The sequence below is a fragment of the Dermacentor silvarum genome, chromosome 1, assembly GCF_013339745.2.
Source record: "Dermacentor silvarum isolate Dsil-2018 chromosome 1, BIME_Dsil_1.4, whole genome shotgun sequence".
NCBI classification, from domain to species: Eukaryota; Metazoa; Arthropoda; class Arachnida; order Ixodida; family Ixodidae; genus Dermacentor; species Dermacentor silvarum.
Window position 1 is genome coordinate 112,746,407 of NC_051154.1, and position 144,179 is coordinate 112,890,585.

General features: G+C 46.9%; 1 protein-coding gene across 2 annotated transcripts; it reads right to left on the reverse strand.

The window, feature by feature from the left end:
* Positions 1-11,352: 11,352 nt before the first annotated feature.
* LOC119435315 (uncharacterized) lies at positions 11,353-92,228 on the reverse strand. Of its 2 annotated transcripts, XM_037702218.2 has the most exons (15): positions 91,526-92,228; positions 70,538-70,661; positions 68,727-68,870; positions 64,668-65,298; positions 60,347-60,475; positions 57,211-57,891; positions 55,688-56,803; positions 54,352-54,506; positions 38,515-38,626; positions 34,948-35,027; positions 29,572-29,748; positions 26,560-26,701; positions 18,613-18,680; positions 15,796-16,218; positions 11,353-12,196 (listed from the first exon to the last, which is right to left on the reverse strand). In XM_037702218.2, exons 2-15 carry the CDS (start codon positions 70,643-70,645, stop codon positions 11,522-11,524), a joined length of 4,641 nt encoding a protein of 1,546 aa, XP_037558146.1. In that variant the 5' UTR covers positions 70,646-70,661; positions 91,526-92,228; the 3' UTR covers positions 11,353-11,521. The 2 variants fall into 2 exon arrangements, with proteins under 2 accessions (XP_037558146.1, XP_037558157.1); XM_037702229.2 differs by lacking the exon at positions 60,347-60,475.
* Between the last annotated feature and the right edge of the window lie 51,951 nt (positions 92,229-144,179).

Genomic DNA, 144,179 nt, shown 5'->3' on the forward strand with positions numbered 1-144,179 from the left:
CCTACGTTCCCGGACCGTACACAACCTCCTCTGGTCGCTTTCCTTCACCTTCTCAGGACATGGCTCGAGCATACCGCTCGCCCCGGCGTCGCTCTCCTTCACCTTACCGCCGTTCCTCATCGCCCTTGCGCGCTGCTTCCCATGTTGTGGACACCCGCTCGGAAAACTAGAGGCTGCAGTTTTTGGACGAGAAGCTGCATCGTGTCGGACTATCCCAATTCCTCCTGCTCGCCCCGCCAATTTGCTCTCGGTATGTGTGGAAGGTGTTTCCGTCGACGCCCTTGTAGATACTGGAGCCGCTATTTCTGTTATACATCGTGAACTGTGCTTTCGTCTGCGAAAAGTGCAAACGCCGTATGTTGGTCCGGTCCTATGGGGTGCCAATGACGTACCCATCTTTCCTACCGGGCAGTGCACAGCTCGCGTTCTGATAGACGGTATTCGTCATCATGTGCAACTTGCGGTGCTTTCGACGTGCGCTCATCAGATTATATTAGGATGGGACTTCCTGTCCATTGCTTCTGCACTAATTTCGTGCGGCGACCCAAGGATTCACATCAGCGACACCGAGACTTATCCAGTTTTCGATTACCCGAGTCCCAACCTTATTGCAGCAGCGGATTTTCTTATCCCACCAGACGAAGAACGTATTCTTACCGTTGGGTCAACAGACATTGTCGATGGAGACGCAGTGGTTGTACCTTCTCAGCGTTGCATTTCTCGAGGACTCGCGATCGCTTCTTGCTTGGTCCGGTTCTCGAGTGGCTATGCCAGCCTCACAGCCTTTAATACGACTCCTGAGCCACTACTACTGCCGAAAGGGTCTACTGTCACCAAGCTCGCCGACGCTGCGCCGGTATGTGTCGTCAGTGCTTCGCCTGCCACATCTTCCGCGCATTGTACGCCCGCAGAAGGCCACACTAGTGCTATTAAGGCCACCTTGAGTGCAGATCTCAATCCGGCTCAGACCAATGCACTCCTCACCATTTTAATGAAGCATGAAGCTTGTTTTGACGTTTCTTCGCGAGGCCTGGGTCAGACCACTGTAACTATACTCATCGAATTGAAACAGACGGCTCTCGCATCATTCGCCGTCGCCCGTACAGTGTGCCACCTTCGGAGCGAAAAGTTATAGAAGAACAAGTGAACGACATGCTGACACGCAACATTAAAAGGCCTTCAGCAAGCCCTTGGTCTTCTCCTGTTGTGCTTGTTAAAAAATAGGATGGTTCTGTGCGCTTTTGCATCGATTATAGGGCGCTAAACAAAATTACCCGTAAGGATGTTTATCCAATGCCTCGTATTGACGATGCTTTGGATACCTTACAAGGTGCCGAGTATTTCTCGAGCCTCGACTTGCGCTCCGGATATTGGCAGATTCCCATGCATGAGCCAGATAAAGAAAAGACTGCGTTTGCTACACCTGATGGCCTTTTCGAATTTAATGTGATGCCTTTTGGACTGTGCAATGCACCAGCTACGTTTGAACGTATGATAGATACAGTACTCCGTGGCTTAAAATGGAAGACCTGCCTTTGTTATTTGGACGACATTGTCATCTTTTCGTCGAGTTTCTCCCAGCACCTACAACGTCTAGACCAAGTTCCCGTGTGTCTAGCAAAAGCTGGTCGCCAACTCAATACTAAAAAGTGTCGCTTTGCAAGCCGAAGCATTAAAGTATAGGGCCACGTCGTCAGTAAGCATGGCATCCAGCCTGATCCCGATAAAATCGCTGCAGTACTGCAATTTCCGCCACCAACCGCACTTAAAGAACTCCGTAGCTTTCTAGGACTGGCATCCTACTTCCGCCGCTTTGTCCGTGACTTCGCCACCATCGCCGCTCCTCTACACAAACGTCTGACTTCGAGCGCGTCCTTTGTGTGGTCGAACGACTGTGAAGCCGCCTTCCAGACCCTCAAACGAGTTCTCACGCCAGGGCCCGTGCTCCGTCATTTCGATGCAACGCCCCGACTATTCTACACACTGATGCCAGTGGGCATGGAATTGGCGCTGTCCTGCTGCAGCGGAATCAGAAGTCCGAAGAGCAAGTCGTGGCTTATGCAAGTCGTGCTCGTTTCTCCTGCTGAGCGCAACTACACGATTACAGAACAGGAATGCCTCGCCATCGTGTGATCAATACAAAAATTTTGTCCCTATCTCTACGGCCGCCATTTCACAGTTGTGACCGACCATCATGCTCTCTGTTGGTTGTCGTCCCTGAAAAACTTGTCTGGACGCCTCGGCCGTTGGGTACTGCGCTTACAGCAATATGACTTCACTGTCACGTATAGGTCCGGCAAACAACATCAAGATGCCGACGCTTTGTCGCGCTGCCCGCTGTCCCCAAACGCCCATGCTTCACCTTCGGTATGTACGTCACCATCTAGCCACACGTCTCAGCACACGCCCAGTAGCCCGGGACAGTCAGTTGCCTCAGTTGACTTTCTCCCGTCTACTGACCTCGTCTCACTCCAACGTACTGACCCATACTGCCGTACGCTGATCGACCGACTTACTGCCTTGGCACGACCCCCCAACAGTCGCTTAAGACGACAACTTTCGCGTTTTAAGCTTCAAGGTGGAGCGTTATTTCGATCAATCTACCATCCTTCCGGTAACCGATGGGTACCAGTCATACCTCGCTCACTTCGACTCCAAGTATTAGAAGCATTTCACGACGGCTGGCCACTTGGGCTTTCATAAGACCTACGACCGCATCAAAACGCGTTGTTTCTGGCCGGGCCTTTCCACCTCTGTCGCCAAATACGTTGGATCCTGCGCTTCATGCCAGCACAGAAAACGCTCGACATCCCTTCCAGCCGGTCCTCTGCAGCCTCTACCATGCCCGTCCACCCCCTTCGAAATTGTGGGCATAGACACCGCTACCATTCAGGACAAAAGGAAAATTCGCTATGATGCGACGCGTCGCGTTGCTTCGTTCCGCCCAGGCGACGAAGTTCTTTTGTGGACACCTGTTCGCGCACCGGGGCTCCACAGATATCTCGGCCCCTACACCGTTTTGCAACGAACTTCGGCCGTTAACTACCGCGTCACTCCTGTCAGCTCAGCTACTGACCGCCGCCGCCGCACTACGGAAATCGTTCACGTATCTCGCCTGAAACCCTACATGCGCCGTACCTACCCTTTCTAGCTTGCGGTCTTGCTGACCGCTTTCCTGAAGGGGGGGGGGAAGTTAGTGTGAGCGCTATTTGTGCATATCGTCGTCGTCATCTGTACATACGAATCATCATCTTTTGTCTCGTGCAGTGCTTCGTCTCTGACTCGGGCGACTGCGCGGAAATAAAGGCATCGCATCGGTCGACGTCTCACAATATATATCAGAGAAAGTATGAAAACATATATGTAAGAAATTAGCTAAGATGACAACACGCAGTAAGATGAATTCGCATTAACGAACATCAGAACCTCGCCACGTTCCTTAGCCAACTTGCCACCAAAGAACACCGAACAAATCGTCATCGACTTTTAAAGCATAGCATTTAACAAGGAAGAAATGTTTCCTATATCTGGCCCTTACAGTCTGCTTTAACAAAGAGAAGTGCACTGAACTTGGACTTTTAAAAGGCTTGGACGATATTACACGAATGTCGCTCACTTTCAGCGTATTTCGCTTCTTCGTCCAGCTACTGATCTCGAATATTTTAGGCTCGCGCATTCTATTAGTCCTTCACTTCTCAAGACAGCCTGCCAGTTCCCTGTCCATATGCAGTTCGACTTCTGACTCAGTCGCTGTGTCTTCAACTCTTAGCCGCGGCATATTTGGCATCGACCAACGCTGCGCGAAGGAACCGCAAATCGTTACGCCGTTCTACTGCCGTATAATTTGAATTGGCCATACGAACCGTGACGTCACGTAACAGATTGATGTCAATAAGCTGCTGGCGACCAAGAGTCAGATGAAACAAAAACCGTTGATAAAAGAGATGTGACGCAGCAGCTAAAAAGCAGACTGTATAAACAGCAGCTTGTTCAATTTATGTGTGATACTATGTTAAGAAGTCGGTTTCATTCCCTTCAACAAAATTTTGCTTTGAAATATTGCACCGACGCGCGCCCCTGACAGTAAGAGAGGGAAGTTCTATAGCGCGAGAGGTTAGTAGATCCATTGCATACGCTTCACGCTGTTGATTTTATTGCCCTCCGTGACGATCGTTGGAACTTGAAAGTGTACGGAGTCATCTGGAAATCGCATCGCTACGTGTGCGAGAGCAGCGACTTTTCCCCCCTCCAGTCGCAGCATGTGAAACAACCTTAAATCTTGCACTTTTCCATGATTGCCAGCAGGTGAACCTGTTTTTTTTTTCCCTGGCAACTTCCCCATTCTCTCAAGGTTTATCTTGATACCGGCTAACGTATGTAGTTACTACACTACATCATATCTTTACCTTATACGTCAAAGAGGATGCTGTAAATGTGACACAATATGGCAGTCGTTTCATGGTTTGGCTTTACCCGTCGGGCTTTTCCATGACCGTCTCATGGGGCCGTGTTGTGTAAGGATTTTTCGCCGATTGTATTAATTGCTTATCGTCCGCACCCCTGAATGGCTGATTCCGGCGATAACCGGGGCGCGGCTTCGTGGGAGCTAATCACAGAATAGCAAAGAGAATGGAAATGAAAATAACCAATTCAAAGTACGACCCCGGTTTTATATTTGCAGGAAAAGGTGTTTATAATTCGTTAGCTACTTATTTCCGCGAACACTGCCAAGGGTTTGCTCATGCCATTCCTTAATCTTCTCAACATAATTTCTCTTTTTATGATCGTCTGTCCGGTTTTTCCACACTTTCACATCAGACGTGATCATCGAAACCATCATCATCTACCAGTTCATCATCATCTACCAGTTCGTCCTTTCTGTCTCGCGTGGAAAAAGAACTGCACAAGGGCCCCATGATGGGCGCAAACTATTGAATTTGATGCTTTCAGTAACGATTTACAGCTTTCTCAACTACCACAAGCCCAAGAAGATATAGTTTAACTGCTGGGCAATGAATTTCAACTAATTAACTAAACTGAGTAGACAGATGGAATGAAAAAAATTGCTTGCGCAAGATGGCTATGAACGAGGCTGCAGATTGCACCAGCTGTAGCGTTTCATTCATGCTTGATGGAGCTCCCGTAGGAGCTAGATCGCATTGGAAATGGCTCTTTTTTACTTTATTCAGATAACTTGTTTTGAAATCGAAAACCGTATACATTCGATTTCAGTCTCGTGAGTATTACCTATAGAAATAATAGCATGCGTCCGTTTCCTGCATGATTTTATCGAATACATAAGCAAGCGCGTAGCGAAAAAAATTGCAGTTAACTCGAATACTGCGGTGCATTTTGAAATATTTTTCTTCATTTGGACAGCAGAGCTGCATAGAAGAGGCTTCCAAATCGGACCTGGACATTTTTCACCCGTTTTCTACTGCTCTCATTTTACGAGTATTTTTGCGTGTTTTCGGGAGGCGCCGCTCTCGAGACCTTCGGCGATGGAAGCGGAGTCAGCTAGGCGTCCGGACGAGACAGACGTCACAGCGTCAAGCACTCAGAGGAAGCGCAACCACCTCATTAGCGACACAGGCAGCGAGGACACCATGCTGTACTACTCTGCTTCAGAAGAAGATGTGTCAGATGACGGCGACTACTTGACAGTTGTAAGGCAAAAGGGAAAGAGAAGAATCGTTACTGCTTCCCCGTCTTCAACAAGGACGACGGCGACGCCAAAGAACACTGACACGATCCATACCATCCTCTTCTTGCCCGAGACGCCAACCGACGACTGGAATCGGCTAAACAGGCAAGCCATATCTGTCACACTTAAGGCTCTTGTTCCGAGTGAGATTACGGATGTGAGAATTAAGACCCGTAAGAATAGGACGTATACAGCAGCTGTTTAGACTTAGCTTTTGTTTCGCGATGTCTCACTCGCAGCTTCCATTGGTTCGAAGATATAGAAACCTACGGAATCGACCACATTCCTACCTATACCTGAAGATAAAGGGCCGAGCCAAATCGGCTTCTCCTAATCTTAAACAAACAACACATTAGTCCGTGTTGAAATCACTTATAGAAGACGCATGGCCGCGAAAGGTTTTCGGCCACGCTTGGAAATTCAGAGGCCATGCAGGATGCTATGCGTTCATTTCGGCCATTGGAGAAATACGCGGATTTTGAGGTGGAAATACAGAGCCTCCGTGCAATCCGCCGGTGAGCGGAGCGACGGTACAGACGGACTAAATCGGTTTACGACCTTAGAGAGGCCAGATGCATTCAAAAGAAAATTAAGCGTTGCATTGCTGCACTACAAAATCAACGCTGGAAATCTTTTTGTGAGTCTCTAGATCCGCGTAAACCGCTGTCGGTTGTCTGGAGAACAGTCCGTGGACTTCGAACAGCTCCTCACATCTGTGGCCCTCCATCAAGGACGCCGAGAAGGTGACGTAGCAGAAGATTACTGCGCAAGGATCGCGGTCCCGATGTTCCAGCCTGGCACACCTCTTCCTATTGTATTCCCCTGGCTCCCAAGATCCTCGTATGGACGCCTCTTTCTCCATCGAAGAACTGGAGGCCGCACTCGCTGGGTGCAGGCGATCTTCGTCACCAGGACCAGATGGCATCACATACTCTGCGCTTGCAAACCTTGGTCAAGAGGCCAGAGATGCACTTCTTGGCCTATACAATGCATCATGGCGTGATGGCTTGGTCCCTACCACGTGGAAATCCAGTCGCCTTGTTCCGCTCCTCAAGCCTGGCAAATCTCCATTGGAATTGTCATCTTACCGTCCAATAGCACCGGCTACCTGCGTCGTCGGCAAGGTAATGGAGAGAATGATCCTTACACGGGTTAGAATGGCACCTGGAATTTTAAAACGTCTATCCAGAGGATATGGCTGTTTTTCGACGCGGACGCTCGTCAATAGATAGCGTTATCGACCTTGTAACGTATGTACAGCACGAGAAACACCTGAAAAGAATCACTGCGGCCTTATTCCTTGATGTTAAAGGTGCCTACGATAATGTACACCCGTGAGCAAATGTATACGGACCAGGGATTGCGCGATAAAGCCGATTTTTTCAACTGCCTGCGAATGCAACTTGAAATTGGGGGCTGCAGACCAAACTTGGCATTGCGAACTTTCGAGTGTACTCGTCAGTTTCAGTTTATGGATGTTAACTACGAAGGAATTCAGTTTTTTCGGCGACCCTGTGGTCCGTATACTTTTTCTCACGGGTGTACATCATCATGCCATTCTGTACACCTTAGAAGCTGTAGGAATCGGTGGACACGTCTTTCGCTGGATACGCAGCTATTTGATTGGAAGATCTTTATTTTGACTGACGGACCAACACCGTCTAGCTATACCAGTCGTGGTGTACCACAAGGCGGAGTACTTAGTCCTACCCTGTTCAACCTGGTGCTCGTTGGTCTCACCGATTCGTTACCGCAAACCGTACAGTTCTCCGTATATGCAGACGCCATTTGCATATGGGCTTCAGGAGTAACACGTGTACAAATCCGCGCATGACTTCAGAGGCTTCAACGGCCGTGTCAACTTATTTAAGAAGGCAAGGCCTGGAGCTTTCATCTGAGAAGTGTGCACTCGTTGCTTTTACTCGCAAAATGATGGCCCCGTATGCTTTGCGGATTAATGACCAAAATGTACCATATAGACGAACCCACTGATTTCGTGGCGTCATCATTGATAGAGACTTGTCTTGGAGCCCTCACGTCTCGTACATGACAAAGCGTTTGGCTGCCATTGTGGACCTTCTCGCGTTTCTCGGTGGGAAGTCCTGGGGTGCAACAGTACCATCAATACTGCAACTATATAAAGCGCTATTTTTAGGCTTCCATGCGGTACAGCTTACCTGTACTAGGAAATACTTGCACTACAAATATCCGCAGACTACAGAGTGTGCAAGCCAAAGCTCTCAGAACTTCTCTTGGTCTCCCAAAAACTACGTCATCTATTGCGACAATGACCATTGCCAGAGAGTAGAGACTCCCCGTTGACAGTCTACATTGCCACAGCTGTCCTGAGGGCACACATCCGACATCTGACTCGGATTCCCTCACACCATCTTGCTTGCTGGCCAGCAAGGAGGCCACATTAAAATTTGCCAGCAGTATTGCAAGACATCAGTCCTACATGACATCACAATTCACGCCTGCTACACGATTATCAGCCCCATTGTGGTGTCTGCACCGGCCGCAAGTACATTTGACAATTCCGGGCATCAAAAAGAAAGCTGGAGCGCCGTTGCAAGCTTTGAAGCAAGCAACTTCGGAACACATTTAGAACGTCCATAGATTCCGGCAACATGTCTACACAGATGGTTCGGTAAAACTCAACAGCTCTGCTGCTGCAGTCATCTTCCCGGCAACATCTGAAGAAATTAATTTGTTACCACATCGACGGGTGTAGAACTTGCGGCACTCCGTGCTGCACTTGATTTCACTAATCATGGACCACCGGAACAATGGACGGTTTTTAGTGATTCCAAGGCAGCCCTTCAGTATATACAAAGCCCAATGCGCCACGGACCCAATGAACAACTGGCCTCAGAAATACGAGAGATATATCATCTCAGCCATGACAAAGGACACAACATATTTCAATGGCTTCCAGGACATTGCAACATCAGCGGGAATGACCATGCCGACGAAGCCGCCCGATCTGCGCATGAAAGTGGTCAATGTGTCTTGATTCCACTTTCACGAACAGACGCTGCGGCTGGGCTGCGATTGATGTCCCGTGAATGTGCTTTGCCCCTTGCGAACGCCTATACCGACAAGGACGTGTGGACAGCCCGTCGTGTACGTTTCGTGGCTCCTGTGAGACACTTGAACATATCGTTTTAGAGTGTCCCGCGTTCGTTGCGCAGCGCGCATTGCTAATTAAGGAATATAGACTTATTGGGCGGCAATGTGCGACCCTTGACGATTGCGTATTTCCAAGGAGGTGCGCTTCCCGACGTGACCAGACCCATCGAGCCCTGCTAACTTTTCTGAAGGACACTGACTTGGCCTCCCGTTTATAGACATTATTTGTATTTGTTTTGTTCTGTCTGTGTCTCCATCATTTCTTAATTTTCTCTTTCCTCATATTTTCATTTCCTCTATTCCCTCCTCCTGAAAGAGAAGGCAGGTGTTGTGCCCCTCTCGGTGGCAGTTGTCAGCTTGCACCCTCCCTATTTCCTTCTTGTCCTTGTGTTATATGTGTACAAACCAAATAATAATAATAATAATAATAATAATAATAATAATAATAATAATAATAATAATAATAATAATAATAATAATAATAATAATAATAATAATAATAATAATAATAATAATAATTTGCCCCTGTGGACTCGAACACTTTCACCATGTCTCGTTTGCGTTTGTTGACTCCGGATGTACGGATGCATCTCCCGCCCGGATTACCACGACGTGAACAGACCATGCTGTACGGTCTGTGGCTAGGTGTTGCATTTACGAATTAACTCATATGCCTTCCGTATTGGAATGGCCAACAGCACCACGGGTGACATGTGCAGCAGCGATGAGACGCTCGAACACATTATCTGTGTCTGTCCGCGCTTTTGTGCGGAGAGACAAATGCTGTGCAGAGCGCTGGACCGATTGGACAAACGTCCACTAACGGAATTAAAAGCTTTAGGGTCAATGCTCCGAAAGAACATCCGCGCCGAAGGCCTTACTCGCGCTACTAAGGTTCCTGCTATAGTGTACTAGCCTAATCTAGCACACTATAGTTGCTGCGGTCTACGGGCCTTCACGGTAGACGTTAAGAACGCCGGCCCCTACCGCTCTATAGTGTACGCGGTTTGTGCTTGTCTCTCTTTCTCCCCTCCCCCTCTCTTTTTATCGCCCTACTCCTTCCCCTCGTGCAGGGTAGCCAACCGGAACTACCTCTGGTTAATCCCTGCCTTTCTATGCATTTTTTCTGTCTTTTTTCACCGACGTCCCCTGGCGAATTGAAAAACCAATATTCATGTAGTATTGCGTTGTTTTCCCCTCCATACACTTTCGGAATGGAAAAGGGCGTCAATTAAAGGGTCACTAAAGGGAACAATTATTTCTTCTGTATCAGTAGCTTACCCTTCCACAATACCCAAAACACCACTCTTAAACCGAGAAGCCGCTTGGCAAGCCAGAAAGAAACGAAAAACACAGAGGCGAGTGGCGACGCCACCTTGAAGTACCCGCACCAGCTCACCGTGACGTCGTAGATTTTGACAGCGTCTCCTAGGCCTCAGTTAATTCTTTAGTGGTAAAGATTGACTACATTGGGTTCTAAATGAGCCCAATATTGAATATGGCAAGTTTCGCGATTTTTTATTGAGCCAACGTGGCCCAGACACAAAAAATTACTTTATAAGTCGTGACGTCACACTTAAGTGCTGACGTTGGGCTTCCCGCGCGAAATTAAAAAAAGATAACTCTGAGCTTCATTTTGTCTTCTAATAATTGACCTATTGCAGTGTAATTAATGACAGCAGAGTTTTCGAAGAATACTTTATCAGTCTCAGTTGATTTATTGTTTTGCTTTAGTGTCCCTTTAAGTCTCTTCATTGTCTCTAACAAATGCAGCACAGGCGAGCTGCAGCAGTGGCACTCTGTGATCGTGACGGAGTCAGTGAAAGATTCGTACGTATGTGACGCTTCTGCGAAGTTCCAAAAGACGTTAGTCAAGTTGTACGGTCAAGTTGTCTGCAGCAGCTATTATACTGCTTACCTCTGAAGCAACGATAGTCGCACATATTCGCTAAGGAATATTTTGCGCTATAGAAATTCACACCACGCCAGATCTTTATATTACATGCACCTTTACTCTCGGCGTAACGAGCGACTATGTGCAATGAGGAAAAAAAAATGTGTACAGGAACGAAGCAATGCAAAAAGAAGAGATTCACACGTTTTCTTCTTTTTTTATGGTGGGGGTAAGCGTGATTTTTCACAAAACATTGTGTAGCTTTAAATATATCCTGTGTTACGCGTATTCCTTTCGATCAGGTAAACAATGCGGCATCTAGCCCGAAATGCCGTTGTCCAGCAGCATTGCTCCAGGGACGGCGCTTGGAGCGTACGGCATTCGAGTCCGTAAATTTCGCAGAGGCACTCAAGGGACCCAAGAAATGCGGCATACGCGCCACCGGTACTAATGGTCCTGGGTTAGGTGCTAAATTTATGATTTCGTTACGAAAAGAGGCAGCCATTTCGTTCTACTGAATGAACGCGACCTTGCCGTAACTGGCGACGCAGACCTCTCTAACTCTGAGTTCGGTGTTGCCGGAGGAGATTCAGTTTCATCACTAATAGAGAGGGGCAAGGTCTGTCGGCAGAGTTGCCCAATGGCCGAATAGTCTTTTTTCTTTGGACGACGTAGTCTAAGTGAAAGAAAACTTTTCTCTGTAGGCTCTTGTCTGAACTTCCGATGCTGCGTCAGTCGGGTCTTCATGGGAAAATTCCAGTTTTTGGTTCTGTTCTAAAAGCGCATCTACGTTACCAACTGCTAAGTCGTGACAGGGGGAGGGTGGACTTTCGGCTGCAAAAGGAAAATGCAGTGACTCCTTGTTTCGATGAAGCAAGCGCTTTTGCGCTATCTGGCAGCGCCACAGGAACCATCATCGATGTAAGTGGAATGTAATAAGAACTTTGTCCATGCCTGCTTAACGTTAGCGATTCCTTGTGGTAAGCATCCCGTGACGGGCTCTGTAGACTTGAAGATGTGCTTTCTGAGGACTTGTGGCTTCTTTGGGCTTCAGAGTGACAAGGTTCCTGGGAAATCCACAAGTCTGATTGGTCATGCTCATGATCCGTCAATGAACGTTCTTTTCTAACACGCCTCGCTGCTTTCGACTTACACGTAGATTCGTAGTCCCTTTCTGTTACGTCAGACAGTGCACCTCGGTCTGTCTTTGCATGATCATGATCACTCAGACTGAATGAAATGCGGTGTGGACTGTTGCTAAGACGTCCTTCCGTTCCGCAAAGTTCAGCCGTTTCATTTCTTGCGTTGCAGCTTGTGGGCGAATCCGAACGTGCTTTTTGTAGTGGGAACGCAAGTCTTAGGTCCTGACTGAGGCGGGCTGGTACATCTGTGCTGTTAGGCTTGTCTCTTTGTGCAGCAATCTGGTCACGACGATCACGGCTCTTCCAAGCGAGCGTGTACGCGACCTGCAGATAGAAAAAAAAAGCGATTATTAGGACGCGGCACTAAAACGCATGCGCAATAGTTGAAAAAAATTCTGGGGTTTTACATACCAAAACCACGATCTGATTATGAGGTACGCCATATTGGGAGGCTGTGGGTTAACGTTAACCACTTGGGGATCTTTAACGTGCACCTAATGCATGGCACACGGGTGTTTTTGCATTTCGCCCTCATCGAAATTTGATCCCGTTACCTCGTGCTTCGAAGCGCAACACCATAGCCGCTAAGCAACCACGGCGGGTAATAGTTTCTGTAAAGCAGACAGTGATATTCACGGCTATAGATGCGTAAGTGCTGTTAGGGTTCTACGAACGGGTTTTTATTAGTTGTCCCTCCTGAACGAAGTACACTTGTAAATATCTTCTCACCCTTTCTGCGATGAATTGGCGCTACCATGTGCCGTTATTTGAATAGGAGCGTAATGGTTACACCGTTACACGGTTATCGAAATAGTAAACGAAAAATTGCCAACAGATAAAAAGTAATTGTAATTTGTGTTTAATTGTACGTTTGACTTCGGAAAAATAGTTTTCCAGAGTCAAACATACAATCCCATGCTCTTCCCCTCCCCCCCCCCCCCCAAAAAAAAAAAAGAAACAAACAACAACAACAACAAAAACATCAACAAAAACGTTTTTTGACAGGTGTACGGGCTGTGTACAAACTAAACGACTTAAATCTTTTCAGGTGGTTTAGTTTGTTGGAGTTGTTCATCGGATACAGTGCTCAATATTTTGCACTGCGCATAAGTGCTTAATATGGAATGTAATGAAGCATGTTTTAAAACTAATGACTTATTGACCGTAATGTCAATTTAAACGTTTTAGGGAGTGTTGGAGAGTCCCGACTATGTTGCTTCCAGCAAGTAACCGTATAGAGTGCCGGATTCAATGCACATTCACATTTTTGGACGGCATTTCTTAAGTCTATTGGTTTTGAACAAGGTGCTGAGCGGAAAAACTTTTGAGAAAAAGAAGAGAGGCAAGGCAGACAGGACAGACGCTCACTAGCGCTCGATCTTTCCGTGTGTCCCTTCTTGTGTGGTATCCTGTTTTCCAAGTTTGCGCATTTAGCAATCAGTCACTAGCAACCGATGATTCATTGAAACCTTCCTAATGCGCCACAGAGGCATGCTTGCAATTGGGAGCACACACATGCGCTTCGGACAAGCCAGGCAGTATACAAATACGAAAGGTAAAAGAACAGAAAAAATACAGCGTTCACGTCATGTCACCGATTATATTTTGGCAGTTAATGCGTAAGACCCATGGTGACATCTGACAGCTAGACATAAAGACACAATCATTAAAATATTTTCCCTTCATCTGTTAAGATAACGTAGTTTTTTTTTGTCTGTCAAGCGCACTGAATGTACGCTGACGCACGAGTGAAAAAAGTGTTAATCTGACCAGCTTGCAAACTTTGGTAATCAGCAGGAGCAAGGGTAGGCTGCTGTGTGAAGTTTTGGACTGGCTAGATTAACAACTTTTTTCACTCGTGCATCAGTGTGCCTTCAGTGCACTTGACAGATAAAGAACTACGTTATCTTAACAGGTGAAGGGAAAATATTTTCATGGTTGTGTCTTTCATTATATGAAACCGAGGTTCATTATATGAACCGAGGTGTCAGATGACACCTCGGTTCTTACGCATTAACTAAGAAAAGATAATTGCTGATATGATGTAGGCGCTGTTTTTTACCTTTCGTATTTTCCCATTGCCCGGCCTGTCTTAAGCGCATGTGCGTGCTCCCCAGAGCATGTGTGCCTCTGTTGCGCCTCAGGAAGATTTCAATAAATCCTCGGTTGCTAGTGAGCGTCTGTCCTGTCGGCTTTGCCTCTCTTACTTTTCGCACAAATGTTTTCGCTCAGCGCAATATGCAACACCAACAAACCCAAGAGTCTACCATCCCATTTCATTTGTTTACCTTCCCGGCTTAAAGAGAATAAGTGGTGAGATGCACAGTATACATGCTTGTACACCTTGTATAGTGAACAGGGTATAATTGAATTTATTGTGAGGGTATGATAAGTACAAATACAGAGACCAAAAAGCGTGCTGCCTTTCTCAGAAACGTCACTGCTGGATTGCAGAAAAGAAAGCTGTGTTTTCGTTAGTACTGTGATAATATTATGAATAGCCTATCACTTGCGGTGGATTGTCACTCGCTAGCGACGAGTGTGAGTGTTAACCAGTGTTACAGCACTGCGTGTGTATGGATGTATAGCTGGACATAATTCCGGCAGGACGCATCTCACGATGACTGTCGACGCTAATGCGATTAGCATTCAAACCATGTAGCGACACACCATATTTCTGAAGACACCTTTAATAGCAATCTGTAGTGGTTATTGAGATTTCCATTGCTTCAGTTTCTTGGACGCCACAAAAAAAAAAAAAAAAAGCTTTACTAAATGTGCCCTCCCAACCGCAGCCAGTTTTGCCCCGCTGGCACTGTAGAATTGGTGTTCAGCGTATCTGACTTCAATTGAAACTACGGTGCCATTGGATAAACTTTTCCGTGCGTAAAACTTTAATCTTCATTGTCAGCTGGAAGAGCGCGCGTTCACACTTTTATCAGTAATTTGTTGCCATGCGACGCGACTCACGTGCCAAGCGTCTCGAAGCGCTGGCTTGCACAATTGAAGCTAGTAAGGTTGTTATTTGGGATTTGTTGGCGTGCGTCCATGGCCTAATGGTAGAGCATAGGGATGCAGTGCTGTGGGAACCGGATTCGAAACTAACCGTTGGACATAAAACTTCCTTCTTTTCATTCGCGAGCGAGAGCGTCGCTTCAGGGGTTAGAGAGCAGACAGCAGCAGCACTCCAAAATGGAGGAAGTAGGCTAAGAATGCTAATCGCATCAAAATATTGGTGGCTAAGTGTCTAATTTTGGCGAGGCATGTCTGGCTTGTACAACACGCCTGAACACAACCAATTACATACGTAAACAGTAACTGCAGAGCAGCCGTAGTATAGCCTCCTTATTGCGTTTACGTGAATACGGCAAAAGGGTTCATGACGTGCATGCATCCCCGTCTGGCCGTGTGTCTGTGACCAGCAACCAAGAATTGGAAGGTCCATTAATACGCTCTATTTTCTCTCCCCAACGCTACGAGACCTCTGAACGCGCAAAAAGGTCACGTAAATCAGCAGTTAGATCGAGCTGTGTGAGCTCGACTTACAACTACAACTGCTCGCTTCGAGTGAATATGAATGATTCTTATGATGGCAGGCAACGCAGTTACTCGGCTATTACCGGTGGTAAATAAAGCTGTTCGACAGTAAGGGTACATGAGAAACATACGATGTGTCTGTTAGGTCCAGGCCGCGGTGCACCTGCGCTTTGGGAGGCTTCCGTTAAGTGTTACGAAGAGTGTTGCTGTTTGTTGAAACACTTGGGCTGAACAAATAGATTGTATCAATCACAGCTACGTTTACATCTTAGAGTCTTCGTGTAAACTATGCAGCTAGGCTATGAAGGAACGTTGTGGCTGAGATGTTAGTTTCTGTGTGCAGTACGACTACATTCGGCGTAGCTCCGAGAAGCGCCAAAGCGCACCTCGAGGCTAGAGGTCGACGAGGGATCGTTGAACACGTCATCCTCGTAGTCACCACAGCAGCTCACGCGACGACCGAGCTCGTGATCTCTCTCGAGGCGGCGCCAGTCCCGCGACTCGCCCAGTCGCCTGGCTCCGCCACTGCTCAGCGCCATCCGCGTGAAGGAGTCGTCCTCCAAGCACGAGCTGTCCGACGATGTGGACAGCGTGTCCCGCGCTCGTGCCCAGCAGCTGCGCGGCAGCCTCAGGCCCAGGGCCACGTGCTCGCTGTCGTTGATACTGGAACTCTCGCTGCCGTCGTGGCCTGAGGCCAGCGCCTCAGGAGCCGACCTGTGTGACGGGCTCTCTGACGACGAGGCCAGCGAGTGGCGAGCATTCTCTCGAAAACCATTCGGGCGACGGCTCAGGTCGGCTGTGTCTGGCATCTGAAAACACGTGGAGAGGCGCATTCACGTCTTGAACAGTGCTGCTTTTACGTCTGAACCCCTAGCTCAGTCTTCATAAACCACAGTGAGCAACGCAGGGGAGGTATTGCTAGAGTGCGATAGGCACGTGGATTCTACAATTGCAGCGTTTTAGTTTGCCTCCCGTTGCGCTCATGGTAACATGATAAAGTCACAATACAGTTCGCAAAAAATATAAATGCCGAGGCGGAAGAATCACTGACACCTTTTGCAAGCCTAAATCTGCTTGTAGCTATCATTCTAATGCCCCACGCCATAAATACGCATGAAATAGAGGCCCGTATTTGCAAAGCAGTTCGTACGCTAAGGCGGTTCAAAAACAGACCATGGTGAATCGTCAAAGCGAACATAATTGGGAACGAAACAGACCAATGACAAATAGTTCTAACCAACAGCTTTTAGATCTCAGACCCAGGTTATTCTAATGTTTAAAGAAGCATTAACGCATATTTTTGAAGTTGTAGAAACTCAACTTCACGTTTCTCGGACTTACAAGCATGACACTTAGCGAATACGGATACTGGGAAACATACGAAACTGTATAGTTAAGTTGGTGTTTAAAGTGCTGGACCTGTCAATGTCCACATTATCGTGACGTCCTGAACAAGACCGAATTTGGATGATGTCGCGTGTATCAGTAAAACTTTTTATGACACCGTTGATAAACAAAATGTTGTCCATCCTGGTGCAGCCAAAGGGTCAGAGAGGGATAACATTTTGTTTATCTACGGTGTCATAAATAACCACTTTCCACTTTGTTCATGTCATGGTGCTCACTTCTGCTTTTTCCGCGTTTGTGTGCGTTTATTTTAATGCGTTACCAGCAACCAAGAATTGGAAGGTTGACTATTAGGGTGTCAAAGTGGAAAAAAGTGCATGCACGTGAAACGTCAGAAGCCGGTCACGCCGTACTGGTAGATAGCGGATGGGGGAGCTATATATACAGAGTGTCTCAACTATCATACACCGAGATTTAAAGATATGCAAATGCCACGTAGCTGGACAGAACCAAGATAATGTTGTTTGCCATCGCTTACAGATACTCAGATTATTTTTTGCATTCCACTTCATTACATAATTAGTCCTAATTATTTAATAAACTTCTCAAATATTATAATTATATGAAAAGTGTCAATGAGAAAATTGTAGAGCAACATGAAAAAATCCCTATACAGCTTTCTGTTTATCAATAAGGGTTACATAAAAGTGTTTTCCCGACCGTGGAAGAAGTCCGTGAATGCATGCAAAGTGCCTCAAGCGGCCAATCGCGCGGAAGTTTTGCGTGTATTGGCGGGCTTCTTTCACGCTCGGAAAAACACTTTTATGTAACCCTTATTGAGCAACAGAAGGCTGTATAGGGAGTTTTTCATGTTGCTCTAACATTTCCCATTGAAACTTTTGATCTAATTATATTTGAGAAACTTATTATTAAGACTAATTATGTAATTAGGCAGAATGCGAAAATAATCTGAGTATCTCCAAGCGATGGCAAACAACACTAGCTTGGTTCTGTACAGCTACGTGGCATTTGTATATTTTTAATCTTGGTGCATGATAGTTGGGACACCCTGTATAGAACATATGGGGCAGGAACATGGATGTTAACAAAGAAGCTCGAGAACAAGTTAAGTAACTCGCAAAAGACGATGGAACGAAATATGTTAGGCCTAACGTTAAGAGACAGGAAGAGAGCGGTGTGGATCAGAGAACAAACGAGGATAGCCGATATTCTAGTTGACATTAAGAGAAAAAAATGGAGCTGGGCGGGCCATGTAATGCGTAGGATGGATAACCGGTAGACCAGTATAGTTACAGGATGGGTGCCAGGGGAAGAGAAGCGCAGTCGAGCACGGCAGAAGGTGGGGTGATGAAATTAGGAAATTTGCAGGCGCAAGTTGGAATACGCTAGCGCAATGTAGAGGTAATTGGAGATCGCAGGGAGAGGCCTTCGTCCTGCAGTGGACATAAAAAATAGGGTATTAATAGTATACGCGTGTACAGTGAGCTCCTGAACAACACGTTGCAATGTAGTGAGAGAGAGAGAGAGAGAGAGAGAGAGAGTTAAACAGGGTGGGAAAGGCAGGGAAGTTAACCCGGTGAACAAAGTTTGACTCACGGATCCCGGACCTCAAAGAGGTGGCATAACGCATTTCTCTCGCATTTACCTCTAAATCGCCGATGAATTTTCTTTTCTCTCGTCATTTGATCTGTTGTCATATATTAAATCAGTAGCGGGCCAAACCTATTGCTCGGTTAACCTTTCCACATTCCATTAAGGTGGAGTTCACTTCATTCAGTTCATTGCGGTCTCACCAAGGACAAATTTGGCAAGCAGCCCTCTGGCTTGCATCGTACCTGATTCACAGACGAGCCCCGTGGAGCAGCCTCTTCAGTGAGATCCTCGCCTAGTGCCGAGTTGCTTCCTGCAAAGTAAAGCTTGTCTTTTGAACAAGAACTGCATACATGTACTTGCATCCATTTATGCAGCGTACATGGCCAGCGAAAAAGGGCACGATTGAGAGCTCTGCAATCGAGACACGCTAGCGCGCTGTGACGTCACTTCTTTAAATACTTTTCGGGCTTTCTTCAGAGCTCGGAAGAGGAGGATTCGGAAAACTGAATGAAATTAACCTGCGGGGTTCTGCATGCTTAAAGTGCACAGTGGGTTAAGAGGGACGCCATAATGGAGGGTTCCGGATTATTTTTACCAGCTGCGGTTCTTTAACGTACAGGTCAAGCTAAATACACTAGTGTTTTTGCATTTTCACCGATCGAAATGCGGCCGTCGCGGCCGGAAATGCTGAGCCTGCTCAGCCCGCGGGCTCAGCAGCCCAATGCTATAACCACTGAGCCACCACGACGGGCACACCATAAAAGATGACCTCATGAAAACAACTACATTGGCTATATCCGAAAACGCTTAACTTCGAACACATCTTAAAATGTAAAAGTGATTTTTAAATTGCCACCAAATTTTTAACAAACTAGCTCACTCTACAGCTCACATCAGAAATATCTTGTGTATAGGTCACGACGACTAGGAACACTATGCCGTTGGTCCCGTTCGCATACGATTTTTTTAAAGTTAGGCGCTCCTTACGAGAAATGCACTGTGCACATGGTGTCTTGCTCAAGAAGAAAAACTATGGATCTCCTAGGTTCACACTCGACAGCATGGAAGAAGGCCAGAAAGATTTAGAGACAAGCGGCGCCCTCCGTTTCCAGTATTAGCTTTTTTTTTTACCATACTTCATTCACATATTATTTACAGAACCCTAATTAACTCATACACTTTAAACTTTGCCCTAACATCACCCCTGATGTAGCATTTTCTCTTTAAATATCAACTCGCTGGTGCGTGTGGTTTGCCTAGGACACCATGAAATAATGCGAATGGCGTTTGTACGAGTATAACGTTTTCGAATGCTTATTATAAGTAATTTCCGCCGAGGCCCGAAATTAACCCACGTACTTTAAACTTCGCCCGCACATCACGCATAACAGAAAAGAAAGCAAGAAGTGTTAGGGAAAAACAAAACGAAAGGAGCTCGGAATTAAGTGTAAATTGTGAAGGAGATTAAATGAAAAAAAAAAAAGTTCGCGTGCACAGAATGAATAGCTTGGGCACCGCGCCCAAGAATAAATGCGAAGAATAAATGCGCATCCAAAGGTTAGAGCTGTCTATACTGCCGAAAAAAACAACAACATGAGACGACAGCTGTCAACGCGCGTTGCGTTGTTTAACTTTCTTCACTAAGTAGGATTAAATACTCTGTTATCAGTGCCCTGTTGAGCAGACGTACAAGATGCAAGTAAACAACCTGCATGGGCACAATCTGGGAACACCACAAGTGTCCTGCACACATGCTCAAAAAGTTGGCATGCAAGAGCTTGAAACGTCATTTACGCGAACCAGTCTTATTGGCTTACCAAGCACGTTCGCACAGAGACACAAAAGGAAAACACCGCACACTTTAGAAGGCACTGTAAGGCCACTGTGAACTTAAAGACCAGGTAAGACTAAAATAGCTCGTCTCCGTTTAGTGTGAAACGACCAAGGTTCATGTATTTGATACATTTCGAGCCCTTAAAGATAAACAGGAAATACTAAGAAAGAATAGTGCAACAGGACAGGTAGGACACTGTTCTTTTACTCAAGACCAGCGTCCTCCCTGTCTTTTCTTTTATATTAATACATGATATTTAGGAGATGTTGGTGCCTTGTCTGTTGTCTTCTCGGAGACGCTGGTCTTCAGTTGAAAAAGAGCGTCCTTCCTTTTCTGATGTCATTTCTTCTCTTAGTATTTCCTCTTTCCCCTTAAGTGCTACCAAATGCATCAAATGTAAAAATTCCAACTAGCTCAGCTATCCGCCATAAGGTTCAAGTACTTTCTTTAGAGACAAAGAATGCCTATCTAAGGCCTGCTGAGACGGCCACAAATAATATATGTGTGCTGGTAGTTTTGCAGGCGGTTATTTATTTATTTATTTATTTATTTATTTATTTATTTATTTATTTATTTATTTATTTATTTATTTATTTATTTATTTATTTATTTATTTATTTGCACATACTGCAGCGCAATAAGCGCTATAGCAAAATACCATGCAGCGATAAGGATGATGCGCTAAGGCCATACATCTTGGATGGCGGATACAAAACTTCGGGATGGCCATGAGCGTATAGACCAAGGTAATGAATTCCAGTCTTCAATGGAGTGGGCAACGTTGATGAATTCTGCAGCATTAATGAGAGGGTAGCAGTCGTAATAAAGGTGAATAGGAGGTATATGATGAAGGTTGTACAAGCCTACGCCCCAACCTCCAGTCACGATGATGAAGAAATAAAACAGTTTTATGAAGATGTTCAATTAGCAATGATAAATGTGCAAACTCAGTATACTGTAGTCATGGGCGACTTCAATGCAAAAGTGGGAAAAAAGCAGGCTGGCGAGCAAGCAATTGGAAACTACGGCATCGCTTCTAGGAACACTAGAGGAGAGATGTTGGTATAGAATTCGCGGAAAGGAATAGACTCCGAATAATGAATACCTCCTTCAGGAAGCGCAGCAACAGGAAGTGAACCTGGAAAAGCCCTTATGGAAAAACAAGGAATGAAATAGATTTCATGCTCTTTGCCGACCCCAGCATAGTGCAGGATGTAGAAGTGTTAGGTAGGGCAAAGTGCAGTGACCATATGTTAGTGAGGTCTAGGACTTATCTCAATTCGAAGAGAGAAAGAATAAAGTTCGTCATGAAGAAACAGGCCAACCTAGACGCAGTAAGGGTAAAAGCAGAACAATTCAGGCTGGTGCTCACAAACAAATATGCAGCTTTAGAACAGGAAGATAAAGACAGCATAGAGGTAATGAATGAAACCGTAACTAGGTTGATCTCAGAAGCAGCAATTGAAGTGGGAGGTAAGGCACCAAGGCAACCAGTAGGTAAGATCACCCAAGTAACAAAGGACCTACTAATAAACAGCAAAACATGAAAATGTCAAACTCCAGGGGTCAGATAGAATTCGCTGAATTGTCGAAACTGATCCACAAGAAGAAAGTAAGGGATATCCGAAATTATAACATGGGAAAGATTGAGGAAGCAGTAAAATATGGACGCAGCATGAAATCAGTGAGAAGAAAACTAGGCATAGGACAAGGCAAAATGTATGCACTGAAAGATAAGCAGGGTAATATCATCAGCAATTTCGATGACATAGTAAAAGCAACGGAAGAATTCTATACTGACCTATACAGTACCCAGAGCAGCCAAGCTACTTTCATTCGAAGTAGTGATGAACAGGATACAGAAGCCCCTTCTATAACTAGCGATGAAGTTAGAAGGGCCTTGAAAGACATGACCAGGGGAAAAGCTGCCGGAGAAGATGAAATAACAGTCGATTTAATCAAATATGGGGGATACATCATGATTGAAAAGCTTGCGGTCCTTTATACGCAATACCTCACGACTTCAAGTGTACCAGAAAGCTGGAAGAACGCCAAAATTATACTCATCCGTAAGAAGGGAGACGTTAAAGAATTGAAGAATTATGGACCCATAAGCTTGCTTTCAGTATTGTATAAAATATTCACCAAGATCATATCGAATAGAATCAGGGCAACAGTTGACTTCAGCCAACCAAGAGAACAGGCTGGCTTCAGGAATGGGTCTTCTACGATGGATCATATCCATGCCATCAATCAGGTAATAGAGAAATCTGCAGAGTACAATCAAACCTCTGTATATGGCTTTCATAGATTATGAAAAAGCTTATGATTCAGTAGAGATACCAGCAGTCATAGAGGCACTGCGAAATCAAGGAGTACAAGAGGCATCGTGAATATATTGGCAAATATCTACAAGGATTGCACAGCAACCTTGGTCCTCCACAAGAAAAGTAGAAAGTTACCTATCATGAAAGGGGTCAGGCAAGAAGACACAATCTATCCAATACACAATACTCCAATACACTGCATGCTTAGAAGTATTCAAGCTCTTAGTCTGGGAAGGCTTAGGAGTGAGAATCAACGGCGAATATCTGAGCAACCTTCGGCTTGCAGACTGACATTGTCCTATTCAGCAACAATGGGGACGAATTACAGCAAATGATTGAGGACTTTAACCGAGAAAGTGTCAGAGTGGGGTTGAAGATTAATATGCAGAAGACAAAGATAATGTTCAATAGCCTGGCAAGAGAACAAGAATTCAGGAACGCCAGTCAGCCTCTAGAGTCTGTAAAGGAGTACGTTTATCTAGGTCAATTACTCACAGGGGACCTTGGTCATGAGAAAGAAATTTACAGAAGAATAAAATTGGGTATGAGTGCATATGGCAGGCATTGCCAAATCCTGACTGGGAGCTTACCACTGTCGTTGAAAAGTAAAGTATACAATCATTGCATTCTACCGGTGCTAACATATGGGGCAGAAACTTGGAGGTTAACAAAGAAGCTCGAGAACAAGTTAGGGACCGCACAAAGAAGATGGAACGAAAAATCTTAGTACTAACGTTAACAGATAGGAAGAGAATGGTTTGGATCATATTCTAGTTGACATTAAGCGGAAAAAGTGGAGCTGGGCAGGCCATGTAATGCGTAGGATGGATAACCGGGATGGATTAGGGGTACAGAATGGAGAAGGGAAGCGCATTCGAGGACGGCAGAAAACTAGGTGGAGTGATGAAGTTAGGAAATTCGCAGGCGCAAGTTGAAATCAGCTAGCGCAAGACAGGGGTAATTGGAGATCGCAGGGAGAGGCCTTCGTCCTGCAGTGGACATATATATATATATATATATATATACAGGCTGATGATGATGATGATGACGTGAGAACATCCATTTTGAAGCTTTTACACCGCCTGCGGCTGGTACACAACATATACGCGGCATGTTTCTGTAAAGCGGCGGTGCGAACGCGGATGCTTGTCAACTCCTTCTCCAGTGCTCACAGCACGATAGTGTGAGGCGCAGATTGAGAGATCACTTAACTATGGTAAATCGTTTACTATTTACCTCCCCCCCCCTTTTTTTTTTTTCACTCTTCAATAAAAAAATTCAATGGTTATATTACAGTTTCGGAAAGAGCGCGTGCTGCGTTTTGTTCAAATAAAATTATTCATTTCTCGCTTTAACTTATGGAACATACCTTCCAGGCCTCGAGGGGCATTGCGTAAAGGGTGATGTACAGTAACGCCGATAAAAAAAGTTTACATCGACGGCACAGCTTACAAGAAGACGGGAAGTTACAATTCATGTTAGAGGCCAGCTGTAGGAATATATAAGGATAATTAATGGCATTAAACATAAGCAAATTTAATAAAAAAACAGTTTCGAGAATTATTAAGACATAAATTTCTGAAAGAAGAAAGCGCGTAGCGTACAGTTTACGGGCAGCTAACAGACCTAACCGCTGGGCCATTTTTGTGATGCCATGGAAGCCCTCCAAACTATACAGTCAAACCTACATCACTCTACTCACAAACAGTTAGTATACGAAATAATAGAATCTTACCACCGCGCTGTTGAAAATGGTCTGCGAACTTAATTTCAGTGGCTGGCCGGGCTATTGCGGCATCATCGGCGACGAAACTGCCGACGAAGCAGTGCGCTCCGCCCACCACCAAGTTCAGCGCGTGCCTTTGTCCAGGCCTAATGCAGCGGCCGCAACCATCGCCTAATTTTTTCGCCGCAGTGCATTAGAACATGGGAATACAGCGGATTGTGCCAACTCGCTGACTGCTATCCCTTGACCCTTCATTGTGCCTGCGACTACCGCCTGTCTATCTCTATGCGACGCCACTTGGGGCTTGATATGGTAAAATATTTAGTTTTTAACAGCGGAGCTATTTAAGCCAGCCGTTCGTCCCTCCGTCGTCGACAAAAAATGTGGGCCGATCCTGGCGGTTGTGCAGAAAGGGTGCAAGCGCAATGGCACATACCCCAGTGAAGTAGCGAAGCTGAGCCTGGCTAAGTCTAGCTAAGCATGGTTGCGACTACTTAAGCTTAGTCAGTCATCGAGAGCCAATCGATAGCCAATCAATAGCTAATCGAGAATTGATCAATAATCGATAAATTGCGGAAAATGCTGGGAATGACTTGGTAGTACTTAGCAGCTAGCCCAAAAACTTTGCCAATACCTTGCGATAGCCAATCGATTGCCAATCAATAGCTAATCGATAATCGATTAATAATTAACAAATTCCGGAAAATGCTGGGGATAACTTGGCAGTGCTTAGCCTAGCCCAAAAGCCAGGACTAGCTAGTTGCCCATCAGCTCCGCTGTCTCTTTAGCATTGCGCCTCCAGTGCAAGCTACGCTAATTTGACGAGGTTAGTTTTTAAATATTAATAGATATATAGGTTTCTTTACGACGTCTCTTGGGTAATCTTTGACAGAAATTTCAACCAAAGGTCGATGTCTTGGTTCATAATGATAGATGATGAGGCGGTAATGGGCGTTCTGCATAAAATAAATAAATAAATAAATAAATAAATAAATAAATAAATAAATAAATAAATAAATAAATAAAAAACAATTCCGGATAGCTCTCAGAGCACATGCTTGACCACCAAAGTGAGAACAGAGATTCTGCTACTGATATACCTCGTTGAAAATGGCCCTGAGTGCACACTAAAGAACTAAAAGTGAACAAAATTAATCCGGAGACCTCCACTACAGCGTCCCTCATAACCTGCTGCGCAGTTTGGGATGTTAGACTGTCGCGGAAGCACACCCTGTAAACTTCGAACTCCGTATGTGTAAGTCCCATGGCGAGCACTAAATCTATACACTTAAGAACGTGCTCTTCGCATAGTGATTAAGGTTAAATGATAATACCTTTAGGCTTAGTTGAATGTAGGTTATAAAGTGAAAGGACTTAGTGAACACTCCTCGTAGCTGTTTAACTTCACGAAACGGCATCCTGGAAACTCGAACACGCTATATATGTGCATGTGACATTCCAGAGGACTTACAGCACGCTATTTGCGCCCGCATCCGCTACTTTTCTTACATAAAGTCTCTGAAGTTTGTTACACATTGGCGTGGCGACACTTGCTTCCAAATACAGGACGTTCTCGGCGGCGGTGGCGAAAGACCTCTGTACTGAGCGCAACGAAGTTTCTTCATTTTTTTTAAGGGCAACATGGTTTAATGAGACTTCGCAAGTAGCTTTTAATGTATTTATGATTGTCCCGTTATGTCGGTATCGGGTATGTCGTCTCGTATTTCACTGCATATCTGAAGTTAACCTGCTATGCCTATTCACGCTCGACAAGATAGACAGCCGTCCCCTTACGGAAGCCAGAATTCTTGGTCCCTGGTCCCAGCCGACGTCGGAACGAACTGCTTTAAAAGCGCTAGTACGCTTTTTAAAAGAAACAGGACTTCGTGAAAAACTATAGAATTGTGCGGACTGATGTGTTTTTTTTTGTTTTTTCTTTCTTCTTTTTAATCTCCTCTTGTTTTCTAATCTTTTCTGCCCTTACCTCATCCCCCTGTGCAAAGTAGCCAACCGGACACTTAACCTGGTTAACCTCTCTGCCATTCACCTCTTATTTTCCTTCCTTCCTTCCTATGCCTATTCACAAAGTGTGGTGTGCAGTTTTCGTTAAAGCCTAGATATGTCACAACTTAATCACGAAATCAGCACTGGCAACCCTGTTTCATTGCACTTGATTACTCAGTACATTAAGATAACTCTGTTTTAAATACCAAATTTGAAATTAGTTAGGCCCTAAGGACCCCGTCAGGAGTGCTGCGTTGGCTGTTACCACGTCGCGCGCTTTCTACTTTCGTGAACTTACCATGAGACGCGAACAGACGCAGCAGTTCGGAGCGTAGCTTGTGCACGGTCTCCATGAGCTGCACCGACGGCCCAGGACCTCGCTCCACAGCCGGCGACGTGGTGCTTATGCGGAGGCCGCTTTTGCTCACGCCCTCGTCAGACTGGCAGAGTGGGAGTAATAAAGTGTTAGGCGCGCGCCTGTTCCTCGCTATATATATGCGATTCCAGTGTGTATCTTTTTTAATAACAACACTTTTATGCAGCTCACATGAATGCGGTCGGCTGAGCGTCCGCAGAGCTGGTGGACTGCTGAGACACTTGCGACATTAATTTGCTGTTTTCATTGAAACTGACGCAGCGACGATGCGACGTCCTTTCGATGGTGTCGTGTTGTAGGCGCGTTTTCCTTTTGTACACGGTGCTCCAAACGCAATGGACTAAGACATGATCGAGCAGCGCGCGCAGTAACACACACACACACACACACACACACACACACACACACACACACACACACACACACACACACACACACACACACACACACACACACACACACACACACACACACACACACCACACACCACACACGCACACACGCACACACGCACGCACGCACGCACGCACGCACGCACGCACATACATACACATACACATACACATACGCGCGCGCGCTGTTTTCCATGTCTTTCCCACAATAATAGAAAAAAATTGCACCATCTTCCCGTAGGGGAACCCTGAGTAGTATGCGAAGCAGTCATGGGGTCGACTCAAGGTAGTTTTATCAGCTGTATAAACTTGGACATGCAGCAGCACCAGCAACGCGAAGAACTGTTGTCGACGCCGTCGGCGTTTTGCCCGCGTTCGCACCGAACGCGCGCGGCGTTAGTGACTGTTGCCGGTGCCTCTGGGGCGCCTACCGTCGCGCCTCTAACCTAAGCTCCTTCGCTTATCGCGCGCGGAGCCGCAGGTGTTGCCATTCGTTGCGCAATCCGGAGAGGAGCGTTGGAGAGGAGAAATGCCGAGAGGAAAGGAGATGAGACAAAGAGAGGAGAGGAGGGAGGAGAGATGAGACAAGGAGAGCAGAGGAGGGGAGGAGGATGCGCATGCGCAGTAGCGGTGTGGACGCCGCACGGCGGATGGATGGATGGAGGGAGGGAGGGAGGGTCATAGCCACGACCATAAGATGCTTCGCATTTAAAAGACGAAAAAGCTTAGGAAAGCGTACTTCGTTTTCGGTTTTGTTTTTCACTGCTTTGTTTAGAAGTTGAGCTACGCGCTCTGTGTGGATCGTAAGAAGTGAGCGCAGACAACTTCGGGGTAGGTCGCCTCGCGCTCGGCCTGCCGCCGCTTGCGTTCCAGCTCCGTCCTTCTCGCTCGGCGCTTGACCTCTCGATCGCCAGACGAACCCAGTACATCCATAGCGCGCACAGAGGCCATATCAACTGCCAGAAGAGGTTAGAGGATGTGAACGCAGCGCGCCGCCGGGTACCCCCCTCGCGCTCCTCTGCGACGCTTCGCCTCCTTCCTTCTCTGCTCCGCCGCGCGCTCCTCCGTACCTTCACCGGCACGCGCTCCTCCTCTCCACCTCCGGCACCATCCTCCTCCGGCGCTCGCTTCACTGTACCAGCTCGGCGGCCTCCGACTTAATCTCGCCGATTTCGCAGACGGGGTATGTACGCATGCGCATAAAAATATTCGACCCACCGATAGCATGGGTGTGGCTTGGTGCGAGTCAGTGGGCGCGTTAAGTTAAGGCGCTCGAGCGCGCTCTAGCCAGCAGAGCGCGCTCTTTTAAACTTAACGGCTAAAAAGCGACTTCCGGTGTGTGATTACGGAGCGCACTCTACGCGCTCCACCCTGGAGACGGTGCGTGAGAGCGCGCGCCTGCTACGACTTCCGGAAAAATGACGTATTTCCGACTCTTTCCACTTATGCAAGTCCGTGCTCCTTGCACTCGTTCCTGCCGCTGCTGCGCAGCCGGGCGTCTGCTCTAAGGCATGATCGGGAACTTCGCGTGTTGGCGCGGTTTGAGCTTATCACGAACCGAAAATGACGGCCCGATGATTACTTGCCAGACGCTCAGGTACGTAACCGAACTGTCGCAGTTTGGCGCCTTCTCGTCGCTACGTTCATGTGTATGACTTCTTCAGGTCCTCACGGTATCATGGAAGATGTTGGGGCACTGCTCTTTGAATTGTGTGTCAGTATATCTGGGCGCAAGGTTTATCACATAATCCTGGATGCCTCGGATCATAAGGCTTTCTGTCCTCTTGCGATCGGCAATGAGTCATCAGTCAGCATACCGCGGAGCAGAAATGCATCGCATACAGCACGCATCGAACAGCTTGCATCGCATACATAAGCCGCTGCTGCTGCGTCCGTCGCCGCGCGTCAAGTTCTTCTAGCTCTTCATCGTCTATCAAAAACTGCAGGAGGGTATTTATCGGCGGCGCCATCTTCAAAAAGCGCGCGCAATGCGATAGCGGTCGCGGAAGCAACATAACATTCGCCAGACGGCGCGTTCGTGCGCCCGAAAGCAGTCGGCGAAAATCGCCGTTAAGTTAAGCTCCGAAGGCGTCGCACTCGAGCGCACTCGAGCGTGCTCTTTGGAGTTCGGAGCGCGCTAACTTAACGCGCTCAGTGACGAGTGACAGACAGAAAATATTAAAAATGAATAGAATCAGTACAAAATATGGCCGCTCATGTTATAATCATGGGGTAAGCTAAAAAGGCATATTTGCGGCGCCCCAGTGGAAGCATGTCGACAGAGGCGTTTACTTCAACTCGGGCGAACCTAGGTCTAACTACTTCAAGTGACTTCTGACTTTGCCGACAGTTTATATGTAACTATGGGCACGCTTTTATTATGGGCACCGCGCTTTCAGGGAGCAACCCTTCTGTATACTGTAAGCAACAAAAAACGAAATAACAAAGCCATTCAAACGTTTGGGCAACCCATCAACCAGAAGAACAAATGACAGCATAGAACTCAAGACTTGAGAAGGCGCATGCATCTCCAGGGTCTTACGTGCAGGCTCCGAACAGCACCGAGTACTCCGTCACTGGCGGAGCGCAGGGTTCGTAGTGACCTGGAAGGCTTGATGGCGCCACGGCCGGCGGAGGCCAGCTCACACATGAGAAGTTCTCTGCGAAGCTGACAGACCTGGCTCGTGCGTTCCGCCACAGCGGCCTCCAGGAGCTGCGCCTGCATCACAACGGACGGACTTGAGTGACAGCGCGGAGTGCGACGCTGACAGGGGTCATCCCGCATGCGCTATCATAACGATTTTCTTAGAAAATAAAAATGATCATAACATGCACTAATCTGCTTAATCAGATGTCGCCCGGAGATTTTGGAAGTGTTAACGCTACCATTCGACGCTCTTCAGGGAACCAATGTGTATGTGAAGTATGCCCACGACGAAATGGGTCACCGGATCAGCAACAGCAGAAGGCAGCACGGCGGGCTTCCAAGAATACAGGATGCATGTTTGCTCAATAGGGTACTTTTAGAGTACCAATACCGATTGGGAATTCTTGCTCCCCACATAGGAGATGGGCCAGCTTGAAATGCTGCGCATCTTATTCCCACCTTTTTTAACGCCGTAATTTATCTCCACCATTGAACAGAAATCATTCAATCGGCGCCATGGTGCCATTATTTAACAAGACAATGCGTGTGGTCCTCACAGAGCAAAATTGTCCAAATGAGCGATATAAGACTTTAACTGGCAAGTTATTCCACATCCTACTTTTATTGCGATAGCAAAATATGGACATTCCAAGCGCATTTCTGGCGTCGGCGTCGCCGTCGCCGTGAGGATCCGTACAAATTCCAACGGCAATAAAATCGTCGCTGCGTGCCTTACGCTATGTGTGCGAGTGAAAGCGTACGAGGGTGAGCCGGCAATCGCGGCTCTATGTAGCGCACGCGACGGAAAAAAATGTCACAGTTTCGCCCTAAAGGCGAAGCAATGAATGCGATAGCAACACAGCAATGTCATACGAAGTAAGGTGAGCGGCTTTGGTAGCAATATGAATTGTAGTAAACATGAGCTGATTAAGTAAGCAGGTGTGCTGCGGCGTAAGTAGACCAACATGAAGAGAGACTCGATGACCACGAGAAGGCGCGTGTGAAACGGTGGTGTTGATGAGAAGCGCTTCCCGTGGGCAGCGCGTGCGAAGGGACACACCTGTAGCGCTGCACTGCCGACCCGGGCAGCATTGCATGTGTAGCGTGCGTTGGAAAATGTGGCCCGACTATTACTAACTGATTGAACAAGCGTGGTGTGAGCGCGCACAAACAAACATGAATAGATCACACTGAATGACTGCAGACAACGACTGTCAAAACGCTGGCAGCAAGCGCATACGCCGCACCAACGGGAGAAGGTACGTGCGGTCTATCGCTTCAACGGAAACTGAGCGGCGAATGCACGGCGCATAAAGGTCAGAGCCGTGTGGAGATAAGCGACGGTGCGAGCGAGCGACGAGCGCGGTTGTTGGCAGAGAGGAAGTGCGCCCCCCCCCCCCCCCCCTCCGCTCCCTCCGGCGCTGGCTTCCCGCTTCCTTGCTTGTGCGTGGGAGATTGAGTGCGTTCGCTCTCCGTGATAGCGCACGTCCCCGCACGCTTCCGCTCGGGCATACGGCGCGCGGCGAAGATTTTATCTATAGGGAACCTCACGGCGACGGTGACGGCGACGGCGACGACGACGGCGACGACGACGGCGACGGCAGAAATCCGGTTGAAGTGTCCATATAATTGCTATCGCAATAAAAGGAAGGCCGGAAGCGCGCGCGGCATGGGGGTGAGGCGACGCAGAGGGAGAGGGGGGTGCGTTCTGCTCCATCGGCTGCTGCTCATAGCGCGGCTGCACGGCCGCCGTATCTTGAAAGCGATCTGCGATGTAGGCGAAGTGTGCGCCCGCACGGGCCTCATCTTCAAAGCGATCTGCGATGGGGACAAAGTGCATGCACCGGTAGCTTCGTATGCGCTGTGCTTTCGACGTTTAGTTCACGTTGAAGCGAGACGAGAGACAGCGCGAAGGTCAATTTACGCGCGGCTGCTGGCGCGCTTCTCACTCCGGAGTTTTCACAGCGAGCTTCCGCACTAATCGAGCGAGATGTGCTCACGTTTACCTCTTCGCGCGTGCCACAGTGCTTGTCTATCTAGTTAGTAAGCGAATGTTTACAACTTTATACGGCCCATTAAATTACTATCCTTGCTTCATATAGCTCTCTACCACATTACGTGGGAGTGCACGCTACACAACATAGAACACCATGACACGAACACCACGAGGGAGCAATGGGAGGCACTGCTGTCCAGCTCGGCCCTCGACGACCAGCTCAAGCTGATCCAGAGAGCAGAGAAGATGGCAAGAGCCAGCGGAGCCCTGGACTAGGGGCCCCGACCATTAGCGATGCCCCATTGGGGCAAGACAAAACTATCTTTCGATTAAAGTTTATCTACTAATTTGCTGTCACAATCGACGCTTCGCCTTTCGGGCGAAACTGCGACTTTTTTTCACATCAGGCCGAAATGACAATGATTTGTGTTCTTGAGAGCTGTTTTGCCATTAGCAGGCCGTCTTCGCTAATGATATCGATGCAGTGATTAGCCGGCACCTCTTCTTACGAATAGCTGCAACGAATGAACTGCTTTGCGAATACAGGCCTAGATATCACTGGATCCGATGTGTTTTGGTATATGTCTGGTCTCTGCATTACCTTCAATGAACTTATTCTTGATGGCTCAGCCAAGCTTTCTTTGCCTCTTGCTCGGGGTTTTGCGTTCGTTGTTGTTTCCTTGCCGAATATATATATATATATATATATATATATATATATATATATATAGCCACAGGGTGTTTCAGCGAACACTTCAACAATTTTTTAAAGGTGGCCTATGGCAGATAGCACAATTCTAGTGCATAAGCTGGTCTACTCGAAGAGGCAGATATTACTTGCACACAAAACTGAAATGCATAATCGCCTAATTCACGAAAATGTACTAATTCAGTTTTTAACTAATTACCTTATATTGCAATTTACAAATTGTAGCCGTGGAGTTCGGAAGGTGGATCCACTTAGAACGAATTCTCCGGATGACACCAGTTTCGAGATATTCATTCCCGACCTTTGCGGAGAAATGCTCTGGCGCTTCATTTACTTTCTTGACAGAACGTCGTTTTATGCATTGAAGCACAAAAGCACGATAATGGCTCCGGGCTGCGTGGAGATCAAGCAAGTGGCACAATGCTTACGCATACTTAGACAACTCCCGGAAAAGCTTTTGCGTGAAAATTTTCTGTAGAATTAGTGTGCTTCTGTGTCTGTTATATTCGTATGCGTGTTTTATAGCAGGCTCCGATGTAACCGATGTAATTTTCTTGTTTATCTACAGTTATTAAACAGCTCATCACTCCATGAAAAGTGGCTGTTTGTGGCCACCTTTCACGAATTTGACCTTTTGCTCGAGAGTAAATTCGTTGCGAGCTCGTGAAAATGCTTTTAATGGGTCATATAGATCATTGACGGCATTTAAATGACGCGTCTTTAGTGCGCAAGGGCATGCATGGCTCAGCGCAGTGCTATGAAATAAAAAGTCGCAGTTTCGCTCGAAAGGCGAAGCATCGATTGCAATAGTAAATTAGTAGAGAGCTATACGAAGCAAGGATAGTAGTTTAATTGGCCGTATAAAGTTGTAAGCATTCGCTTACTAACTAAACAGACAAGCACGGTGTCACGCGCGCACAGGTAAACCTGAACACATCTCGCTCGATGAGTGCGGAAGCTCGCTGTGAAAACGGCGGAGTGAGAAGCGCGCCAGCAGCCGCGGGAAAAATGACCATCGCGCTGTCTCTCGTCTCGCTTCAACGTGAACTAAACGTCGAAAGCACAGCGCATACGAAGTTACCGGCACTCGGCGCATGCACTTTGTCCCCATCGCAGATCGCTTTCAAGATGAGGATCGCGCGGCTGTTCCGTATCAATATAATTGCTATCGCAATAAAAATAAAGCGGGTTACGTCGACAATTCTTTAAGGGACATCTTAGACCGCGAATAGCTGCCCTTGCAAAAGGATGCTGAAAATGACAGTTGTGCTTAAAGCTGCGCTGCGAATGACTGAACCATCAACTGCGAGTTGAAAGTTTTAAGCAGCGCGAGTTGTGCTGCGTGACCGCGTTGCCAGCTGTTGCATAAAAAAAAAAAAGGACGCCACCACACCCCAGATCCGCCGCGCATGGTAGAAATGCAAACAAATGGCCAAGGTCAAACTGCCAAAGAGCCATCGCAATCTGAGCGATGGTTCATTGGTTAGCGAATCTGGCTTCCACCTGCGTATAGCTGCAGTAGCATATGTTCGATCCCTATGTTATGGTGGGTCCCCTCTAATAGCGTTTATTTTGTTATAGAGAGAGACTGAATTATCAAAAAAGGCGACGTGTCGTTTCATTCCATAGCCACAGAATGTTGTCTTATTTACTGAATGTGTAGCGTCTTTACTGCAGGTGATGACTCGAGAGCTCATATGTGTGCACCGTTAATTCTAAAGTTTCTGGGATAACGTACTAAATTTGCTTATTTATACAGTACCCAAAAAAACGTGACAAAGGCTGTCATTTTGATTACTCTATAGTCTGCTGCATGAAGATATGGAGCAGACTAGTGCTTTTAAAAAGGCACGCCTCGAGTCCCATTTCGTCTGCACAAGGTCAAATAAACAACGGTCATCCTGACAACAAGCACCATATTGCTGTTGCATTAAAAAAAAGTATTTGGTAAGTGGCTTGTTTGCACGAGTTTACCGTTCACTGTCATGCTCTGTAACACAAATGCATTGACTATAATATTGGTAAATTGCCCAGAAGCGCAACCATGCACACAAAGTGAACTAGTACTTGTGAATTCAGCATCCTAGAACAGATGGCTTTAGTTTGTTCAGCATTATTGCTTATTGGGAGGCTTCCCTGCAGTCTTTGCCCAGCACAATTAATTAAAATTTTCTGTTATGTTTGTCACGGCGCCCCGCAACACTTTCGTCTCATTCGATGTGCTTTCTGAGCATACTGCTTTACTCCGGGCAATATATGATCAAAAAAAGCAAGAAACGGAAAAGAGAAAGCTCAATCTTTCTTAAGGCCATGGCTGCAACGAAGACGAGTTCAAAGCTCTCCAGTGTCCTGTGGAATCGGCTGCCATTAGAGCCAAGCAGCACGCGCTCGGCTCCGCGCCAGCGGAGAAGCTTCCGCCGTTGTCACAATAACGCTGCTCGTCGCCCACGTGACGGCTGTTTTCTCCCGCCAGTGGGGAGACGGTTACCGACGCGCAGCGGTGTGGGGGAGCGTCGACGCATTCCGCGCGCGTTCCCGGCATGCTCGGAAAGAAGAGCGTGCATACCGACTGTAGGAGCTGCTCGGAGAGCTGTTGAATGCGCGCCAAGCCGTCTGCATCGAGCCGCATCAAAGACGTCCTCCGGCCTGAAATAGAAGCACAACAGTTGGCCACCCCGTCCGCCTCGCAGTCGCGTGCACCGAGTCACCGAGCGGCTCTCGGCACAGTCCCCGAGGCAGACAAGACACTTTTTTCTCCCCTCCTCACTGGTCGTGCTGTCACCATCACTTGCCCGAGACGGTGATCAGATATCTTAGGAAGCGTTGCCCATTGGGCTCAATAAGTATTGACAAAAATGAAAATCGGAGGTGTTGGCACACCTGGCTTACACCGGTTACTCTTTGTTACTTTGGCGACACAATGCACTAATAATAATACCGGTTTGACATACACAGGAAAATGGATGAGTCGCATTGCATGTAGCCCCCTTTCTCTGATCCACAGTTCCGCGACAAGCGTTTTCGAGCCATGCGTTTCTCGTGGTTCAGTCGGGCATCTTGCGCATGGTGTGACGCTTCGAGACAGAGCAATTGGCACTTTTATTTATTTCAACGGCCATGCACTTAGATGCGTATTGAGAAGTGGGATTTCTGGAACACCGCTCTAATGTTGGATTGGTTGTGTGAAAACGTGGTGGCGAGCTGCTCGCGCTTTTGTTAGTTATTTTTTATTTTTTCATTTTTTTTAATTTTTACTGCGCACTATAATAACAGGAACATTTAGCGCAGCGCTATTCGGAATTTGTGCCGGCAAAGTGCCATCTGCGCACGCGTGGCTGCCCCGGTGCTTACATCCGTGGCGCTTCGAGGTTTGTGCGCATGAGCGGCACTAGTTGTGAAGGTATTAAGCGCGAGTAAGACGTGCTGCAGATTACTGCTGTGAACTATGGCGTTACGTAGGGGCACTCCGAATATTCTTTCTATGATGCATCAAACCACCATAACGTACCTGCCAAATAAGGCAGTTAAATTAGCAGTAGTTCTCCCACCTTACCTCACGTGAGTCGGAACGACATCATAGAACAAAACATTTTTACACGCGCTCTGGTACACACAAACGCAAGCGCGCGCACCATACTTTGTTTTTCTTCTGAGAGCAATATAGCGCTTTACATGCAATAATTATGAATTTCATACAATAGACATAAAGAAACACATATTACACAATGAGACATACAAGTTTCTTTTTCGTGTCTTTTTATCCCCCCCCCCCCCCCCTTTTTTTTTTTGCCACCAAGGACGACGCACTTTGTTCGCCAGTGAGTGAGCTAAAGAAGGCCATCGTTTCAGATCACTGCAGCCTGAGTGCTTAGTAATTGTTTTAATTGAACAAACCGTACTTCCACACCTTGGCAGCGATTTCTACACGCGCCTGACTTTGATACCAGCAAAGAGAAAGAAATAATAAAGTTCGTTATGTGTTGCAAACAGGTAAGGGGACAAATTTTCGTATTGCAAAGAGGCCGTCACTGTCCTAGCTGTGTGCAAAATGAACCCGCGTACTCTTGCGCGTTGCATGCGGAACTCTTCGCAAGATTGTCATCGAACTTCGCCTGAATTTGTTGTATTTCTTCTATTTTTCGCCATTTGTAGCCATTATATGGGAAAGTATGACCGGCAGGTTCAGAGCATGCATCACGTCTTTGCACACGATGGTACTATTCCGGCTTTTAGAAAACTGAGCAGAGCAGTTGAAAACTTCAAACTGGGTTGTGTCCGTCCATCCCACCCGTTACGCCGTCAGCAGATCAACTCCTCATCCTCAGCTTTAGCATCACTTATATTGAAAAGAAATACAAAACTTCGCCCACTATACCGCCACTAGGAATAAATTCACGCCCATTTGACAATGTGCAGCATGGAGTGGGGCGCACTAACCACTGAGCTATCGGTCACCTTTTGCGCTTGGCAATTTTTGCGGGGTGTTGTGCGCCACGCGGACTCCGAGAGTGGTGGCGTCTGTGCATCTATTTCGGAGGTCACTTCAGGCAATGTACATTTTTAGATTTAGAATAGCGTTCGGCGCCTCACGTACGAAGGAGGAGGAAAGCAGGAGAGAAGGCAGGTCCGTTAACCAGAAATGCGTCTGGTTCGCTAATCTGCGCGGGGGAAAGGAAAATAGAGAGACATATATATATATATATATATATATATATATATATTTAAGAGAGAGAGATAGAAGGGGGGAGTGAGGAAAGACGCGGGGAGTTCGCGCATGCGCGCGAAGCGCACCACTCAGTCAAAGGCGATACTCAAGCAGCCTGCGGGATGTTACTGTGAGTCCTTTCAATACCTACGAAGATTTAACCTATGGGAACGCAAATATAACAAAAACCTAAGCGGACAGCTAGGGGTGCCAGTTGGTGCCAGACCTGCTCGAGCCAAGATAATCCATTAGCGCAGGTCTCAGAAATGATGTGTGATAGGCGCTGGTAACTGCGATCCAGGTGAGTGCACAGGCACGGCCGTGGTACAGGTACTATCCAGCGGCCGTGGTACAGGAAGCGAAATAGCGAGAGCGCATCCATCGGGACAATTCGCATTGAAGCGGGAGCCACGGGTCCCGCCACGTTTGACGACGCTATTTCTTAGCGTACGTAAATATTACGCAAGTTAAACTCTTCAAATAGCCTAAGTTAACATAGCATATGTAAGCCATAAAAACCCATTAACGTATGGCACGTGCAGCGAAGAGACTACTATTTCTTTACGTGAGCAAGTCGTTTACGTTAGCTTGTTTGGAGGTCTTCTAGCCGCACCACTTAAGTCTTAACGTCACAGCGTTGCTGTACGCTTGCGCAGCATGCAGCGTTTGTAGTGCATAAACAAACTGCATAGACGTGCACTAGCGTTGCATCCCGCCATGTGCACCTAACTTCAATTTTGAGGATGGCAGCAGAAACTTTGCGAACGACTTTCGTATTTATTCCTTCACGAGGAAAAAATTACCCTTGCCCGAAGCGGTTGTCTCCACCAGAAAATACATTAGAGGGGAAATAGGCGAAAAGTAAACGCTGTGTGTTCTTTTATATTCTAATGTGATTAGTAGCCACTTTGCAGTATGTTCGTATTTAATCTCTTTCACGCCGCAACTTGGACTGGTGTGTATGCGCCACTGGGTTTGTGCCCGAATAGACAACTTTTGATCACTGGGTAAGCGCATCTAGGTATCAGCAACTATGTGCCTATTCTTGGTCAATCCCCCAGGATGGGCATGTGCCACACTCTAAAAAAATATCCTTTAAAATATATCCGGTGCTGGACGGAATTAAATAAACAATAAATAAACACTAGCTCTTCAATAAACCCTCTGAAATTGTATACATACAAAACTGTCTCTCTGTCTCGTCACTGGAATTGTCATAATCATCACAATAATCATTATAATAATCAGCATAACATATGAAACGTATCACCACCAGTTACACACCCATCACAAGAAATACTGATAATCGCATTAAAGTCGCCAATTATCTCCAAAAGTTGTATGTGCGCCGCCAATTCTTTGCTTTGCTGTGACAAGGCTTTGGGGCTGCGTACTGTCCGATCAGTTTGGTGACAGAGGGCTACTCACCCTCTGCGTCACTATTGTGCATATCAGTGTTCAGAGCCTGGAGTTCTTTGACCTTGTCGACGATGTCCCAGATTAAAGACGCCTGCTCCTGGCTGTGCGAGCGGATGGTTTCCTGCATGTGAGAACATTGCGACAAGATAATTCACATTATTTGATAAACTATTATTGATTATGGCAGTTTTATACGTTATTATTTGTACTTTATTTCTTGCGGTGGAAAATACGCGGAAACAAGTAAGGAATTGACCGGACAGGAAAGAACGTGGCGGTGCACGCCTAATCCTCTACCGTAGGCGGCCAGGAGGGAAGTACCTAAGCCTGCCCAGCTTCATGTGCTAGACGTTCTTTCCTGTTCTGTCGGTTCCTTACTTGTTTTCGCGTCTTTTCCACCGCAAGGAGTGTGAACCAACTAGCCTAGCAACAAGTAGCAATATATTAATACATTATGGCCATGCTGTAGATGGAAACTGCTATAGAAAAAAGGAAGCAGGTTACGAGATTGCAAGCAAAAAATAATTCAACGGGAAACAACTATCCATATCACAGGAAACTTACTGAGAGATGCCACGAATATAATTTGAAGTTGAAGGCGAATGCCATTCCCCGCCAAACAATGGAGGCTGGAGCGGGGGGGGGGGGGGAGGGGATGGGCTAAGTTTGCTCAGAGGGGAACAAAACTATCTACAATGTCAATGCGCAGAGCAGACATAAAGCAACCGTGCACAAAAGTGTAAAAAAAAATTGGACGAAGGTAACAATGTTAAGAAAACCATGGATGCTGACTTTAAAATCACCAAGAAACTTTGACTTCGGTCAATAGACCTAAATAAGAGCCGGAACACGGACCGAAATCTGAATTTCACCTTAGAAGTCTCAATGACCAGTTGTGAAAATAATGTGCAATCAAAGTAACATGAGCTCTCTTGATCTAACAGGAATATTCAATTATCCATGATGAGAAAAGTGCCTTCAAAATATTTATTGGCCGTGCGCAAGGAGACGTTGGCTCCTCTTAGAGATACTATCAACTAGCAGCAAAGATAAGACAGTTACACCACCGATCAGCAGAACAGGGAGACGATATACTTAATCAGTGGCTGCAGGTACACTGTCGTGTCAGTGGAAACGATCGCTCCGACGAATCCGCACATTCTACGGACAACAGTCGCAGATGTATTGCACTTAGACTCGAAAATACAGGTTCAGAGCCACATTCTGCTCCATGACACGCGATTGTACATTAGTCTTGCGAAACGCAGAGTTTAATGAACATTTGCCCACATTCACTGGCTCCAGACTTGAATATCTGCCTACCGCCTGGGCCATCAATGTGTGAAGAAACTCTGTTGTACCGGCCGTGGATTGGTATCACTTTTACTAAGTATTACTCGTTTATAATTTAACGGGGCAACAGCCCTACCTGTGACACTTGAGACTGGGTTGAAACAATCGCACATATGTGCTCCGATTATAGTACGGAGAGGCAAGTGCTCTGTACTGAGTTAGAAACATTAAGCAGCCGGCCACTGTCAGAGCAAAGGATAATACATGACCGCGGTCGGACGTGTGCGCCAAAGGCAGTGTTGGGACTCGGGTAGCGTTTAGGCCGGTGATCCTTCAGCCAAAGGGATGAGTACGTCCGGGAGTAAAGCCAGGGAAAAAAGGGTTTATTCTACATATTTACAGTGGCTCCAAATATGAAAGCCCACTCCATGGGGGAGCACTTTGAAAGTCTCAGCTCACTACGTGTCTGAGCACATATCAGAACACGCCAGGACACTCCACTGTACTCAAGGTGTCTCCTTACAAAACATTAGTCTTCCCTAGTTGACCCGACTAGGGAATCAGATGACCTTGATGCGGCCAATCAGAGGGGTCGTATTGTTCGCTGAACTCCGCGTCTAATGTTGCACCTTCGAAGCAAGGACGAGGCAATCCGGAAACTGGGGGTTCACACTCCTTCCACGAAAGTCGGTGACTTAGTTTCTTGCCCTCCGATGGTCATCTTGACAGGGTCGGGAGAATGGCCTTCACGCTAATCCCCGCTTCTAACGAAGGGTGGCGGTTGTGGTCGGTCGCTTCCAAGTGAGCTTTGTCATCGCGTCACTGCCGGTGTCGGGCCGCGTCGCCAGGTAGGCGCGCCCACTGATGAAGGGGGTGGCATCGAGGGAAGCACCCAAAGAATGCGCACTGCCGATTTGGGGCGCTTGTTTGCCCCTCTCGTTGGTGTCGGGCACTGTCATCGTCTGGGCGACGCTGATGAAAGGGCCTGCCTCGATTGGAAAGAATCAAAGAATGCGCCCGGCCGATTCGGGACGCAACAGCAACCAGAGCGCCGGTTCATTTCCTGCGCTCTACGGGCCTTCGAGATAGGCTGTGATAGTGGACGTGTGCCGCCTAAGAATTTTGTTCCCCGATTTCTGTTTCATTCATCTTTCTGTCTTCCTATCCCATTAAATGCATTTTCGCCTCGGGCAGGATAGCAAACCGGACTTCTTCTAGTTAACCTCCCTGCCTTTCCTTTGTTTCTTCCTCTCTCTCTCTCTCTTTCTCGGCTACTCCTCTGTTGCTACGTGTGAAAAATATTTTTAAAACAAAATGCTCGAGAAAGAAACAAGCATGAGCGACATTTCAAAATCCCTTGAGGAAGGGTTCATGTGATCTGCCTTTGCTGTGAGAACTTAGTAGATTAACGGCGCGGATACATCCACACTCCTCATTCTTCATTTGTCTTCCATTTTCAGCATCTCGGTATTCTCTTGACTATTTATTATTGATTTTTTAAAAGTTGGTTCTCATCCCCTGTGATACATCCCAGGTGTAGGACGAGGCAATCACTCACAATCATTCTGTTATCTTTCTAGGCAGGAGATATGCTGCAGTGCGTCTACAGCACTTAGTATTTGCCAATTATTTGCGTCGATATTATGTGAAATAAAATTGATACTTAAACGAAAAAAGCCTGCAGCTGGAGCCTGCAGCTACTGTAATACAGTGCGTGCTCAATCGCTGAAGATCAGTTGTAGTACACTAAAGCACTGACTTATTCAATCTAAATACAAGCGGCCACGAAAAATACTTTATAACAGCGCTATTTTACGGCAGACTGCTTTAAACCTTTGTCCTTTATTCCTCAATAAAAGTCGCTGTAACCTGCTGTTTTTCCCAAAGGTCAACTGCAACGAAGTTTCGCTTTGGTATATTAAGGCGAACACCTTTAATGGCTCATACTCGCGGCGTCCGACCGTCCGTCCGTCCGTGCCTTGAAATGGTGTCAGCTGTGGCCTCTCCCCCTCAAACTCTCTCAGCAATCACGTGATGTCATAGCGGCGCATAGCTACAATTGCGTCGCCACAGCTGTGGCCTCTCCCCGTTACACTCTCTCAGCATTCACGTGATGGAACAGCAGCGCGCGCGGCAACGCTGCTTCGTCAGACGTCTCGTTGCAGCAGTCGAGTCAATCGGATGGCTCCCAAGCGGCTCGGTGATGATTCCACGGCAAGTGGTTCGGAGAAGCGCCCCAAGAATGTGGATTCTCCCGTTACCAAACGCCAGAAGAAGAATGAGCGAATGCGCACGCGCCGGTAGTCAGTCGAATGGGCACAGGCTTTCGCAGAACACACTTTGGAATTTACAAAGTGTCCTTCAATTTTTTGGTTATAAATGAGTAGTATATGCTGTTAAAGCAATCTTGGCAAATCTGCAGGGCTGGTAATTGTCTGATTTTCTTGTTAACAGCCCTTAAATAGCTCCTTAGCAGACGAAGCTTTTAACTGGTGTTTGGCGGATATGACGAAATCCAACATTGCAGTAGTAAGTGGTTCATGTGGAAAGGGAAATGTATCTAAAATTTTCAGCCTAATCTAGGAGGCCATGCCGAGGAGCTGCGCTGGTTCCTAACGCTGTGGGTTCTGGGTCACTTACGGCGAGTGTAATACCAGCACTGGTTTGTTTTTTAGTTAGGGCACCAAAAAAGTCGCAGTTTGATTGCGATAGCAAATTAGTAGACAGCTATACGAAGTAAGGATAGTAGTTTTATCGGCCATATAAACTTGTAAACATAGACACACTAGCTAAATTAACAAGTATGGTGTCACGCGCGCACAAGCAAACATGAACACATCTCACTCGATGACCGCGGGAACTCGCTGTGAAAACGCTGGAGTGAGTCAGCGCAGCAGCAGCAGCGAGCGAATTGAGCTTTGTACATGCGCTCTCATCAACGCAATCTTAGCCCCGAAAACACAGGGATGGCGGGTTCCGCAACCGCCGCAGATGCCTTTCAAGATACAGCCGCGCGGGCGGCCGCTTGCGGGGCAGAACTCGCCCCCTACCCCGGAGCCTTCCATACCTGCGGAACCGAGCGGCCGCAGTAAAGCGTGGTCCCTCTACCTGGCCACTCTCCCCCCAGAGACTGCCGGCCCGGCGGGTGCGTTGTGCGTGACTGGAGAACTGCGCGCTGCCTTCCCGCTTCCTGCCCTTGTGTGCGCGAGCCGCGATTGCTGGCTTGCCGTCGCATGCTTTCATTCGCACATACAGTATACGGCCCGCGGCGATGATTTTATCGCCCGTGGACTTTGTACGGAACATCACGGCGACACCGACGGCAGAAATGCGCCTGGAGTGTCCCTGTATTTGCTCTCGCAACAAAATAGACTGCTGCTGCTGCTGCTGATGATGATGATGATGAGGACCTGGATGTATTAGCGCATTACGCCAGAATATCAAAATTAGCGAAATAAAAAAAAACGAAGAGTGCTTTCGGAGCTTTGTTTCAAGGCCGTGCCTATATTGCTGCGCAAGCCAAAACGTAAAAATGATGACGAGCGGAATAATAGCTGTCTTTATTTTCTTAATGGAAACATATATTGTATTGCCATATGTTTGTAAATAAATTTAGGTATGTGATAAATATGCTGGTGACTGCATTTTGCTCGTATAACAAATGCTCACAGGCTCAGTTTGGGGATGTGCTGGAAGTTTATTCACATTTTTTTTTCTTTAAACAGCGAAACTGCTTAAGCCAGCCGTAATATGTGGTTCGTATCAAGATATTATCATCATCAACAGTGAAGATTGACATAAAAGAAAGTTAACTTTCTTGCCGAGGCGGGATTCGAACCCGCGTACCCACGGTCCCAGGCGAGCGTCGTAACCACTAGACTACACAGCCACTTTTTTTTAACATGGTATTTATTACAATGAATGAAATGATGCATATACAGGAACTATTTACAATAATATGAGCACCAGGTGGACATAAGTAATCAAACGTCAACGAGAATTCCATATGAAGATAACGTCACACACAGCAACACCGTCCTTCACAGCAAAAACTTGTAAGGGGAAGTTAAACACCTAACCAAAAGTGGATACCAAGCCGGCTGAGACTCTTCGTGGTCGTAAATGTCCTTTAACTGCATGATCATCTGAACAAAATGCGATCTTGAGGAAATTGTTTTTTCTGCATTTCGGTCTTGCATACGAGATTTGCATAGGCTATGCTGGCCTATCAGTAAAAACATATCGAATGGAACATCATCATACGGAGCAACAAGATATCGGATACTGTGAGAATTTAGATGAAAATATTTTTGCTAATTTTTATGGATAACATCTCAAAATAAAATGGCATCTTTACAAACAATAAAACAGTGTTCAATGGTTTCAGGTACGTCACATAGGCGACAGTTAACTGACGAAACGAAAATATTCTTTTTATGCAGCCATGTTTTAACGGGCAATGTTTCAGTGTGTAATTTGTAAAAAAAAAGTTTTTGTAGAAGGGGGAACTGGCATTTTGCACACTCTTGCAAGCACATCATGTCCAGGTAATGGGATGTAAACGGATCTATAAAATGGCGGAGGGAACAACATCGATATTAAATCTTTGTAGAGATTTTTTCGTGACACAGTAAACAAATAATCTTTAGAAAAGCGAACAGTCAGAAAAGAAATAGAAAAATTATCCTCATGCATAAACCCCCATAAACAAGGTCTAGAAATTAAATTTGAGGACACCACCAATTCTGGCAGGACATGAACCAAGTTAACCTGCATGAAAGCTCGTAATACCGAATGAGAGCTGTCCCGAAAAAAGAAAAAGCGCGAGACTAACTGTCGCACATATAAATGCACCAACCCTACCCTCCAGCACTCACTGGTCGAAAAATGTTGTCGCGTCTCATAGGTTCAAAACTGGAAGACCATATGAACGTTGAAAAAATCCTATGAAAACGTTGAATGTAAAGCCTTGCGCAGTGAAGAACCTGAAAGACAGAAAACTTTGGTTGCCAAAAACATGTTGCAGGCTTCTGCTCTTCCAAATATTGATAGACGGTGCGGGACAAAGGTATTTGTGTAGCGCTGGAGGGCTGGAACGCGCTCTCTCCAGTAGTGTGCACTGAACTTGTAGGCATGCAGTGGAACTCCTAGATATTTAGGTGGCACACAGGACCACTCAATGCCAGCATAATATGATGGTGTAATGGCCCAATATCCAAACCATAGCCCTGAGCTCATAGTGCTATTCATCCGCGCACCAGAAACATAACCAAAGTCTTCTATGATAGAAAGAGTTTTATCGATGCTGGACTTGTCTTTGCAGAAGAATACAATATCATCAGCGTATGCTAACACTTTTACCTCATTACCAAAAACATTAAAACCACGAACACTGCCGCAGTTCAAGAGAGAGAGAGAAAATGTAAAGGAAAGACAGGGAGGTTAACCAGAGGTTATCTCCGGTTGGCTACCCTGTACCGGGAGAGGGGTAAAGGGATGCGAAAGGAGAGAGAGAGAAAAATAACTGAAAAAAAAGAATAAACAAAAAAGGAAGGAAAGAAAAGAAAATCACACACGCACACAAAGCAGAACTGTTTCTGTGGGCACTGTCATGAAGTCCGCGAAGGCGTTCTCGTGTTGCATAGTGTGAACGTTCTGTCCTACGTAACACAATGCAGAGTCACAATTTGACACTGAGTCCGGTGTCTTTCAAGTAACGCAGCAGTGCCTTCAGGGCGGCTCGCACCGTTGTTTGTGTAGGCCAGTTTCCAAGGATGTTCTTTTCTGTTATTGGGCGTTTGTCCAGTTGATCTTTCGTCGCTGAGAGAGCTGCTCTCTGCGGGTTGAAACGAGGGCACTCACAAAGAAGGTGTGCGATTGTTTCGTTGCACCCGCAGGATTCACAAAGTGGGCTATTGGCCATTCCGATATGAAAGGAGTACGCATTTGAAAATGCTACTCCAAGCCAAAGACGGATTAGAAGTGTGCAGTCCCGTCGTGGAAGGTTGAATGGAATACGAAGCTGTAAATTAGGGTCCAGGGCATGAAGGCGTGCACTTGTGAAATCGGAGGAATTCCATTGCATCAATGTTAGCTCACGCGCAAGCGCGGAAAGTTTTTTCGCTGCGCCGGCTCTCGAAAGAGGAATGGCAACGTAGTTGACACCGTCATGGGCCGCTGCGTCCGCTCGATCATTGCCATGTATGCCACAGTGACTAGGCAACCACTGATATATTATATTGTGCCCTTCATCAACTATGCGATGGTGTACTTGTCTTATCTCTGCGACGAGCTGCTCATGTGATCCATGGCGCTGTACTGAAAGTAAACTCTGGAGGGCTGCCTTGGAGTCACAGAAGATTGACCATGGATGGGGTGGTTCCTCCAGAATGAAATGAAGAGCCACACGGAGGGCTACCAGTTCAGCAGCTGTCGTTGATGAGACATGCGACGTCTTTAACTGCATCTTGACGGATCTTGCTGGAACCACCACTGCGGCAGCTGAACTTGTAGGTGTGACTGAGCCATCGACATAAACATGTACGCGACCACTGTGAACCTCATGTAAAAGTCCTAACGTGGCCTGTTTCAGGGCAGATGACGGCATGTGAGCTTTCTTCGTGATTCCTGGGATGGTGAGGCGTATGTCAGGTTTGTGCAGGCACCATAACGGTGAGGATGGTCTTGCTGCAGGCATGTAGTTCGATGGCAACGAGGTATAATTGGCTGCAATTATATGACTGAAAGTTGTGTGTGGCCTTTCTGTAAGTAAATATGCAAGATGGTGGGAAGGTAGTCGGGCAACGTGCCGAATATGCGCCCTGAGGGCGTCGGTGGCTAAGTACGTTGATATTGGGTGGTCTCGCGCTATGACAATCGTTGCCGCCGTAGACGCACACTTCGGAAGACCGAGACACGTCCTTAGGGCTTGAGCTTGTAGTCCCTGGAGTACACGCAGGTTTGTTTTGCAGGTGTTGCCTAGCACCGGGAGGCTGTATCTTGCAAAACCGAGGAATAAGGCACTATAATGCTGCAGCATTGACCGCACCGATGTGCCCCATGATTTTCCACCGAGGAATTTAAGGAGGTGTGTTATGGTCGTTAACCCCTTCTTTAGGTATGAAACGTGCGGGCTCCATGAAAGGTCGCGGTCGATAATTACCCCTAAAAAGCGGTGTTTCCGTGCGTTTGCAATTGTTTGCCCATTGACACTTACAGAGTAAGGCCTCATTGCCTTCCGAGTGAATGTAACAAGGCAGCATTTCTCTGAAGACAGCTCCAAGTTCTGTTTTCGTAAGTACAGTGATGTTAACGTAGCTGCCTTTTGTAGCCTTGCTCGTACCTGCAGTCGTGTTACAGCAGACGCCCAGATGCAGATATAGTCAGCATAGATTGATATTCCAACGGTGTTGGGCAAGCATCTGACTAGGCCAACGAGCACTAAGTTGAATAGTGTCGGGCTCAACACCCCACCTTGTGGTACTCCACGGAATGTTTGGTGGTGAGTCGTGGTGCCATCCTCGGTCATCACGAAGAAATGTCTGTCGGTCAGATAGCTGCATAGCCACTGAAAAGTGCGGCCACCAATTCCCGCTTCAATCAGAGCCTCTATAATGGCATAATGTGCTACGTTATCGTAGGCGCCTTTTATGTCAAGGAACAATGCCGCAGTGAGTCGTTTCAGACGTTTTTGATGTTCAACAAATGTGACCAAATCGATGACATTATCTATGGATGAGCGCCCACGCCGGAAGCCAGCCATAGCATCTGGGTACACATTGTATTTCTCCAGGTACCATTCCAGGCGCGTCAAAACCATTCTTTCCATTATTTTTCCGATGCAGCTGGCCAGAGCGATGGGGCGGTTCGATGACAAATCTAACGGTGATTTACCTGGTTTGAGAAGTGGTACCAAGCGGCTGCATTTCCATTCACGTGGAACCACACCATTGCGCCAAGGCTCGTTGTAATGGTTTAGCAGCACGAGTTGCGCCTTCTGGCCAAGATTGCCGAGCGCCGTATAGGTAACGCCGTCTGGCCCAGGTGACGAAGAGCGCCTGCAAGTCGCCAGGGCCGCATCAAGCTCCTCCATCGAAAACATGACATCCATACGGGAGTCCCGGGACGCAGGAGTGACGCGTGGTGTAAGTGCAAATTGGGGCTGCAAGCCAGCAAGTCTTGAACAAAATTATTGCACCAAGGTTGCAGAGAGATTGAGATTGCTGCAGTTCAAAATGCTCAAACAGAGTGCAGAGTTGTTCTAAGTAAAGGGCAAAGAGGAGCGGGGACATAGGGCATCCTTGTTTCACGGAAGAAAGGATGTGGATGGCATTTGAGAGGCTACCATTGACAACAAAGCGGGTTGTACAATGACTATAACAAAGTCGAACGCCATTAAGCACTGTGGATCCTACATTGGCGTGTTCTAGAAGAGAAAACAAAAACGAATGCAGGACCCGATCAAATGCTTTTGCGAGGTCAATCTGGAGCATTGCAAGCTGATCATAAGAAGTCGAACAGTACTCAAGAACTGTGCGAGCGACGTGTATGTTAGTTTGTATGGAACGGCCTTTGATACCACATGTTTGATGAGGACCAATAAGAATTGAAATCGCTACCTGCAACCGATTTGACAAAATTTTAGCAAAAATTTTGTAGTCAACGTTTGACAATGTTATCGGTCTATAACCATTAACAGAACGTAATTTTTCTCTGTCAGTACTTTTAGGTATTAACACTGTGTGGTTTTTTGTGAAAGACTGTGGTAAATCCTGTAGTTCAAAACTTGTTAAAATATCTTCAGAAGAACAGGCGTAAGAATAGACTTAAAGGTTTTTTAAAATTCACCCGAAATGCCATCGAGACCGGGAGTTTTTGACATGAGTAACTGATCATTGGCAACCTCTACCTCCTGTTTAGTAAAGGGACCGCTAATGACTAAATAGTCTTCATCAGTTAGAGGAGTTATTAAAGACACAAAGTATTGTAGAAGCTTGATATTCTGGTCTCCAGAAGCATCACTGAAGAGCACCGAATAGAAGTCTTCGAATTGAGACATAATATCACTCGTGTCAGTTACTAATGCGTCTTTTTTCGAATACATGTCGGTAATAACTTTCGCAGAAGCGTGGCGGCGTTCATCAATCAAAGCCTGACGGGTCGGCTTCTCAGAAAGCAAGGCGCGGTTATTACGTGACCGAACACGGGCGCCTCTATAGCGCACTGCGTCAAACTTTTGCAAGTCACATTTCACGTTTGCAATGTCATCAGCGTACATTCCAGGAGATTCACGCAGCAGTGACAAGAAACGGTGTGTAGGCAACATGGCGCTCTCGCAGCAACTATCTTTCGCAACACTTAATGTACGAGGGCTTCGGTCCCGACAGAACCAGTTGCAGCTACGCCGACCGTTATCTAGCAAACGACTCGACTTTGTCGCCCTGCAGGAGACAAAGATCGAAAGTGATGAAGACACTGCAAGGGCATTAGAGCCCTTTTTGACCGAGTACAATGTTTGTGTGTCTCATGCAGTTGGGTTATCGGCAGGTTGCCTTTTGTTTTTGAGGAAGACCCTTCCGTATACCGCCTTCACTTATAATGTAGACTCTGAAGGGCGGTGGATATGTTGTGATATTTTGTTGCGTAGCGTACCATGGCGCATCGTTAACGTTTATGCGTTCAATGATTCCGCAAAACGAACTGCCTTATTTGAAAATCTAGCTCCTTTATTGGATTGTGACCATGCTGTTGTTCTCTTAGGAGACTTCAACTGCGTGTGCGACGTGAATGACCGTTCATTACGTAACACCCATAGGGACAAAAGTAGTGAAGTGCTATTTAACATCACTGAAAATGCGGGCCTCATAGATACAGGAGCATCGGGGCAAATATCTTGTTCATATACATACACTCAAGGAAGTTCACATTCTAGACTCGATCGTATATATCTTTCGACATCGTTGATTTCTGGAAGTCTCCTATGCAAACCTCACCCTATTTCTTTCTCCGACCACTGTATGGTAATTACGTGACTAGGCGGAGACACTCGTGCTAGTTTTCGGCCTAAGTGGGCACTCTGGAAATTAAATTAATCTATAATTGGGTGACAAAATGTTTACTGATCAGGTATGCTTAGCACTGAAAAATTGCTTCTCTCTTGATTTGCCACTATTCGCTGCATGGGAGCTTTTTAGCAAGAAATCAGATCAGTTGCCATTGAACTTGGTTTTATTAAGTCGTTTTACAAAAAGTATGAAGAGAAGCAATTGTTGAAAAGTCTTTATAACCGTTATGAGCTTGTAGGCTACACAGCCATGCTAGCAGAACATGCATTTATGCGAACAATATGAATGCGTTCGAGCGTCGTCGTATTGGTCCACAGCTGGCACGTTTGCACGCGCTCGTGCCAATGCTCTGCGAGGTGAAGAAGAGGTTTTTCGCGCTATGCTCGGGCGAGATATAAAGAAAATGAGAGAGAGAGAGAGACATTCACGGAGCGGGTCTGCTGGAACGCGTTGTCGGCATTGCAACGCGGTGGAACGCGGTGTCAGCATTGGAACGTGGTGTTGGTGTTGCAAGCTGCGCTAAGCAACGCGCAGTGACGGCCGTAAGTCCGAGACGTGCGAAAGGACATTATCATCATCATGAGTAATAAGATGAAAAGTACGTGCGTACTTCCGGGAAATGCTAGGCTACGATAGCCCAGCTTCGCTGTTTCAAGCCTTGCGCGGCCGAGTGCAAGGTTAAGCGTATTTTTCATCACTGCAATTCCAGCAAGTTAAACAATCGACTTCTGCTAAGCAGAATTCTCCGAACTGGGCAACTAAGCAACTTTTCCTAATGGTAATTTTACTAAAACAACAAAAGAATGTGAACTAACTTTTTTTGAAAATGAGACTAATTTTCTGTAGGCAACTGTGAAAAGTGACCCCTTTCTTTCAGCCGTAATTCCTTCGGAGCCGAGACAGTGATGCCGCCCTCGAGAGTGCGCATGCGTATTATTTTGGACATCGGTGAAACAGCCATTTTGTCGAATTCGCCATCTTATCAGGTGTGATTGGCGTCTACGGTTAGCTCAAAACCTCGCCACTACAGAATTCGACAATATGGCGGCCATTTGCCGATGTACAGAATAGTACCCCTCTACTGCAATGTGCTGATACAATGCCTGCAATGTGCTGCGATGGATTGTGAAGGTAGGAGACTGAAATCTCGGAATATCGGAACTGAAAGAAAATTGGTCGAAGCTATTGTTTTTAGGTGTGGAGCTCATATTAAGACCCAGTTTCGAGTTTTGTTTGTGCGTCAAATTCATTCGAAGAGCTCAAGAACATTGGACAACGGTTTAACCAAAAATAGAAGCGTAATAACTTTCGGTGGCCTCTTCCCAGGCGCCGTCAGCCACTGCTATGACTACCCGATTTATAGGCCCTCCTTTCTACCAGCGATACGTGGTTGTTAGCGGAGCCGACAGTGCGGGTGATGCGATGCGCCATTTAAAAACGTTTGTCGTACTGATGTGCAATAAAGCAGAGCTGAGCAAAGCTCAACAACATTAACGCGATAGCGTTAAAGGCCCCGTGTCGCAGAAAATCCGGTGTCGGCAACTGGCATCGGCGTGCGATGTCGGCGGATGGAGGAGAAAATCATCCCCAACCACCCCAACTACCCCGACCGCGCAGGCCCTCCACGTGGTGCAAGGTTTTGGTGAACAAAAATTGAATTTCTCACAGTGAAATCCGTCAGAAAAATATTCGGCGTCGGATTCGCCATCGGATTGTTTACCAATCGGCGTCGGATTGTAATTTGAATGTACGAGAAAACCTAATTCTGCTACGAGGAAACTCAAGCACAAACCCCTTTTCCAGCATTTCTACCAGACCTACAGCCGCGCGTTCGGGTACTTGCGAAAATGATATCCAGATGGCGCTTGCATCCTAGGCAGGTCAAATTGGGACTTCGCCTGCTAATTCGTTATGAACACGCGCGTGCGTCGGGGCAATAGCAAACAATTAATAAAATTATAAAAAAGTGCTAGGGCCTTCACATTTTAATATAAGACCACTTATATTGCCCCTGGAAAAACGTATTTCCAGCAATGCATTTCTGTTTAAAAGTGAAGCCGGCTTTAAGGGGATCGGTGCAAGCTTGGTCTTTGTAAGCTGGCTTTCCCACGTTCAGTGTTGCAGTGAATGAAGCCTACTTGCCGTATGCGAACGGGTCCCGATAATGCTATCGCGTTCTACTCTGAAGCTTAAGCGTCCTCCAATTTTTCTGTTGGTTTGAATGCTCCTTTGTTGCACACAAACCAACAGCGCACCACCCAGTCCGCTACGCTAACAGCTACCGATCGCTGGGAGCCATGAGGGATGCCTATGAATCGGATGTATATGAAATTCAGCCTTTGAATCGCTAGCCGCCGTAGCTGCGGCTAGCGATTGATCGGTTTACAGTGCTGGCGAAGAGTCTATCAATTAAGTTGCTTTTCTGTCAACCCTTTCACGCCTCAACAATCACGTCGCGCTTAAATGGAAATACAGTTGGTTTCCTCGACGCCGTCGGTAGCGAAGAGCAAACGTGCAAGCAAGGCGAGGCCTTTGACACACTGAATGCTATCCCATTCTTGTTGTCATCAGAGATAAATTCTGCAAAATAGTTTTCACTCTAGGAATTCTGGCTTGAGCAGTCACTTTCTATATACTACATTAATTTAATGCAACTTTTGAAAGGTTCTCCCAAAAGACGATTGGACCTTGTATTGCGAGGGGTGAAGAAATGCAAATCATCCGTGGCCAGCAACAACACTAGGTCATTCAAATACAACGCCAAACGTCCCTCGACAAGGCACCAGTGATGTGCCCTTGTACGTGTACTGCGTTCTCAACATCACGTATCCGACAGCGCACGGTCCGCTTCTTCGCTTCATCCAAGCAGCGGTGAAACCAACACGCAGCAGTGAAGTGACCGCGGCATAGAAAAAAACTGCGCAACTTTTTAGGGGCAAAGCTCCTTAGGGTGTGGGTCTGTCCCTCCTCTGTAGTATGTAGTAGTAGTAGTAGTAGTCGTAGTAGTAGTCGTCGTCGTCGTAGTAGGTAGCCACGTCTACTTTTGTGAGAAAAAAAAATTCCTGAAAGTTGTGTCCGTAGCGCGGAATCGAACCAGGGACCCCTCGCTTCCGAACGCGCGGCGCTAACCACTACGCCACGAAGCGCACATGGACACACGCACCACGATGGCAATAAATACCCAACATTAACGAAAGACTGCGCGTTTCTAACGCGTTTGTGCTAGCACGTTACGGCCCGTGTAAGAAGCTGGTGTAAGACGCTGTGGCCTCTCCGCCTTACCCCCGTATTCATAAACGCTGATGGCGTCGGCAAACGCGGTGCACGTTCCAGCATGTGTAAACGGCTGCGTAAGACGCTGTGGCCTCTCCCCCTTACTAGAGAGTACTGCACGTTTCTAACGCGTTTGTGCTAGCGTCCCCTTAAGCGGGAGATGGTGCAATTATAATGAAGGGCGCTGTTATAAAATAGGAATGACGTCACATATGGCGCGTATCATTGGTGGAAGTCAATCGTTCGATTTAGTGCGGTGAGACTGGGCGAATCACACGGAAGATTCACGGTTCACCGATGATTCCCTCCGGAGCTTCGCCCACTCCTCATCATTCACCCCGTGGATATGCGGTGTTTTTTTTTTTTAGCGCTGAACATATTTCGTGTGTGACAGTTGGCGAAAGTGTGTGTTTTGCATAATTGAATTGTAATTTTTTATATTTAGATGTTTTAAAGAACAGTGAGTCATGCCTTATGGCTCCCATAATTTAATATTCATTATTTGTGCTTTAGAACAACTCTTGCTACTTGTTGAAGCTCATACTCGTTTTTATTTTTTATAACCTTTCAGTGCATAAAGTTGGCCACAAATAAAAAGATCGTTTGTAATGTTGAACAGATGTCCCCTTTCCTTCTGAACTGACATGTTTATACCCAATCATACCAATGAAGCCTATGTGGAGTTTAGAGATCATTATGCTACGAATGACATCTATGTTATACTTAAACACACGCCCTAGCCTGGTGCAACTTGGGATGTTCTATTACTCCTTTACTCATTCAGTGTTGCTTTTTTTATGTCCTACTAAATGCACTTGTGCATTCATGTCATCTGGCATGATGCATTTTTCTCTCTCTATACCGTGCTATACTTCCATTTCAGTAAAGTGCAACATAAAGCTGGTGTTTCTTGCATCACTTAATTCCTCTGGAGGAAAGAGTAATCAAGAAAAGCCCAATACCTGCAGGATCCTTGCTTACATTTGCGTGGCGCATTTATCACGCCTGAACAACTAATTAAGCGCAGTGAAAAACACGGTTTATACGTGTGTAAATGTTGGTACACACCACGCTTGCGATGCGCGAAGGAAGCGTGCTACCCACTCTTAACCAGCGTGATATCTAAGCGTGACAACATTCCACACTCAGAATAGGCGTGTAAAAATCCTTTGCGCCTCGCGCTTTCTAAGCGTGACATTACTTAAGGTGTACTTGCCTGCAACGCTCTGCGCTCTTCTTGGAGGCGGAAGTTGCACCTCTCGAGGTCCTCCAACCGGTAGCGGAAGTCTGCCACAGCCTTTAGAGATGCGAGAGAGCCCCTTTGCACACCTGCCGGCCGGTGTGCGTTCCAAAGGCTCTCCCGGTAGCGTTCTGTTTCAGAGTCGAGAGACGTATTCCGTTGGTTGCGTCCACAGCGGTGCACTTTTGGACAGCACAACCGTCAGCTGCTCATGCAGGCACCAGCACACGCTCCGAAGCACTTGACCACTATAACCGCACAACTCTCGTAAAAGTTTATTCAGTGCTTGTGCGTGCCATGTACGCATTTATGCGCTAGATTTTACTACATGGCTGCGTTGCTTCACTGTAATAACCATTTTCTTTCCTGCGAAAAACCCGCTATAATCTAAACTTGCGCTTTGCCTGATAAAACTGAATAATATACAAGATAATGGTATACTCGCAGTAATAAATAGCTCCTTCAGGTCCGAGTAATCTTGACTGGTCCGAGGAATAACTACGTTTCTACTTAGGCTGCGGCTATAATTAAACGAGTACATCGCGCTTGTGAATGTCGCACATATTTATGAGATTCCCAACTGCTTGCAGTAATAATTGGGTAGATCACGCGCCAACACTTCGATAGGACGGACTTTATTCACAAAAGATACTCAAATAAGTTAGAGAAAGAAAAATCGACCTGAGCTGGTGTGCGAACAGAAATGAAACTCAGAATTTGGCGATGAACGAAGTTTGAAACAAAGATTTTATAATTTGCTTGCGGGACTGAGTCGCTGCGGGATGGACGTAAAATTTTACTGAAAGTTCTGTTGAATTTCACGACAGTGTGGTAGTCAACAAGCCGCGCATCACGTTTCAGAGCGCTGTAAAAGATGCCCTGTTAGCGCTTTAACGTTAATAAAGGAGTTATAGCGTTTCATGCAGACAACGTAAATCTTTGCTACGCATCTCTGACTTTCATTGGACTGTGCGACAAACTGATAACGCTGTAAAACGCCTCACCCCATTTACGCGGAGCGTTCCTTCTCTCAAACCTTCGCTTCCTTTCTCCTCTATACTTTTTTACTCCTTCCCCAAATACAGGGTTACCAACAAGACATTTATTCGGCTTAATCTCACTGTCTTCGCTTTCTTATTTTCATCGCCCTCTGAACAACCTTCAAGGTGTAGTGCTAACTTTAATCTGAAAAATAGTCTCAGCGCCTCTTCGTCAAACATCACTGACGCCTCAGAACGATTTAGCATCGAGGAGTTCGTCGGCGACTATACTTTACACATCTCATTAAAGAAATAATAAGTTCTTTACTTACCAATTTCCTCCCTGTGCCTCGAGGACATCATTTCCAGACGCTCATCAAGCCGCTCGAGGTTGGCTTCCAGGCGTGCGCAGACGTTTTCTTTTGCTCTTAGCTGTTCCAAAAGAAGCATGTTCTCTTCTAGGAGCGTATAGTAACTGTCTTCCGCGTGCTTCGTTTCACTTGCCTCTTGGCATGGCTTTGGCTCGAATTGCTCGTCAATTTCTCCGGAACCACTGTCGATAAGCCATGTCACTTCGGGATGTGCAAAACCCGTCTCGGCAGATCCAACACTGACAGTCCGGGGCCTGGACCCGGTACAGCCATTTTTGTTGCCAGAGCTGCATAAGTCCGGTTCAGAGTTAGCTCGAGAGCGGGAGACCTCCTTTTTTTCTTCGGGTACCAAGAGAGCATCAGGCTTCATTGAAGGCAAAGAGCTCGTTGAAGCTCTTGACTGCACTGTGTTGCTGGGCTCGACCACGCTCGACTCTGATCTGGACAGGACGCGAACGTTCCCAGTCGCCGCTTTGTCCCCATTTCGGCCCGTCGTCTGCAGACTGGCGTCCAGTAATGCAATGGTGGAGAACTCCGGAACGACACCCTTTTTGGTTTCCCACTCATACAATTTTTTAGTGAAAGCGTTAGAAATCCCTTCAAATCGAAATTCTCCAGCGGAAGTTCGCACAAGCACCTCATTGCTGCTCGTCGGTGCATTCAGGAGTGCCTGTCGAAGCCTGTGCAAGCGCACTGAGCGTTCTTGAAACTTGTGTGTTTCTCGAGACAGCCGCTCCTTCTCACGTTCCATTTTTTGCAACTCGCGGTTCACCCATGTGAGGTCCTTTTTCTTCTCGGGACGCGGCGCTTTGGTTTTATCTCGCGTACCTTTGTTTGCGACCACAGTCGTACGATGTGGCGCCGAGGACTTGCGGATAGGTCTCGGGCTTCTGCCGGACTTGGCAGCTTTCATTCTTTCCCATTCCAGTATCTTCTGGTTGAAGTCCTCGCTGAGGTTTCGTTGTAGCTCTTGAACGAGGCTTGATACTGGTGCCGTAGACGAATGACACAATGAAGCCGGATTGCTGGACAGCGCCTCGGCAGCGTCTTCAGAGCGCCGAGGAGCTGATCGTTCGCCTGTTTTAAATTAAAGAAAAACAATGTGGCAAGATAAGGATACACTGCGATAAAGGTATAAAAAACGTATTTGGAGGCAGTGACCTAACGGTGACTATATATGCACCGGATTGCTGTAAATTTATATTATTTTCATTCAGGACTTTAACTATTGTTGCCAGCGCTGTCATCGCGATGAATTCTCGCACTGCAAGCAGAAATAGCACGAGAAAGTTTGAAATAATAAACTACAATTTAAAACCATTAAAAAGTGATATAAGGGGTTAAATAAGAGAAATAATGACTACATATACTACGTACGGGTGCCACGACAGAACCGTGAAGCGTCGGTGTATACCGTCGCAAATTCTATAACGCGTTGTGAACGCTTAATGCAATTTTATTGAAAATCGCGTGGAACGGCTTACCTTCGCATGCACCTAAGTCGTCGAAATCGAAGACCAATGTAGTAGACAGGGGGCTAGATGGGTTAGAAGCGCCGGGTGGTTCCTCTTCCTTTTTGTCCTGTGTAGCTCCCGAAAATACTTTTTTTACGCGGTTCCAGCGAGATTTCCGCTGCGACTGAGGTGATTGTGGAGAGGGCGCATTGCTCCGCTCCGAAGCAGTGAGGGTGAGCTTTGATACCTCGTGCTCGGACGGGCATGAAACTTGTTGCTGAAGCCTTGACTTTCGGCTAGTCTCGCCGTCTACATCAAGGTGATTAGCTACACTTTGTATATGGGTCTGTGATTTTGAATGTTCCTTCGGCAAGAACTGCAGATCATCTGAAGTTCTGGAGTTCCTTGAAGATGAGCCCAACTGGTCTGAGACCTTGCGCCTACGGACTTCTCTTCTCCGTGATGCCGAACTATCTTCGGGATCGCTGGGAACGCCACAGTTTGTAGGGTCCGAGTCGACTCTCAAGTCGGCCCGTGTTTGCGTCTGTAAGGAGCCAGGTTTGGCAGTTCTCGAAGGCTGCTGCCTCTTGACGGTCTCGCGCCCTGTCTGGATCAGGTTCTTCACTCTACCCCATGCGCTTTTGGGAACTTTCTTGCATAGTTCTCTGGAACCGTACGAGTCACCCACATCCGGGTACAATGAGTCCGAGTCTGCGGAGGAAAACAAAGCAGTCCGAATTGCTCGGAGTGAAGTTTGAAAGATCTACAGCCTGTATTCACAAAGCATTCTAGAGCGCTTCGAAAGAACAGGTGCTGACCAATCGCAAGTGCGAATTAGTGACACTTGTAACTTTTTACGAGCGAAAAGCTTTGTGAATTCGGCCCTAGATTGACGAGGAATGGCAGTGATGTGTTTCAGAATGTTAATGAACAAAGCCTGAGGGTCTTGTTCGAAATATACAAAAGCGATGAGATTGTTGACTAACAACATATTCGAGCCACTCCGTTTCCGCCTACTCCACTGTGAAGTAGCAAAGCAGAAGCTATTTTCGTTAAACATTACTGCTTTCCTATTTTATTCCGATAGCAATTATATGGACACTTCAACCGGATTTCTGCCGTCGTCGTCGCCGTCACCGTGAGGTTCCGTATAAAGTCCAAGGACGATAAAATCGTCGCCGCGCGCCGTATGCGCGAGTGAAAGCGCGCGGGGGACGCGCGCTATCTCGGAGAGCGAACGCACGGCGGAAAGCAAACGCGACTCCCGTCGCGCGAAAGGCCGTTAGGGAGGCGGGGCGACGCTGTGCTGCGGCACCAATTGCGTATCTTGCAACCGGGCGCAAGGGGAACTGGCCACTCAATCTCCCACGCGAAAGCAAGAAAGCGGGAAGGCAGCGCGGGAGGGAGGGGGCTTGTACTTTTCCCGGCTGTGGCGGTCGCCTGCACCATCTCTTAAAAGCGATCTCCACACGGCTCTGACCTATGTACGCGCTGTGCATTCGCCGATCAGTTTCCGTTGAAGCGATATACCGCACGAACCTTCGCTCGCTGCCGCGGCTGCGCTTGTTGCCAGCGTTTTGACAGTCGTTGTCTGCGGTCCTTGACTGTGATCTATTCATGTTTGCTTGTGTGCGCTGACACCACGCTTGTTAATTCAGTTAGTAAGCGAATGTGTCCAAGTTTGGGCAGCCGATAAAACTACTATACCTACTCCGAATAGCTCTCTACTAATTTGCTATCGCAATTGATGCTTCGCCTTTCGGACGAAACTGCAACATTTTTTACTGCCTTTATTCGAGGACTTCTTCCGGGACATCTACAGGCGATAAATGCAAATCTGTTTCTTTTCATTCTTTTTCTTTTTTGTAATCTGCGCGGAAAGGGGGCATAACCACAACATTTTCCCGAGAGAGAGACAGATAGCATTTCTACGAGCTGAATTACAGAATTGACGAATGAACAGAGCAGCCATTAGTTTACGTATTTCTATTTCACAACATTTAAACATTTATTCTGCGCAAGAGGAATTAGTTGCATAAGCCAGGCGACTCAGCTTTACAGACAACAGGTCTTGCCTTGAAGTCTTCCCGGACATGCTTGACATCTCTCTTATTGGTGACGCAAGAACCCCTGTCGCTATCTTGGACTTTGAGACCGAATTCAGAAAGCCTTTCATTCGAAAGTCCTCTTTGCCATTGGCAGACCACCTTCGGTAATAATATGTAGAACATTATGACTGACTTGCAGCTGCTCTTACGTATAGTTCTGACGTATGAACTTATTCGTGAATACGGGCTCTGATATACGTATTTAATGGAGCCGACCATATCAGACGCAAAGTGGGCATAAACCGCGCCCATTGGTAAATTGCCCTACAACTTATCTGTTCGGACACACCATGACATGCTTGTCTAAAGCACAGGAATGTGGTCTCGGTGCGTTTACGCTGTCTACCATTAAGGCCACTGGTTGAGACACCTTGTTGTGCGTGTGCGTCGCAACGTGAACCGGTCGCTGCTCCTCGTGCTGGTCACTATGCAGTTGACTTTGATTGTACCGTTTTATCAGCGACACCACCCTTCGTCGCAGCCTCAGCAGATGCCAAGATGGAAATGCAAGGACCTGCCTTTCACATCGCACAACTAATGGCTCACTGCAGTGACTGACAGTGCCAGACAGCCGCGCGATTAGCGATGGCATGACAGTAAGGCACCGCTTGCAGATAGGGAGAGAAGTTGCTGAGAAATTTAGCTGGTTGTTCTTTCTCGTGCTTTAACTTTCTGAAAAATGTCCCTGAGGGCACGCTATGTTCTGAATCCTGTACATTCACGAAATTGGAACTTGTAGTAACTGAGTATACTGCTAGTTTAGCAGGTTATAGTTGTATGCGACAAGACACACGTGATAAGCGGGCAAGCTCGTTAAATATACAGAAATGAATCTAGGCCAATAATCATTTTTTTTCTTTGTATGTGCTTTCAACGATTCTCCACAGCCGGAGCGATCGCCTAGTTATCACGCAGGTCACTATCCTAAGTGGCGGACACCGGGATGCCGGTCAAAGAGGAAACGCTCCTATGTGTTACAAGTGTTTGTCTTTCTTTTTTGATACAGTGCTTTATTTATATTTGTTTTCGTGTTCTTTACTGTGATACAATTAGTTTACCTAAATGACAGTGGCACTTGGAGTCCAACACTGTCTTCTTGCACGCGTCTCTCACGCCGCTTGGCGAGGTTGGAGAAGACTTGCGGCGCACAGGTTCCCCTGGTCGCAGAGTTGCATGGGCCGTGCTGCCTGTGGACCATGAACTGGCGTTAAGGCACACTAGATTCACGAGCAGTTTGAGCGCGATGGAAACTAGCTAAAAGCGCGTCGTCAGAAAGGGAGCTTCCTTGCAGATTTACGAATGCTCTTTTCTTTGTTATATACATTTAATTTTAGTTGTGGAGATAGCGTTCTCCCGTAAACAAAACATAAATAAATAAATTATAAAAAAGATATAAAAAGCAGATGACTACTGTATACACAACGCACTTCGTGCGCGAAAGAGGTTCGGAAGGGCAGGCATCGGGAAATTTTTACGGTGAACATAACACTACGAAAGGTGGCCAAGCCAAACTGTTTGTGAATTCCACCCCAAAGTTCTGGCAGAGCTCGTATTTCCGCCGTCGTTTGCCAAATTGCAGGGAGTACACGTGCCGAGAAGACTTGCAGAACGGCTGACGCGTATACGCTTGAGAATCAGCATAAACATCGGGAAAAAAGAGCAAGAAAAAAACAACAACAACACGATGGAACAGCGTTTTTTTTTTTCTTTTTGTCCCGCAGTTTTATTACGTGGGCACGCATTCGAAAATGTGTGGGAGCTGCATTCTTGGCTCAAGCCTCTTTATTAATTCAAGCAGGTTACAAGAAAACAAATATTGGTTGAGTTTGATAGCTCTGAACATTAATCACCTGCAACGCTGATCGCTTTAACAAGCTCACTAGAACTCGTAATAAAATCATATGCTTTGAATTTAGACACTGTGATGCCTATAGCAAGGCATGACCGTTAAAAAATTCATGTGTACCGAATTTACTGTGGCAGACCGATTTACGACCATAGTATAACAACACCGCAGCTCAGTTATGCTGTGCTATGAAATCATTGGAAACTTCTTTTTTCTGGCAAGCCTGAATGGCACTGAGGAGGAGGGAATGCGCAATGACCGTGCAACCCGGGCACAATATTAATTAATCCATCCGCTTCTTGCAGAGGTAAAGAATGTGATTATTCTACAGGCAACCAAATGGACATTATTAGCACTATATGCAATAATTTCATGCTTTAGCTAGTGACGCAGCATGAACAATGTGGCTTATTAAGTCCGGCGGAATAATGACTGCTAGGCGCGTTGCTAGGAGACACTGACCGTACTCTGAGGGCGCAATAAACAATAAATAAATAAATAAATAAATAAATAAATAAATAAATAAATAAATAAATAAATAAATAAATAAATAAATAAATAAATAAATAAATAAATAAATAAATAAATAAATACACATCTTTTGCTTCATTGCTACAAGATGCGATGCGGTTTCGCCATGCAGCCGTAGTCTTAATATGCCGTCGCCGCCATATTCGGAGTTCCAAATGAAGCATACCAGTGCGATAGATTTGTGTTCTACTACTCCTTTTCTTTATTTTTATGTTTTGCTCGTTTGCGTTGCATACATATGCGCTGGCCGTGTATACAGGTGGATGCGTGTGCGCTCACCGGAGAAGGTTCCAAGAGCTTTGTATGTGCAAAGCTCAACTGTCGCTGATATTGCCGAATTCACAACGCTTTTCATTCGCAACTGCTATTTGTCATTGGCCGGCGGCTTTCGCTAAATATATATCCTATTTCAGGATTGGTTGGCATCTGCCCTTACGAACTATTCTAGCGTAATATATTTTAGTGGATCAGGGCCCGTATTCACAAAATGCTGTTATGCTAGAATTGTTCGTAAGAGAAAATGCCAACCAATCATGATGCCGGATATAAAATTAGCTAAGACGACCAGCCAATGGCAAAAGACACTTACGAATACAAACTGTTCTGAATTCGACCCCAGTACCGGGGGGTGCATGAGACCAAGCACAGGATGGTTGGTCTCATGCACTTTGGAAAAATTTAATTCGTCATGGCTTCTTTAGCGCATACCAAAGTGTCTGTACGCACACAATCATTGTAGTTATCACATTATAACTTTGTATGTAGGCATAATCACTGATGTGGTTTGACGTCTCAGGGCTGAAATGTGCTCTGTGAGGGACGCCGTAGAGAAGTGCTCCGCGTTGCTAGAAGATGCAGCGGGGGCGTGGCATTGCGCGTCAAGTGACTTCCGCTTAACACGTGTTGTCATGGCAATCGTGGAGCTCCTAGGCGCTTAGGGACTTTTGAGGCACTGGTCTGGCGCGGCGGCGGCTAGTTACTGAGCGCGGCTCTCTTTCTCTCCGGGACCGCGCGCAGCGACCTGGCCGAGCGCAGCTCCGACGTGCGTAGGAGGAGGAGGAACAACTTTATTAAAAACACCAGTCAATGACCATCGGGAGAGAAATCCTTCTCCCCCGTCACCCCTAGCCGTCGGCCGGAATACCTTAAGACACAGCAGCAGCACGGGCTTGACCGATGATGTCCTGCTGGACGTTGGGGTCTGGGCTGCGGAGCAAAGCCTCCCAGGATTCTAGAGTGCGCGAGCTATCATGCTTAGACGGACATGTCCACACCATGTGAACCAGATTTAATTTGCTGCCTCATCACAGAATTTGCACTTTGAACCGAATACTCTTGGATGCCACTTGCTGTAGAGTACGGGGTTTGGAAAAACCCCCGTCTGTAATTTCCTCCACATAACCTCATCTTTCTTACTGAGTGTTCTGTCCGCTGCCGGGTAAATTTGTCGATTTAGTCTGTAGTGTACTGTGATTTCCTGGTATGCGCGCATATCCTCTCTTCTGTTTATAGTTTCGGTGACTTGGGAGCTTCCGGGGATCGACCGGTAAGTGAGACCTCGGGCGACCGAATGAGCCTCCTCGTTCCCTCTAAGTCCCTGGTGAGCTGGTGCCCAAACGAGCAGAACATGCTGTCTGGGTCCCCCGTCCCTGTTTAATATACGGATGGCAGTCTCCGTCACCCTCCCCGATTCGTAATTTCTCACAGCGTTTTTGGAGTCGCTGATGACCACCTTTGCCCCCCTTTGGCGGACGGCCAAGGCTATGGCCACTTCCTCAGCTTCAACCGTCTCGACGCCACTGACTGTGCAGCACGCCATTGGTGTTCCGTCTTCTCTAACCGCCACGGCCGCATATGCCGCTTTGCTGTCATATTCTGCAGCGTCCGTACATAGGACGTCCTGTCGACCAGTATACCTAGTTTGTAATGCCTCTGCCCTGTCTTTACGTCTGCCGTCGTGAAAGGCAGGGTTCATGTTTCTGGGTAGCGGAGGTATTTTTATCTTGTCCCTGATCTGTCTGGGGATGTCTCTTGAGCGCACTTGCTCATGTTTGGGCTCGTAGCCCAATTTCTCTAAAATTTTCATCCCCGTTTTAGGGAGCGAATCGTTTAGGGCGCGTTTAATGTCGGGCGGTGTCTGGACCACGCCGGCCGCGTTTTATTATTGTAGTGTTTGTTCTAGTGGCGGAAATCCTTGCAGCAGTGGTGGTGTGGCATGACGGCTTTTGATCTCGGTGAACTGTGGTGGTGTAAACAAGCGGATTTACAGGGTGCGAGAAACGATGATATTCCTAAAAAACGCATCACTGTTTTGATGATCACTGTTTTGGTGATCCAAATATAATCTCACTATCAGGGAGGGAGCAGTCTACCTGACCGGAGCAGTATTTTTTTTATTTGGGGTGTTGCTACGCTGCGCTCCGCAACACCCCAACGACCACCGCTTCGCGTCGGCGCCCGGCACTGCGGCTTCCGCCGCAGCACCGGGGTTCAAACGCGAGCAGTATCCGCTTGTTTACACCACCACAGTTCACCCAGATCAAAAGCCGTCATGCCACACCCCCACTACTGCAAGAATTTCCCCCCTAGAACAAACGCTACAATAATAAAGCGCGGCCGGCGTGGGCCAGCCACCGCCAGACATTCAATGCGCCCTAATCAATTCGGTCGCACGTAGGAGCTGCGCTCGGCAAGGTCCGCTGCGCCCGGTCCCGGAGATAAGAGAGCCACGCTCAGCGGAGACCAGTGCCTCAAAAGTCCCTAAGCGATTATGTCCCTAGGCACCTAGGAGCTCCACGATTGCCATGACAACACGTGCTAAGCGGAAGCCTCCGCTGTACCTTCTAGCAGTTGTAAAGTCGCCTCCGGGTTAGTGCTGACAAACTGGTATTATTTAACGCGCTCTATATCTAAACGCACAATCATTCTTGCGTTCCGCCCCTTCAAAATGCTGCAGCAGCGCCCAGGATTTGGTCCGGCGACCGGCACAGAAAATATCTCACCTGGTCTGAAGACTTCACCCTGCATCCTGCCAGGAAAACTTTCTTCCGACCAAGAGCAAGAGTGCGGCGGGAGATCGGGGCTACCACCATCCCAGGCTGCAGGCCAGCCGTCAGTGCCAGGGACGGCGAGGCCTTCGTCCTGAAATGACCCGCCGTCCGAGGGACTCGTGCATGCCAGCGCTCCTTTCGAAGTGCCTTCGCATTCGGCCGCTGACCGTTCGAGGCCCAAGGCTTCTTTAACTCGGGACCAGTTGGGGAACCGCTTGCTCTTTATGCTCCTAGAGTCGGCGTAGTCATCCTGGGTCCCCACGGATTTGCTTCTTTCTCGCGATCGGCAGCAGTCTCTAGAGCGGAGTGTGACCTGCGTCCTGCTCCTGTGCACGCCGTCCTCGAGCACTCCGAGTACCCGCGTGGCAGAGCTCCCTCCTGGACTCGGGGTACGATACGACGCCCGGCGCTCCTCGAGACCGTAGTCAGGATCCAGCAGTCTCTGCATGTCATGCAGGTCCTTCATGTCTTCCAAATATTGGACACGCCTTTGAAGCTTGTGGTTCTGTTCCTTCAGATCCCCAAGCTGTTCCATTAGCTTGCATAGGTTGTCCAGGTGATCTAGACCGACCTTGTGCTTTGCCTGCACGCACGTGATGGATAGAATGAATATCTCGTGTGGCTGGGTATTTTGTGGCATAAAACAACTGACCTCTAAAAAAAGTTATGCCTAAAATGCCATGTTGCAAAATTCGTAGAAATTTGATAATCCTGGATATGCGGAGAGCGCAGAACAATATTTGACGTGTTCGTGACATTGTCTGCAGTCAACGTGAAGCAATGTCACTTAGTCGCTTGAGCTAATTACTAACTTTACTTGGATTACAAGGCTAGATAAAAATATACCACGTCAAAAAGAACTTCTCTGTCACCGGAGTGGTGCTCTCCAAAAGGTGGTTGCGGCAGCTTCGATCGGCCTTATCTCTGCGACAGGCTTCTTTGAGCACGCATTAACAAACGGACAGACCATTGTTTTTCTCCCCTTTCATTTTGCAGTAGCTTGCAGGGCTTATTATTGTCAGTGGTTCCATCCTAAACTAGGCGAGTCCCATCAGTCGCCAGGTCGTTAAGCGAACGCGTTCATTATAGCCACAGGTGGCTCACTGCCCGCGAGGCAGCCGTCAATGTTTCACAGCGAGGGACCCCGCCATGGCTATCACGCCGCGCTTGCTCAGGTGCTAATTGACTCGACACAACAGCTTCCCACAAAAGGCGTAAGCGCATGCTGGAGCTCCAGAGCTCACCGTTCTCGCGTTCTAGTATTCTGAGGATTTCACGAGAGCCTAGAAAATCTACGATAGATCCGTACTTAAGCGATATTTTTCTGGCAAAAGTAAATCTGAATTTAGAAAAAAATGCTGGCTCTCCCGTAATCGAGAGTAGATGTAAGCATGAAATGGCTACCCGCAAAGCAGATTGATGCAGCGACGCAGGCTTGAAAGCTGAAGTGAACCTGTTTTGAACGGAACCTCTATGCAAATTTCGTCTCGGCCAAACAAACAACCACCCGCGGCGCGCCTGATGCTGCCGGTCTGGTCACGCAGCGTGGCGCCATCTCTCGAAGGAGGCGGCGCAAAACCTGCGCCGTGGAACTCACGGACCGCTGGCATTGAAAAGAGCTCAGGCAGCCCTGTCTCAGCGCCAGAAGATTACAATCAAGTGTATGGTGCACTGTATCTGCCTTTTGAACGTCGCTATTTGAAATGGCAAACTTCAGCGCACTAGAAGTTACAGCTTAAGTGAGATTGTGAACAAACATTAGGAAAAAATTGGAAGCAATATCTTTTGTAACTTGTTTCGGCAGTTACTAGCGTATGTAATGCGGTCCTGTACAAGGGGTTGGAGGCAAGAGACCGCATTTTTTAAAGTTTTGACTGGTTGCCCGGCTGATCTCGCTTTGCTCTCGCAACGACACCCAAATGTTCTCGTTTCGTTCTCGCCCCGTTCTCGTCTTGAGTGCCCGAAAAACGGCTCTGGATTTTGGTTAAAGGTCTTTTGAAGGCCGCCGACAACAGGAGCTAAAAGCATTTCTTACTTAAAACTTTGGGTTGCTTAGCACGCAAAACATTCGGTCACGTTGATAATTTTTTTTTTCATTGTGAAGTCACGTTATACTAACCGTGCATGTCGCAGATATATTGAAAGTTTCAAGGAACACGGGAAAGGCCTCCGTTTTACTGGCGGGTTGCCTTCTAATGCTTAACTGCAGTCAGGCCCGTAGCCAAGGGGGAGGGGCTAGCCTCCCTTTCTTCAGCCACAACTCTACGCACAACCCGCTTCACGCTGTCATGCTGTCAACTATTAATAAAATAGCATTTAAAAAGTCACATAATTTACATACTGCGATTTTTACCGAAAATAACTGAAAAATAGGTGCGTTCCTCAAATAGTCAAGGCCTCTAGCAAGTGCCCCCCCCCCCCCCCCGAAAAAAAATTCCTGGATACGGGCCTGGCTGCAGTATCTTGATTTAAAACTTCATCTTGCGCACGACCCTATATGTTGACATTATTCACCAAGAGCGATCAAACCAATGCTGAATTTTTCCTCTGCTCATTTCAAGGTCGTCAAAATGTCCTTGTTGTGTCAGGGCTTATGTCCTGCTTGTCAAAATAGTGTGCACATCTCATGAAACGAAGTATGGCTTTACTTTTTCAGTGGCTCGAAAATGCGGGTTTTGCGCGACGTACTGTGTCCAGTGTTCTTGAAAGGACAGTACGCTGGGTGAAACTTGACGGGCCTGACCAAAACATTCGAAAAGAAAGGCGAAAGAAACATGTTGCTGTTTTGCCCTATATGTGCATACCGCTGCACTCAGAATTCAGAAGTTGGGTAATAAGTACGGCGCTGGTGTGGTTTTTTTCAGCTTTAAATAAACTTGGACACATTTTCTCAGCGGTAGAAAAACGCCTCTTTAATAACGCAGTGACAACTTGATGTGTCGATAGTCATTCATTCAGTAATTTCATTTCATGTAAACGTGGCGTGGCATATAGGCTACATTTATCTCGTGGAGCTGTGCATATTGTACAAACAGGGAGATGTGTTCTTAAGAGGTTGACACTACACGAATATTCGCTAAAAGCCTCGTATGCCCATTTGCCATCCCATTGCAAAAAATTTGGTTTCACCCCCGTTTTCTCTGATAATTCCATTTGGTTTTGTCATTCCAATGAGGAGAATAGGGAAGACATTGAAGCCTGTCATATTTCCACTCATGATGGCATGTGTGTTGTCAGGCATCTGTTATGTCCGGGTGCAAAGAAATCCAGTTTATTATGCAACCTGGGGGATATTTATGCCTAGTACCATGTTATTATTGACTTGTTAAAAAAAAAAACTATTTCTATGGAGTTCGCGCAGTGCACACTATGCTTTAACACCCTTTACTTTTTTGTTGTATATTTATCACGTATTGCTTGAACAAGTTTCAGTTGATAGTGCAGCTAATGTAGTGTGAGCTATTGCTCCTAGATGGCGCCGCCGTCCCTCAGCCGAGTATGAGCTATTCGGCGAGAACATACGAGCCGCAGCAGCAGCAGGCGATAGCCACGGTCAGCACGCGAGGCGCAGGAATGTTTGCAAAGAAATGTTCGCTTTAAGAAGACATAAAAGTTGGAAGACGAGTCAACCTCAAGTTGAAGTCGATGAAAGACAATCTCTTCCTTAGCGAGTTGGGGGTGATAATGGGGCAGCGTCACTGCGCACGGCACTCTATCGCGTCACCCATCAGAGAGTAGGAGGAGCGCCCAACTGCTTAAATTTTTAAACTGTGCTATCTTCGGAACCGGCCGACATTTTTAGACTGCACTATCTTCGGGAACACCGCACATTTTTAGACAGCACATACACACGGAAACGGCCTATATTTTTTTACTACCCTACCTTCGGGATAGGCTCAGATTCCCGATACGGAATAGTGGTGGTAGCTCGCCATGAAGACATTGTCTTCAAAAAGTGCTATGTAAGCATATTCAGCGTCCAGATCACAGAAGTGTCATGAAAAGCGTCACCTTTGTGCCTTTGCTGTGCCTCCTCGTCCGTTCTAAAGACTTCGACGTCGTGAGCGGCTCGGCAGGAAGCGAGAGAAGAAATTCCATGAAGTCCTTCTCGCAGTCCAGCATCTGGCCTTGTCCGAAGGGCGGCATGCCGAGTGACTGTAAAGATAACTGATTATTACGGTTTAATTACGCTCTGCTGTCTTGATGAATAGACCAGAAATAAAGGACGTTTGCTGTATAGAGAAACGTTAGCAAACACAAGTGGGCTAGTCAATGCGTTGTTTCAGAATGAATAGTGGATTTAGCTCAAAGGCGCAAAGGTCAGAAAAGGTAGGAATAACAATCGCTGAGCATCAGGAGTTGATGTCCAGCGCATATTGTGTATGCTTTTGTTATCCTTTGCCTCTGCGTGGAATGCGCTATGCATTCTGTCGAGAGCTTTTGGGACATTAGTCAAAAAGAAGTTAATTCACATTCAAGTTTGCTAGCTGCCCACAAGAATAAAATAAACTTGATAACAATGGTAATATAAGAGCACGGTATTTTTTGTGCGATGTAGCACCAAAGTGCCTAATGCGAAATTTGAGCGCAGCTCTATACGTGTTTCCATTTCGCGATATATTGGCTGGCGCGGACAATCGGTCTTGTGCGGCACGTTGCAAACGTAGCGAAGTGTGGTGCGGCTGCCTCGCTAATCTGGAGATCGCGAGAGCCAGAGCGTGGGGCCAGTGCGTGGGTGATGCGTGGGAGCGATTCACAGCAGCGGCCGCCGACCGACCTCCCAGACGAGCAGTGCTCGTTCATTTTTAGATGCGAAGCAGCTTATGGCGGGGGCTTTGTCCGTCCCTCCTGCGTCCCACGGCGTCCCACACCCCCACAGCGCATGCGCGTCCTCTCCCCCTCTCTCTCCTCTCCTACGCTCCCCCTTTCTCTCCTCTAGGAATCCTCTACTGTACGGAGCGGCGCCCGCGTCCCACACCCCCACAGCGCATGCGCGTCCCCTCCCCCTCTCTCTTCCCTCCTACGCTCCCCCCTTTCTCTCCTCTAGGAATTCGGAGTGGCGCGCACGACAGGTGGTGCGACAGCTGCATACTCCGCTGGGGGCGCCACGGTAGTTCCGCGGTATGAAAATGACGGATCGCGCGCGCCTCGTTCTCTCTCCTTGCAGCGCCGCGATGAGCGCTCGAGCCGCTGCCACGAAACCATCTCCCGCTCAAGCTAACCATCTTCCCGCTGCTTCGCCTCCACACATGGTTCCCTTTAGCGGGAGATGGAGTCATTTTTTCCCTAGCGGGCTTGTGGACGACGCGCTCTGGCCCCATCTCGTAGCCACGTCGCCGCACTACGCTTTTCTTCTCATGCTTTCGCCATATCCTCCTCCGCTTTCCGCCTCACGGTTCCGCTGCACTCTCCTCTCCCCTTTTCCTCCTCGCACTCTTCGCTCTCACCGCTTTTTTCATCCTCCGCTGCTCTAAGCGTTCGCTCTCATCTTTCGCTGTGCTCGTTTGCTCGGTTACAAGTGACGACGCCAACGCCGACGCTCCCCGTATAAACGGGCGCCTAAGAGCTGCGCTCTAATATCATGTCTGCAAGAAACATATTTCATGTCCATAATGATTATAATTACCTTTGCTGTTTACCAAGTTTTAATCCCATGATAAAATAGCGCCGCAGAAGAAATCGTCTAGAAATAGGGGACTTGGGAAATGCTATGAGCTTTGACTGGCATGCAACTAAAGACAAAATCTGTTACGATCATGGGTTGAAGTTTTCAGATTTGCTTCGATTAGTGTGAATCTTTAATTAAAGTAAGCATGTCTTGCCTTATCTTGAAGCTCGTGCCCAGAATCATCCATTGGGAGCGAGTTGAGCCGCCGTAGTTCTGTCGTTTCTGTAGTCGGGCTTGTTTCTTTGCGTTCCATTGTGAACATACATCTGTTTTAGTGCCTGCAAAAAGAGTTATTTGTCCTGTGATACAAAGAGGCGATCGGTGGTTGCCGACAGTTCTTTTTTCTATACTGATGAAGCGCACGTTGACCGCTTCTGTTATACATTTCTTAAAGACCATGTTTTTGACACATCGTACCTATACAACAGTTATATTCTTTCGCAATTAAGATGAGTCACACTGATTCGTAGTGCACTGGTATTTTACATAAGCTTTAATCAGTAGAATGGAAAATAAGCTGAAATTAAAGACTGTCACCATCTTAAAATTTAGGCTGGCAGCACGCAGCAGAGAAGATAAACGGCGTCTGAACTTGACCTTGCTGCCACGGGCCAGAATTTAACGAATTATACCACTGGCTGGCCGAATCGGCAATTGAATTGGGACGTTACTACATCCTACACAACAATGTAGCGCTTGAAAGCAGACTATTTCCGCCAAAGTGACAAAAGAGAGAATTTCATGGTTATATCACAACAGACTGTTCTCTTAACAAGTTGTTATTAGACACATGGGTTAAGTCATTTTAACATAAAATCTCAGGTGGCAAAATAAAGCTTTGAAGCCTTAATATCGTGTCAAATGAAAATGTCACCTTTGGCAGTTTCGAAATGTCAAAAGCTGCAAAGTGCTTCGCATGGTGGTTTTTGCAATGACTCTCTTATTTCTATTTGTGCTTTTCGCCAGGCCTTGAAGAAACCACGCCAAAAATTCAAGTCATTCGCAGTTGTCCTCAGTTTTCACACCAGGCGCACATGTTATGAGGTTTCTAGAAAATATCGTACTCATGTTTCATTCTTTTCTTGGGCGGAACTTTCCCCGTGATATCGCTTACGTTACGGTCTAGAACATGTCTATCTGACATATTTATTTATTTATTTATTAGTATACCCTCAAGACCCAGAGGGCGTTACAGAGGGGGTGGGTACAATGAAAATAAAAAAACAAAACAATAAAAGGAATTCACAGGAAAACAACAACATAAGCTTGCAGCTACACCAGTAAGTGTTCGGTAACTGCAGACTTTAACAATGCTTGGTCCTCAGTGGCAGCGATGGAGGGAGGAAGGTGATTCCACTCTCTGCTTGTCTTCGGAAGAAAAGAATGTAAAAAAAGATTAGTGCGGCACAAAGGAACGGCTACTTTATTTGGGTGGTCAACACGTGATGAAAAGTAGGCAGGTTCTGAGATGAATTCCTGTCGAAGTACTTGATTATGAAAAAAAATTTTATGAAAAAGCAGGAGACGGGAAATCCGTCTTCTCATTACCAGGTCTGGAAGTTGAAGAGTGGAGTTCATCAAGGTGACACTGGCAGTACGAGCATAATTATTGAGTAGAAATCGAGCTGAACGGTTCTGGACCGATTCTAAGGTGTCAATTAGCGTTGATTGAGCGGGATCCCATACGGCTGAAGCGTACTCGAGCTTTGGACGGATTAATGTTTGATATAGCTGTAGTTTAAGGTGTGCTGGTGCTTGGCGAAAGTTTCGGCGAAGGTAACCAAGAGTACGACAAGCATTGTTAGTAATGTAGTTAATGTGAGAGTGCCATGATAAATCATTGGATATGTAAACACCAAGGTACTTGTAAGTACTAACCTGCTCCAATTTAGTTCCATTCAAGGTGTAGGTAAAAGGTTCAGAAGTGTTAGAAAGACGCGAGATTGTCATACTTTTACATTTATTTACGTTAAGAGTCATAAGCCATGTACTACACCAGTCAGAGACGCGATTAAGGTCGGCTTGAAGAAGGTAGTTATCTTTTTCGTTAGTTATTCTACGGTACAGGACACAGTCATCTGCAAACAGTTTTATGGATGACTTGATGTTATGCGGAAGGTCATTGATATATATTAAAAAGAGCAAAGGACCTAAAACTGATCCTTGTGGAACGCCAGATTTAACTGCGCAGGGATGTGAGGAACAATCATTAGCTGTTACGTACTGAGTGCGGTTAGTCAGAAAGCATTCTATCCATTTGAGGATATTGGGGTCGATGTTTAGCGTGCTGAGCTTAAGTAGTAATAGTTGGTGCGACACTTTATCAAAGGCTTTTGCGAAATCTAAAAACATACAATCAACCGGAATTCTATTATCTAGCGCTAAGTTGACATCATGCGTAAAAGACAGAAGCTGAGTTTCGCACGAGTGGTGCTTACGAAAGCCGTGTTGGAACCTGCTGAAGAATGAGTTGGTTTCAAGAAATGTTATAAGGTTAGAATAGATTACATGTTCAAGCATCTTACAGGGGATACTTGTTAACGAAATTGGTCGGTAGTTTAAGGCAGAGTGTTGGTTACCGGATTTAAAGACGGGAATCACCTTCCCCACCTTCCAATCAGGTGGCAAAGTGGAGCACTGAAGAGACTGCATGAAAATGTGTGACAAAATTATGGAAGAGTACACTTCAGTGTTTTTCAGAAATTTCGCGTTTATCTCATCGGTGCCGCAGGCAGACGACAGCTTAAGTTTCCGCATTAAGTTAATGACTCCTTCAAATTCAATCACGAGAAAATCCATTGGAAAAAACCCGCGGTCGCATAGCTGCGGCACCGAAATTGCTCTTGAATCAGAAAAACATTGCGAAAAAACATTGTTAAGAACGGAACAGCATTCTTCGTTGCGCAGTGCACGCCCATCGTAATCAGTAAGTGTTATTACAGTGTCTTTCATTGGTTTAACGCTTTTCCAAAACTTGGATGGGTCAGTAGACAACAGCGAAGGAAGCGTAATGTTGAGATAGTCACTCCTGGCGTTTTTGATAGAAGTGCGATATGCGGAAAGAGCTTCGCGATAAGCGTGCCAACGAAAAACACTGCTGCCGAGCTTTGCAGACCGGAAGAGGCGCTTTTTCTTATTAAGAAGCCTTTTTAGGTTTGTTGTAAACCATGGCGCTCGCTGCTTTTGGGATATAACTTGTAGTGGTACAAGTTATATCCCAAAACGGGCCGGTCATTAAAAAACAGCTGTTAAACGTTCTTTTTTTTTAGACTATTCATTCAAAGAACAAGTAATAGTAAATGTGAAAACACTTCTTCTTCTAATCTTACCAGTCTCACGTCTGGGAGATGTCTGCGAGATCTTTTCTACAAACGCAGGCGTTCTTTGAGGCGCTCGCGAGAAAGCACACTGGCTGTGCAGCGTCTCTCAAAGGATTGCGTTCGGAAACCCGGTTTTTAGGGGAGGGAGAGAGACATAGTAAGAGCAGGGAGGTTAATGAAAAGAAAGTCCGGTTTGTTACCCTGCATGGGGGAAGAGGAAAATGATTTAAAAAGATAGGAAGAGAGAAAGATGAGGTAATAGACTTATTTGAATTTTCTGCTTTTGTCTGCCATCGATTTCAGTTGGAAATAGAAACGTTATCTATCGCATTGCGACGACTGAACGATCGGCCGTTGTCCGTGCAGGTGCTACTTGAATACCGTCCCCATCGCTCGTCAGCCCGTAAAGCTATGAAGTCACTTTTGTCTTTCTTGAGGGCGACTGGCCTATGTGAACTCCTTTGACTTGCTCAGGCCCTCCGCGTGCGTGCGCGAGCTCACCTCCTCTCTCTATCTCGTATTTCTATTCCCTCTTTCCCGTCCCCCAGAGTATAGGGTAGCCAACCAGACGCATTTCTGGTTAACATCCCTGCCTTCTCTTTCTCTCCTCCTCCTCCTCTGCTTTTGTCGGCTATTTGGTGTCTGCTGTTGCATCAATGCACATGTCGAATATATAGATTGTCTGACAGGGAGATTAAAGCCTCCAAGTGCAGTGAATAACTGCGCAAATCGCCAGGCTATAGGCATAATACTGGTGCACTACTTCGAGTGTGGGTAATGCAATGGCTACAGAACATAACAGAGCTGACACGTATCTCTCGAGTGATAATCATCATCATCATCATCACCAGACTATATGTACACTGCAGGACGAAGGCCTGTCCCTGCGATCTCCAATTACCCCTGTCTTGCGCTAGCCGATTCCAACTTCCACCTGCAAATTTACTAATTTCATCACCCCACCTGGTTTTCTGCCGTCCTCGACTGCGCTTCCCTTCTCTTGGTGCCCATTCTGTAACTTTAATAGTCCACCGGTTATCCATACTACGCATTACATATGGCCTGCCCAGCTCCATTTTTTTGTCTTATTATCGATTAGAATATCGACTATCCCCGTTTGCTCTCTGGTCCACACCGCTCTCGTCCTGTCTCTTAATGGTATACCTAACATTTTCCCTCCATCGCTCTTTGTGCGGTCTTTAACTTGTTCTCGAGCTTCTTTGTTAACCTACAAGTTTCTGCCCCATATGTTAGCACCGGTAGAATGCAATGATTGTACACTTTTCTTTTCAATGACAGTGACAAACTCCCAGTCAGGATTTGGCAATGCCTGCCGTATGCACTCCAAGCCAATTTTATTCTTCTGTTTATTTCCTTCTCATGATCAGGGTCCCCTGTGAGTAATTTACCTAGATAAACGTACCCCTTTACAAACTCTAGAGGCTGACTGGCGATCCTGAATTCTTGTACCATCGCCAGGCTATTGAGCATTATCTTTGTCTTCTGCATTTTAATCTTCAACCCCACTCTTACACTTTCTTGGTTAAGGTCCTCAATCATTTGTTGTAATTCGTCCCCATTGTTGCTGAATAGGACAATGTCATCTGCAAATCGAAGGTTGCTGAGGTATTCGCCGTTGATCCTCGCTCCTAAGCCTTCCCAGTCTAAGATTTTGAATACTTCTTCGAAGCATGCAGTGAATAGCATTGGAGAGATTGTGTATCCTTGCCTGACCCCTTTCTTGATAGGTAACTTTCTACTTTTCTTGTGGAGAAGCAAGGTAGCTGTGGAATCTTTGTATATATTTCCCAAAATATTCCCGCATGTTTCCTGTACTCCTTGATTACGCAATGCCTCTACGACTGCTGGTATCTATACTATATCAAATGTCTTTTCATAATCTATGAAAGCCACATATAGAGGTTTATTGTACTCCACAGATTTCTCGATTACCTGATTGACGACATGGATGTAATCCATTGTAGAATAACCCTTCCTGAAGCCAGCCTGTTATCTTTGTTGATAGTAGTCAAGTGTGGCCCTGATTCTATTGGGAATTATCTTGGTGAATATTTTATACAGTACTGAAAGCGAGCTAATGGGCTTATAATTCTTCATTTCTTAATAGTCTCTTATGGATTAGTATAATGTTGGCATTCCTGCAGTTCTTTGGTACACTTGAAGTCATGAGGCATTGCGTATAAAAGGCCGCACGCTTTTCAAGCACAATATCTCCTTCATCTTTTAATAAATCGACTGTTATTCCATCTTCTCCAGCCGCTTTTCCCCGGGTCATGTCTTGCAAGGCCCTTTTAACGTCATTGCTAGTTATGGAAGGGGCATCTGTATCCTGTTCATCACTACTTTCAATGAAAGTAGCTTGGCTGCTCTGGGAACTAAACAGATCAGTATAGAATTCTTCCGCTGTTTTTACTATGTCATTGAAATTGCTGATATTACCCTGCTTATCTTTCAATGCATACATCTTGCCTTGTCCTATGCCAAGTTCTCTTCTCACTGATTTCATGCTGCGTCCATATTTTACGGCTTCCTCAATCTTTCCCACGTTATATTTTCGAATATCCCTTACTTTCTTTTTATTTATCAGTTTTGATAGTTCAGCGAATTATATCTGATCTCTTGAGTTGGACACTTTCATGCTTTGTCGTTTCTTTATTAGGTCCTTTGTTACTTGGAAGAACTTACCTACTGGTTGCCTTGGTATTTACTTCGCAATACAATTGGTGCTTCTGAGATAAGCCTAGTTCCAGTTTCATCCATTACCTCTATGTTTTCTTCATCTTTCTGTTCTATAGCTGCATATTTGTTTGCGAGCACCAGCCTGAATTAGTCTGCTTTTAACCCTTACGGCTTCTAGGTTGGTCTGTTTCGTCTTGACTAATTTTACTCTTTCTCTCTTCAAATTGAAGGAAATCCTAGACCTCACTTACCTATGGTCACTGCACTTTACTTTATCTAACACTTCTACACCCTGCACTATGCTGGGGTCGGCAGAGAGCATGGAATCTATTTCATTCCTTGTTTTTCCATAACGGCTTTTCCAGGTCCACTTCTTGTTGCTGCGCTTCCTGAAGAAGGTATTCATTATTCTCCTTTCGGCGAATTCCACCAACATCTCTCCTCTAGTGTTGCTAGAATCGACGCCGTAGTTGCCTGCTGCTTGTTCACCAGCCTGCTTTTTCCCCACTTTTGCATTGAAGTCGTCCATGACTATGTATGCTGAGTTTGCACCTTTCTCGTCACTAATTCAACATCTTTATAAAACTGTTCTATTGTAAGTGTGAAACACTTCAGGGGTCCGGGCTGTGGGCGTGTAATGTGATCTCATGTCGTCGTGGTCACGTGCAAGAACAGGGTCAAAACAAGTGCAGAATTGATCAAAACGGGTTAAAATAAACTAGCATGGTTTAGAATAATGTAAAAGATGGAAATAATCAAGCATTAAGTGCATTAATTAGCATAAACTCGTGAAAATTGTGAAAATCTCGTAATGTGATCTAATGTCGTCGTGGTCACGCGCAAAAACAAGTTTTTAAAACAGGGTCAGAACAAGTGCAGAATTGATCAAAGCTGGTTCAAAATAAACTAGCATGATTCAGAATAATTTAAAAGATAGGAATAATCAAGAATTAAGCGCATTTATTAGCAGGAACTGGTGAAAATCGTTTCCCAAACGCCAGTCTGGTACCAGCGGTGGCGCTCTCTCTTGCGCAGCGCAAGAGAGGGCGCCACCACCCGCTCTGGAACTTCCTTTGTGACATGGACGCCGAGCTGCAGGCGCATCCTTGCTTCGTACTTCCCCAGGTTTCACGTTAGTGGAGCCGCATTAGCGCTGGAATTGAACTACTCGAGCGCAGATTTTTTTCATCATCGTGACTGGAAGTTGGGGCGTAGGCTTGTACTACTTTTATTCTATACCTCCTATTCAGCTTTAATAGGACGACTGCTACCCTCTCATTAATGCTGTAGAATTCGTCAATGTTGCCCGCTATGTCCTTAGTGATTTGAAATCTTACCCCGTAGTCTCTCTTATCTGGAAGACCTCTGTAGCAGAGGATGTGGCCGTTAGTCAGCGCTGTATAAGCCTCACTGGTACTTCTAACCTCACTAAGGCCAATAATATCCCAGGCAAGGCCTGATAATTCCTCAAACAGCCCTGTTAAGCTAGCCTCACTCGAGAGCGTTCGCGTGTTCAACGTTGCCAGGTTCAGTTTCCAGTGGCGGCCTGTCCAGATCCAGAGATTCTTAGCACCGTCTGCCGCGTCGCAGGTCTGACCGCCGCCTTGGTCAGGTGCTCCGCAACCGCTGAGGACTGAGCGCCATGGTTTAATTGCAGGAGTCATGAGGGAGGTAGTGGCCGAATACTGCACCAGGGAGGCCAATTCCTGTTCTGGTGAGGGAGTGCCTTTGTTGAAGCTTGGTGGCCATTCACAATTTGGGTGCACCTAGACTAGTATAGCCCCACTGGCTCCCGGCAATCTTCTTTTTTTTTTTTTTTTTGCCGGTGTCAGGCGTGACTCCAAGCCTGAGTTATAATCCTGCCTGTCTAAGTATACATGATCACTTTGTGCTGACAGAAGATTGACAACCTGTAGCAGTTAAGTGAGACAACGCTGTGCAAAGAATTAAAGTTTAATTGTATAAATTGTGGTTAAATACGCAATCAAGAAGAGCTTACAGCAAAAGTCCCCCTCTTTCTGAGCAGGGAATCTCACAAAACTAACCGCTAGAGAGTCGCTGGCTACCTACAGAATACCTCCTGCAATAGGTAAGATAACATAATGTCTGCAGCTAAAAGCTGCAAGCTATTGAGATATTACAGGTGCAATAATACTGAGAACATCTGCCACAAACATGGTTTGCCAATATGAAATAAGTAAACAACTATATGGTAAATACTTTCACGCTGTTTTTCTGAAGGAAAAAGGGCAAGGTAATTCAAATAGCTTCTTAGAACCTAACTATGGGACCCACTTAACATTTTACAGCACGTACGCCACCTAAAAAGCAAATGTTCATGAGAATATTTGCGAGGGATTAACCAGCATAGCTTTCGTATTTTAGCCACTACATTGTTGGCTGATCGTAATGACCTCGCCGCTTCACAACATCCGCTTTAACCAATGCCTCCGTCACAATCTTCGGCGAGAGCTGACGGAAAACCGACCGGCACCACGACCGCCATCGACGCGTAACACGACATTAGTGACATGTTTAACGTCACATGAAAAATGTACTGCAGCACAGAGGGTGGTACCACAAAGAAACACAAACGATTCAGATGACACCGGTTTGCTGCGACACTCGAACCCTTGTTCGAACCATCGAAAGTCACCTACCGCGGTGGCTTATACGGGCTATGGTGTTGTGCTGCTAAGCACGAGGACGAGGGATCAAATCCCGGCACCGCGGCTGCATTTCGATGGGGGCGAAATCCAAAAACGCCGGAGTCCCATTCATTGAGGGCCCGTTAAAGGTTCCTTAGTGGTCAAACTTAATCCGTGAGTCCCCCACTACGACGTGCCTCATAAACAAATCGTTGTTTTGGCCCGTAAAACCCCGGAATTCAATTCAATTCAACCACCGACCGTCAACGATTGAACAGCAAAGACGATTGTTTAGGAGTTTCAACGTCCTTGCTCGCGTACGCATCTCGTGAATGCAAAGTGATGCAATTTAAAACGTTGCTGCGTTTTCATAGGAGTTTGCAATGTCTTTGCTCGCGTACAAGTCTCGTAAATGCAGCGTGATGCAAATCAAAACGTCGCTGCGTTCATACAGCGACGACCAACCGAATGCCATACAAGACCGGCGGTCTCACACATTGTTCACTACCAGAAATAATCCCCTTCTGTGCTTATGTCGCCATGTCCTGACGCTTCTCGCAACGTATGATCCATAATATGAACAAGACAAAGTGTTCACGGGGAGATGGTGATTAGTAGTGCGAAAACAAGGAAAGCCACCGCCTAGAGCCAACGTGTCGTCAAGAGGACTTGTCTTCGTCAGGTCGAACGTACCGTGTAGTCATATAATGCCTTGACGAAGACGCGTTTCCTTGTTGAAACGCTGGCTCCAGCTTGAGGCTTCCCTATGCCAATTGTTGAGGATCCGTGACATGTGATTCCCACCAAATCGCTTCCAAAATAAATCCGAGGTCACCTAAGCACTGACTAGTTTTGAATACGAAAGCATTAATGTCTAATTGAACGTTACTGACCCGGGCTTCGAGTTATGAACTCCTCGCGGGCAAGCGAGCGCGTTGAGACGCTTGGCGCGTTTTGATTTGACCTTACCGAGGCGCAGTTAGAACGCAGGCGAGAGCTTTCGCGGTCAAGGTGTGGTGACACTGCATACAAGCGCGACGCGCATGCGTGTCGGAATAAACAGTCGACGAGCTGCGCTCTAGGTGACGAAAGGAAAGAACCCCCGTTTATTGTGCTGGCCGATAATGTATACACTCTGGTGGACGTCACGTGGTAAAAGTAGCTTGGCGCACGCAGTTGTCGCCCAGCTATCTGTCGTGACGTCACACGGCGAACACAGGCAGGCGATAACAGCACAAAGGAACGCGCGGATAACACAGACTTGCGAGAGCGAGGGTGACGTGGCGACGGCGATGCCCTCTCTCCTCACGCAACATCTGGCGCGCTACTGCATGCAGCAGCAGGTGTTCCCTTTCGACGACTCTGCTCCGCCAAGGCGCGCTCGTGCCGTGGCGTCGCAGCCAATAGGAACTCTGTTGAGGCGCGTTTATGACGTAGCGTCGCAGCGACTGGGAATCGAGGTGCCCTTTCGCTGTAAAGCGCCCGCCTCGGCTGCCGGAGGTGGTGGGTTCGATTCCCATCGCCGCCGGGCGCCCACTGGTTCAAATGTGCACAAGCGTACCCCCGCCTGGCGTTCGGCGTCCTTCAGGAGTTATACGCTTGGGAATGGAGCCTGCACCCTAAATTCCCGTCAAAACCCTCGTGAGCGCACAAACAAAAAAGTGATGTTTAGACCGCTCCCATGGCTCTACGGATGCTCTACCGCTAGGTCACCGTTGCGGTAGGCGGTGGCATAGCGACAGCCACAGGGTCGGGATTGAAATGATAGCGCCGGCGAAGAGTGAGTTGTGCTGAAGATTCGTTCTTCGCCATCTTGCACTTTTTCTTAGTTATGCTGTATATTCACCAATTGTACAGTTATCTGAATCCAATATTCATAAAACAGTGTAGCCGCATAACACCAATGTACACCCGTGAGCAAAAGTATACGGACCAGGGGTTGCGCGAAAAAGCAGATTTTTTCCTCTGCTTATGAACACAACTTAAAATTGGGGACTACACTTCAAACTTGGCATTGCGAACTTTTCAGTGTACTCATCAATTCCAGTTTATGCTTGGTAAGTACGAAGAAATTAACTTTTTTCGGCAACCCTGTGGTGCGTATACTTTTGCTCACTGGTGTACATATAAGTCTGCCAGAAGGTGCGGCTTCTCGTTGCTTTAGAGCGGTTTACATATGCGGTATAATAGTATCATGACCTCACGGAATTTTTAGTCTCACTGAAACCACATCCTTTACTAAAACCGCATGTGGTATACCGCAACCTTTCGAACCGCAGCAAAAGTTTAATTTGAGAAGATTATGGAGATTCTTCAGTTCTGACGTGGCGAGACGTCGTGGCTAGCCGCAACAACAGGCGACGGCGTGATGCTTCGCCCGCTTTTCTCTCGAAATCAAGTATAAACGAGGGTGTAGAGGAATAGGCCGAGAATACAACCTCTCCCAAGCGTCTAACATTGGCCATCACCAAATGCTTCAGCGGCGGTGGGAGACCAGCAGGATCACTGATGAGAGAAAATGCTTCCTAGCTAAGCAGTCACATTGACAGACCGAAGCATCGTAACCACTTGCCGGTCTTCTTCGGGTCGGGAACCCGTGCTGTGTTCGACGCTGCCGCAGTGGGCTGTATCATTTGAAGTGGCAGTGTTCTCGGCAGTGGCTTTGGCTGTAGCTTTGGTAACACGAGATAAGTTTCAGTATTTATTCTCTCTGATACGTCCTTGTTCTCGGAGGTCGTCTCAACCATACCTGACCTATGGCGCAGAGGAGGTAACGTTGTATGTGGCGTATGCATCACAGAGGTCGTGGCGTCGACGCCAGGGATGACTGCTGACGCCGCCATTCGCGGCGAATGCGCCGAGACTGACGCCCTGCATTCGCTCCAGCCAGAAACCAGGTGGCTGTCCAAATGTAAACCCAGAAATCAGGGAAAAGCACAGCTGGAAAAAATAACGTTCCGACTAGTAGACACTGCGAAGGAAAGTTTTCTGCAAAGTGGGGGACTTTGCTCATACGCACGCCACCAAAAAGCTCCGGAAGTGATTCTCTCTCTCTCTCTCTTTCGTTCTATCTCTCTCTGTAGACATATTGGTAGGTTTGAGGCCAGGGAATAACATCTGTTGCATAAAGTGTTTTCAGAGCCGGAATGACCGGTGTAGTCTGCCGATGTTTTAAAACACTAAGTGAGTGGGTAACCCTTGCGCACGTACCAATAAACTCTGTAGTTTTCTAACAAAACAAAGAGAGCACGATTAAATGAAACTTTTTCTCTCGCGCTTTTATTTTTTCTTGAAGTTTTTAAAATCTGTTCTCATTGTTTCGGGCAATATAAAATGCTGCTCTCTTTATTCACCACTTAATGCGAAGGTGTGACAGCTAGCCTTCTGGCACGCATTCGACAACAGCAGTCACCTTACTTCGGGAGTGTGGCGGCTGTTCAACATTTAGGATATTTTGGGAACTTCGTAAACTTACATTACCACCAACGTGCGACACATGTGGGTCTGAAGAAACTATCGGACACCCGTTGTACATTTGCCCTCGATACGACGTCCGGCGCATCAATGTACCGACCGCACTAAGCCGACTGGACTCTTGAACATTTTTTTAAACGAAAGTTATTGGATCCTGGCCGCATCCATTGCCGTGAACTACTGCAGGTTTTGAAGATCGCTGGCCTCAGTGAGGAATTGTAGTCCTGGTGTGCGTCCCACTGTGTTCGCGCAGTGCTTACTCTCTACCGCTCTTCCTCTTTCGATTCCCTGTTTCACTTACTCCCAGTATAGGGCCAAAGAAAAGAGAGGATATAGGGTAGGAAACCGAACGCTCGTATTGTTGACCTCCCTAGCTTTTCTCTCCTTGCCTTCTCTCTCGCTATGTTGTTTAGTTATATTATTGATTTTTCATTAAACAGTTGCTTAAAGAAAGCAAGACTACCGCATTCATAGCACCTCCTATATGTGATCTTTTCCCTAAGCACAATAATTATAGGCACAATCGTCTTTTGGAAGTTAAGGACAGCAGCGAGAGAAAATGAAAGGAGGCCATGCAGTTTCTTAGCCAGAGGCAATATGACGAAAAGAAAATCCTGAAGGGGTCATAAAACCATCATGCTGGAGTTTCCATGAAAAAAAAAAAAAAAAAAAAAAAAGCTGCGGAACTAAGCTTCACTTCAGCGTGAATTAGGCGCCCAGTATTCGACAGCGATGGAACCGCCACGCAAACTTTAGTACTGGATCTTGGGGAAGCGTAAACGATGCCTTTAGCGGCGCGAAGAGAACGCGGCGTTCCAGGGGAGCCTTTCATCGGCGTTTCTTACTGAGCCCAGTTAGCGCGGCGTACTCGGCCGCGTTATTTCGACAACCTGCGCAGCCTGACTGACGCCCTCCGAAGGCGCGCGAGGCCTGTTTGTTGACGCTGGCGGCGGTGTACCCACTGTGCGCCCTGAGCCTGGCCGGGCACGCCGCACAGTCTTGGGGGCATCGCTTTGTCTGCTGGGACGGTGCCGCGTTTTTCTTCTCCGTCCTGCCCGAGCTATAAGCATGTGCTAAGAGAATCGCCGCCGGTATGGCCGAAAATATGCCCGTCTGTTTACTCAGACTGCCTTGCCTACATGCCGCGCGCATACACACAATGCTCGCTGCCAATGTTTGGCTTCCCGCTTGCCCGGATCGAAGCCACGCCGCCGGGAACTCGGCCTGCCTCCGTTTTTAACGGGGATAATGTGTACTCGGCAGCTTTATGGCCATCAACGCCAGAGCGATGGCCGCGGGATACAGTTCCGATGCTCGAGTGCACCGCGCTCTCCAGTTCCTTCGCTTCGCGCGAAACGCTGCTCCTCATGCTGGGACAAACGCTTCGATGAAGGCTTTGGGGCAATCAACTTCGCTCGCTTGTTAGAACAAGCCTTGAACGATGTTTTCGACGGAGAAAACAGACAAGATGACGTGCGGCCTATAGTGATGACATGACCTCGTTGGCCAAGTGAGGGAGAACATCTAGCGCCATCAAACCTCTTCAAAAAGCTGTGGAGAGCGTTGCAGATAAACTTTTCACTAGCAGCTGGCTGAGTCTGACAGACCTGATTATTTTTCACACAGTCAGGGGGTTTGTGAATTTTTTTCCCCACTTATCTGGAAGACCACTAAAGATTCGTCGAGATTTCAGGGTTATACCTGTTGGGCCATGTGTGGTCACATGGGAGAAAGGAGAGGGATGGCTGTGATGTTGTCAGTGTTGCAGGCATCCTGAGGCTTGCAAAGGAGTTGATGCGGGAATTTTTCCGCGTCTTAGTGGTACAGAAATTGTCATATATCGTTAGAATACGAGCAAACAACAATTTCACCACTGTCCGGGAAGTCCGAGATTATCGAGAGACGCAAGCAGACGTTACATCTCGCGTCCACTGTAGTCCGGTACAACTAAAGAAAACAGGAGAGGCTCCGCCTAGATGACCGAAGCACAGCAACTGATTGCCTCCGCGACTAAAGAAATAGTCCCGCTGAGGCAACTCGGCCCATCTCGAAGCGCGCGCTGCATGCTCTCCGTCGGCGGGGTCACCGGCGGTCCGGCACATGGCGCCCATTGGTGATGATCGTGTGCATCCGCCTTGAGCGGCAAATGCCGCTGCCTTCTAAAGTTGTACCCGACTATAGACAGGTATGTCACGTTGGAAACACTGTCTCGCATGGTGCATGCTGCGGGCTGTCTCACCTATATGCCGCATTGCAAGAAGTCAGGCGCTATTCAGAAAAGGCGGCAATTCTAAAGACATCTCCCACAACAACGCAGGGTGCCGCTTATCTTTATTTGCCGAATGGCGTATTCAGCACCGAATCTTAGCCTGCTTCCTATTTGATGGGAAGCTACAGCAGCCGCAAGTGAAGTGCACGAGCCCACTGACTTTTGCATCTGTCAGTGCGGTCGGCGGCTAGGCGAAAAGAATAAAGGAAGATTTCACGTTATCACGAAAAAGGACGGGAATGTGCACGTAGAATGGATGCTTCTGAGCTCCTCTTTATGTTTTTTTTCGAACGTTTTATATAGTTTGAAGTGCCAAACATATAGACTAACTACTCTATTTATCTGTAATATCCCACTATACAAAAACAACAACCCTGCGAATAGTCTAATTTAATGGCTGTTACAGCGCGCCTGAAAATTATGTAGCAGAAGCTCGCGCCCATTGCGCAAGTACGTAACACTCTCAACTCGCATTACCATATAGTGTAACAGATCAGTATACTCGTGTATAGTAGCTTCCTGTTCAACAGTTTAGATGCACAGAGCAGGCACTATTGGCGAATATCTAGCACCGATGGCACTGCAGTGACCTAGAGAGCGAGGCTCTTCCTCTTTATGCGTACAGCTTGCGAGTACAGACCTACACATCCCTTCAAATAGCAGTTGTCGCTCGCAGTGTACTGTCATTGAAACGTTTATTGCATACTCAAGCAACTATTGTAGATTAAAATCGTCAAGAAGACCCAAAAACGTGGCTCACTTGAAACACAGTCTAAATACACAGCGCTAAATGCACGCAGCTGCTTATTTCACCATGTTAAGACGAACGACCACAAAGGTCCATGTAGACATGTGCCTACTGGGATGCCTCTCAACAGCAGTGTGATTGTTTGCGCGGACTGTTATACTAGCGGACAACCTTCTGGTGGCAATGAAGGGAACTTTAGTAGCGCCGGTCGGTGTTGCATAGTTCAATTTCTGGAACACCAGCGCTCAGACGAAGTACACAGAAAAGAACGGCACACACATTGATCTGACAAGCAACCGTATGAGTTTATTGGCTTCGAACGTTATACATTTGCAAAAAACAACGAATTGGGAATGTATAAAATTTGAAGCAAGAAGCACGAAGCAGTCGAGCTCCGGATTCGAGGTGGCCGCAGGCTCCCACATAAATAAGCGTCTCAACAAGCCGAATTATGTGACCTGCAGTTGGCTCACACCGTTCGAGCGTCCTATCAAGATCATTCCGGCTTCATATAATCACCTCGGCCAAGGTGAGGCCGGAGTAGCAGGGTAGAATATAGCAAACATACCTTTTTAGACAGCAAAAGTATCAACTATTCTGATAGTGCAACTTCGAAGGACTGAAAGACGTATCTGAGAGCTGCAAAATTTTATGCTGTGGCATTTGTTTACTTCCACGACAATGGGGTTGTTAGACACTTTGGTGTCTCTACAGAGCACTGCACATCTGCTAACTAAACACTCGAGTTCACAAACAATTGTAGCTCGGGTAGACGTCGGTACTACCGATGAATCAAACCATATTTTACCCTAGAAAACCCAAAAGCTCCCTTTTGTCTTTTCAGCTCAGCACGGACTTGTGGACGTGTGGTGTGTCAGCCATTGTGGCTTGTTATGTGTGGAGCCAGGTTCTTTGGCAGATAGAATAATCCTTTTGACAACATTTGCTAATCCCTTTAAAAATGTATATCTCCATTAAAACGAAATTTTCACCCCTGAACAAGAATTAAATTGGCCAACTGAAGTGAAAAATTTGTACAAAAGGCAACACTGCTGATTACGCGGCCGTAACAGGCTAACTGGCTGCCAGTGCGTCGAGCCGCCTTTATCAAATGGATTGGCCACTCGGCGTGACAAATGACTTGAAACGGATGTAATCCAAGGAAGAAAAGTCCATACAAAATACAGCCCTACGTTGATATGGACACTATCGCTAAATATTATGACTATCCTATGAAAACTGCAATTATAGGACTACGATTGCGTTCTTTGGATGTAGGATGTTTGTAAGAAATAAAAGCAGGATTCCTAATCTATCCTATTTTAAGCTCTGCTTCATGCAATACTTTCTCCACAAGTTATTGTAGGTATTTCTGCATATAATCTGTCAAGGTACATATATATTTGTCCAGTAGTTCGCATGATACTTACTTGCAGCTTATACTTACTGGTGAAGCCGAACAAATGTTTTGAGTATGTTAGCATTGGTCTAGACTGTCTAGCAACGCATAAATAATTCGTTCTTGTGGAGGAGTTCTTCTGTTCGGGCAAGTTGGTGCGCATACTACAAGTTAAACTGCAAAACAACGAAGACACAGGCAGGTACACACAGCACGAGCGCTGGTCCCGCGTGTACGTGTCATTTTGTCTTCATCTTTTCACGCTCTTTAACTTGCAGTCGTCCTGGTAGACCGCGGATCAATGGCTGGTTGATAATTGAGGCGAAACATTCGAATGCATAATTTACTGTAATAGTTGCAATATTAAAGCAGCGAACAAGCTTTATTGACACAAAAGAAACTGTGCAGATCCACGCACTGTGGGAATCTGTGTTATGCGAATAATTTTGCAGGCCCATATCCAACATTGTTCGGGGTTCTGAGAAACGATATATCAGGTAGACCAATGTGTTCCTGTAAATTGAGCAGTCGTGTGTGTGGGTCGTGAGCGTACGTTTGCGTGACGTCAGCAACATGACGAAAACCACGTTGTAGACGATCGTACGACGGCAATGACATGATTTCTACGCAGGCCGTTCGACGCGAGCCCGCGACATGGCAATTGTTGGGTTCTCCATAGGTAGCGGACGCGCGTAAGCGAGAGAAACACGGACTGTGACGTCATGAGTGAGTACGTGTTAAACAATCATACGTGCATATGGCTATTTCAGATCGCGTATGTTAAAACGACGATGACATTTTTACTTCGGCGAAGAAATGTTAAAACTTGATTAACTTGGGCGACCATGAAGTTTCTACAAAGTGATACGAGGAAAATACTGGGCAAAGTGCGCCGCTCCCGGAGATAATGCAGTACGGCGCCTCAAAGCGTGAGCTCTCCCAAGGAAGGAAGAGGACAAAGTGGCAAGGGGCGCACGCGCCGAGTGTTTCAAAGAGCGTGCGAGGGAAGCATGCGTGCGATCGTGGCCTAATGTTTTGGTTACCGTGTGTTTCACTGTGACCGGCAATAAAAAAAAAAAAAAAAAAAAAAAACCGAACGTGGCCTAATGATTAGAGCACCCGGCTGCTGTGAGGGAAGTTGTGGCCTAAGGAAAATTAAGTTTCTTCGATTCTTATACATGGGGTGATGTTCCGCTATAATATATATATATATATATATATATATATATATATATATATATATATATATTCCCAAAATTTGTCACTCAGCGCACCTGATTTGGCATTCTGTGGCGGAAATCTGAGCCTCAAGACGCACTGTGGAGTGACTCAGTAATAACAAATATGAGGCCGCATTTTTTAACGTTTCACTTCATTTTCCATTACTTTGACACTTCTTCATTTAATCGGACGCAGCTTGGACCAAAAGAAAAAAAAAACATCAATAAAAACAAAAATGAGTCGTAGCGGCAAAGCATGTGAATCTTGAAGGGCTGCCTTGTACAGTAGTTGGCAACTGCCTTATATGCGTCATATATTGACAAATGTACTTTAGTAAGCTTAGCCGCAATAAATGTCTGTGTTGCGGTGAGATAGTTTACCATGCGAATATATAAATAATACCGGTAAACGGAGGCCTCAGGAGAACCCTTAAGATTATAATAAAGCGGGTGGCGCAAGATCTCCAAGGCACCCAAGGTGCAATGGGGTGTTCAAAGGTGGAATTAGGGTGGTCCATGTGTTGGGGCCGCCGGGGCCACATCGTGGCGGGGAGAGTTCGTATACAAGATCGGCTGTCCGCTATCGTGGGCAGCCGGTCTTATATATTCCGACACGCGGAGACCTCGGTGAGCCCCCAACCCACGGACCAGTCCAGGTTCCAGCTTTGGTGTCCCCGTTGCCACTTTGGTGTCCTGGAAGCACCGTCAAAGTTTATTAAATAATGACACGTTGTTTAGACTTAGTAGTTGCGCAAGTTCTTACTCTCCTTCACCGCAATACATTGTGTACAGTTCACCGTATTACACAATAGGATTTCGACGAAGCCATTGTAGATCGTATATAATACTCTTGCGGACTACTTTCTGTTCTGCATTATAAAATTGCTCTGAAGTAAAACGCAATTAAATTTATTATAAAAGATCAGCGCAATTTAATTTGCTTAAATACGGCCTTTTTGATTAGGTCATAATGTATGCAGCCAATTTATTTTGTTCATGCTTCCTCATTTTCTTAAAAAAAAAGCGCAGCCTCCAAGTCTGGTTTGAATATTTCGGGGTTTCTCGCGGATATTTCTTCGCGTTATTAGTCTGGTTGCTGTAACAGCTCATATTACTGCCTGTAGTCGCGCTAGATATTTTGCTTACTATATATATATATATAGCACAGATATAGCACAGATATAGCACAGTACCGCTATAGCTTTTGACTGTCTACGAATTGTAAATTAATACAAGCACATCATAGAGAAACTACGCATATTACACATCCAAGAACAAACTACGGGAATCAAATATTGCGCCATGCGTTACCATCATTGATTAACTCTCTTCATTAATAACCAGATTTATTATCCTTTCAATTTATATGTCCTAACTTGTCGTTCATACTTTCATTTGCGTGTGTGCTTATGCAGTTTTGTTTGTTTTCTCTTTTATTATAATCATGAATTGTAAATTGCAATTACACAGGGACGTATTTATTGACGTATGTTAATTGATGTTCCCTTCAAGCGAAAACCTACTCATGTTTTGTATTTGAGGTCTTTTTCTGTAACTTGTACGAAATGCGTGTTTCTGCATCCATGTCAGTGTTTGCTTCTGTGCAAAAAAAAATAACTTTGAATATACAAATTCGCTTAAAACCCATATTTTACATGTATATTGTTTTGCTAGGTTAGATTCTCTGCACTTATATACATCTTCATGTGTTTTATTAATGCACTGGTCCGTGCTGCCAAAACAAACCGGTAGGGGACACAGACCTAGTCAAGCTCAATTGGTGGTCGTTTGTCTGTGCCCCTGTCATCTGTACCTTGGGTGGATGCGAAATAAAGTTCAAGAAAAAAAAAGTTATTTTATGGCTGAGTCAGAAAGGTTTGCGTCTTCAGAACAATTCATCGTGCTCAGCGTGAATTTTTCCGTAAACAACATTTATCTTAAATACCGCGTCGGACGATGCTAGCAGCTTTAGGTACCAGCTATACATATATCGGCGCTTAGAAAGAAAGAAAGAAAGAAAGAAAGAAAAAGAAAAGGTCCACGAGAAAAACTGCGGTACTTGTCGACTAAATCCTCTCGTAATGACTTTGCCCTTTGAACGGCACTGTCGCGTGACGTGCGTGGTGTTCCACTGTAGTTGTAGCTCCATTCGCCTATAGCCGCTTTCTCGTCCATCTGAAAAGGCCACCCTTCTCTCCTTCCCTTTAGTTTACTACTTTCCGCTGATGAAAAACAGCCGTCTATCTTTTCATGCAGAGAATAATTGAAAATGTTCAGTGGCGTGTGATGAACTTCGCATTGAGAGACTGCAGCATACGCGAGAGCATGATTCCCCCACTATTAAAACGAAGCGACGGGAAGCGGCAGTTCATTCCTGACTAAGTCGGCGCACGTCTGCTTGTTTTACGCTGTGTAAATGGCCGGCCATTGACAGTTTATTAACCAGTTTCTCAGGTGTTTAGCCCTCTTCAACGACAAATTAGTGTCATGGCTACAACCGGTACGACGAAATACTGTTACTAAGAAACATAAAAAGGTAGCTACCGATGTACTGCGTGTTAAAGTGGTGGGGAATTACTAGAAAGAGATTTCAACGCCCACCTTATCGCAAAAAGCTGTTTGACTTATCAGCCGCAATTATGTTGTGACGGTGGAAGCTCACCGCAAAAGAAAAAAACGCCAACATCTACCTGGCCATAAGTATAGCACACGGTTTCACCGCACTTCAGCGAGGTATGTAAGGGTACCTTTCGCTGCTATTCACACTCATACGTTTAGAAATGATGGACGTCGCGCTATAAGCTCCCAGCATGCGCCACAGTTTGCTATGACGAGAAAACACTGGTGTGAGACAGCACTCCGGTACATTGGTGCGATAAACTGCTTTTAAGACAGGTGGACACTATCTTTTCATGCAGAGAATAATTGAAAATGTTCAGTGGCGTGTCATGAACTTCACATTGAGAGACTAAGTGATTCATGTGCCCAATACACAAGCTTCCACTGAGCGTGGGCCAGCAGTCGCGCTGATCGACGCTCGCAGAATGCACAGAAAGCACAAAGAGCACCATCATTGATATACTGCAGCGTTATATCGCATTTTTGGCATTGCGCCACCTTGCAATGTGCGCAACGTGGTAAACGCGCGAACATAACCAAGCCTAAGTGAAGGAGGTGGCAGGACGAATAGCCGGTCACCTCCTTCACTTTTACGTCGGCTGGTATAGAGTACTTTCTCTGCGCCTGCTTGGATTGCTAGTTAGCTTTTCTCACACAGTTAGCTTGTTAGTTAGCTTTTCTACCAATGCGCCAGATGTCCTAGTCTACGCTTACACTATGCGTAAAGAAACAGCGTGCAAAGTACCTCTCAAAAAGTCTATGTGCGGTGGCTCTTGATCGCTTGCTTCTTTAACGGTCGTCCGACAACAGGAGGCGCAGTCTTCGTTGACGTATCGGAAAGCGCTCGGTCGCACTTCTCATTGCCCCAACCCATGCAGCTGCAGCAGCGCTCGTTTCGATGTCGTTGCGTCCCAGCATTTCATATGTCGCCGCCGTCGCCGTAGACGCGCAGTTGGTGGTGGCGAATTCACAGATGCCCTCGCTCAATCACCTGACCGTCCACTATTTACGAACTATCGCTGGCGAATCGCGCTCTTCGTACAGTGCTCACTTTTTGGTTACTGTGCCCACTGTCCACGTTAACAAGGCGCTCAGAAGGAGGGACTTGTCACAGGAGAGCACTGCGTACAGTTTAGCTGTCCTGTCTCATCGCAATGAATGACGCTCAGTCCTAAAGGCGCTGCGTTGAGACGACGTTGCAAGTCGGTGCTGTTACAGTTGCTAAGAGCAACGAAGACGACGGCTGGCTTGCCTTCCTAATCAGTGCAGTGTAGGTCGGATGGAGATGCGCGTTCTTAACAAGCAGAAGCTTTGCAGGTCATAGCAGGCTACAGGCTTAGTAGCCTGCGTTCGAACGGTACGGGTCGCAAAAGCCGAGTCGAGGAGCGGCGGCTAACGGCGGTTGCCCGGGGCGGACGCTATTTCGGGTCTGGAGGGTTCCTATTTCTGAAGGCGTAGTTGAAAGGCCCGGGCCACCAGCCCATGCCGGAGCTTAGAGATAAAACAAAGAAAAAGGCTGCGGCGTTGGCAGACTGCATGAGCTTCTGCGTGCAGGGGGCGCAGAATGCCATAGCTTACTCCCAGCCCGCCCATGCACTTCGCCTGCGTGCTACTCACTTGTTGACAGCCTCCGCTGCTTGATCTATTTTGCCCAAAACGATGATGTTCACTGCTGCAACAACGTGACCACTCTGATGGATTTCTCTTGAGACGCTATAAGATCAGTGCGTTCGTTGATGACGATTGCTGTTGGTGCCATTTTGTTGCACCCATACGGATGGTACTTCGGGAACCTCTCCAATAAGGACTTCTCCTCTTGTTTGAGGTTACGCGCGTGCTGTTGGGAGAGAGCAGAAGATGGAATGCAGAGCATTTTTAATTCCGCAATGCAGCATAGAATCTAACGCCATGCTTGGTGTTCAGAAAGATTGCACAATGAATGCATAACATGCTTCGTTAAATGCAGGAGCAACTTTAAGCAAAATGGGCTTCGCGTTGCCTTGTAGTTCGCGGCCACATAATATCATCCGGCGTTGTGTGAAAGCTACATATATGGGGCCCTTCGATCGCTTATACCTGCAGTTGCTTTCTTCCTAAGACTTTTCGTCTCCTTTCGTCAGCGTAAGCGTACTGTATGCAACAAAAATGAGCCCGGTGTAGCCCTCATAACTCCTCTTTTGTCTTCTTTTTCATCGTTTCTCTTGCTGTTCTTTCGAGATCAGTGACGCCAGAGAAGGTGCCATAGTGCCATATCTCTGACGAAAGATTATGAAGCATGAAACAAAAAGCGGGCAAGAAGAATTTTTCAGGAAACCTTAAAGAAGACGTTAACGTGACAACACTTCAAAAGTAAGAGAATATGGGACAGGTTGGCCGCAACTGCTCCAGATGCCCGCACAGAAGACCAAGGTGAAAGACATCGGGAGCCCTGGTCATAGTGTAACTACGAAGGCACACATTGGAAATGCGAAGTTAATTTTGAATAGCAGTTCGTGCCGTTGTACTAGTTCACTCTGTACTTAATGTCTATGACGTTCTGCTGCTGAACATGAAGTCACGGGCTCAATTCCCAGTCGCGGCGGCCGCATTCTTATGGAGTAGAATACAGAAATGATCGTGTACTTCGATTTAAGTGCACGGCAACGAACTTCCGATGATCAAAATTGATTCAGAGCGCCCTACTATGGCGTCCCTTTTAAAGATGTATTACTTTGGGACGTTAAAGCCTATAAACTGATGGCTTTTTGGCGCTATAGCAAAGGTTAATTTGCTGTAGCGAGTGAAGCCGCGCAGTCAGTACGGTGAAAGCCTACTTGGTACAGATATTTTCCATAAGCTTCTCATTCATTCAAAGGAGAGTTAATGTCAATCGACCCCAACCAGTCAATGAGCCAAAGGTCTTGCACGTTCAGAGGTGCAACTACATCGTCTGGATACAGGTGCACGGAATGAACGAAGAAAAACAAAATAACTCCAACGATGATGATGCTGGTTCTTGAACTACAAAAGTATCAGCACACTTCAGCTGGACGGATCGAACAAAACAGAACAGAACGAAAGTGAACGGAACAGTGTATTATCAGTAACCAAACAGAACACAATACATCAAACTTATACAGTTGGGAACCCAGAACTCAAAAGGAGTTGTGGAAGGGGTCTCTGTATCACAGTGTCACATAAAAAAAAATCAGTGTAACAAAATAGGCTAGCTGCGTGTATAAATATTATGAGTTAGGAATTATGCAATGAATAGGAGAAATCCCTTATACAGATTATAAATGAAAAGAGAGAAAAGGGACTGCATAAAACTTGTGTATCTGTTGAGAGAGAGAGAGAGAAAAAATAAATCTAGGAGTCTCAAAGAAAACATATACTTCACATTATGTTTCAGTAGTATGTGCATGTGCAAAACAGTGTTTTCAGTATTTTTTATGTGAATGTAAAAAATCCGCACGAAATACTAACGCAATGAATTAGAAAAAAAAATGCGCTGAGCGGACGGGCATGGTATAGCGCCCGTCCGACGCGTTAGCGGACTTTGTCTCTGCGGGCGTGTTCTTGCTGCAGAATTTCGCTAGATGCACTGGCGTGCAGCAAATGCCCCGGCATATTGTAGTCCCCTCTTTAACGTGATTACATTTGTAAAGAAAGGCGAGTCAGCAGCCGTTGACATCGAACAAAGACAAGGTCTTCTTGGGCGCATTATTCTAGAATGTGATTTGTTTACACTGCACTATCTTCGGGACCGGCCCACATTTTTAGACTGCACTATTTCCGGGATCGGTCCATATTTTTCATTGAGTAGAGGCACACTTCCGGTTAAGATTTTAAGCAAGCGCAGTTTGAACGAGCACATCTGGGTTTTATTTCGGCATTTTTGCGGTAACTGCGCTTTAATAATGCTTCGTACATAGCTCTACGCTAACTTGGTGCGTCTTTTTCGTTCGAAGCTTCATTTTGGCGCCTTTTTCGATGTCCAACGTGCACTAGAAGGCCTCAAATTATCTAATGTGACGAGACAAAAGTGGCCAGATACCGAGATGCCACGAACCCCAAATCGATCTGAACTCTCCAAAGATGATCTTGCCTTCAAAATATTGAATGGATGAGGATGAAGTTATGTCATCAGGACGGAGACGGCAAACCTAGTTTCGAGCTTCTGTCTGGCGCCGGAGCAGCAGATAATGCACAGTTATATAATGTGAAAAAGTGAGAAGTCAAAGCTAAAATATTTAAAATGAATATCTGGAGAACAAGCATTCATAAGTAACAAATGGGATCTGCACTGGCTGTACAATTGATCTAGTCACAAGAGCACATGAAACATTCGAAAAAAAAAGCGCGAACACCTTTATAAGCAAGCGGATATCAGTGGATAGGATAGGAGAGGTACAGTAAGATATAGCAAGGACACTGTATAGCTTGAGTTCGGAACATTTAGAAGGCGAGTTTTAAGATAGGAGAAAGACAATCCCTCGTACAATTTTCTCGCCACGCTCCCGCTCCCAAGTCCAGATTTACCTGTTCTAAAGTTTAGTCCCAACGAAACGAAAATTCATCGCCCCCCGAGCGAGGCGAAGTGTAGGGCGAGACTTGATGCAATGATTTTTGCCTAACCATCTGTCCCCACGCGGCGCATACCAGCCATGCTAGCGTCCCCGGTCCGCACCCAGCCTCGGCAAAAGGGAAAAAAAGAAGAAGATAAATAACCGCTTTTTGCCCAACTCCGTGGGTCGAATGGTGTTCCTCCCTATACGTAAAAAAGAAAAAAAAAAACCTCATTTAACTTTTGAAGCAAGAATAAAAATTAAGTGACCTTTTGCCAAAATCCAGGAGAGCAAAGCGGCAACCCAACCGACCATTAAGCGAGCGCTTGTCCCAATGTGAATCAGGTGCACGACTCAGTTGAGTGCCATTGGCAGAGAAGTCGATGTTGAAACGGTTCAAGTATGTGCAGTGATCCCACGATGACATCAGTATAGGGATGTCAAGTGCGGGGAACTTTTGGTAGCTCAGTAGTTTCAAGCTTCCCTCATCAGAACAACTCACGTTGCCAAATTCCATTTCCAGATGCAGGAGAGCCCCGTCATCTCCGGTTGTCGACCTAGCGTAACTGTCTACTTATTCCATTCGAGCTTGTCGCTTAGGAGGCGCAACATATTCTGCACGTAGGTCAGCCGGCTTCTGTGTTGCACATAGTCCTTTTTTGGTGAAATAAAAATATCAATCACCATCTGTTTCACATTCAGTCGTCCGGCGCGCACTTTCCTCCCCCCTGCAGTATTGATAATGACTTGGACCATGTTATTTGTGCTTGTAGGCGGTTTACGACCTCAAGGGCTGCCACATAGAGAACAGATTAAACATATGTCAAGACACGCGCCTTCATCCTTGAGCCATGCCGCCTCTCCATCGCTCGCTACTTAGGTACTTCGTGCACTCTCGAGGAATACAGGCCTCAAAGAAACACTGTAAACTACCTCGAGTTCGTGTTCCAGTGTGACCAGTGCGCGTGTCCTTATGTATGTATGCCCTTTCTTCAGTCTCGTTCTTTTTCATTCATCATACGTTATACATGTAGTGGCATGCCATGCCTGTAGCTAAGATAACCTGTCCAGTTGACACCGAACTTTATCTCTTCCGTACTCTTGTATATCGAGCAGGAGAGCATTTCTTTTGCCACGCATTCTGCGGTAGGTGCCGCGCAGGTGCCTTCCAAGACACTGGGCCCGAGTGTGACTCCTAGTGGAAGGCTCCGTGGATTCACATCGTCGTTTATATCGAGGCGTGGAGGAATGGCAACGGACCACGATGGTATCAGGACGCGCGCTTCCCGTCGTTCTCACCCCTACGCCACCTGCAACGAAAGTGTGTGATCAATCTCGTTTTATCTGTCGTCTTGGCTCGGTTCCGGTGTCTCGCCGGTTGATTGCAAGATGACAACGTGGAGGACCCGCTCGTTTCCAGATGTCAAGATGCGGGCAGGTGCCCATTCAACAAGCACTGAAAACTTTGAAGACTGGGCACGTTGGATTGCTTGTATACTTATAGAAACAGCTTTAAAAAAAATGCGAGGTGTGATCTCACGCAATGTTTACGTTCATGTACCGCAAAGGTCACTACTTTAGTCTCATGCTATTTTTGTATTTATGCCCTGCACCATTCACAATCTGCGCCGAAATTCTAACACGAAAATCAGGCGGTTGCACGGTGTGAGACGTCGACGCCGCAATGTCAGGAGGACGATGTGTGGTGCTTCTTGGCCAATTGTGGCTTTGTGCCATAGTATGGAAATCGTTATCGTAATCAACACGCGGCGATCATCGCAAAAAAACTAGTTGGGAGTTGACACGATAGAAGTATACTTGCGATTGTGGCCTAATAAAGGAACCAATAAATTAACTGAGGTTTTCAAATGAGTGCCTGTACTGTGTATCACAAAAAAGAGGAAAAAAAGAACCCTTTACAGAGATTTAATATCTATGTTGTTCCCGCCACCACTTTAACGCGCAAAATTCTTCGGCCTGCCAGGAGAGGATGTACTACCGCGTTCAGTATGAGTTACAACACGAAAGCGTGTGGCAAAGCGGCCGCGCGTTGTAGCTCATACATTTGCGCGATAGTACTAGCTTGTGTGCGTGTAATGCCTCTGCCTCAACCTACGAAAATCTCCATTTTACAGCGAAGCTGCCTATGTCTAGGATCGGGGATCTTATGGCGTCCGCGCGCAAGAACTCTCCCCTAGAAAGTGAGAGTGAAAGAGACAACAACCAAAGCAAACGCATATCGCCGCTCGTGTCGGAGCTCGGTTTAACGGCCACCTGTGTCTCTGTGAATGTATGAGCAGTGCGTGACGTAGTGTGTGCCTGATAAGGCGACCAAGGGGAAAGGGTTGGCGCCTCTCGGCACAACCGCGTGAACGCGCTCGTGCCACGGCTCATGCGTTCGTCGCCGTCGTCTTCTTCCACAGCTGGCTCCGTTTCCGCTCATCATTCCAGCGTAGAATTTGACTTCTCTTCTGTCGTCGTAATGGAGAGGCCGCGTTTGCGGGGGTATGAGCCAGGGGCTATGTCCGTCTTCATGACGGACAGATTTAATAACAGAGGTGATACGCGAATGTGTGTGTGTGTGTGTACTTATCGTGACGATGACCACCGATCAGGACAATACATATTTTCATACCTTTGTTCAAAATTCTTTGTCACCTCTGTGTCGTGTGCTAAACAGCTTCGCTGGTCATCCACCTTCACAGAGTGGAGTGGCTCTTGAATTTTTTTAATTACATTCTGAAACCTTGCCTGTCAGGACTTGGATACGTTCAAGATGCATTTTTATGACGTCCATTAATTGTCGCTTGTGTGGTGTACTCGAAACAATTGAACATAGTTTTACAGCCTACAGAATGCCAATTTATTTTGGCATGTGCTTCCACGCACTCTTTAAAATGTCTTTGATTAAAATCCTCATTTTAGGCAATATCTGGTGCCAACTAGTTGTGACGGTGTACCCTTTGAGATGTTTCTACTCATTGGAATGCATAGGCTGTGGGAAACATGCATGTTGGATGGAAATGCCGAACCTATAATTTTATGAGCTACTCATTTCATTCAAATGATCGTCCAATTGAAGGATCTATACGAAAAAATCGAATTTTTTCGAGATTGGCATTCCGTATTTGGTTAGGTGCTTATCCTTACCACCATTTTGGCGTTTCATGTGAAGATATAGCACATTGCTTATCGCTGTCCCGCGCGCAGGTTATATACGCGCGAGGCTCGCTGATAGCTGAAATTTTAGTGTTCTCACCAAGATAAACGGTCCGTCAGATTGATGACTCCACGAGGTTAGGCATGGGGCGGGAGCTTTAGTTCAAAATGTGTTTTAAAGCTCCCCTGTTGGGGTGCACCAAGCGGGATGCCGTGTACAATTCAATTTTTTAAAGTATGAACTATTCGGCAAGACAGCAGCGCCCAGCAGCCGCGATCAGGAAAGTCAAGGAGGGTGCGCAAAAAAAAAAGAAAAAAAAAAACACTTCGCTTTAATACCTTTAAACATTCTATACCGCTTCTGTCACAATGGCACATACCCATTCTGGAGGATTGGCCGAAAATGGGCACATACCGAATGGCCAAGTAAATAAACTCGAATGAGAGATTTAAAAAAAAATGTTGAATATCATGCCTCCACATTAGGAGGTCTGTGGGCTTTCGGGACGTCAAGAACGGAACAAATTAGCTGTCGCCGTGGAGTGCAGCAAGCCTCTTGTGGACGCCTCTAATGCAATTATTCCGTCACTTAGTACCGTCGCGTCCCCATCCTCTTATGAGCCTCTCGATGTGCCTTGCACGATGCAAGAACTCAACGCGCTGGAATTTCCGTTTCCCGACACTCGTCGGCCCCATTACCTTACGGAACCACGTACGCTGCATTTTGTCATCCCGGCATAGAAGCACGACGTTTCCTTGTGTAACACCTCGTGGGAGTTGGAGACTGTTCCAGATAGTTGGAAATGCAGTCGCATTGTAACGCTGCTTAACTCGGTGAATGGCCCAAACGAGATTTATTTGCTTAGAGGCCGATCTCTTTAGTCAGCTGCATCGGCAAAGTAAAGAAAAGAATGATATTGAAGAGATTGGACTGGTTTCTCGAGAGCAATGATTGCTTTCCCGATTTTATTAACGGATTTCGAAGAGGCCGTTATCGCTTTAGCTGCGTAAAGCGACTACAGGCTGATTCACACTACGCCGTCACGAGAACGACTTTGGTCTGCCGACTGATGACGCGAGCAGTTTACAGGACGGGAAACGCTGTGGCCAACGGTTTAAAGGAAGGAAAACGCTGTCGCCAACAGTCGGCAGACCAAAATCGGTTCCGTGTCGGCCTAGTATGAATCAATCTTAACGGACGTGGTGTTGGTAGTAGTTCCAGACAGCGATAAACAGACTATCGTGGATCGGCTTAAAGCGCGAGCAATTTCGTGATGCTTTTTTTCAACGAGGAGAAAGCAGACATGATCCTTGCATATAGGAGCTGCAGGCGGACAGAAACGGCAGGCTGCAAGAATATTTCGAAGCTGGCACCCGGGTACGCGACCGAGCCCGATGACAATACTCAACACTTACGAGTCGCTGAAGCAAACCGGCAGCTTCACAAGAAAGAGGCAGAGAGGTTCAGTCATTAATGATGAGGCTCGCTCCAACGTTTTGTCTTTCATGGCACCTAGTCCACACGCTAGCACGCGTATAGCGTGAGCACGGCTCGATGTGTCCAACTCAACTGCCTGGAGGATTTTGAAAACAGCTGGACTGCACCCCTATCATCTGCAGTTGCATTAATGCCTGGACTCAAGGACCTCCAAACTAGACTCGACTTTGGGAATTGGATTTTGATTCAGGGGGAGCAGGATTCTGACTCTCTCTCACCAAGGTACTCTGGACTGACGGGGCAAACTTTTCCCAAAATTGCCAAGTAAATTTCCACAATGCACACTATTGGAGAGAGCGAAATTCCCTCTGGCTAGGAAGATCCCGCCAGCAATATCGACAGCCCTTTAACGTTTGGCGCGAAATATATGACAGCACAATCATTGGTCTATTGTTTTTTAATAACACTCTGCCCGGCAAGTAGTGTGTAAGTGGCCCTCAGAGGGCCGGTTGAAGACTTCTGCTGCAACATGCCACTAGCCCGGCTTGACGCAATGTGGTATCAACACCACGGGGACCCAGCCCACAGCTGCAGTCAAGCACGAGCATGACTTGATGTTACCTTCCCAGGGAAATGGATAGGGAGAAATGGGCCTGTCCTGTGGTTGGCAAGGTCACTCGACCTCAACCTTCTTCACTTGAGCTTGCGGGGCTATATTAAGAAATACGTATACACGACGGAAACGACTACTCCAGAAGCCTTACAGAAGAAAACTGAAGTCTGCCGCAGCATTTCAGTGACGGTGCTCGAGGCAGCGATAGCAAGCCTTTTTCAGAAGATCGCAGTGTGGTGGTGGTGGTGGTGGTGGTGGTGTATCGCTGCAGATGGTGACCTCTTCGAGCAATTGCTGCGAAAGCGCATGAAAAATAAACTTAAATTCAGTGAAAGACTGCGTCTGGCCATTTAGGATACTCTTATTCTACCATTTACAGCCTTCTGAAAATTGAGTTTTTTTATTTCGGGATGTTCAATTTGCTTACAGCTTTCGCGAAATGACGGACCTGTTGCTTCAGGCAGCACAAGCGATAACCGCTGCGTCTGCTTATCGCTATAACGATCTGTCGCGAGAGGAGCACATCGCTGGCCTAACTGGCACAGCCAACGCCTACGTCTCTGCCCTGTTGCCTTTTAAGCGGCAGCGCGCCTAGGGCTGTTTTTGCGCGGAACGTTTGGTAGCAGTGCAATCACGACGTGCAAGCGGGCATGTCACGTGGTGTTTTGTATTTCGCGGGCATCATCACTTACCTGAGAAACACTAATACATCATAGATAGAAAGACCGCAACTGTTTATACGGACGTTTTGCAAACCGCTCTGCAATTTTCTAATGAGATTTTTTTCCCTCGCTTCATTGCTTGGAAATTGGTCAATTGGTCAATTGCTTCCTGCACGTTGGTCAATTAATCGTGACCAGTTATCTAATTAAGCAAAATAGAAAAATAGCTTGACACACTACATACAAAAGTGAGCAACATGCATTTAATTGGTCGCGTTGTCTTAGAATGCATCGGCATATCTATAAACTCTGGCTAAAGTTAGCAGAAACCCCTGTATATATATAGCCTACTGGCAGTGTTTGGACCACATGGAGCCGTTCCGAAATGCCACCAGTAATATTATCGGGCACTTTAGCGCGCATCATTGCACCGGACACGGCATCTACGGACACGGCGTCTACAGAATCAAGACGATTGATCCTAATGCAATATTTGAAGCTAGTCATCCGATCATAACTGGTTCCAGACATTCAAATAGCTGACACTGCTACTTTATGTATTGTAATGAACTCCGGAGAATTTCACTTCGAAAACCAATACTGAACTGTAGAAGAGCGACCTGGCACGTCTTTCGCAGACGCCCACAAGCGATGCGGCATTTACGCCTCAGCATGAAGAGAGCATCATTATCAAGCCGTGATTGCTCTGAAACGCTGTGGTCTCGTATGCTGGCTTCTTTTGGCGCAGCGCGTGTAAAGATCGCGCCTGCTCAAACGTGCCGCTCATCTTGCTCAAGGTCACGATTATTACTTTGTGACCACATTGATGCGTCCCTGACAGCGTCCTAAATGAGAAAAAAAAAAGACCTTGTCACCGCTGCATGAGTGAGGCCGCAATCAAGTGGCAGCCGAGCAGGCGAGCAAGTGCGCGCGAGCGGTGATAGACATAAAATGGTGAATGTTAATGTGTACGTGTTAATGAAGTGATTTGTAGGGCTTAAGCAACTATTCAATTATTAACAGTGAAGCTGTTTAAGCCAGCCGTAATTTGTGCGTGTGCCACGAAATTATCATCATCAGCATTGGCTCAAGCGTAGCCGTCTTCTTCCGCAGTTTTAGCCAGCCGTAATTTGTGCGTATGCCACGAAATTATCGTCATCAGCATTGCCTCGAGCGTCGTCGTCGTCTTCTGTAGTTTAATAATGCCGTAGCCATGGCAACCAGGCGACGCCACACATACACGGATGCGCCGAACTCCCGCTCGCTGCGCGCTTCTGCGCATGCGCCGTGTCGTCATCCCTGCGCGTCTGTGCTCACCGTCCGAGAGAAATAAATAAATAAAAAGAAAATGAACAGTTATTGGCAAGGCAGGATTCCAACGCGGGTACCCACGGTTCGAAGTCGAGCGTCAATAACCACTGCGCTATACAACCACGCTTGCAGAATGTGCATTTATGGAACCATATGGTTGCATTGTACTCACGATTGCAACACAACTTCCTTTGGGAGAGGGAAAGTGAAAATGATAGCTAAAGAGAGAGAGAAAGAAAGAGAAAGAAAGAGAAAGGACAGAGAGAAAAAAAGTAGAGAAAGAAAGAGAGAGAGAGAGAATAATGAGAGATAGAAAGAAAGAAAGAGAGAGGTAACCTAGCTACAACCAAGAGACGCAATCAATTGGCCAGCTTTGCTGTGTCTTGAGCTTTGCGCGGCCTAATGCAAGCTGTCGCCTTTTTTATGGTTATGGCCAATATGTCCACAGTAGTGTCTAGAGCCCACTTAAAAACGTCAGACTCATTTGTTCCAGGCACGCGTTGCTCTTTTGCAGCGTTTAAAATTTGGAGGACGCTTAAGCTTCGCTTTTAAGAGTGGAACGCGATAAAATTCCGAGATCCCTGGCTGCTTATCAGGCTTCCGGGCAACTGCAGCTTTTTTGTCCAACTTCGCCTCTGCGCGCTGCTGCCGAGGAGGCACGCGCCATCTGGATGGTGTTTTTGCAAGTAATCTACCCGGGCGCGCCGCTCTATGAATTGTAAAAATGCTGGAAAAGGGGTTTGTGTTTGGGCCTAAGAGAATTATGTTTTCTCGTATATTCGAAATTACAATCCGACGCTATCACGTCTGTAGGTTGCGGTTAAGTAGTACTTTACGATTTTTCTTACGTATTTTACTTTGAGAAATTCAAATTTGTTCACTAACGCCTTGCGCCACGCGGAGGGCCTGCGCGGTTGGGGTGGTTCGGGACGATTATTCCCGTGAACGATGCCGGCGTGTCCGCGCCCACGCCGACATCGACGCCAACGCCGGATTTTCTGCGACACGGGGTCCTTACGGCTATCGCGTTAAAAATGAAGTCTCCGATTTTTTTTTTTTTTAGCCAACGCGGCATCTCGGTGGTGTGCCACAGCAGTGCCGCTCTCATACCCGCTGCAAGCAAACTAACTCATCGCGCCTAATGGCCCGTCTAGTTCATTTGTATGATATGCATCTTATTTTCGAGGTGGCCGCTACATTCGTTTCGCTGTCTGGATTGGCCCGACGCGGCAAATCGATAGCCTGCTACGCGGAAAAGACTGGAGTGCCGACTCGTCTATCTTGCAATTCATTTAGCGCGCTCAACTGCCTTAGTGACGCATCTCGCCTAGCATTAACAGGACTATTTTCCTCCGTTGGCCCCCTCTCTTTCTTGCGCCTCTGTAACGTGCACTCTCAACATTTCCTTTTTTTTTTTTTTTACTAGCTGTTAGCGCTAAATGTGCCCGCCGCCGTGCAAACTGGGCGTGCACGAAGTAAAAATGACCAGCGCCACAGAAGAACAGTGCCCGTCCGGCCGCACCATCATTGCCACAGACGGTGATCTTCGCGTGAAACACGTGTCATTGTACTGTGTTCTTCACTCGTTGTCTGCTGATAGAAAAGGGCGCAATAGGGCTCATTGCCGCTCTTGAGGGCCCGCAGTGTTGCTGGCGTTGCGAAAGAGCACAAACGGCGCGCCTGCGTGGCTGTTGTAATGAGTGTGCTATACATTTCAACGCCACTATACGTAGTGCTCCGCTAAACTAGAACCAGGAGGACAGAGTTATACTGCCCTAATGAGGCGAGTCGGGACCCATTCGGTTACTCTGTGGCCTGCTCCACGGTTCCTGATAATTTGGCTTTCGCAGATTAATTAGATTGCTTATCGCTGTTCCCGCGCTCAGGTCACACGTGAGACTCGCTGATAGCCGAAATTCAGTATTATCAGCAAGATAAATGTTCCATCAGTTTGATGCCCGAGTGAGGTTAGGCATGCAGCAGTTTTATTTCACAATGTGTTTGGAAAGCTGCCCTGCTGTGTTGTGCGAGTGGGATGCAGCATTGAATTTTTAGACATTTCGCGGGCTTTATTTTAAATGGATTCTGCAACAGTTCTTGAACGTGGTAACTAAACCACACTAGACGCAAGACAGTCATGTCTTGGACAGCTGAGCCAAATATTACACGCTCGCGTGGAGCAGGGAGAGTACACAATAGAGCTCTAAAATTCGTTGATGCTTTCATGCGGCGTCTTCAAATAGCCCGCCATCTTTCAGTGTACCCGATGGCGCAGTTACGATACACTGTAGTTACGACTATTGGCCGGATTTTCGATTACATCATGACGAATCGTTACTTCGATCAATGGAAAATAACTATCAACAATGGTGCCATTTTTCACATTAGCTTTTTTTTAATAAAAATATAAAATATCACTGCACTAAAATCATAATAAAAAATTTCAATTTTGCAATTCCGGTCTTCGGCGACTATCGTAGGTTAGTTGTGCCGACTCTTCCATATAGTGCGAAATTGTCTAAGCGCTTTCGTTCAGAGAGAGAGAGAGAGGAAAACAAAAGCTTAATGATATCTGGAGAGGTTAGCCACCACTTCGCTTGAGCCAGCATCTAGAATTAACCGAAAGGCCCAAGTGTTGTTGGTTATTCCAGGTTAGTTGATTTAAGATGCGCAGTGCGAGCGCTGTCTTCATGTTGGTGCGATTACTATACGAATTCAGCGGAATGCGCTTAAATAACCGTGGTGCTCAAGGTGTATACAAAATCACGAGGCACCAGTACATTCCTTGGCTGCACAGGTTCTGCACCGGGTGTCGAAGACGCTGAGCTCCGGAATGCGTGCTTGCCGTATATCAAGCAGCTTCCGTGTAGCCGTTCATGACCCCAGCCACTTCGGCTTCCGCGATAATGGGACATTTCAAGCGACTACAGACTCACGCCTGCATTAGCACTTGTTGAAGCTCACAGGCAGGCAGAGTTGGGTGGTAGTGAGAACAGGACTGGGATAATGAAAGTATTGCACCTGCCGTCATTGGTCGGAGTGGCACGCTCCGCCATAAAGGCCACTACAGATTATAGACGAAACTTAAGAGGTCATACCGGGAAGCTTTTGCAGCGCTGCGCACAAAAATAAATTTGAGAACAATTTTCTTGCGGCCGTGCATAGAGGAAAATTTGAAGGCTTGTCACATGTCGAGCAATTCTTTGCCAGCAAAACTATTTTGAGAAAAGATTCAGCGCAAGAGAGTAAATATCTACGTTTCTTAAAAAAAAATATTTCAGATGGTACGCATCATAACGGGGACGCTGGGCCGTGAGCTGAGGGTAATATAAGAAACAATAGAATCGTGCGAAAGGAATCTCCCACATTCGGAAGGATCGCTATTCATTCATGTGAAAAAACGTGCAGTTAACATTGCGTATGAAGCACGCTGCTTGCACCTCGGTCGGCTATGAATAAAGGCGGTGTCTCAAAACCCCAAACATGTTCTACCAAACGCTACTCCCTCCAGTCATTGCGCTGTGTGTTACAGCCCAGCGCTGGTTCATCATTACTGATCGATGTGGGAGTATATACGCAATATTGTCACGGGGTGGTCACGGTGCTAAGCTATACTTGCAGCAAGAGTAAACGAAAAAAGCTAAATCTTTATGGGGAACCAGCAGGTCTGTTGCATCCTTTAGGCGAAACAGACGGTGGCACTTCGAGAGGTGTGCAAAGCGCCTCGTCGCCTCCCGCCGCGCATCACCAGCACTTTTCACGAGCTAGATAAATAGGTGGGTGTTACGAGCCCCTTGAAAACTACCAGGCTTTGGAACTGATGCCGCGATCAAAAATTGGAAAGGAAATGAAGAAATAAAGTATAAATAGTACAACAATCTGAGCCACTGACACATGAGTCATATGGTGCCTATATTCAAGGTGGTCCAGATGTCTAGTTCATTTAGTCACCGTCTTTCAGAGTCTGCGCGACATTGAGCAGGCTAGAACCCAACGCTTGCTGACGCTTGGGGAAGCGTTACGCCCAAAATCTAGAGATGCGTACAAGTATTAGGTGCTCGCTGATCACGGGAGATCACAGTGACATCGGGTGCCCACTGTGATGCGCATGTTGCACAGCGCAAATGTTTTCGCGGTTTCGTCGCTGAAATACCCGACTCATACCAATCAAAATAAGGTGATCGGCAGCAAGGAACCTTTCGGCTTCGACGAAACACCTCGATTCGACGCCACAATGGAGAAACGGGAGCACAGCACCAAGCGAAAGAGCCGCTGTGACCCTTGATAACGTAGCCATCTTTTTAATTATGTGACGCTTAGGAGATGTTGGCGCTGTTAATTGGCGCCGGCTACTCCTTTTCACACAAACATGCGCAAATAGTAGGAGCCACAGATATGAACCTTGTTTATTTGGACAGTGTTAACAGCAAAAGTAACAGATTATGGAGTTCTGCTCATTCACGATTTTAGAATATTGCATGAAGTTTTTACAAAAAATACATTCTCTTCAAGAGCAAGTTTCGCTCGTCTGTCCACTACCCTATAAAATCTATCTAAATCTATCTATATATCGCCTCTCAACGCATCGGTGAGAGGCATATATAGGTGGTGTTTTAGATGATACCGTGGGATGTTGTCTGATCGTGAAAGGATGCACGAAGGTACTTGCTTCGAGCAAGTTTATACAGGCAAGCTCCTGAAGCAGGCGAATTGGCAGCACCAAAGTCGCTGCCATCTAAAAACAATGTGTGGCTCGTCAAACCATCGTTATTATAGTGCGTATGTATTCTTGAAGAGGCGTGTGGTCAGGGCAAGTATTAAGGGGGGATGGTAGGATAAACCAACCAAAAAATGTTTTTTTTTTATTTTAGCACCAAAAAATTGTACAAAGCCTGAGGAGCAAGTCAGTGCAACGGCAACTGTGAACGAGTGCTGCAAGCCATTTGAACGTTGCGCCAAAAGTCACGCCCCGTGGGATTTAAAAATGACAGGCGCGCTTACGTGCCATGTTGTTTGCTTTGGGTGCTCCATTTCTGCGCTTTATCGCATATGTGTACTTGTAGGCAATTTATCACTAGTTTATCAGCTGACAGTGCAAATTTTGCCATTGGGGGTGTTACTGCACTGTACTGCATGATCGCTGCTGCATCTTAGGTGTTTTGGGCAATTTTGCCCACGAGTTGCGTTTTTTTTTTGTGGATTATTTTAGTACGTTGTGATGCCACAACATGTCAAGAGGTAATGCAAAGTGGACGAAGAAGAGAAAATATAAAAATAATCAGTACGACGAGAAAAGTATCGGTAACAACAAGAGCAGTAACAACGACGTAGGCCGTAGCGCACGGTTTTTAAATATAGGTGAAAGTTCTCAGTGTGGAAGTTTCAACGTCGACGGAGCAGAGACATAGGGGTTTCGTTTTATTAACGCTAAGATCCTTCGGGATTTTTTTCAATTATGTGCTGTGTGCAAGAAATGCAAAAAAGGTGAGCTTCAACGGGAAGAAGGCGGGGAGTTGAAGTGCGCTGCACCTACATAAAATCGTGTATTTCTCGTAATGACACTTTTGAATTTTTTATGAATTTGATGTACATTTTTTGGAAAAGTGCTCGTCTGATCACCGGGAAACTTTTGCAGCTTATAGGGAATTGTGTTGCCAACAACCTGCACATCTAATAATAATATTATTATTATTATAATTATGATATTAACCGAAAAAATTAGAACTTCAGATTCATCTCTAATTAGACATAACCAGTACAGAAAATATTTTTTTCTTGCATGCTGCATGCACAAACCATAATTTCTTTGGTTCCGTTTTAGGACAGCCCTATATGAAATATAACTATCAATTTTGGCAGTTATCCTGTTATTAATTAGTGAAAAAAGGTAGATCGAAACATAAAACTATCCCAAATTGGATACTTATTTGCAAAAATTGCTCAATCTTTTTGACAATAAAACACACACACACACACAAAAAAAAAAAAAAAACATGTGGGCCGTCAGCGAAATGTATCACCCTCCATCATAGAAATTTTCATCTAGTTTTTTTCTGTAGTTTCTACGATAGAGCGCTTGACCAGAAATGATATATTTACCCTACCATGCCCTCTTTAAAATATGGGTGCTATAACCCTGTCCCTCTAAGCTGTCGTGTCCGTGGGATCTTGCGCAACATACGGAATACGCAATAGATTGAAGCATTTCTTGGAGGAGAATATTCAAGCTAAGGTGTCTTTTCGTGCCCTTCCGGGTTTGGCGTGGCTGATGGCTGCTTGGTCGGTCAGTACCTCGGCAGGTATGCTTGTGGATATATATACAATACAAACGCTATATGTACGCCGAATTCAAGTACCAGTGAACGGGCTCGTATAACCCTTGTATGCTGACCGACAAGGTAGTGTCAGTAAGCGCACTTTTTTTCTGCATAAAAAAAATCCTACATTATGTATTAACTTTATTGTCGACTGACAGTGTGGTGTCGCACTATAATTATGAGTATGATGATTAACATTATAAGTAGACCTCATTATACTTATATGTGTCGACTCACAGTATACAGGTTTTTTTTTTTTAGACAACACAGATCTTTTATAAGAAGGCTGGTTGCCCGAAGGTAGCCCGAAGCAAGCTAATCCTTAGACACTAATTATTATTATTATTATTTGGTTTGTACACGTATAATACAAGGACACGAAGGAAATAGGGAGGCAGCAAGCTGACAACTGCCACCGCGAGGGGCACAACGCCCGCCTACTCTTTCAGGAGGAGGGAATAGAAGAAATGAAAACATGAGGAAAGAAAAGAGGAAATTAAGAAATGACGGAGACACAGACAGAAAAAAACAAAATACAAATAATATCTATAAACGGGAGGCCAAATCAGTGTCCTTCAGAACAGTTAGCAGGGCTCGATGAGCCTGGTCACGACGGGAAGCCCTTGGAAATAAGCAATCGTCAAGGGTCGCACATTGCAGTCCAAGAAGTCCATATTCCTTAATTAGCAATGTGCGCTGCGCAACGAATGCGGGACATTCTAAAACGACATGTTCATGTGTCTCACAGGAGCCACAAAACGTACACGACGGGCTGTCCACACGTCCTTGTCGGTATAGGCGTTCGCGCACCAACACAGACCCAACCCTTAACTTATATAGCAGTGCTCTAGCACGACGCGGCAAGCCTCGACCACGAACACGGGGAGGGAACGATCATCCGTCTGCAAAACGCCGGTCTGAGTGCTACTTCAGGAGGTGTCGGCGTATCAGAAGACGAGCGTTTTCAAACATGCAGGAAATGTCAGGGCAGTCACATTCGTGGTGGGCACAACTTGAAGCGAGGCGATCAGCCTCTTCATTTTCAGAGATGCCCACGTGCGAGGGTATCCACTGGGCAATGAGGGACACTCCACGTACAGGAAGTAATTTTGGCGGAAGTTTCTTCGATACTGCATAAAATTGGGGTATTGGCATCTTGTCTCAGTCTGCTGAGGGCAGCACGGGAGTCTGTAAGAATGACGACCTTCAATGCTTTTAACTCCTCGTGTACGTACTTCAAAGCAACATCAATCGCGGCCAGTTCTGCAGCTGTTGATGAGGTTAGATTTAGTATTTTAAACACCCGTCTGATGCCAGTCGAAGGGCAGAAGAAAGCTGCAGAAGCGCCTTGGGCGTCGCTGTGTACAGATGCGTCAGTGAATACTTTAATATAACTTCCAAAATTTTCAAATAGGTGGGACTGGGCCAATTGAAATAGGGCCGAAACAGGCTCGCTAGACTTTTTGTGTATTTCGGGAATTGACAGCTAAATGGGGAAGTAACATTTGTTGCGCTTCTTGGGAGTTGTGAATGAAGTAGTGTCTCCTGAACTGCGAGTAATGTCCGCAAACAATCCCAGAGAACCGGCACTGAATCAGCCGATTAATCAGTGCTTGGCCGTCTGATGCTCGGTGCAAACGCTTGGATATGGCGTAGTGCTCTCTGGTCTGCTTGCAAGCTCAGGGGCAACTGGTGCGCTTCTGTGAGTAGTGGAACAGATTGCGCCTCACGAGGTAAGACAAGCATGACTCGGAGGGCAACACGATGGTCCAGTTCCAATTGCGACATCACATTTGGCGGCACGTTCAAGACTGGCAAGGCATACATCACGCCAGAGAGGGCAGATGATTGGTATACCTGAAGTGCTGTCGTCTGGTCGCAGCCAGCGCCCCTAGCAGTCAAGGCGGCCACATACTTGAACAGCAACCGGGATTTGCACCGCACAGAGGTAATGGCAGTGCGCCAAGAGAGACGATCATCGATAATTACGCCCAGGTAGCGGTGGTGTTGTACCCATTGTAATGGTGTCTCTCAGAGGTACAGCCGGCTCATGCTTCGACGAGCCCGTTGCCTTGGACGATACGCAATTGCGGCTGACTTAGCTGGTGAAATCTGCACACCAACTTCCTCCAAGTACTCTGAAGTCGGATTCAGAGCTCTCAGCAAGATTCCACGAAGACGTGGACCGTGGTGCGAAGGACCGCTGATCCACAGTGCAATGTCATCAGCATAGATTGCTATGCATATTGGAAAGTCAGGCTCCTGAGGCAATCGGCTTGGAAGTCCAGCAAGTACGCTGTTGAAGAGAAGCGGCGACAAGACGCTGCCTTGCGGCACACCACACTTAACAGGGCGATAATCACTTGTTGCTCCTCCAACACGCACTTTCATGTGGCGCTCAGATAGAAAATTATGCACGAAATGAAGCAGTCGACCCGAAATTCTCGCATTCATAAGGGCGATAATAATCACGTTATGGGGAACCGAATCGAAAGCTTGCTGTATATGTCCAGGAAGAGCATGTATGCAGAGTGCTTGTTTTCTCGAGCAGGCTCTAGAGATGAAACGAAGTCTGCTATGCTATCAAGGGCTGAACGGTGACGACGAAAGCCGCTCATGACATCAGGAAAGAAATTGAGCTCCTCTAGCCTGCCATCTAGACGAAACAGTACCATTCGTTCCATCAGCTGCATAACATTAGAAGTTAGCGATATTGGCCGGTAAGACTTTAGGTGTTTTGCAGGGCGGCCGGGCTTTAAGACTGGTATCACCACAGATGATTTCCAATCATTGGGGATCAGAGACATTCGCGACACTTCGTTATATGCGTCCAAGACATCTTGATGAAAGGCCTCATCGATGTTTCGTATCGCCTGATACGTAACAGCGTCTTCACCAGGGGCAGGGCGACGTTTGGAGAGGCTGAGCGCGTGATGCAGCTCCTCGAGAGTAAAGTCTGCTTCATACATCTGGCAGGCTGGACCATAGCATAACGTTGGGATGTTCTGACTTGTCAGAGGATTAAGGTCATTGTTTGCGTTGTCACTTGACATAGGAGGTACGAAAAGGTCGGCAAATGCGTCCGCAAGAATTTTCGGAGTCTGGCCAGTCGTTATGCACAAAGCAGCAGTTGGATTCTTGCAGATTTCAGGAGTGCGGAGAGCCTTCAGTATTCGCCAAACACTTACAAAACTATTTGCCGTATGCAGCGAACTACACAGTGCTGCCCAGCTCTTTCGACGAAGTTGTTTTGTGTGCCGCGGCATGGCTGCGTCTAGGCGGTTATATACCGTCCAATCGGAGCTTCTTTTAGAGCGCTGCGCTCTCCTGCAAGCGCGGCGTCGACAGGCGCGTAGCCTCAAGAGTTTTAGATCAGGGTTCGGTTTATCTATTCCCCGCCGTCGTCTTACGGTAGCTTGTTGAAGACACTCGTTTACTAGTTTAAACAGCTTGTCATATCATCATCATCATCATCATCATCATCATCATCATCATCATCATCATCATCAGCCTATATTTATGTCCACTGCAGGACGAAGGCCTCTCCCTGCGATCTCCAATTACCCCTGTCATGTGATGGGGCCTCTGAAATCAGCTGGAGGGACTTGTTCCAGTTTGTCACTGTGTAGGTGGCAGTCTGGCGGCTAGGAGTATGTTCTGAAATCAACCAAATTGGTAGGTGATCTGAGCCCCATGGGTCAGATTCCCATGACCAGGCCAGATACACATCTCTTGTTGATATTGCAAGGTCGATGGGGGACTGTTCCTTCCAACTGTCCACAAATGTAGGTGAGCCATCATTGAGTGTTTGTAGATCATGTCTAACAATAAGCTCGTTGATCTCTATCCACGCTAGTCTGGTGGACGAGAACACCAGCGAGGATGGTGAGCATTGAAGTCTCCGCACAGCACAAATGATGGGCCACACAGAAAGACTAAGAACTCCAATGAGGTGGTGTCTGAACATCGTGTCGGACGATAATATATGCTTGCCACAGTCGTCGTCGTATCTCTGAGACTCACAGTAACAGCTGTACATTCAAATTCGGCATCGCAGGTATCGTTTGTGTCAATAACTGCGAAATGTAGGTCAGCTCGGACGTATCGCGATGCTTTTGAAGTATTTCGCGGATGCGTGGCGTCCGTGCACTGGAAGGACCCGCATGCCGGCGCTGTGCATCGAGCGTTACTGTGGATGCCTACGTACCCTGGAAGTCTAAATTCTTACATTGGTTTTTTGAAGCGCTATAACATCCGGCGGGGTGTTCATTGCGAGGAGACGAAGGACTAGATCGGCCTGCCGCGGTCATAAGGACCTGACATTCCATTGCAGCACAGAGGGACGGGGCTTTCCACGAGCATTCATGTTGTTTCTAGTGAAGGACCGTCGAACACTGGAACAAGAGCCTCTAGAAGCTGCTCTGCGGCTAATGCTGCTGGTGTCTGACGACCGGCAATCAGAGATCTAACGAAGTTGACAAGCATCTTAAGCAGGTTGATAAGTTTTTCGTCATCATTGACCGAGACCACTGTAGGCACCCTATTTACAGAATTTTCAACTGTAGACGACGCCTTGGATGGAGTTGGTTGCGAAGCTTTCGGAGGCGTGATCTTGGCAGATACTGGTTCGGACGCTTTCGATTAAAGCGCCGGCCACGATATCGCAGAGAGACAGAAATTCCGTTTCCCACTTTCCTGCTGACGCGCGGTGTCCTTGATATTCTTCGTACGGGCGGGAACATCTTCAGTTTTGTCATTTGTAGCCGCTGGACGGGCACTGCGGCTACTCAGCTTCTCTCCTGATGCCTTCTTCTTAGCTTTCGCTTTCAGAACCTTTTGTTTTTTCTTCAGCGTGGGACATTGTTTGTCTGTTGCCAAGTGTTCACCGTTACAGTTCGGGTACCGAGATGTCGGACTGTCGCAAGAATTTGCGTCGTGATTTTGACCACATCTGGCACAGACCACAGCACTTGTGCAGAAACCCTGCACATGACCAAGTTTTAAACATTTGCGGCACTGTAAAGGTCTCGGTACGAAGGGCCGAACTGGGTATCGCACTAGTCCAGCCTGCTGTAGAAAAGACATCCTGGAGTGCGCCACGGGAGATGGTTGCAGAATTACTGCGGTTGGTATAGGGAGCGGGCAGCGAGAAAGAGCGTCTGCGTCTTGGAGCTTTCTACCAGACTTGTAGATGACCTCAAAGTCATATTCTTGTAGACGAAGAATCCGGCGACCAAGTCGTCCAGACAAGTTTTTGAGCGTGGAAAGCCAACATAGGGCGTAATGATCCGCAACGATGGTAACATGGCGGCCGTGAAGATATAGGTGAAACTTTCATACGGACCAAACGACATCTAGATACTCCTGCTAAATGATGGTTTAGTTCTTGTCGGCATTTGTACGCGATGGCGCTTTCACGCGAAGAGTTATCTCGCTGCAGGAGGACAGCACAAATGCCGTGACGACCACTATCGTCCATGCGCAAGAGAGTAAGTATGGCCTCGTGAAAATGACAAAGTACAGGTTCAGATGTAAGGGCGCCCTTCAGCTGTTCAAACGCAGATTCACATTCCGGAGACCACTCAAAGAGAGCACCAGAACCAAGTAACTTGTGCAAATCAGAAGCTTTGGAGGCGAAGTCATGTATAAATCGGCAAAAATAGGAAGCGAGGTCAAGAAAACTGCGCAATTCATTGGTACTTTCGGGACGAGGAAAGCGAAAAACCGCAGTAACCTTCTCAGAATCCGGACGAATGCAATTCTTGCTCGCAATATGACTTAACACCTTAATTGTCTTGCTTTAAAAATGGCACTTTTTGGTGTTGAGCTGAAGGCCAGCGTAGCAAGGCACGTTACCGCTCGTCCAGACGTTGCAAGTTCTGGGCAAATATTGATGAGAAGGTAACAATATCATCCAGATACCACAAGCAAGTCTTCCACTTTAGGCCACGCAGAATGGCCTCAATCATGCGCTCAAAAGTTGGGGGAGCATTGCAGAGGACGAAGGGCATGACTTTAAACTCGTAAAGAAGATCTGGGGTTACAAACACTGTTTTTTTTTTGTTTTGTTTTTGTCTTTGGGCATAGGAATTTTCCAGTAACCAAAATGCAGACTGAGACTCGAAAAGTGCTCGGCACCTTGCAGTGAATCGATGGCATCATCTATGCGCGGCATAGGGTATACATCCTCGCACGTGGTCTTGTTGAGCGCTCGGTATCTACGCAAAATCGAAGGAGCCATCTTTTTTTTCCCCAACCAGAACAACGGTAGATGACCAAGGTCTAGCCTAGGGGCGTATAATCTTCCGTTGCAGCATGTCGGCGACGTTTTCCTCAATTATTTTCCGCACGGCTAGAAACACGTGATATGGCCTGTGGTGCACGATGGATCTGCCGTATGTCTCAATCCACTGCGCTGTAACGGAAGTCTGTCCCAATGTTAAAGAATGGATGTCAAACGAATATTCACGCTTTTTCTGCAAAGCAAGCAACTGTTGCATCTGCAAAGGCATCGGATCGGAACTGATGGTAGCTGCAAGAGTGGAGGAAGATGCAGAATGTCGAGCAAGAGCAATTTAAGCGGGAGCAGCTTCAAGGGAAACAACTCAGATAGAGGCTCTGAATCAGCAATGTAAGACAAAGTGGTGCCTGAAGGAATAATTTTCTCGGATGTCGCGTTCATTGCGGCGACAAGCGCAGAACCATTGGCAATTGTAACCAGCCCTGATGCAATGGCTATCCATTTTGTGAGGCAGCGTCCAGAAGGTAACATCAACGCATCACCATAGTCGATGACGTGGGACGTGATGGTAACAGTTTGCTGACGGCCAGTAGGTAACTTGGTATCTTCCACAGCGAGCAGGTGAAGCGGCGCGTCGCTCCATGGAGTGAATCGGCGGTGTCGTTCATGTGGATAACACGTTGCCGGCAGCAGGTAGAAGCGGAAGCAGCAGAAAGAAAATACCACCTCACGATGAGCTGACGAGCACACAAACTTAGCACAGCAAACGGTATATGGTGTAGGATGCCACTGATGAATATGTGAGCAGTGCAGAGCGCAGAAGGTTGGATGGCGCACCCTTGAGCTGCGAGTAGTGTAGGGCCATCGTAAGGGGTGGTAACATTCTGGAGGCGTGAACACGAATCACCATAAATAACAGACTGGCACCAGTGCCTATGCAAGGCTTCCTCGTCACACCTTCAATTATGGCAGACTACACATTAGATGGGCGCGCTTGAAGTATTTTCGTAACCAGCTTTTCCTCCGGGAACTGCATCGCTTAGTTTTCAGGACGACGGTCGGAGAGCTTTGAGGCAGGCCGAAGTGGTGATGTCCAACGGCGAAGGGATGAAGGTGAGTGGCGTCTGGCAGGGCGGTAGCTAGGAGGCGTCTCGGTAGATGCGGTTGGTGACGGAGAACGGAGGGAAAGTGGAGCATAAGGGCGGCATTCGTAAGTGGCCCAGCAGAAAGCTCATCCCGTTCGTACATGTCGTACCCACGACGCTCGTCTTGTTGACGCTTGCTGCAGAAACTTGAAATATGTCCGCGATATTCACAACAGCAGACCGGACGAGATGGACGCCATGGTGGCTCAGTGCGCTTGAGGAGAGCGTGACCAGGTGGGACGGCGAAGGTTCAGGAGGCATCGACTGTCTATAGTGTCCCTGTACATCATCCCACGTGTACTCAGTGCTCATTCTCTCCCTATTTTTCTCTTTCTAGTTCCCCTTTCCCTTACCCCTAGTGCAGGGTAGCAAACCGGATGCTCTTCTGGTTGACCTCCTTGCCTTTCCTCTCCTTGTTCTCTCTATATCTGGAGACACGGTATACGATCTGCGCGTATATGTGTAGAGTCCGAGGGGCTAGAAGATTCCCGTGCACGGCGCCAGTCATTGACGCCAACTCCTCATTGATGATGCCACGTAAAATGGTACCCTAAGATTGAGGAGAGACCGGAGGTACTGAGAAGCCAGAAGACTGTAGCTCATCTCATATTATCGCACACAACGAGGGATCGGCACTGGAGTAATTTGCAGTGATCTCCTCGTGCAACCGTACAGATTTGAGTTCGTCAAGGCGATGACACGTGGCGACGATATCAGCGACGGTAGCCGGGTTCTTGATAGCGAGTGCGTTGAAAGCGATGACCGCAATACCTTTGAGGATGTGGCAAACTCTGTTGAATTCGGTCATCGAAGCGTTCACGAGGCGACAAAGAGCAAGGACGTCCTCGATGTATGAGGTATAAGTCTAGCTGAGGTGCTGTTTGCGAGCGTCCAGGGTCTTTCTTTCTAAGGCGAAACGGACCGCCGTGGTGCAAATATCTACATAAGCTGCTGTTTCCGAAGTATTCCAGTCCCGGAAATAAACCTCGTGGTTGAAAGCCCAGGCCTTCACCACGCTCGTGTGATAGATGGAGACGTGACGTAGCTTGAGCAGGTCATCTCATCGGTTAGCAGAACTAACTCGGCCATAGTCGTCAAGTCAGGCCTCGACATCTCGACCATGAAGTCCAGCGAAAAGATGGGAATCACGCTGGTGACCGCTGACGATCCAAGAGGTTGCTGCTGCCGGGGCGCTAGACGTAAGTGTGCCGGTTTGCTTGTCCTGTGACATAGGGCACAAAGCTGCGATCTAAGCGAAGCTGCAGGAGGTAGAGCGGGCGGACAGAGGACGGAGGACCGAGCAGCAACTTTGGTGGTTGAATAGTATAGCATCTAATTTGCAAATATGGCATAGATAAACATATTGTGACGTGGCAGTTAGGGCGTCCTTTTATTGAACCCGAAAGAGATGGTGAAGGTCTCAGGCACAGTTCACACTTGTTCTTGTTCCATGGTGAAATACACTGGTCATGCGTCCCCACAGGCGATGAAAAACCAACGAATGACGATGATAATATATACAGATGAGGAAGAAATACATAATAAATTAACACAATATAGCTTACATATACATAAGTATATGCGGAACATTGTCACGACGGCGACGCCGACGGCGAAAATGCGCCTGGGGTGTCCATATAATTGCTGTCGCAATAAAGCTTCGTCAAATCAAATGACTGCTGCGCTGCATCACACAGCAAATCAAATAATTCGCAAACAACACTTATCCAGAATATTTCCAGCCTTTGCTTCCAGCCCAGCATACTATAGTAGCTCTACCTTCACCTCACAAAAGCGCAACGTACAAAACTCGATAACCTGTACAGGAAACTTGACCAAGATCACTCTAGGGCTCAGAAGATACACCCCAAATCACAAAGTAAAACCGACATACTTCCAAACCTTAGCAAACTCTTAGACATACACACAGAATCCCAAATCACTAGACTGAAATGATACAACCAGGGCCACGGGCTGCTTAGAGATCTCGGACATCCTCAAGACAACATGTCCCCAAATAACAATTCCACCCCCACCATGGAAAACACTTCACAATATTCACGTACCGCCCATTCCCCGGAACATGGACCCGCAGACAGACCAAGCAAGAAGACAAGCTCGCGCACACCAGACCAAACACGACCTCCCGGATGTAATTGTGGATTACACAGATGCATCCTCGGGTACGGACCCCACAACACACTGTACAACGACATACAGCGTCGTGGTCAATCCTTTGCCCAAGGCCTGCACACAGGCCTGCCAACGCAAACCACAGCTGAAATAGTAACAATAACAGAAGCAATCACAGCACCACGACACGCAAACATCCTCGTTCGCACGGACAGTTAAGCAGCATGCCGAGCTTTCCTCACAGGAAACTTGCCCAACTCCATTCACGAAACGCTATATCGATATACGACAAATAACCCGCTACACCACATCACTCTTCAGTGGGTACCTAGCGCCTCTAACATGGAAAGAAACGAAAAGGCACACACTCTATGCTGCGTAAACATTCCGGGACCTCCTCTCCACTGGACAGATCCACTGACTCCCACAGAATTAAAACAATAGCCTCAAACAGGCGACACCTAAAACTACTGCACTGGCATTAACAAAAAAAAAAAACAATTCTCCCAGCTCCACTGTACTCCACAACACGCAAGGTCGTTGCCAATTGGCACCAAGCACAAGCGCACTGCCTACCCACTAAAACCATCCTACACTACACAACAGCCATCACCGTCTGGTGCACTGGTGGTTCGGACGGACAAGTCGAACGATCTCTACAGGAGTCAGTCGACTGCGTTGTCACTCACATACAGGAAATGGGACTCAAACTCTCGAGGTCCAAATCTGAACTCCTCCTGTATCGCCCAACTAAAAGGGGTCCCAAACCAAAAAAATTGGAAGCCCTTAGACGAGATAGATATCAGACTACACACGGCAACTGGGCAAACGATCCCAAGGGTTGACTCTATCCGGGTTTTAGACATGATAATCGAGGCTAACGGGCACAACGGTCGCACAATCAACCGACTCACCTCACACGCGGAGGGAGTAATTAGACTAATCTCCAACAATAGAGGAGGGCTTAAAGAAGATAACCTCTTCAGGATTTACCACGCGTTCCTAATGAGTCATGTAAACTACGTTGCACCTATGCACAAATGGCAAGTTCACGAGAGAACCAAACTAAACACGCTAATTCGCAAGAGTATAAAGAGGGTCCTTGGCCTCCCGATGCGTACTAGCACCGAGAGCCTCGCGAGCCTAGGTATTCACAACACCCTAGAGGAAGCCATCGAAGCGGAGCAGACGGCGCAGCTTGCTGGACTTTCGTCCAACATCGCGGGGCGAAAAAATCCTTGAAGGCGTTAACATCAATCTGATTTTTGCAATGGAACGCAACACGCAGCTGCAAAATAACACGAGATCTTACATTAAGGTTTATCCACTGCCGAGGAACATACACCCACAACACAATACAGACAGAATGTTGGCTAGGGCCTCTGCACTCCTGACACACGCACACGCACACGCATCGGACGCATGTTTCATCCATGCCGCTCAATACGATTGTCCCGCTAGCAACACCTCCCGCTATGCGGTCGTCTCCGTTGACACCAAGGGCCGGGTACTTTCGGCCGCATCAATCATTACCTCGTCGCCCGGCAAGGCAGAACAGCTAGCCATAGCATTAGTGCTGTTAAATACAAGCAAAACTGAAGTCTACACAGACTCGAGATAGGCAGCCAGGGCATTCGCATCTGCGGCCGTCTGTAAGGAAGTCGCCAAGATACTCGAAGGAAACGTACTTGCTCATCACACCATCACCTGGTTCCCGGTCCACGTAGGGTCGAAAGTAGGGGGGCTTGTCAATGCCAACGAATTGGCCCATGCTCGGGCGCGAGGTCTCGCTTGCCGCGCCAGGCTCTCCGGGGCCGGTGCCCTGGGCGGGGTCCGCGACGGGTCTGGTCCGATGATGGCGGAGACGGAACCCTCGCCCCCCCCCCCTCCCCCCCGCTTAAGGGACATAAGGCTCAGTCGACAGTGGTCGCGCACCAAGTTGGTCGCAAATGGTCGCAAATGGTCGCTTTTCGCCAAAAGCGACCATTTTAGACCACTCGCTCACTGCTCGATTTTTCAGTCGCGCGACCGTGGTCGCAAAGCTGCTCAACCAATCAGCGCCGCGCCGAAAGTGATGTTATGTGTTTTTATCCGGCGTCATCCACGCCAAATGCAATCTCCACGCAACCGTATGTAGACTACAGGTGTATTGTGATGCTAGGACGCAGCAGTTGCAGCAACGAGTCGAATGTACGCGGTCGCATTCGCTGGAAGGTAAACAGCAGGAAAAGAAAGCACAGCACAAACCGTTTTTCCAGCTGCCGTTCGTTGGATGAGCACGCCACCCAAAGGTGAACAGCGGGTGAACAGCTTCGCTTTAATATTATGCACCTAATCCCACGCAATGCGAACTAGAAATTACAACTCGCTCTCGATAATACTCGTTGTCATGCGCACAAAGTTCGGGCAGGAGGCGGCTTGTGTGGCCGGCCACTTCACGCGAGCGTAGGCGCGGGCGCACCCACCAGCGTCGCGTTTTCTTCGGAGGCTTCCGCGCTGCCACAGCTGACACCACGGCAGAGCACATCAGCACAGGGACGACGTCTTCCTGTTAGTTCGAATCAAAATCCAGCCATCGCTCGCATCAAAATCCATGGCTGTTGCCGGAACGCGAAACCAATTTACACAGTGCCAGCGAAGTGCGCGCGAACATCGTAGATCCCTAGAATTCTCGCTGAAGAACGAGAATCTCCGGGATTGCGACTTCCAAGTCGCGCTCAGCCGGGCTTGCCGGTGTGAACATCAGTCGCCTTCGGTCACTTTTTACTCGCGAGTCGCAAATTGTCGCGCGACCTCCTCAAGTCGCCGGTGTGAATGAGCCTATACTCTCCACCTTTAATGAAGTCACAAACATTATCAACTTGCTCGGAGGGCATTTCCCTTGCCCCACCGAAACCTATCACGGCCGCAATCGGTTACGCTTAGGTTATTACAAACGCACTCGTATCCCAGCCTCTCGATCTATAGTCGTTTCGCGGAGGTCTCCCCTTCGTGTCCCGACTGCGGCGGATACAGCGATTTTAACCACATGCTCTGGGAGTGCCCCTCTTTACAGCACCACACGGATCAAGGGATATCGCAAGACACCTTTTATTCACTGATGAAGAGTCACTATTGGTTCCATCAACTCCAGGCAGTCCAGAAGGCCCACGATGCGGTGGTGAGGCTTAGACTTCCAATTCCCACGTGGGAGCGGCCCGCGGTCCTCCCTCCATAAAAATAGGGGGGGGGGGGGGGGTGAATTCTTCAGGACCTCAATGAAGTTTACTACATAAACCTACTACATAAACGGAGAAGACGGCTCCCCCAAGTGCAGCGAATGCGGGGTATACCCCAATACACCCCATACACTCTGGAATTGCCCGAGCAGTCAACACGCAGTTCAATCTATACTTAAGAAACTACCTAAAAGACTCAACACGCTTGAGGAGTGGCTGACGAACCCAACACCAGCTAATGACAGCGTTAATGGAGTTTACCACGGCCCTTGGGCACAATATATCAGAAAGAGTGGGCCAAGCTCAATCAAGAGTCGACGCCATCAACGTCGCACCCTCAAGCCCGTCTCTCGCCGCCTCTCGCCATCCCCCAACACCCAGTAGCCCCGTACAGGAGGCTGAACTGAAATAAATGTTTTTAAGGCGACAGCCTTAAGTGGCTCATATCCCCGATGGTCTTCAAAAAAAAAAAGGAAAAAAAAACGCGCCGTTCGGTCTAGTGGTACAAAAATTGTCATCAGCAATGGCTCTTACCCCCCTAAGCAAGCAAAGATGCAATGGCTCATCCCACTCGTAATGCAGAGGCTACAAGCAATCCGCAAAGTGAAGCGGATTGCTTCACGTTGCGCGTCCAGTCTAGTGGTACAAAAAAAAAAAAAAAACACGTGATCAAGCAAGAAATGCAATGGCTCATATGCTCATATACCCGTAAGGCTGAGGCTACAAGCGCTCAGAAAAGTGAAGCGAACTAGTGCATACTTTCATTGAAATCACCCATACAACACACAGAACAGCATACGTTTCAGTTGCTCTGATGAGAGGATGCAACGTAAAGTCGAAGGGAAACGTTGTTGGCGCGAGTCTTAACCCTCTATACGAGCGCGCGAAGCCACAGCTTAGCGTCGAAAATGAGTCCAAGAAGCCGAACTGCGAAACCAGCAAAGCGACGATGTGAGATGGCGCATTACCAAGTGTGCAGCAGGCTTTCACCTTCCCGTGTTACAGGAGTGTAACATGCTGCCGAACTTTTTCTGCCTTTGTAGGTGCCTGCTAGCAAAACACGATTTGTACGCATCGAAAGCGCAGTATTTTTTTTTTTCAGACCTTGGTTTTTGTTAGCACAGACACCATGTATAAGGCAAATGCAGTTACAGTAGGCGTCTAAAGTTTCGATGCCACTCCTCGAATGACAAGGGTCTGTCAGTGGCTACTATAGCGCAGTTCCTGTAGCGCGCGGTGTGTCTCGAATTCCAGGATATGGCGGTGTAGTGTCCGTCCGTCTATATCTCTGGGAGCTTGAAGCAACGAACGTTCCACGGGGGCCCCCGCATGTGATCCGACGATCGGCACCGTCTTGCCCGTAGTGGTTCCTAAAACTTTGGCGAGCACTTTACTTATTATAGAGTGCATTCGTAAAAACAAAATGAAGATAAAATTATGCACAAAGAAGACATAAACGTCCGCATACAGATTACACATAGAGTGAAACCAATTATATCTCCCGTTTTAGGCAGCATAACTGAAGGCATCATAAATCTTACCGACGTACCGCCTTCGTTTATTTCGTGCCGTATTTTTACCGCAGAAGCGGCTTACGGCTAGGTGCCCGCTGACTTCCTCTTCAGAATGGAGCCGAAACTATACGTCACGGCCCGGCATGGTGGCGCCAAGCCTGCCCACTAAAGGACAGACACAGGTGGCTATTTCCGACCCGATAGCCTCCTTCGTGCTGTTGTACACTTTTGGCTATCCCGTCCTCTCACCTCGGCATCACAGTCTGGGCGTTATCTCGGTGGTCTTGTGTTTGCTTCTCGATGTCGGGACATGAAGGCCTACCTTACGGTAACGCGCAGACGGCTTGCCATGTCACTGGCTTAAACTGGATTGGCTTCAGGCAGCATACGCTCTTCTAGGTTCATGGTAGCTTGCGTCTTGAGACGACTGAAACACTCACTAACGTACATATATTCACGAACGTGTCAGAACGGTTAATTTTAGTAGACGCAATGGGTGCGCAATAAACGCGAACAAATACAATAGAGTGTACACGACAAGGCACCTCAGGTGCTTGTGGTGGACATTCTATGCGTTCTTATGTCCTCGTTTATTTCACTCTATTTATTATGTTATAGATATGTACTAACTCGCCGAAGTCATTTCAAAACGCTCAAATAGGGAGGCATTAAAACCATTATCAATCCTGACCCTTCCAGCTCCCTTTTGCTCGCGGGAGCTCGCATCTTGAGACGACTGAAACGCTCATTGAAGTTCACAAATGCAAGAACGTGTCAGAACGCTTCTATAACTTTCGACACCTAAATAAATAAATAAATGTTACATAAATAGCCCAGAAAGCGGATGGGAAAACGGTTCCGCGGTAGCTCAATGGTGAGAGCATCGCACGCGTAATGCGAAGACGTGGGTTCGTTCCCCACCTGCGGACAGTTGTTTTTTCATCCGTTTTCATTTCCATTAATTTATCACTTTTCTTTATTTCAATTAGTGTGTGCAAGTAATTTCCCCATGTTGTTCTTGGTGTCGATGTTTGTTGGCTTCTTATGATATGATTAATAAAAATCGGGCCCCTCGGTTCCCTTTCTTCTCGTTCATTTCGACACCTAAACGCACACTTGGCGGTCGCCCCTGATCACGAGGGACTAAAGAAACCTTGCAGTTTCTGTTCATATTTCTGATTTTCACGCCGCAGGGAGGCACCTAATTTAGCGGTGTCTCACAACAACACGCCATACATCCGTCGAGAGGAAGCGCTGCGTCAACGAGAAAACGTTCTAGGGACTGAGTTTGGTAACACCGCCAGAGGAAGCGAAAGGACCTTCGAAACGAGCAAGAGACGCTGTTGCTGTAGTGGGAGTATCGCCAAGCAGGTGCTATTTGCACACCTCTATGCGATTACTTTTGTCGTTCCTCAGCGCTCACCAGCCTCAGCTTCTGCAGTCACCTGACTAGTTCAATTTAGAAATCAAATAGCCTTTTTTTTTGTTCAATTTGCTGTATGATTCCCACTTTGTGATGTTTTGTCGATGCGAGTTGCCTCATGTGACCTACATTTGGAATAGAAAACGAAACTAGCGCAGATAGGTGGCCATTGTGGCGACGGAAATCAAATCCGAGTTTTGCGGTTTAGTGCAGCAGTGTCTTAAAAATAGCGTTACACGCCGGCGAAGCGATAAATGAGGCAAGAAAAAAATTATATTTTTAGGTTTTATGTGCCAAAACCGCAATACGATTATGAGGCCCGCCTTGTGTGTTATATAAGAAACATGGTTGCAGTGCGTCGGTATAACCTACACTGAGTGTTGCAACTAATGACCTCGGGCGTAAGAAAATAAAGAAAATGAAAGAAATTACTGCATATTAAATGGACCATGTGTGAAGATTATTCCTACACCATAAAGTAGAACAGAAAAATTACCGCAGTGGAGGATCAAGACTGACCCTGTGCTCCTTTTAAACAGCACCGCTGGAGGCACATAGGAAAAGAACAATCACAAGCAGCGGCGATTCTCTAGAGTTGGTCTTCGCAGTATGTGCGAAAGGGCTGCAAACATATTTTCATTGCATGGAACACATAAAGCCTCTGAGCGATAGCGCAGTTCTGCCTTCGCAGCAGCGTGACTAGAAATTGGAGGAATCGCTGGCAGAGCAAATCATAACGTAAAATTCGTTGATTAACAGAATTGTCCCATTTGTATATACATATATATTGCTTATTAAGTTAGGGTGCATGCTCCAATTGCGGAGTTCAAGTCAGCGAGTTTTCTTGTAAGGTTGCGCCGTGCTGACGTAAAAAGATCATAACGGAAAAGATCTGTGAGACTCCGTATTGTGACTGCTTGGCAGTAGCAGTCAGGTCATCTTGCTCGCCAGTCGGCGCTGCGGCGTACACTGGCATAGTTCGCCAACAGCTCGCCCACGTGGACTGGAGCCAAGCTGTAAGAAAAGTGACATTTCCCCAGCATATTAGGTTTTTCTGAGTCACTCGCGTGGCCGCGAGCGTTTGCTATTTCCTGGCGCGTTTGTAAGCATGATTTACAGCGTGATGACGCAGCGCTTTACTCTTTACGGTTCTCTGCATCACGTTCCGTTCATCACAAGTTTGGCGTCTTCACGCATATAGGACGGGGTTGTGTGTGCTACGCGTATTTTAATGAGGGAATTTACGCGCAGCGTCGTCTTCGCCTCGCAGGCTAACGTGACCAGAATAAAAGTGCGAGTCGGAAGCGCTTTCCTTTTTATTGCTAGATCCAACGGCCGATGACATCGTGCTTTCTTGCTCGACTATATGTGCTGCTTTGGTTAAAAGGTGCTGTGCGCTGACCCAGTTTGCTGGGTTTGCTTATGCAACTTATTCACTCTTCTATATTTTACGCCCTCTTCGTTCATCACGGAGGTGCATGTGCGGGACGCGGCGCATGCTTGTCATTTTCGTTTTTTTTTCTCGCCCGCTTTTTGCCCGCACCTCCCCGACCTTTCCACTAGCTTGCTGCTTGCCATGAATACGAACGAGAAGCTGTCATAATACTCTTTCTACGGCGTAGGAAAGACCATCAGAGCTGTTTATTGAGGCATCTATGCAGCCTCCAGACACGTGCCACAAAAATGGGTGTTTTGCGAACTGTTGCAAGCGCAATGACGTCCTGCCCTTGGTTTAAAGGTCGGTGGGAAATGATTTGAACGAAATGCCGAAAAAAATATGGGTTACGTTAGGGCCAACAACTAAGCTAAACTAAAATAAAAGAAAGGTGGCAGACGAAGAATTTTTTTTGTTGTTTTTTATTCCAGCGGAAAATTTCTTCATCAGTGGAATTGTTTCGGAGCTCTACCAGCGGAAAAGCCGGCGCAGCCGCCGGCGTGATGTTCGAGGTCGGATCACCTAACAACGGCTCACCGCGTCCCTCACAGTATATAGGGCAAGTGGGAAAAAAAAAGACTTTGTCGTAAAACTGTAAAACTAAAACTGCTTAGTTGCCATGTTCTCCTTTCGTGACGTCGTTAATTATACGACTTACCTGTCAACTTCGGCGTTTGTATGAGTAGCACGAGGAATTTGTCTACAAACTCGTCCAGGATGATGGTTTACTGTTTAGTACAGTTATGTTCAATTTATGTTACAAAAGCCGGTGTAAGCTTTCACGAATATTCAAAAGAAAGGACGAAAAAAAAATACGAGGACACCTAAGCACTTCTTATGAGTTGTAATTGCGAAAGCATTAATCTCCACTTGAACGCCGCTGAGCGGTCCTTCAAGTTATGACCTCCTCGCAGGCAAGCGAGCGTGTTGAGACGCTCGGCGCGTCTTGATTTGGCCTTACCGAGGCGCAGTTAGAACGCAGGCGAGAGCTTGTGCGGACGAGGAACGCGCGTATAACACAGGCTACCCGGAGCGAGAACGAGGGTGAATTGGCGTCGCGGCGATGCCCTCTCCCCTCACGCAACTCCTGGCGCGCTACTGAGGCAGTAAGTGTTCCCTTTTGGCCACTTTGCTCCATCGAGGTGCTATCATGACGTGGTGGAGCAGCCAATGGGAATTTAGGTGCTGCTACAGACACGGTACGCTGGCTTTTTCGCTCAATGAGCCATTAGATGATTTCGCACAAAACAAAACCGTCATAGCCTTGTTACTCGAGCCGATAATTTCACCATTACCATTTGTGCAACCTCTCCCAAGAGAAATATTTTGCACACAAATTACGAGTCAACATGCTTCATGTGTAGCAGACGACGTAACCACTTGTGTACATGAACGTTGTTAAAGGTTGATAAAGAGTAAAGACTGATAAATATTAACAAATGAGGGTAAGAGGAGTTTATTAAACGAGGTATAATTATGAGAGAATCCTTGAGGCGCGGCCTCTCGATGTCACGAGCCCATTGAGAATCCTAGACTTCAAGCGGCAGCAAATCTATGGATAGCTGTTTTCGCTTATGAACGCAAGATACGTGATATGTGTAGTTTCTTGAAAGAAAAAAAGAAGAAAAACGACTGCAGATCCAACACCTTTCTTGGAACCTGCGTTAAGTAAATATTTCTTGGAACATTTCCCGTGCAACGAACTAATCACGTCGTTCAGCCATCGCAGAAGTGTTTTTTTTTTTTTTTGCTGTCCCGTGTGGTTTCACGGCGTCGTGCTTGTATTTTGCATTGCGTTTTGCAACATATGAAATACGTGTCTGCCCGGCAAGACGCAAATACGCGATTTGCTAATACTTGGTTCTTGGTCTTGAGAATGCGATTCGTTCCCATGACACAGGCGCAAATGTCACACACTCCCACAATACGGGTTTTTATATGTTCAGCGTCACCCACACTCTACCATCCAAGAGCTGGCGAGACGCGAGACCGCGAAGACCCCCGAAACGCGACCAATGTTACATACGCCCGTATGCGACCGCGGATTACACAGTCTCCGCGATTAGCCCATTTCTACTATTACATTTTCTCCGGAATCGGCTCACTTTGCTTGGCAATAAACCTACCGAACAGCAGACACACCAAACCCCGTGGTGAAAATGTTAACGAAACCTTCGCTTTAATAAATAATTATGCTCTCGAAGGGGAACATTTGTTGCAGTGCACTGCAACAAACAAGCCCCATGCAACACCTCATGAGGTTTTGCATGGGGCTTCTCAGTATCAGGAGCATTGACCCAGCGGCCTAGAGCTTGCTGGGTAGATAAGTGGAGAGGGACCGGGCAGACGGGGTGACGTAGAGCAAACGTAAGACATTTTTAACGTGAAACGCCTTTAATATCGGTCACATTTGCTAATACTTGCTGTTTCTGTACGCCCTCTGTGTGTCGAACACTTCGTTTTTTTTTCTTGCCTTTATCATTGCTCTTCAGGTCGTAAATTGGACGTCGCGCAGCGAGCCACTGGTGCTGACGTTCCAGACGCAATCCCTCTCAAAATATGTAGATATAGATCCTACGAGTCTTTCTGTGTCTGCCAGACTCGGCTTCTTTTTTTTTTTGCCCCTTTGCTTGATCGCCTTAAAAGCGGTGCGCTAGTTTGCCGAAGCACCGCATTGCTTGAAACGGTTTCTTTCTAATTTGTGTTCTTACCGTTACGTGGAGATACTGGGTACACGCCTACGCGCTGCACTCCTAGGGAGGCGCAGCTGCTAACATGTGAAACATCTTGGAGGCAGCGAGCACCCTTAGACCATCTGCCGCCTCCGATGACTACGCCTGAATTCGGTCCGCTGACAGGCCTATCAAGACGGATGTCAACCACAACGTCGAGTCCAACTCACGAGTTCCCGACACCGTTTCCTTCTGCTCCTGTAGTGCTCCACACGCAACGCACACCCAGGCCATTCCACAATGACGTTTTAAAGGATGTAGATGACAGGTTACACAGCTTCGATCCAGTGGCAACATTGAATGAATGGGTTGACAACCGTAAACTCTGAAACGTTAATTTTGCCCTCGAAGAATTAGCCAGAACGGCCAGGTGGGGCACATCTACAGCAGCCTCAAGCGGAGGAAAAAGGCCGAGCAGGCCCTACCGTGTAGAAATCGGCCAAATGAAAGTGTCACCAAATTCGCCCTGGCACCAACTTCGCAATAGCAGATCGAAGAAAGTCTGCTACTTATACAAACCGCGCAAAAACAGTTATTTTCTAGGCTAACGCGGAAACCTCCAACGAACGTTTCTTCAGTGTTCTTCAGTGAAGCGTCATTATGGAACGCGCACTTTGCAACTTCCCAGGTGTGACGCATCTTTTACTAGGACTTGACACAAAAAGCTTCTGCGATCTAGTGCGCGTCATTGTCCACGAAGAGTTTCAGAAAGTACGAGCAGTGGGGATCCCCAACCAACTGTGCCGGCTCCCACGGGTATCACCCGTGAAGGAGTCGTGTTATCCGAGGCTCGTGGTGGTGCCAGCGGCTATACCTGGCTGTATTGGTAGTATAGCCGCTGGCACCACGACCAAACCAAGGCTACTTCCCCCTTCTATTTTGCGCTGAAGCTCTGCGCGTCCAGAAAAGAAAAGCAAAGAAAAAAAAAACCGCGAGAGTTTGCTGTGGGGCGCGCAAGTTACAATCAACCACTTTGTTATCAGTGCAGCGAATAGATTCAGGTATACCATCAGTGCCCATACCACAGCATGTTTTTCTTTTTTTTTTTTGGAAATTGCATCCCAAGGTGCAAGACAACGAAACGTCAAAAAAAAAAGAAAAAAACGAAACGTCCAGTTGAAATGAAAGTTTGAAGGAATAAAATGCGCACGAATGTTTATTTTGCCGGTGCACAGCTAGTTTTCTAGTGAACACTTGCGCACAGAACCTGCTCATAACACTATCGCACCCTGGCATTTGAATCTAGGAAGGTCAGCTCTTTTTATTGCGATAGCAATTATACGGACACTTCAACCGGATTTCTGCCGTCGCCGTCGCCGTCGCCGTGAGGTTCCCCATAGATGAAATCTTCGCCGCGCGCCGTATGCCCGAGCGGAAGCGTGCGGGGACGCGCGCTATCACGGAGAGCGAACGCACTCAATCACCCACGCGCAAGCAAGGAAGCGGGAAGCCAGCGCCGGAGGGAGCGGGGGGGGGGGCACTTCTACTCTGCCAACAACCGCGCTCGTCGCTCGCTCGCCCGCACAGTCTCTTATCTCCACACGGCTCTGACCTTTATGCGCCGTGCATTCGCCGCTCAGTTTTCGTTGAAGCGATAGACTGCACGTACCTTCGCCCGCTGCGCGGCGTATGCGCTCGCTGCCAGCGTTTTGACAGTCGTTGGCTGCAGTCATTCAGTGTGATTTATTCATGTTTGTTTGTGCGCGCTCACACCACGCTTGTTCATTCAGTTAGTAATAGTCGGGCCACATTTTCCAACGCACGCTACACATGCAATGCTCCCCAGATCGGCAGTGCAGCACTACAGGTGTGTCCCTTCGCACGCGCTGCCCACGGTAAGAGCTTCTCATCAACACCACCGTTTCACACGCGCCTTCTCGTGGTCATCGAGTCTCTCTTCATGTCGGTCTACTTACGCAGCAGCACACCTGCTTACTTAATCAGCTCATGTTTACTACAATTCATATTGCTACCAAAGCCGCTCACCTTACTTCGTATGACATTGCTGTGTTGCTATCACATTCATTGCTTCGCCCTTAGGGCGAAACTGTGACATTTTTTTAGACGATGCTATCGATGGACAACTGACGCACTTATTTCTCATACGTGTAATTGCGGCAGCCTCGATAATTTCTCTAGCAAGGCTGGATTTGCTTCTAGATAGAATCTTCTAGATAGTTAGAATCTCGACAGGTTTGCACCCACAGTCGCGACAGTGCACACCTAGGTGACCTTGAATTGTGTTGTAAACATTGTTGTGGTGTTCCCTTAGCCGATCGTTGATGCATCGGCCGGTGGTGGTCAGTGGTCAAACAGGGAATGTCGGCTGCAGCCAACGTTTCGGCAAGCGAAATTATCTTCGCCAGGGCGGCAACTGCCCTCACGAAGACGAATGCCCTTGTCGAAACGTTGGCTTCAGCGACATTCCTGGTTCGCTGACTATTCATCACGATACAAAAAATTTTACACATGAAATTTCCGTACAGTTGAACAAAAAAAAAGTTACATAACAGAAAATTTGAAACAGAAAACAGAATTTTTTGCGTAAGACAAAGCAGATGACTGTCTTTAAGCATAAAATTTCTGTTCAAGTAACACTGAAAAACTTTTTAAATAACAGAAAAATCCAAAATAGAAAACAGCTTTACAGAAATTTTCTGGCAAGGCAGCTTCCAGAAAATTCCAGCTTTTTTAAGGAAATGTTTTTATGGTGCAGCACCGAGCGTATGCACTTAAATATATTCACTTCACTTCGGGAGTTTTTCATGTTGCTCTACAATTTTCTCATTTACACTTTTCTTCTGATTATAATATGAGAAGTTGATTTATCAATTAAAACTAATCATGCAATTAGGCGGAATGCAAAAAAATAATCTGAGTATCTCCAAGCGACGGCAAACAACGTTCTGGCCAGCTACGTGGCATTTGCATATTTTTAAATCTTGGTGCGTGATAGTTGGGACATCCTGTATACTTTCAGGCAGTCACTAAATGTAGCGAAGAAGGTAAAACAGCAAATAACACGACCTTTGTACTTGGGTGACAAGAGTATCAGACGGGAGCGTAGGGAATTTAAAGGTCCAGGGGGTAAATGTCCCAGGGACAACTTCGAATTTCATTCCGCGTCGGCGACCCAAAGAGCGCCTGCCACAAATGCCGCGAATCTTGGACGTGTAATGCTGTACCGAGCTGCAGCTCGCTTGAAACGAACGGCACTTCGTCGAGTCCCAGTGCACTAAACTCGCTTCGGCAGTTTCGCCGGAACAGGCTTTGGCTTGGCCCGAAGCATCCCCATTTGCATACGCCTGCTGGCGGCGACGATGCCCTAATGACTCTCGCAGGCACGTGGCCAATTAGGCAGCGCCCCGAGGCTCTTCCGACCGCCTCCCCTCTGGCACGCCAGATCATCCGCGGCGCAGCCAGCGTTGTCTCTGGCTGCCGAGAGCTTGCGCTGCCTGCTTCGTTCTGATTTCCAGCAAGAATGGAACGTTCCGCAGACTGGGCTGCCCCAGGAGCCCACGCCGCGCAAGATGTGGAAGCGAAGTTGTCTGCCGCTCAACCTCACAGCTGTCCCGCCCCACCACCTGCGGTTACTGATCCTTTCTGAAAACGTCTTTGCACCACTTGGTCAACTAAATATACCACACCTGAAGCTCGCACCAATGCTGAAATGGAAATGAATAGGTGCAGCGAATAGCCAGGGCTGTAGGGTCACTGATGGGCTACGTTGTGTGTGTTATTACATCAATCAATCAATTTAGGTAGCAAGGAACATTCTACAACAAGGTGGAAAAAGTTTATTTTGTAAACGATAAAAAAAGATATGACCTATTACTGTGAGCGAAAGCTTCACTTGAGTCTTATAAAGCAAAGCATTTAACTTCTCAGTTCTATAATACTAGCTGCAGATTTTAAAAGAAAGCTTGTTTACAAAAGATAACGTCTGCAGTTTCGTTTATGATAAGAATTTTGCAACAAATGTTAAAACGTGATCACAAAGTTTTGTTTTTCATTCTTTCATGTCTTAGGACTTCTTTTTAGTTTCTACAGTTTGCACTGCGGAATAAAGCGGGGGATGCATCTTATATACCGTGCTTTCTTTTTCTTAGTTTCGAACACATTTTGAAGAAATCGCGTGGAGCATATGGAAAAATTCGATCTGTTCAGTTGGACTACCTGAAGATGCGGACGTTACTTGCGCGACAAATCGCAATGTCCAGATGGCTAAATAAAGGTATGCAATAATTAACTTTTTATTTATTCAACTTAGGCAAGATGTCGCAATTTCGAAATTGAAGCTGAGCAATAGTAAAGCCATGTCGGCTTAGCAGAAATTCTAAGAGAAGTGCCACTTTGGGATATCCGTCTCCAAAATATGCTAAAAATGTGTTGGCGTTAAATTTAAGATCACCTCAAACTGCTTAACGCACGCTTTCGGTAAACTGAACGCCAATGTATTTCGCAGCACCACTTTATGGCCGGATATGTTCAAACGGGAGCTAGTGTTACGATTTATGCTGAGCAAACATGACTTCACTTCTGATCAGCTTCAATTTCGCTAGTGCATGATGTGCCCTAAAGCGAATAATTGAAAAGTAATTAGAGAATATTTTTCATTAACCACATTCCGGTTTGTCGCACAAGTAATGTCTACCTCTTCAGGTACCAAATTATGCTATCTGTGACAGGCAATCCTTAAAAAAAATTGTTTGAAGTAAAAACAAACGTGGCGTATACAGATAGCTGATTGTATTCAATAATGTTCAGCAGAGATTAATGGTGTGCGCCATAAATCCACTGACTGCAGACCGGTGGGCGGCATCGATGCAGCCCCACGTTAATTGTGGCGCCTCGATTCATCCGGAACATCATCACTAGAGGTTCGCTTTACCAAGCCTCGACCGGCTGCCTATGTCTTCGAAGGTCGAGGGCAGAACTGACAAGTCGTGCTGAAGGCCGGCCTTCGATCTGGAACCCATAAAGATGTTGTAGCTGGTGTCAGTGGCGCACCCACGTGACCCTTCTTAGCGAAACCTCGTTGTGGCGAGACAGAGAGCGCAGGAGGTATGTGTGAAGCGGCGACGGATATCGTTTCCCGAGTGCCACGTGAGCACTTGGTGCTGCGGGAAGAGCGATAAGGGATACGCGGCTGTGGCTCCCTCACTCGCTACGGCTACCTAATGTGTTCTAGCTAAGAAAAACAGTATATCATGTTATTCAAACAATGCACGGTAACGTAGACACTTCGGCATGCTGTTTGTCTGCGAAAGATCATGCGCTCAAGATCTTCCCGAGTCTTTCACCGTTTGGGTTGGATCAGTAGTAGACGATTAGTGTTGATGTTTCTCGTGGCAATAGGAGTCTTAAAGTGGTCAACGCGTCGTATAAGGCCTGTAGCTAAATTAGTGATTTTTGTTAATTATTAGATTATGCATTTCGATTTCTCGTGCAAGTAAAACACCCGTGTACTTAGATTTAGGAGCACGTTAAAGAACCCCAGGTGGTCCAAATTTCCGGAGTCCCCCACTACGGCGTGCCTCATAATCAGATCGTGGTTTTGGCACGTAAAACCCCATAATTTAATTTTTTTTAATGGCAGCCTGTTTGAGTATTTCTGTTCAAGGATAAGATTTGTGCTATCTGCCACAGGTGTGTTTTTTTAATTACTTAATGTCTTCATAGAAACACCCAGTACATATGCATTACGCCGTTCACAGACTATGCGAAATTGCAAGCACCAAATCAGGCGGATGCACAATGTGAGATAGCTACGCACTGATGTCAGGAGGACGAAGGCCATGTATGGCACTCCATGAAGCGGTACCCTCAGTGTTCCTCTCCGTCCGATCCCTCTTTTGTATCCCATGACCCCCTTTGCGCACAGAGGGAGTCCCAGTGCCAGCTTGGTCGCTTTGCGGATGAGTGCATTGGGACGAGCGATGCCTTGGTTTCTTAAGTTGGTATAAATGATACCTGAACCTCAACATCAAGTGCGCAGTGCCAAGGTGGAGTATATTTGGCTCCTTGTGGCCGCGGTTCTTGATAGATACTCGGTTCATCATTTTCAAGACCTGCTCACCCTGTTTGGAGCAGGTGCTATACCCTGGTGGCCGGACTTTCATATTTCTGCAGGTAAAGGGCTAAAACTTTAGTGCTGCTGGGTTGCGGCTTAGGTGTGCCTTCGCTGGTGACTGTGATTCTGGTTTGTTTCCATCTTATTTTGCGGAACAAAAGGAGCTACGGTTTCTCCGGGGCACAGCGAAGACCTATGTTGGGCCACTTCCTGTACGTTGTCTACACGTTGGAGTGCCTTGTACCTAGCCCAGCCAACCCTCGTTTATCCAGACAGCATAGATTGCGTATTTGATATAAGGGGTATTCTGCCATGTGCTCAGTGAACAGTGCACACGACAATGGCATATGACTTCGCACCCATATAGACAGAAATAGCTACCTACCCCATAATCTCATCGGTTACAGGAAACACATCTCACCCCAAGATGCACTGCTTCAAGTCCAGGAGGGCATCACCAGGGAACCAAATTCAGCTCAACTCAAAGCAATTCTCCATCGACCTCATGAAGGCCTTTCATAACTTACTTAGCGTGCGACGCCATTCTACGAAAGCTCAAAGTTACCCAATACACTTTCCGAAGGATTGGCCAGAAATGTACTCATACCCAGTGTCACATACGCAATGGCACATAACCAATGGTAAAATCAAAGAAAATTATACAAAGAAACTCGAAGAGACCGTTGAATATGATGGGCTCTTCCATTAGGAGAATGCGTGCGTTAGAGATACGTATGAACCGACATTATGTGTACAGACAGGTTTTATGTCGTTATTTAATGCTTTATTACGCAGGACACACGTGCGGTCACTGGGACTACATTTTTGTGCTCTACAGGGTTTTTTTAGCTCACTAAAATTTTAAAAATTGCACGTGGCAGATATCACAATTATAACACTTGATCTAAATTACGCGATGAGGCGGCCATTACTTCTACGAGAAATCAAAACGCTTAACTGAATTAATTAAATGAATTACCTTACGGTACATATTTCAATCTATGAATTGCAGCTAGTGAGAACGGGAGGCATATCGACTTAAAACGAATTCCCAGGACTACGCCAGTATCGAGATATTAATTTTCAGTGTCCGACGAAATGCATTAGTGTTCCATTTACTTTTGTGCTTCAATGCATAAAACAGCAAGTGGAACAACAGGTCATTTTTGCCTCAAATTTGGCGGCGCATATCTCGAAGCCGGTGCAATCCTCAGAATTCGCCTTGCGTACTCACTAGTTACAATTCGTAAATTGAAATATATGCCGTAATATAATAATTCATAAAGTGAATTTGTGTAAATGTGTTAATTATTCAAATAATCATTTTGATTTCTTGTAAAGGTAATGGCTGCTTCACCGACAAATTTATAGCAAGGGTTCGTTAGAATTACGCTATCTGCGAAAGACACTATTTAAAACTTGGTGCAGCTAAAACACACTCAAACACACACCCTGTTTAAGCCGGTTTGTTGTGTTCTGCTTGGTAAGACAGCACGGAAGGACGCGAAACCAAGGATAGCAGACAAAGAAAGCTTCGCTTTCAAAATAAAAAACCATACCTGCACTATTATCATGTCCCTAATGCGATGGTTAGGTAGCTGATTAGAAAAACTCAAGAAAAAAAGGAAAAAAAAATCATGACCCATTCCACTCTGTGAAGGTAGATGACTAGCGAAGCTGTTTAGCACACGACACGGAGGTGGCACAGAATGGCGAGGCCTCGTATAGTCCGGACTCCCGAGGAGCAACGCGCCTACGAAGAGCGACGGCAAAAACAGAGACGCGAGTGCACTTGTCGCCGGGAGTGCGCACTACACGTGGCCTCCCCCATACGACGAGAGAAGTGAATTTCAAAATGGAGGATGGCAACTCTTCTTATATACACGTGCGACGGTGCTATACCGCCCCGGGAGAGCAGCAGAACAGTAGGCACGCGAGCGCTTGGAACGCCGACAAAGAGAGGGCGCTGCAAACGTAGATGTGGCTCACCGGTATAGCTGCCGCCCCAGATTGCTACCTCGACTGTCATCTGCTGACGACGTCCGTCATTGTTGGGTCCTCTTTGGCCCTTTTTGTGACCTTGCCCCATCTGTGGACTCTCGGCTCCATATATGTAGTCTTACTCACTATTCCCTGCCTTCGTGTCCTCATTTAGTTGTTTCTTACCCTTCCCGTTTTTTTATGAACATGTGAATAAACCCCTCTGTTGTTACCCTTCTTCCTGGGAGCTATTTGGGCCCCAGGTGTGCCAAGGGTAGTTCAAGGGCGCGTTACAAGTCCCGGAGCCCACCACCTGGAGTCCACAGTGGTATGTGCCATTGCGCTTGGACCCTTTCTGTACTATCACCATGATCGTCCTACATTTTTCCACACGAACACAAAAAATGCATGGAAGCCTAGCCATAAACAGCTTCGCTGTAAAAGGCAGAAACCAAGAAAAAATCAGTTAATGTTTGAATTTCATTTGCCCGTATTTAAGAATTTGATGCCGCGACTCACTCGTATTCACTCTTCCTGTCGAAAATCAGAATTCTTCCAGACACCTCGGCGTATTCGTACTTGGCATTGAGATGGCGGGAGCCAGAGTTCTCGTGGCGAATGGTATGAAGAGTGCAGAAAGTAATGTTACGGAAATCATATGTCTTCGCACATTTACAAAGCTTGGCAGGAGAAAATTGATTGGTTTACGGAGTTTAACCTTGTAACACATCACTCGGGCTATAAGAGGTGCCTCAGTGGAGGGCGCCAGATTAACTGTGACCACCTGGATGCAATGAAGTTTTTGCATTCCGACACTATCATGAGGCGCTCGTCGCCTGCGAATGTTGCCGCCAGGTCACCGTGATGGATACAACCAGAAAATGAAACCGTGTTTTCATCATAGAAGGTGATTAAAACCAGCGTATTAAATAACACTAGGACAGTTGCCTTTCCTACATTTCCATATCTTCCAAGACGACAATACCTGATAATATCTCTGTAGGTCCAAGGACGCATTAAAGGTATAACAGTGGAAGGCAGCCTTCATTTTTTTCTCTGTCCTTAATTAGAGAATGCGAGCCAGTTCAGCCATGATCATGGCGCTTTAAGTTCGCCAACATCGCCAACTGCCAACATCGCCAACACTCTGAGTGCAGCGTCGCAAATGACGGGAGCTTTTAACGGCTCGGGGTTACAACTACTCTTAGGGAAGGAAAGCGGCTTCTGTTTAATTAATGAGGCGCTTCTCATTAGTTGTTCGCAACAGCGAAATTGAAACGAGGATATTCTTTTTTTTTCATTGCTAGCATTTTCAGAGAATTTAAAACAGCAATACCAATGGTGACCGGAAAGATTGCGTCCCCCCGTGACCGCGACACGACCCGGAGAGTACGCATACCAATATGCTGCGTGGTCGAATATATCCTTTCGCTGAATGACTCGCAAAACGAAACGAGGCCCGGAAGGAATCCGGCGGCTCATCCTCTCGAGGCCATCTCCTCGTCGTTGGCCGCTGTGTGCCCCCTTTCCTCAGGCCATGGGTGTGCGCTCGGTGTCGCCGAAGGGGAGGGCGGCGGCCGAAATCCCGGAGGATGGGCGCAAAGGAGCCGGCGCTGCGTCGGAAGGCGGATACAAATGAGGCGCTCATTCAACTCGATTGCCGGCACCACTTAGAGACGGCCTTAATTAGAAGCGCGATCGGGACGGCTGCACGCGTCTCTACCTCCCCGGGGGCCGCGCGTTGATGACTGCAGCCGGAATGGAAGCATATGCGCTATGGAAGCGCCTGTCCGGGCGACATTTAATGATGCTTATGCGAGCCCAAGCCGAACGCCGTCCGCCGGTGTGCGGCATGTGTGCGTGTTGATGTGACGCACTTAATTAACGGGCCTTACACAGCGTGCCGCTGGGTGGAGGGACAAACCCCGGGCTTCGCGCGGCCGCGCAATACGCGGGCAGGCCACGCTACCCCGCGCACGGCGTCAAACATACCACGAGGAGTGTAAAGGATCATCTGAAAGTAACGGAAAGGAAAAGGAAGTCCTGTGGACCGCGGGCGACGTGTGTGACGCCAGGTTGACGAAATCACTAATCCTCTCGCCGCCAGAAGGGGTACATCCTTGCCGAGGCTGCAATTCGTGTATTCGTACCCGCGTTCCTTCGCAATGTGACGCGTTTTGCTGATTTGTTTCAGTGAGTCAATGAGTGAGCGATGGAATGAGTGATTGAGTACGCAAGTGAGCGAGCGAACAAGACAGTGTGCGAGGCGTGCGCACAAAACGTGTCAAGTTTAGATGCCGCCACCTGAAGCCTGATGCTGCAGCGTACATCGTCCTTCCGATTTCAATTGTAAAGATTATCGCATATCTATTCTTGCTATTTTTCAGAGTCGAGAAAACAGTGAAATTAGGTTATTCAATTTCACATTCCAGTCCCAAAAACTATATGATCAGATAAACTTGAGCAGTTGCTGAGCACTATTGAGAAAAGTCACGCATTTACAGGTCTTTTTCGCAATGAATGAATGAATGAATGAGGTATGAAACGGTTGGCTGCATTGCTCCGGCACTCAGTGATCTATTGCAAGACTGAATATGACAGTGCTTTGTAGGACACCGAGGACAATGCACGAGTGCTCAAAGTTATTCGGTAAGTGGATGACTTCTGTGTTATATTGAGACGTGAGGACTCATAATATACACCGGTAGCGTGGCGTACGCGCTAGTAACCTTCAGCAGCACTTAAGCTCCTTGGGCTTTACCCATAATGCTTTTGCAAAAAACTCAGCCCATTTCCTCGATGTCCGAGGCTGTTCCTTTCCGAGTAACGTGTGTGTTAAAGGTATGAGATGCTGTTGAACTTTGCGGTATTAGACACGGACCCTTCTGCCCAACTCGTTGAACTATTGCAGACTCCCTAAACGGGAAGTAGCAAAGCTTTTCCTTACGACCGCACTGCAGAAATCATCCCACCATCATGCAAGGCAGTTTTGAGCACAGGTTAAGCAGTCTTCACTCTTCAGTAAGCTGTTAGGGGTTATACGCAGCTGCTTGCACAAATCTATGCACACGGTCGCCGAAGAAAGAGCGCCAAAAATGTCTTTATGTCTTTATTTCCATGGTCTTTCACATGGATTGGAACGAATGTCGGCAAGTCAGCTAAGTTAAACAAGTAGTTAAGTTTGCTAAGCATGAAAGGAAAGCCGTACGGCAGACACAAGTGACTGCTTTAAAGCACAGAAAACTACTCGTGGATTCTGCTGAAAGCATTGCGTGCGTCATCCGGAACAAAACAAAAAAATGCGGGAGTTATAGTCTCCGTGGACAAGGTCACAACACGCCCAAATAGGTGCAAGGGCACCTCTTGTAGGGACCCACTGCCGTGAGTGCAGTTGCCAACCTGTGCCCGTATTAAAAAAAATTGCGTAGCTTGCACTGGAGGCGCAATGCTAAAGAGACAGCGGAGCTGATGGGCACCTAGCTAGTCCTGGCTTTTGGGCTAGGCTAAGCACTACCAAGTCATCCCATAACTTTCCGAATTTTATTGATTATTGATCGATTATTGATTAGCAATTGATTGGCTATCGATTGGCTATCGCAACGTATTGGCCACGTATTTGGGCTAGGCTAAGCACTACCAAGTCATCCCCAGCATTTCACGGAATTTATTGATTATTGATCGATTATTGATTAGCTATTGATTGGCTTTGATTGACTATCGATGACTGACTAAGCTTAAATAGTCCCAACCATGCTTAGCTAGACTTAGCCAGGATCAGCTTCGCTAGTTCACAGGGGAATGTGCCATTGCGCGTGGACTCTTTCTGCAGTACCGCCAGGATCGGCCCACATTTTTTCCGACGCGCCACGGACTAACGGCCAGCTTAAACAGCTCCGCTGTTAAAACATCCATGCGCTAAAACTAAGAAAGCCGGCAGATCCCACGCCCTGTGGGAATCGATGTTATGCGAAGCAGTGTGCTGGGAGCCTACCAAGTTAACGAAACGACCATGAGAGCACCAAGACGTAGGCGGCTTTTTCATGACCTACATGACACGCATGTCGACCATGACATTCACGTCATGAGTCCTCAGGAGTCCCTTTAGCAACGCCTAGGAGACCTTAAGGCGAAAGCCTATAGCCATGCTCATGACTATGACTTCAACCAGTGACCTTTAGAGTTTTCTTTTACTTAGTACCACATCCGACCCCATTGCAGTGGTTTCGGACTGTTAATCTTTTTTTTTTTTGGCTGAGTTATTGTCATTTTTGCTAAGTCATGCTCATGACTATGACTTCTACCATTATCCTTTAGGGTTTCCTTCGCTTAGTACCCACATCAGAACCATTTCAGTGGCTTCTGAGTGTTAATCTTTTTTCGCTGGGCCATTGTCATTTTAGGCGGCTGTTTCATGACCTACATGACACGCATGTCATGACACTCATGTCATGACATTCATGTCATGACCTATCATTTATGTTCGTCATACACTGTTGTACTATGCCAATTTTGGTACCTACCAAGTTAAGGAAACGACCATGACAGCACCAAGACCTAGATAGCTGTTTCATGACCTACATGACACACATGTCATGATATTCATGTTGATATCCTTGTTCACTCCTAGCTGGGTCACTGGGCTTCTGCCGGATTTTATTAGCAGAGGTAGTCGGCCTATGGGCAAACAGCACTTACGAACGAAAAGCTTTGTGATTTCGGACCCTGATTTCTAATGCTGCGGGCTTATCGTGAGCTATCATAACCAAATAACTAAGTAAAATCTTGGAAACCGGCGAAATTATTCACTCGGAGAACCGCTGCGCGATTGCGACATCAATAGCATTACCACAAAAAGCGATAGTGTAGTACGGGTCTCGTTAATTCGTGTTGCGCTGTGGTTTCGGTTGCTTTCTTGAGTTGCTTATGTTTTGTGTCTTTCGTGATTTCTTTTGTGAAATAGCCGCCGCTTGGTATAATTTAGTGATTTTTGTTTTTATCCTTGTATCTTGCTCCCCAATATGGTAGAAAATGTACGTCACGTTCTTTCATGGGTGCAAAACCACGAAAATAGATTTTCACTGCCAATTTTCCCAAGCTATTGCTTCATTTCAGGCAGATCCACCCCTTATGTAATGCCCCCATGGGGCTTTTAAGGTAATATAATGAAAATGAAAATGAGATTTGGGTTCACTCTCTATTTGTTGAATGTTGACTCCACGGTCACTATTTGAAGGATACATTACGAGCGTTTAATCTAGCAGCTTATGCCTGCAACTAGAAACGCGCCACCATTTCTTCGTACCCGCAGGAGCCAGCTATCACATGGAATCATCCAAACCGAATCTGGAAAGAGAGCCTGTCGCTCCAGGTGTGGTTTCTCCTTTCGTGTGGCGACGTCATTCCATGCCGTCTCGATTGGCTGACGGGCCGTAGCTTGTCATTGTTCCGATATCTCTCAAGGCCGTCGCAGATGATGCACGTGCCCTGAGAACATGCATCATTGCCACGCGCCGTTTATGTATCGCGATGGGCAGTTTATGCCTCTGTCCGCCTCCTTCTCCAAGGTTAGCATCCTTTATTATTGCGATAGCAATTATATGGACACTTCAACCGGATTTCTGCCGTCGGCGTCGCCGTCGCCGTGAGGTTCCGTATAAAGTCCAAGATCGACAAAATCGTTGCAGCGCGCCAAATGCGCGAGCGAAAGCGCGCGGGCGACGCGCGCTATCATGGAGACCGAACGCACGGCGGAAAGCAAACGCGACCGCCGCGCGAAAGGCCGGGGGGGGTATGGGAGGGAGGGAGGCGGGGCGACGCTGTGCTTCGGTACCATAGGCGTATCTTGCAACCGGGTGCAAGGGGAACTTGCCACTCAATCTCCCACGCGAAAGCAAGAAAGCGGGAAGGCAGTGCGGGAGGGAGGGGGGGCGCAGATAGGAGACGGTGCGGTCTCTTATCTCCACACGGCTCTGACCTTTGTATGCGCCGTGAATTCGCCGCTCAGTTTCCGTTGAAGCGATAGACCGCACGAACCTTCGCCCGCTGCGGCCTTGCTGCCAGTGTTTTGACAGTCGTTGTCTGCGGCTCACGGTGTTAGGAGTAGCTGCGGCCATTCAGTGTGATCTATTCATGTTTGCTTGTGCGCGCTGACACCACGCTTGTTAATTCAGTTAGTAAGCGAATGTGTCCAAGTTTATGCAGCCGATAAAACTACTATCCCTACTCCGAATCGCTCTCTACTTATTTGCTATCGCAATTGATGCTTCGCCTTTCGGGCGAAACTGCGACATTTTTTTTTCTCCATGGATGATCTATCCAAGGTCAGAGCGAAAGCAATCGGGAAGGCCCTTGTTTTGCTACGCCAAACTTGCCATGCGAAACTCCTTCAATACAGCAAAATGACATCAATGAAGTATTCAACAGATTAACGATGTCTTAATATTCGAAAACACCTAACGTTTTCTACTTACAGAGTGGAGGAAGATTGAATGAGGTACTCACCTTAACTGTGAACGTTTCTTCATGACGCGTATAAACCGCAGAAAACGTTGAAGGAAAGTGAAATCGCCTTCAATCGCGGAAGCCGCGCGCGATTTCTCCACAGCGACTTCCGGAGCATCGCAGCACGAACGGGTAGGCAAAGATGCCATACATTGCATCACGTCAAGATGACGCGCGAGTGTTGCAAATTAGTTTGAAGGAGTGCCGTTTCTTAACCTCTTCGCAGCAGTACTTGAAAAAGCGCGCCCTGATTTCAGAAGCCGACATTGATGCATTGCGCTCTGCAACATTATTATGAAACGTTCTTGCACAGAATAGTTAAGTAATTGTCCGAAATGGATTATGTTGTTCACCGGAAAACCGAAAAAAAGAACCCACCCGACTCCTGTGACCCTTATTCCTTTAACTCAATATACTTCGAATGGCAGTTATGAGCCTCCGACTCCTTCATAAGTTTACAGACTGCCGTTGGAACTTGAGAAACCCTCTTGGAAACACCCATAGAGCTCCTGGAAATTCCTGGACCACGCTAAGGAGCTTCTCCGCAATCTGAAGAGTCATGCAGCTCGCATGCAGCAGCAGCCCAGCTGGCGAGCCTTCTGCGAAATAGCCATGAAAGAGTTGGTGTATTTGCATTACAATCCTGCGAATCTCGCAGATTACGAGCAGAGTAATCCGAACGCCGGTGGAGGAAAGAAAGAGGGCGGCGCAGCACTCGTGGCACAAACACTGCAGACACCATGTCTAGATGTGGTATGGTGCACGATGCGGAGAATCGCCAGTGTTTGTCAGCAGCCAATACATGTATTATTTGATTATGGTGCGAACAGCCAGGCGTAGAAATCACGGTAAAAAAAAGGAACAACAAGAACAACACAACCGGCGTTTGTGTAATCCTTTTGGTTATTCATTATTCCGTGTTTTAGCCTGTATGTTTCAAGCCATGAATCAACGTTA

Excerpts from the sequence above, each read along its gene's own strand:
- LOC119435315 (XM_037702218.2), bottom strand. The coding sequence starts at position 70,645 with ATGTTCACAATGGAACGCAAAGAAACAAGCCCGACTACAGAAACGACA. Across the intron at positions 68,871-70,537 it reads GGCACGAGCTTCAAGATAAG|TCACTCGGCATGCCGCCCTT; the intron begins GCAAGACATGCT and ends TTATCTTTACAG. Across the intron at positions 57,892-60,346 it reads CAAGTGCCACTGTCATTTAG|ACTCGGACTCATTGTACCCG; the intron begins GTAAACTAATTG and ends TTTCCTCCGCAG.